Raw genomic sequence first — 141198 nt, 5'->3', positions numbered from 1 at the left:
GCTCAGAGGACCCACTTCCTGACAGACTGTTTACTTCCAAGAGTAGTGGCCTCCCTCAATGGAAGAACCCCTAGACTTTCAAAGTGTGTTAGTCAGATTTTGCACTGTGATATGCTGCATGACAAGCACCCCCACAAAATCTCAGGGGCTCACAACCAACACTCTTTCTTTGTCTTGCTCTTGGGTCTGTGGGTCATCTGGGGGTAGATCTGCTCTAGGCTTTGGGTTAGGATCAGGAATGTTCCATGTGCTTCATTCTGGAATCAGAGGTTTCACAGAGGATGTCTTATGGGGAATGGCAGAAGTACAAAAGACCCAGCCAAACCAGCAAGCACATTTAAAACCTCTGCTCACCTCACATTCACTTACATTCTGTTGGCCAAAAGAAGCCAAGCATTCCATCACTGTACAAAGCAGATGCACAACCCACTTCCTCTGCAGTCCCATCTCCACACAATGGCAGCTTACTGCAAGACCACCTTGCCTTAAAAACTTTTGCCTCTTCTTTCCATGAGAATGAGGTTGGAAATTTTCCCAAAACAAAACAAAACAAAAAAAAGAAAAAAAGAAAAAAACTTTACTAAAGACTAAAGGGAGAAACACAGAGAGGCTGTAGGGGATGTCCACCAGTTCTGCTTGTGAAGCCTCCATTCAGCTGGTAATTCCCAATCTCCTCTTAGAGAATCACCTCTCCTCATTCTCGGTCCCTGTGATTTGAGGGTGAGAGGTTACTGCCCTGGCCTGCCAACGTCAGGGGTGGACACCTGATCCATTCCTGGCCAATGGAAATACTGCTGCAAATCCTTGTCCATATGACTGTCTCTGGGCTGGTCATCTCACCCAAACTGGGCCAGTGACTTATACTAGGGCTATTAGAACAGGGATTCACATTTCTGGTGAGTCTGTGAAGCTTCTAGTATATAAGCTGGGAGCCTCTGGTAGCCATATTTGGTACCTCTCATACCATAAAGTGAAGCTCACACAGAGGCAAACAGGGCCAAAGGATGAGGCAACATTGAGAGAACATTGAGCATCTGGATCCAGCTGTGCCTGAAAGCCCTAAACTACAACAAATTTCTTTTTGGGGTAGGGGTTGGGGATAAGCCAGTTTGAATTGGATATTTGTCCCTTGCAACCAAACAACACCTTACTAATTCAGAAATAGAGGCAAAGGTAAGTAAGATGGTTGAGATCAGACTTGGGTTCAAATCCTGGCCCTGCCACTTAGAGCTGTGTGCCCTTGAGGAGTCTTGATCTCCGCATCTGTCAAATGGGAATAGTCATGCTGCCTTTGAGGTGGTTGTGAGGGTAAACCATATAAAACGGGTTGTCTGGGTCTGGTGAATGGCTGATGCGTATGCTAACTCGAGGATTCAGAAGCAGGCTTCCTGTCTGCCCTGGGCGAAAGTCCAGCCTCACAGTTTCTTTGCCCACAGATCCCACAAGTCACGCGACCTCCCCTTCCTGTTGCTCACAGGAGGCCGGGGTTGGCACGGGCTCCGAGCTCTGGCAGGCTGCGCCTTCTCTCCCAGAACGTCCCTCTCGCCAGCTCTCGCCTTCTCTCCAGGCCACCTCTGGGCCCAGCAGCTCTGTACCTTGGAATGCGGCTGTGCTCGCCCTGCAGACCGGCCCCGCCCTGCCCCTGGCGGAGGAGCTTTTCCCCTTCACAGAACTGCAGGCCCTTAGTGGCAGGAGACCGGGGGCCCTAGAGACTCCTTCAGCTTTCTTGGAGGGAAATCTCAGGTTCCCAGGGCACAGAGCAGCAAGTGGCACGCCCAGAATTCAAACCCTGGCCTTTGCCTCCATGCTGCTTCTGCCCTCAACTCCCTCCCTGGGAGCACTGCCCCACGTGGGGGTCACAATCAGGGGACATACCAACCAAGGAAATTTTTTTTTTTTTGGAGACAGGGTCTTGCTCTGTTGCCAGGCTGGAGTGCAGTGGCATGAACATGGCTCACTGCAGCCTTGACCTCCTAGGTTCAAGTGACCCTCCCACCTTGACCTCCCAAAGTGCTGGGATTACAGGCATGAGCCATCATGACTGGCCCCAAGGAATATTTTTAATCTTCATAGCTATAGACAAGTCAGCAGCTATTCCCAGCCCCTTCTGCACGAGAATGCAAGCTCCACAAGGACGGGGTTTTTTTGTCTGCTTCATCCCTACTGTGTTTCCAGAGCCTTAAATACTGCCCCATTCACAGTCAGTGCTTCATAAATGTTTCGTTGACAGAATAAGAGGATGGAGTGAATGAATGCATGCGGTGCTGCTTCTCCCTCTGATAAGTGACATAAAGTTCTATTTGTAAATATTTTATATGGCTTTTTTTTTTGACATAGAGTCTCGCTCTGTTGCTCAGGCTGGAGTGTAGTGGCGCGACCTTGGCTCACTGCAACCTCAGCCTCCTGGGTTCAAGTGATTCTCGTGCCTCAGCCTCCTGAGTAGCAGGGATTACACTCAACAAATATTCATAGCCCCCACACCAGGCTAATTTTTTTAATTTTAGTAGAGGCTGCGTTTCACTATGTTGGCCAGGCTGGTCTCAAACTCCTGGCCTCAAGTGATCCGCTCATCTCGGCCTCCTAAAATGCTGGGATTACAGACATGAACCATGGCTCCCAGCCTGTAAATACATTTGAGTAAGAAAAAGTTAAGTCAGTTAGAAGGCAAATGCTAAGGGAAGAGCAGCAGGGTGGTGAGTGGAAGTAGAAACAGCAGTCAGGTGGGGCCGGGATGCTGGGATTTAGGCAATGTCGGGTGACTCAGCTCTGCTGTTCCTTCCAGCAGAAAATTCTGTGGTTCTCAGAAGCATGCTCTTCATGGGCTGAAGCAAGAGGTGAGTTCGCTCTTCCCCTGTGTATTCGTTTCCTGTAGCTGTCATAACAAATTAACTACAAACTGGTGGCTTACAACAACAGAAAAGTATTCTTTTACAGTTCTGGAGGCCGGAAGTCTGACCAAGTTGTCAGCAGGGCCACGCTCCCTTCGAAGGCGCTGGGGGAGAATGCTTCCCAGCCTCTTCCAGATTCTGGCTCCAGGCTTTCCATGGCTGTGGCCCCATCACTCCAATATATCTGCCTCTGTTTTCACATGGCCTTCTCCTCTGTGTTGGTATCTTCACCTCTTCCCTTTCTTAAAAGGATGCTTGTCATTGGATTTAAGACCCACACAGGTAATCTAAGATGATCTCATCTTGAGATCCTTAATTTAATTACATCTGCAAATACCTTTTTTCAAATGTAATCAGGTCACATTCACAGGCTTCAGGGGTTAGGACTTACACATGTCTTTTTGGTGGCCACCGTTCAACCCACTATACCTGGATCTGGTCCCTATTCGGCACCAATCCCTGTTCTGCAGTGCTGCCCTCTCCAGGGAAGCCTCGCTATGTCCTGAGGCCCCTTGGGGGATGAGGACTGGGGGCATCTTTGACGGGGCCCGGGTGTGGAGCAGCAAGAGTCTTTCTGGGGAAGCGGCTTGCTCCCAGGCAGCCATTGTGGGGGCCTGTTTGCTCTGGTCATCCATTTCTGAAGAAGGAGGAAAGGGGCTGAACTGGGAGGATTTGGTCCTCAGGGAATTTGTTGAGGGCGGAGGCCTGCTTATCCACCTCTTTGGAGTTATCTAGTTCCTCCGTAGACTTTGATGAATATTGCTTTCTGAATGCAGTGCGGGGAAGAAAGAGAGGAGAGGAGGGTCTGCATCAGGCATGTGACTTGGGAGTCCCATAGCCTGGATGCCAGTGCTGCATTCACTTGGCAGATATTCATAGATCACCTACTATGTGATAGAGCAGCAGGAACACAGCGCCAGGAGCTTGCAGCCCAGAGAGATTAGACAGATAAAACAATGACAAAAACTGTGATCACTGCTAGAAAGGAAATAGACTGGGTGTGGGGATGGAGAGTGTCAGGCAAAGCCTCTCAGAGGAAGTGGTATTTGAGCTGAGACCTAGAGCTGGAGGAAAAGCATTCCAGACAGAGGGAGCAGCATGCACAAAGGCCCTGAGGTTAGAAAGAGCCCAGCTCATAAATGGAAAAATGTCCAGTGCTGGAATGTACTCAGTGGGGGTGAGAGTGGGAGAGGTACTGAATCCTACTGGCCTCCTGGGCTGTGGGAAGGAATTTGGATTTTATTCAAAAGATTTTAAACACGTTGTGCCATGACTTGAGTCAGCATTTTTAAAGATCCCTTTGGGGACCGGCAGAGAATAAATTCTAGGGCAGTGGTCAGAAACCTTTCTCTCTAAAGGTGCAGATGGAAAATATTTTTGGCTTTTGGCCGGGCACTGTGGATCATGCCTGTAATACCCGCACTTTGGGAGGCCAAGGCGGGTGGATCACTTGAGCTCACGAGTTTGAGACTAGCCTGGGCAACCTGCATTTTTTGTCTCTAAAAAAATACAAAAATAAGCCAGACGTGGTGGTGAGTGCCTGTAGTCCCAGCTGCTCAGGAGGCTAAGGTGGGAGGATGGCTTGAGCCTTGGAAGCGAAGGTTGCAGTGAGCTGAGATCATGCCACTGCACTCCAGCCTGAGTGATAGAGCCAGACCTTGTCTCAATTAAAAAAGAAAGAAAGAAAATATTTTTGGCTTTGGGGGCCATATAGTCTCTGCGGTAACTACTCTGCTGTTGTAGCCCCAAAGCAGCCAGAGGTAATACATGAGCAACCAGGCATGGCTGTGTGCCAATAAAACTTTATAAAAACAGGCAGTGGCTGGCCTGGCCTGCGGGGCTGTGCTTTGCTGACCTCTGTTGTAAAGTGGAAATGAGAAGAGTCTTGTGGTCCAGGGCAAGTGACTTAACTCTGTGCCTCAGTTTTCTCATCTGTAGAACAGGCACATCTTACCTCATAGAGATGTTGTGAAATTTCTGAGTGTTAATAGAAATAAAGTTCTGAGCGCGGAGCCCTGGCCCGTAGTAGGTGGTCGACTCTCAGTGGCCATAACAACACTAGTGGCTGCACTAATTATTATTACATCCAGCTGGGATGATCATCACAATTATAAAGCAAAGACTTGGAGTGAGTATAGTTCACCAATGCTGGTCATTGTAGTACTTCAGTGGTGGGTTGGAATGTCTGTGTATGGAGTTGAATGAATCCTACAGTGACATGAATTAGAGCTTCCTCCTTGGGTGTGCCAACATATCTTCCTCAAATCTTGCTCAAAGGCAAGATTTGTCCTGAAACTTTATTCTTCAATGTAGCGTCTGCCACATCCTGTCTGCCAGCCCAAGTGGCCCTCCTGTCATCCTGTCCCCCTTTGGGGAATATCTTTCCAGCTGCAGCAGCTGCCCTAGGCTGTTCCTCTGGGTTGCATATGAGGTTTAATTAATCTTTGTTTACACCTTCTTCTTGCTTTTTTTCCTCTCCCAACACGGGGGGGTTTCAAGACTTCTCTTTCCAGTAACTTGGTAGGAAGGAAACTATAGAGAAGGATAAGGTTCAGTTTTTCTCAAAAATCTCACCTGGGGAAGGAAGAGGTAGGTACAGAAGAGAGACGTGGGTGGGGAAAATGTGGGTAGGTGTATGGGGGAGTCTAAGAGACCACATTTGTCTACATGTTCTGGCTGATTTAGAGGGCACAGCTCAGGCTGAAAGGCAGGAAGGGTAACCTGGGGCCTTTTCCTCACCTCTGTGTCCTCAGGGTCACTGTTATGTTCCCTGACCTCTGAGACCAGGTGCATCAGGGGAGGTGGGAGAGGCCTAGTCCTAAGGCATTTCTGGGTGGGACCGATCACAAAACCAAGAGGGACAGAGGCAAGAGGGATGGGCACAGAAGCAGGGAATGAGGCTAGGACTTTCGAGTAGAAAAATGGGGGTTCCTAAAGTTCACTGTCTCCTAAGCCTGCTCTCCCAGAGCAAAGACCTCCATGGTACAGTTTGGGAAGAAGGGGAACCTTGTTCAGAATTCTGTGTTCTTCCAGTTGAATATCCCACGGTTGGGTAAACGTTGTGAGTCTAGGAACTGCTACAAAATAGAAACAGACAGATAAGATAGATAGATGGGTGGGTGGATGGATGGATGGATGGGCAGAAGAATGGATAGACAGACAGAGAGATAGAAGATGGATGGATGGATGGCTAGACATATGATAGATGAATAGGTGAATAGATACATATAGAGCAGATCTTCTCTGTGCAATCAAGTGAGAGTCATTCATCATTTATTAACAAAGATTTCATGAGCACCAACTATGTGCCAACTATGTGTCTAGTACTGATTAGACAATGCCAAGTGAAACAGGTGGGCTCTCTGCTCTCGCAGTGCCCTCAGTCTCTTGTAAAATCTAATGCTCTGGGCCAAGAGAAACTATTACGATTTCTCTCAGTGTTATTTCTTAGTGTGAGTCACAGAGGAGCCCACATCCTCCACCAGGAGAAGGCAGAGGGAAGGGCCTGAAGGCCTGGTACCCACATAAGTAAATTTTAAGAGGCTGACAGGCGTCATTGAGCCAAACCATTAAGGCTTTGGAGTCAGGCCTACCTGGGTTCAAATCCCTGGTTTTGCCACTTTATAATTTGTGACCTTGGACAAGTCACATCCCCTCTCTGAGTTTCAGTAGCCCCATTTGTTCACTCATTATTTATTTTGAGTTCTTGCTAGATACTAGATACTGATTTAGGTGCTGAGGAGGCTGTAGTCAACAAGATAGATAAAGTCCCAGTCTTTCTGCAGTTTATAATATACCTGTGGGGAGACAGAAAATAAATAAAAACATCAATTTCTAATACACCAGTTCGTGATGAGTGGATGGAGAAAAGTCAAGCATGGGGCGAGGGGTTTCATATGAGCAGCTCCCTGACGGAGGCGAAGAAATGAGCCATGTGTATGTCTCGGGGAAAAGCATTTCGGGTGGAGGGAACAGCACACACAAAGGCCCTGAGGCAGGGGGCACTTTGCAGATGTGATTAAGCTCAGGATCTTGAGAAGAGACGATCGTCCAGGGGGGATCACGAAGGTCCTTCTAAGAAGGAGGCAGGAGACTGGAGGGACAGAAGGCAATGTGACAAGGGAAGCAAGAGGTTGGAGGGATCCGAGGAAGGGACCATGAGCCTGGGAACACAGGCAGCCTCCAGAAGTTGGAAGAGACAAAGGGGATGGTTTCTCCCCTGAGGCCTTCAGAAGGAAGACCTTCGGAATGCAGACCTGCTGTCACGCTGATGCTAGACTTCAGACCTCCATAACTCTAAGAGAATCAATCTGTTTTAAGCCATCGAGTTTGTGGCAACTTGTTCCAGCAGCAATAGGAAACTAGTCCAAGAATGCCTTTCTTCTTTTGTGAAACAGGACCGTGAGAGTCCCTGACTGAGGCCCTGTAGAATTAGGGGACAGGAAGCCTGGCAGCTCTGCCTGAGGAGGGAGAGCTGGCTTGGAGATGGCCTGAGAACCAGGCTACCCCTGGGAGTCCAGCTCCAGCCCCTCTGGCAGGTCCGAGGTACCCCTGGAGGCTCCACTCTCTCCTGCCTCCAGGCCTCTGCACAGGCCCTCCCTTCTGCCAGGAGCTCCCCCATCTGGCCCCATCCATCCTTTGGCTAAGCCCCAGATGGCTCTGACCCTTTCTTTCCCTTCCTCATCACCCTAACCAAGTAAGTGGAGCTCCTGCTTCTGGATTTATACCCTAACTGAGCCCTTGCACACTCTTAGCATTTAAATACTTGTTTTCTACTTTGCATTCCCCTCTAAGAGTAAGACAAATAGCTCACCGTTTATGGGGCCCTTACTGTTTGCCAGACAGGGCCACTGTGAAGAGCTGCACAGGCCATGACTGATCAACCCTGGTGTGAACAGCACCCACTAGAGCTGTGTGAGGTGGTAGCAACAGTGCTAAGTGCTCATTCATTCTTCACAGTGACCCCGTAGGGTAGGGCCGTATGCCCACTTTACAGATGAGGAAGGAATTATGGGGCAGAAGGGACACACTCACAGCTCCCTGGAACATATTTTCTAAGCATTTATTGAATATTTTGTTAAATCCTCACCATGACCCAGTAAGATTGGTGCCATAACTATTCCCATTTTACAGATAGGAAAATTGAGGCTCGGAGGAGAAAAGCCACTGGCCCATGGTTGCAGATCTAGTAAACATGTGAGCTGGGATTCAAGAGTGGGTCTGCCTGGCTCCTGAATCTGAGGTCTTAAGCCTCTGCTGTGCTGTCCTCCCGACTACACACCTCTAGAGCCAGAGACCGGGCCCTCATCACTGTTGTTTCTGCCTGGTTCAACAGAAGAAATGCTCATAAAAACTTGCTGAAGGAATGAATGAGGAAGGAATGCATCAGGAGGTGGCCCTGAAGTTCCTTGGCTATGACCTTGGGGATGCTTTATTACCTGGCGTGTTGTAATTTACAGTTATAAGTGGCTGTGAAGGTCAAATGAGCTCACCTCCCCAGCAGCCCTCTGAGAACAGGACAGCAGTGTTACCGTGGGAGGGATTTTCCTGGGCCCACACCCAGGTTCTCAGCCTCCTGGGGAAATTCTGCCTTTCTGGCTGCCCTTACTCTTCTCAGCTTCAGAGAAGAGTCTGGCTTTTTCTTCAGCTTCTGGAGGGCCTGAGACTCTGGGCGTTCCTGGAAGAGGCTCCTGTCCCCACCAAGGCCTATGTGTGACACCTGGGCCCTTGGCTCTTACCTGGGGGAACCCCAGAAAATTTCCTCCTGTTTTCACCTCCCTGTCCCTGGGGACCAGGCCCCAGTGGCTGTGGTATCAGGAGCAGCTGGTGCCTCCCAGAGGGTCTGTAAGATCCTTTGGGGAAGCAGGTGGCATTTCAGGGTGGCTGCGGAGGGCCCAGCTGGGCTCATCGGTGGCACCATTACCAGGCTGTGCCCCTGTGCCTCCCAACACTTTGGGGCTGAACGTCATGGCTTCCCAAGTACATGCGCGTCAAAGATCTTGATTAATCCTAATGCCTCCCAAGAGATGAGGATTAATCATTGTGCAGGTTCACATTTCTGGGTTGTTTACTAGGTGCCAGGCACCGAGCTGAAGTCTTCATGTGGATTGTGTTTTTCCTCCTCATGACAAGCTTATGAAGTAAGTGCCTTTCTTGAGCCCGTTCCCATTTGTGAATGGGGACACCGAGGCGCAAAATGCAAAGCTCCCTGCTGGAGACCACACAGGTGGTGGCAGAGGCATCTGGGCACCCAATCCGAGTTCTGCCAAGTGGCTTCTATCAGAAACAGCTGTTTAACTGATGAAGCAACTGAGGCTCAGAGAGATGGAGTAACTTGCCCAAGGTCATCGACCCTGCCCCCCAAATTCTGCTGCCCAGCATCTTGCGGGAGAGTAAGGGAGGGCTGAGGCTCACCACCTGCCCGGGCTCTGGGGGACAGCCCCAGGGGGGGCCGGGTGTGGGAAATGCCCTGGGCTCTTGAGGGCTGTGGGCCTCTGTTTCCCCAGCTATAAAATGGTGGCGGTAACAGAGGTGTGACTGACAGACACATTGCTCCTTCCTAAGACTTCTCCAGCCCTGCATTCCAAGACCTGGATTTTCTAGGGCAGCGTTTGGCCCCAATCCAAGCCCCATAAATGGCTGCCCGTGGCCCGCCCCACCCCCACCCAGCTATCCTCTCTCCCCCAGCCCTATAATTGGAGTCCTGTAGGTGAGTTATTGGCTCAATATGTTTATAGGTTCCCCCAGCTCCCCTCCCCCCTCACCCCCAAACAAAGGAGCTATAAGACTAGAGCCAAAACACAGCTCCAAGAACGTGTGCCTGTGACCCAGCCCCCGCCAGGGTGAGGTGGAGAACTTTCCGTGTGGCCCATTCCTGGGCAGGGCCTACTCCTCTTCTCCCTCCAGCGGCTCCTGCTTCCCTCTTCCTGTCCCTGCTGCTCCACAGAAGCTGCTCTGTCCCCTCAGGCTGGGCCAGCTCCCACTGCAGCACTTTAATGGTTTTGGGAAGGGTAGGGACTGTGTTGACAGGCTACCTGGAGGCAGTTGGCCAGGAAAGTCAGTCAGTCTGCCCTTGTCTCACAGTCAGACTCCGAGACACAGCCAGGGCCACACAGTGAGGCATGGCCACGCACACCGTGAGTCCCAGGCACGGTCAGCTGGTCTGTTGGCCAGCCTCAAGCAGTCAGCCAGTTGGCACACTGGGCCAGTCAGGGAGTTAGCTGTTGTCTCACAGCCAGACTTGCCTATACGAGTCAGGGCCACCCAGTCAACGCCCACTCACATCAGGAGTTGCAGTCACAGCTGGTCAGTCAGACACCCAGCCAATCTCAGTCAGTTGGTCAGTCAATTAGTCATTGTCTCTTGGTCAGATTGTGTTACACAGTCAGACATGGCCGCTCACACAGTGAGTCACAGCCGTGGTCAGCAGGTCTCCTGCTGCCTGGTCAAACTCGATCTGTCAGCCCATCAATCAGTCAGTCAAGGCAGGGTTAGCCAGTCAGCCAGGAGTCATCAGTCACCCACATAGCCAATCAGATTCAGCCACCCAGTCAACACATTCAAGTCAGTCAATCCACAGGTTATTGTCTCACAGCCAGACTCAGTTACATTGTCACAGCCATCCAGTCAGACAAAGCCACTCACCACGAGTCACCCAGCTGTCTCTTGGCTGGCCTGTTCATCTCAGTCAGTCTCTGGCAGTTGAGTCAGCCAGAGTCAGTTTTCCATGACTAAGGCAGGTGGTCAGTCCACCCGGTCTGTCCTGTGAGTTGGGTGTAGTCAGTTTCATGGTTAGTCACAGGTAGCCGTAGGCTGTGCCACAGCCACAATGAAACACCAGGCAACCAGCCAGTCAGTTGATCTCAAAATGTCAGGCATGCAATCAAGGCGGTCAGTCAAGACGCAGGGGTCACAGTCAGACCCACGGTTACCAAGTCAGTCTGGAAGAGACAGCCAATCCCAGAGCCGGCTAGTCAGTCAGTCAAGATCATCACTGACGGCTATCAGTTAGGAGATCATAGTCATCCAGACATCCAGTCAGTCTGAATCAGCCTGCCAGTCACACTGACTCAGTTATTCCCTCAGTCAGCCAGGCAGGCAGTCACAATAGTCAGTCATAGTAAGCTGCCTAGTTATCCAGTCAGTTTGAATTAAACAACCAACCAGTCAACCATACACCAAACCCATTGTCATCAACTGGCCAGTCAGTCCATCATGCATGTGGTCAATGAGTTGGTCTCCTTGTCAACCTGTCTCCTCACCAGTCATGTTCAATCCACTGAATCCATCAGCCCAGTTGCAGTTGGCCCAGTCATAGTCACAAGCTCCCACAGTCCATGGCCTGGTCAGTCCAGATCACAGCCAGCCAGCTACAGTGAAACCCACAGTGACCATCAGTCAGTCAGTCAGTCAGTCAGTCAGTCAGTCAATCAATCATCTAACCTTGTCAACACCAAGGCCCTGACTGACTTCTTACAGTATCACATGAATCACTAGCGATCACTGACAGAAACCCTAGATCAAACCGAAAGCATGCCTTGACCCTCTTCAGCAATGTCCAGAATAAGTGGTCCCCAGTCAGCCAGCTACTCCTATTCATCAGGAAGGATAGGGGCAGGGGGAGGCAATTAAGTTGACATATGAGTTCAGGGGAACCCACTTGTCAGCCAGAGAGGCCATGGGGCTGACGGCCATGGAGAGAGGGCAGAAGACCCTTGGGACAGTTTTCCAGTCCACCACCTGGATGCCCCATGAGGGTTTTCTCAGAGCAGGGACCCCCAGTGCCCTTTCCAACACCCCTGCTGTCCCCAGGTAGGGGAGAGTGAGAGTATGAGATACCCCTGCAATCGCTGGCCTCCTCCTTTTGCCTCCCTCGCTTCCCCCTTCCTTTTCCTCCCTCTCCTCTTGCTCCTCCACTTCCTCGTCACTTCCGCCTTGCTCTACATAGGTGAACCTAACCCACCCACACTCAGATCCTGTCCTGGTGTTCCACAGTGCCAGTCCCTCCCCCCCACACACACACCACACAATCACAAACACTCCCACCACACACATACACACACCAGTCACAAACCACCACACATACCACACACATACCCACACACCACACACGTACACCCACACACCACATATACACACATACACACCCACACACATCACACACATACAGACCCACACCCACCACACATACACACACACCACACATACACAAACACTCCCCGCCACACACCAGACACCGTGTGCATGTGCACATACCACATGCATATACACACCCACACACACCACATACATCACATATGCCACACGTCACACACAGACACCACACTCACACATAGCCCTCGCACACCACACCCTCCCACGTGCACGTGCACTTACAACACAGGGCACACACACCACACATGCACACATGCATATACCACATGCACGTATGCACACCACGCACACACACACATACGCTACACAGACACGCACACACGCCCTGCTTCTTGGCTAGCCTCCTCGTTTTGGAACATCCTGTTCCAGGCAGCCTGGGAGAAGGCGCTCAGACACTCCTTGGGCCGGCCCCTCCCCCTCTGCTCCCAGGGTTTCCGCCTCCTGTCGCCGCCCTTGCTGGGGTAGGGGGCGGCCTCCTGGCATAAGCCCGAGCACAGTGTCCTCCTGGGTGTGGACTCTTTCTGCAGGAACTCCTCCTTCCAGCTCCTCTGGAGGAGAGGGATGAGCGGGGGAAGGCTGGGGACGGGAGGTGTCTTGCTCACTTCATTTCTCTGCCTGGGGGCCCCCCCCGCCGGCTTCCCTGGAGTCAAGCAGGGCTCCCCAGGCAATTCCGTTACCTGGGTGAACACTGGCAGGAGTCCAGCTCAGAGAAGCAGCTGGGAGTTCTAAGCCCGAGGGGAGAGCTGTTCATCTCAGGCTGACTGGGGCTGCTTTCTGCTCGAGCGGGCCACACTCTAGGCAGAGGTGCTCTCTGGACCTCTTTCTGGCACCTGGACTCCACCACTTACTAGCCTTGTGATCACATTGGGCACATTAATTGGGGTTTAGGAGCCTCAGCTTCCTCTTCTTTAAAATAGAGAGGATAACAGAGCCCACCTGCTTGGGTCTGGGTAATGATGAAACGAAGAACACGTGGAGAGGGCTCAGGGCAGCATCTGGTAGCTCCTGTGACTGCCGACTTGGGGCTCATTTGTTCCCACCAGGCAATTTGGTGGCCAGGCCACAGGGGGTTCTAGAAGCTTCTTTCCATGCCCCTTCTCTCACCTGGCTCCATGACCCCCTGCCCTATTGCAGCTTCCAGTCACCGAGGGCTCCTAAGTGCCCAATACCACGCTGGGTGCTCTGTTGACATTATCACCCTGCACCCTCACAGTAGCCCCATGATGTCGGTGCCCGTACTATACCCATTTTACAGAGGAATAAACTGAGGTTCTGGGAGTTAGAGTAATATGCCCAAAGCTGCAGGTAGTGAGTGGAAGAGCCAGAACTGGCTGACTTCCTGAGGCCCATAGGGTGGCATGGTACCTGCCCTGGTACTGAAAGCCACATGTGCATCTTTGGGGCCTTTGGGGAGGGTGGGGAGGTGTTTTCCATGCCCCAGTTATCCCAGGTTCCCAGCTTCTGCTCTATCTTGTACTGGTTACCTGACATGTTTGTTGACAACATTCATTGACTTTGCATTGGTGAAGAGTTGAGTGGATGTTGGTGGAAGCACAGGCACTCCAGAAGCTGGGGTGGGTGGGTGGAGGCACTCCTCAGACTAGGGAGGCCCCAGGGACACTTCCAAAGCTCTGGTTTGGCTGAGGAATTCATATCTGAAAGGAATGTATGAGAAGGCTTTGGGAAACACAGAGAAGCTATCTTTTATGGGCGTAGGGGAGGCCGCAGAAGAACAGCATCCAAATCTCCACATCATGTGGACCTTGCTGTCGATAACAGCAATCTTAATGACAATCTCTACAGGCCCTGGGCTCCTTAGGAGGTAGGAGGAGGGTGTCTTTATCCAGAAACCCTTTCTATTAACAGTAACAACATAAGGATTCCACCCAGTGCCTCTGGGGCTGGTGGCGAGAGGACTCCAGCTTGGGGCCACCCCCTAGGAGAGATTCCTGTGAGCAGCCCTCGAGGGCCTCGCAGTGATGCCCCCCAGCCTTCCAGCTTTCCCTCAACCCGCAGGTGGCTCTGCGAAGGCGTCTCTTTATTTGGAATTGCACTTGGCAGTGATGACACTTTTTGAAGGGCTGCAGGGTGGAAGTCGGCAGCAGAAGCCCTTAATTCCCAGACCCGAGGGGGCTTTGCAAAGACAGCTCCTCTCCTGCTGAGCACAAACCCACCATTTCTCTCACTTCCAGGCTCCAAGGAGGAGGGCCAGGCCACAGTGTGAAATGCTCTTAGAGGACACCCGCTGGGGTGACAAGGCTCAGAAGAAAAAGGCAGATGGCTCCCCACTGCCCTCGGATGACATCCAAACGGCCTGCCTGCTGAATTAACAAAGGCCATCCTCATCCTGCCTCCGGGCACTGCTCCAGCCCAGGCCTTTGCCACGCACACCATTCCAGCTACTGCCTGCGAGCTTCTCAGTCCTTACAGCAGGACTCCCGGAACCCCAAGCTGCCCCCTCTACAGAGAATATGCTTCCCTCCCATCATCTCTCAGCTAACTCCTATGCATCCTTCAGGACTTAGGCGTCACTTCCTCCAAGAAGCCTTCCCAGAATGCCTCTCCCCTAGCGTCTAGTAGCCTCAGGCGTTCTTTAGCTTGTACATTGCATTCTCCTGGTGTCTTCTCACTGTCTTCCTCTGTGCATGTCTGTCTCTGTCCATTTCCCCTTTGTATAAGGACACCAGTTATATTGGATTAGGGCCCATTCTAATCATTTTATGTTAACTCGATTACTTCCGTAAGAGCCTATCTCCAAATAAGGTCACATTCTGAGGTTCTGGAGTTTAGGAGTTCAACACATCTTTGAGAGAAAGAGCACAATTAAACCAGAACACTTGCTTCGTGACCTTAACTTCTAAGCTAAGTGTATTTCCTTAACTTCTCTGAGCCCTGCTTTTCTGTCTGTTAAATAGGGATTGTGAAAGGGAGAATTACCCCAGGATGCTGGGGACTTTGGCTCAAGACTGGGTTCCACTGAGCGGCTGTGTGACCTTGGGCAGCCCCTTATCCTCTCTGAATCAGTTATCTACTGCTGCAAACAGACCACCTCCAAGCTCAGTGGCTTACAACAACATCATATATTTTGTTCATAAATCTGCAATTTGGGCAGGGCATGGAGAGGAGGGCTTTTCTCAGTTCCCATGTGACAGAAGCTGAGGCAGCTCCACTGGGTTGGAGGATACAATTTCAAGATGGCTCGCTCATGTGGCTGCGGCTAGCAAGTAGGTCTGTTGGTCGGCTGGGAGCTCAGCCTGGAGCTGTGGGTTGGGGACCTTGGATTTTCTCCATGTGTAGGATTTTCTCCATGGGCTGTGTGGGCTTCCTCACAGTATGGTGGCTGGGTCCCAAGAGTGAGCATCCCAAGAGAACCAGGCAGAAGTTGCATTATCTTTTGTGACCGGGCCTTGGAAGTTGCGTAGTGTCACTTCCATTGTAATCACAAGCCTGCCCAGATTCCAGGGAGAGAACCCAAGTTCTGTCTTCTGGTGGAAGAGTGCCGAAGTTATGTATTTTGGAAAACATGATTTGCCGCATCCTTCACTGACTTAGGCAACAAGAGTTACCACTTAACCAGGCATAGGTGGTGAGCTGAGGCCTTTACACAGATTATCCCATCTAATCCCCACAACAACCGCCTGCTGCTGGTGGTATTGTTATCTCATTCCACGGATTAGGAAATTGAGGTTCAGAGAGGTAACTTGCCCAAGGTCACCCAGCTAGGCAGTGACAGAGTCAGACCTTCCTTCCCTCCAGAGCCTTCTGTTACTCAGATGGACATCACTAGTCACTGCTGTCTAGAAGGTCCTGCCCACCCCTTCTCCCTCCTCCTTTGGAGTCCCCTGAACTTAGTGCTTATAGTGTTCTTGGCCTTGTGAAGTTTGCCTTTTGTACCCAGTCTTTTCTCATATAAGAAGATCTAGCTGGTGGTGGGGTGAGGCTGATGTGGGGCTCTGAGCCAGCCGTTAGGCACATGGTGGCTTAAAGAAGCTTTTGCAGGCTGGGAACACTGTTTCTATGGGAAAAGCATTCAGAGTCCATCCCATTAATTTTCAGACACTTCTGGAAACTTCTAGAAAGATAGTTAGATACTGCCTTTACCAATAACTTCATCTAGATTGGTATGTAGGTAAACGTGTGTGTGTGGTGGTGGCGGTATTTCTTTAAATATAGGGTTTAGAGTCTGACAGATTGGGTCTGAGTTTCTTTTTTCTTTTTTGAGACAGGGTTTTGCTCTTACCCAGGCTGGAGTGCAGAGACATGATCTCGGCTCCCTGCAACCTCCGGCTCCTGGGTTCAAGTGATTCTCCTGCCTCAGCCTCCCGAGTAGCTGGGATTACAGCTGTGTACCACCATGCCCAGCTAATTTTTGTATTTTTAGTAGAGACGGGGTTTCACCATGTTGGCCAGGCTGATCTCAGGCGATCCGCATGCCTCGGCCTCCCAAAGTGGGGGATTATAGGTGTGAGCCACCGTGCCCCGCTGGGTCTGAGTTCAATTCTATAATAATAGTCAAAGGGCATTAGTTTATAATCAGAATACAAAGACCCAACCCTCACCACCACCCCATTTTACAGATGAAGAGTCTGAGGTTCAGAGAGGTGAACTGACTTACCCAAGGTCACAGAATGAGTAAGGGTAGGAATGGGGAATTGACTCTTGAGCCTGAGCCCTTTTCATCTTAACTCCTCCACTTAAGGCTGAGTCATGGATAGCCATTAGCCATTGGATGAAAACATGACAGCGGTTGCATGGCTGGTGAGAGGAACCTGGCTCCTCGAGGCTCTGCACCAGCTGGTGGTTCAAGGGGAGAATGAGCATTTGTGCAGCTTGGTGGTTAGGTCAAGGTTTACCAGGCTGAAGATTCCCAGAGACCTTGCTTGGGATCTTGGCTTTGCCACTTACTGACTGTTCTGTCACCTTGGAAAAACACTTATCCTCCCTGAGAGTTCAATTCCCTGCCTGTGAGAGGGGTCTAATAATAGCGACTTTACTGGGTCATTGTGAGTAGGAAGGAAGAGAATGCCCATGGAGGTCTTTGCATGGGGTCTGGCGCATGGGACACCTTCAGTAAAGGCATCTGTTTTATTCATATCCAGAGATGTCTGAGATGGAGCTGGTGTCAGAGGCTTGGCACGTGGAGTTCCTCCATTGCTCCATAAATGTTTGTTGCCTGAATAACAAATCTCATTTTCTAGAGATGGAAACTGAGGCCCACGGAACTAACTTTTTATGCTCATACAATGACAGATAGGCAATGAGGATCTGAAGCATGAATGAATGCATGAACGAATGAATGAATGACTTCTGTGTTAGGCTGGATTCCCTTGGAAGCAGACTCTGAGGTGAAGATTTGAGGACCAGTAGTTCGTGTGGGAGGTGACCCCAGGAAACTCTGGGAGGATGTGGGAAGCAGGGAACATTAATAAGCAGGTTACTGCTGTGGGTGACGGGGACTCCATCTCATCAGGGACCCTGGGAGACAGTTGGGGACATGTCTTAGAATGTTCCCCCTGAGGATGGAGGAAGCTGGGTGCTTAGCCTCCAGTTCCCCCTGTGTATCCCTGCGGCTGCTCCTGGGGCGCTAATTCCATGTCCTCCCCTGGCCAAGCACGCTCCTGGACAGAGGGCGCCATGCACAGAGGGGTGGAGGTACTTGCCCAAGAACCCTGTGGGTGTCAGGGAGCAGTAAGGGCTGATGGGGTATAGGTAAGGCACCAACAGACTCGACTTGGGCTCTGGCAGCTCTCTGATTCTGGATGTCCTTGGAAGGCAAAATATGATTCTGAAAACAATCTCCCTGTAATCCTTCTTCCTCTCCTGCGTTCTGAAGCGCCCGTGCTAACCCTCTGGTCTCTGTCTGAAGCACCTTCTCCCACTGCCACCTTCACCAGCATTTTCTCCCCAGTCCCTCTATAGCAGGGGGATCCTGCCTGGAGAGCAAGCTGAACCTCTGAGGTTGCAGCGGGGAAATGGGTGGTCAGAGCTTGAAGGAGCTGGTTTGGATGAGGCCACTTCAAGCATTTTTGGCTAAGGGAGCAAGGAAGGGGTTCTCTGTACAGGTGTCCAGAGGCCACTGGCCTGTTGTTTGTCCACACCACTGCTGCTTGCAACCCTAGGCCGGGCTCTGAGTCTTTGGAGGAAGAGGCTGGGGTGGAAGCCAAAGTCGCCTTTCTCTGTGGGATAAAGGGACAAGCTGCCTGCCTAGCATGGGGGAAGCTGACATTCCCACTAGACTTGAAGTTAGGCTTTGGTACTAATCTTGGCTGTGCCACTTCTGGCTGTGACCTTGGCAAGTCTCCAGGTTCGTTCTTCTGCGTCTATAAAATGAAGGCAGTTTTAATGCCAGTTTCACAGGGCTCATGTGAACGTGACATTAGCTATGGACACATTTGATAAATGATAGAGTGAAGGTAAAGACTGTCTCCCTACGTCAGCTTGAAACCTGGGGCTTTCTTGGGTTTGTTCTTGGAGGATCTGAGCTTTTGGGGATCCTTGGGAATCACATGCTATTGGTCTAGACATTGGGGTCCACTCAGCTGACTTGACATCTTAGCTTTCTTTACGCGCAGTAACAACTGAGCCCCAGTGGAGTATCTACTGTGTACCTGGGCCTGGGGTTAGTGATTGCCACACAGAAAAAAAATCATATTTCATCCCTGCAGCAAGGAAAGAGGTAGAAACTATTACTGTCTTCGTTTTTTTTTTTTTTTTTTTTTTTTTTTTTGAGACGGAGTCTCGCTCTGTCGCCCAGGCTGGAGTGCAGTGGCGGGATCTCGGCTCACTGCAAGCTCCGCCTCCCGGGTTCACGCCATTCTCCTGCCTCAGCCTCCCAAGTAGCTGGGACGACAGGCGCCCGCCACTACGCCCGGCTAATTTTTTTTTTGTATTTTTAGTAGAGACGGGGTTTCACCGTTTTAGCCGGGATGGTCTCGATCTCCTGACCTCGTGATCCGCCCGCCTCGGCCTCCCAAAGTGCTGGGTACTGTCTTCGTTTTTACAGACAAGGAAACGCAGGCTCAGAAAAGTGAAGGCGATTCCTGGGAGTGCACAGCTACAAAGCGGCAGAGCTGGGATTGGAACCCAAGCCTGGGTGACTTCAGAACCTGAATCTCAGCTGTGAACACAATACAAAGAAAGTGCCCCTTGATTCTGAACAGGAGGAAGAAAAATTGAGAAACTAGTTGAGCGTGCAGATCAGAGGAACTTGCAAAGAGGGCAGGAGGGTTCTCCAGCAGCACAAGCGGCATCATTTGCAGGGCCCAGTGCAAAGTGAGAATGCAGGGACCCCTGTTAAAAAATCATTGAGAATTTCAAGTCGGTGACAGCTGAGCATTAACTAAGCATAGGGTCCTTCTAAGTGTGGGGTCCTGTTTGACTGCTTGGGTCACATGCTGCTGATGCTCGTCCTGTGCCTCTGTTTTGAACAGTGAGTGGGTACAGATGGGGTTTCCTGCAGCAGGATGGGTAAAGGGCAAACTCCTGGGTCAGATGGCTTGGGTTTGAGCCCTAGGAATTCCCAGCTTCTTAGCTAATGACTTTGAGCAACTTCTTTAACTCCTCTGGGCCTCAGTTTTCTCGTCTGCAAAATGGAATGTTGTTGGCTCTTCTTTTCTAGGAGTATTGTGGGGCAGATGCAGTAAAGTATTGTGCATAGCGCTTGGCCCATAGTACTGACCAGCAGTACCGGGTATTAGAGTTAATAGTCCCTACTGCCCCAGCTCCCCAGGGCACGGTGCCCGTGGAAATACCAGGTCCCTGCTGTCTTTACCTCTGTGCTGCTCAGCCTGGGTTGGAATCTTGGAGGCTGTAGCCTCCCCACTCTGGCAGCCCTTCTTTCCCTCCCCATCCCCCAGGCTTTTAATGAGTTTAGTATTTTCATCAAATCATTCTTCCTACAACACAGGGCTGGGGAGGCTAAAAATAGCTCCCCGAGTCACGTGACAGCTCCAAATGCGGAGGCTCCCAGCAAAGGTGCAAGTGCGACTCCCTGTTTCCTAGGAAATGAGAGTCATTGTGATGCCTGAAGCCAGGCCGCTGCCAATGCAGCCGGGCCCTCGCAGGGGCACATTGTTTCCTGTGACATCCTCCAGTGTGACAGACGGAGGGCGGGGGGGCAGAGAGGGCAATAGCACCCTCAGAACTGGCAGACCCCAGGCCTGGTGCTCCGGGCTCAGAGCCAGAAGCTGCCCCTTCCCTTCAGGAGCAACGGTCTTGGAGGCAAGGGCTTTCTCATACCTGGACACCGTGTCCCCATCCCTTTCCCAGCGAGCAGGCAAGGCATGTCTTTGCCAGCAAGAGAGATGGGTTTTTCTCTCAGGTACCCATGCTCCCTGCCCACTTGGTTCCCTCACCAACTCCTTGCAACTAAAGCTATTTTATTATTTGGGAGTAAAGGTAAATCTGTTGACAAATATCCCCCAAGGAAGCCTTTCTGGACTCCTCCCAAGTTCCTCCTCCGAATATAGAATAACTTCCAGCACCCTGGACCAGTCCCAAGAGACCCAAACTTGAGGGCATTACAGTAACGCGGAGGGCTTCTTAACACACTGGATGCTGGACGCTGGCCCTGGAATTTCTCCTCCAGCAGGTCTGGGGCTGGGCTCAAGAATCTGCATTTCCAGCAAGTCCTTGTGTGATGCTGATGCTGTGCTCCAGGAGCAACCTTTGAGAACTGCCATCCTAGATGCTGTGCTCCAGGAGCAACCTTTGAAAACTGCCATCCTAGGTGCTGTGACCCCCGCCCCTTTCTTCTTTTTCCCTAGCCCCTTTTTTCTCTTCTCTTCCCTCTCTTATCGCTGCTTGCAGCAACCCTAAACTACTTTTAGTCTCCCCATACCCTGGTCCTGCACTCACAATTTTGTGGCCTTTGGCCTTTGCTTTGCTTTGCTTTGGTCTTGCTGGCTGGAGTGCCCTCCCCGCTACTTCTCCCTTGACTAACTGCTACCCTTGCTTTAAGTAGAAATAGTAAGAGCTAGCACTTATTCACAATTCTATATGGTAAGCACTGTTGTTATCCCCACTTTACAGATGAGGAAACTGACATTCAGATAGAAAGTCACACCCCTAAATTACAGAGCTAGAAAACAGAGCTGGGATTTCAGGTGGTTTAATTTCACACCTACAGGTGAGTTACAGTTCACCTGTTGACTCCCATAGGAAGCCTTCCCTAAAGCTTCCAGACTGGATTTCATACACCTTCTTGGAGGTCTCCTGCACTAACAGCCTTGCAGAACAGTTTTCTATTGATGGGTCTGTCTTCTTGCTTAGACTGTTCGTTGCTAAAAGGCATGGACTTTGTCCTAATAATCACAGTATCCCAAGTGCCTGGAACAGGGTCTGGCACTAGTAAATGCTCACTAAATGCCAGCTTGCTGGCTGATTGACTAAATAATGACTGCGCAAATGTTCACTGAATAAATCAGTAAATGTTTGTTGCCTAATTACTATTAAGTGAATACATAAATAGTAGGTGCTCAATGCTGAATAAATGAATGAGATATTAAATTCTCTATACATGCTGGTTGGCTGAGTGAATGAATTAATAGTAGCTCTTAATAAATATTTTCTGGATAAATGAATGAATACATGAATTGTTGGTAGGTGCTCATTAAGTGTCTGTTGCCTCACTGGGTGAATGGATGGGTTGGCTGGTAGATGATAGATGGGTTGGATTGGTAGGTGGATGGATAGGATAGCTGGATCAATGGATACGTAGATTGGTATATAGATGGATAAATAGGTGAATAGGTGGAGGTAATGGGTAGATGCATTGGTGAGTGGATGGATGGATGCATGGATGGGTGGATGGATAGGTTGGTATATAGATAGATGGATAGCTAAGTAGACAGAAACAATGGGTGGCTTGGTATATAGATGGATGAATAGGTGAATAGGTGGAGGTAATGGACAGGTGGGTTGGTGAAAGGATGGAAGAATGGAAGGGTAAGTTGGTATATAGATGGATGACTAGGTGGGTAGGCGGAGGCAATGGGTGGATTGGTATATAGATGGATGAATATGTGAATAGAGGTAAGGGACGGGTGGGTTGGTGAGTGGATGGATGGATGGGTAGATGGATAAATGGATGGATGGATGGGTATGTGGCATATAGATGGGAGGATAGTGAATACATAGAGGCAATGGGTGGGTAAACTGGTATATAGATGGATGAATAGGCGAATAGATGAAGGTGACGGATGAATGGATGGATAGGTTGGCAATAGATGGATGGATAGGTGAGTAGATGGAGGCAATGAGCGAGTGGGTTGGTGAGTGGATGGATGAATGGGTGGATGGGTAGGTTGACATATAGATGGGTGGATAGTGAATAGATGGAGGCAATGGGTGAGTGGGTTGGTGGACAGATAAATTGGTGGATGAGTAGGCTGGTATATAGACGGATGGGTGGTTGAATAGATGGAGGATGGGTGGGTAGATTGGTGGATGGAGGGATAGATAAGTGGGTTGGGAGGCAGACCCATGACTTCGACATTGTTAGCACAGGACAATCTGTGTGATGCCATTTCTGCCAGATAAATGGCAAAGAATAAGTTATCGACAGAACCCTAGGGCATGCTGGGTCTGCACTCAGCAGGACAGCCTGAGGGTTTTCTGGGCCACCAGCTGTGACTTTGGAAACCAGATGGATGATGCATCTTGAGCATCAGGAGGAGGCTGTGGAACTGTTTTAAATGTCAGGATATCACCCAGCTATGAGATTGGGGCTTGACGTTTGTCATGTTCCTGAGCATTTGTTTTAATGACTAATTATTTCCCTTTTCTGACATGGCTCCTTGGAAGGGGAGCAGGGGAGCTTGGCTGGAAGCTGGAGACCTGTGCTCGCTCTCAGCAATTGAATTCACTAACAAGCCAGAAGTGAATTAACCCCAACCTGCCAGGTGCAGAGCAAAACCTGGAGGCCCAACTCCCAGGCCCAGCCAGGTGCTGCTCAGCTGGGAGTCCCTTCCAGGGTTGGCTGGCACCTGCAAAGAATCCAGAAAGATTAAGCCAAAACCCAGGAGGATATCTGAAGAGTTAAGGAAAGGTAGATTGTTGACTTGAAAGTTACTTGATTTTTCCCCAACACAAAAACAAGATAAATGCCTCAGGTGATGGATATCCCAATCATCCCGATTTGATCATTACAAACTGTATGCTTGTATCAAAATATCACATGTGATCCCCAAATATGTACAACTATGATATATTAATTAAAAAGAAAGTTACTTGATTTTGGTCTACATGAAGTGATTAACCGTGTGTGTGTGTGTGTGTGTGTTGCAAGTACTTACTATGTATAGAACATTATATAAATACTTCACCTGAATTATCTCATGTCATCCTTGCAACAGCCCTTTGAGGTAGACTGTATTATCATCATTTTCCTCATTTTACAGATGTGGAAACTGAGGGACAGAAGTTGTTACAGTGGTTTTAAAACATGCCTGCAAATCCTGTGATACGTCCTTCAAGAAGTAAAGCCTAATTCCCTTCCCCTTGAGTATGGGCTGGGATCTGTGACTTGATTGCAAGGAATTAGAATGAGGTATAGATGGCACACGTGACCTCTGAGACTAGATTAAAATGGTGATACAGCTTCTACCTAGCTCTGTCTCTCTTGAGACATGTGCCTTTGGAGACCTGAGCCACCATGGAAGAAGCCAGGCTGCCTTGAAGCCATCATGCTGGAGAGACCACGTAGGGAGATCACACACAGAGAGAGAAAGAGCCCCAAGGAGCCCCAGCCACTCTAGTCTCAGCAGTTTGAGTCTTTCCAGCCCAGGCAGCAGACATGTAGGTCAGGAAGCCTTGGAGATGACTCTCGCCCCAGCCCCTGCCTGACTACAACTGCATGAATGACTCTGAGGGCCAACCACCCAGCTGAGCCCAGCCAGCCCCCAGAACCAGGAGTGATCATAATAGAATGATTCTTGCTATGTTTGGGTGGTTTATTATACATCCATAACTGATACGATGGTGAAATCAGCTGCCCTGTATCAAGGAGCTGGAGAAGAATGGAAACAAGATTGGAGCCAGACAGGCTGGTTCAGGAGCCATGAGCTCAGCCCATAGAGCATCCCGCCCTGCCTTCATGGTCTTGCAGATTTAGTCTATCCATTGCATGGACTGGCAAGGCACTAGACTCACCCTTGTAGGCTTGGAGAATTAATTTAAAAATTCAAGTAAAGCACTTGTGTTCAGTGCTTGGGACATGGCAAGTTCACCATCTTAGTTAATGGCAACTCCATCCTTGCAGATGCTTAGCCATAAATCTTGGCATTATGCTCAAATTCCTCCCTTTCTCTCGTATCTCACATATAAGGTGTCTGCAGACCTGTCTGGTGCTACTTTCTTTTAGGTCCAGAAAGCTATGCCTTCTCCCTCCCTCCCCCTGTCCCTTCACTGCTACATACTGGTGGGAGCCTGCATTACCACAGCAGTTTCCTGACTGCTCTCCCTATCTCAGTCCTGGCCCTTTTAGTCTCTTCTCAACACAACACCCAGAGAGATCCCCTTACAATGCAAGTCAGATCATCTCTCGCCTCTGCCCAAAACCCTCTTGTGACAGCCCATGTCTCTGAGCACAAAAACCAAAATTCTTGCTTCAAGTGATTTCCAATGCCCTACACTCTCTGCAACTCCCTCTCCAATGCTTACCTCCCTGACTCATCTCCCAACTCACCCACCCTGGCCTGGTTTACTCCACTCCAGCCACACCGAGTTCCTCGCTGCCCCTTGAACATCCTGGGCACATATTCATACTACCTTGAGGTTTCCAGTTGCTATTCCCTTGGCTCGAATTGCTTTTCCTGTTGCTGACCAAATGGCTTACTTTCAGCTCTTTCAGATCATGGCTCAAATGTCATCTTCTTATTGAGGCTACTTCTCACCACCTATTTAAAATGATGCTCCCTTGTCTCTATCTTTCCCTCTTTTTGGTTTTTTCTTCATAGCACCTGTTGCTGTAAAACACATCAATATCTTTTTTCTTATTCACCTTGTTTCCCGACTCTCTCCACTAGAATGGAAGCCTCACCAGGACAGAGATTTTTGTCAGTTTTGCTCACTGCCCCTAGCATAGTGCCTGGCACATAATAGGTGCTCACTAAACAGTTGCTGAGTGAATGAAGGGATGTTGGCTGTTGTTATTAGGGAGGCCAGTTAGGAAGTTGATGGGCTACTCCAGGTGAGGACAGACTGTGCTGTGGAGATGGAGTGGGCAGCGCTGTGGTATCTGGTGGGGAGGCATGAGGATGTTCTGGGTGTTTTGGCCTGTGTGGGAGTGTGGAGACAGGGTGGGAGGAGCCGGCTGCAAGGGAAGAGGAAGGTGGCAGGTTGGTATGGGAGAAGCGTGAGGTGTTTCTGGATGTCCATGTGAGGATTAGGTCCCTGATAGAAATGCAGGCGGGAGGCATGGTGAAAAGTCCAGCGTGGAAGAACCCTGGAAACCCCCAGAGAGTGGTAAGGTGAAGCGGCTGGGAACAGACAGAGAAAACAGAGTTCCTCACTCCAGTGCCCACACGGTCAAGTGGGTTGCGTCAGGGAGCAGCAGGGCCTATGGCAAAAGAAAGTGCGAGTGTCACTGCCAAGAGAGACAGGGACATCTCCCAGTTTCTGTCAGTGTCAGTGTGTTGTCATGTGGGAGACAGGCCCAGGCTTGCAAGAGCTTCTGGTTCATTGAGGGAAGCCAGAAATCTGAATTTTCATGTGAAATTTACTGGGATTTTTTTGAGGCAGTTCATTCAAACTTTGCAAAAGCACTGTATGGGCCAAATAAGCCACCTCTGTGAGCTGAATGCAGCCCATGGGCAATCAGCTGGCAAACTCTGGGGTAAGAGGAACAAGGAAGAAGCTGGGGCAGAGCCCTGGGGCCATGGCTGCAGGGTTTGCTCTCTGAAGGAAATCACAGGAGGTAGGAGGTTTTGGGAGAGAGTGGGTTGGAGTGCTGGGTATCACAGAAGGCCACGAGTTTGAGAATGGAAATTTGGCCTACAGAGCAACACAGAACAAGTCTGTGCAATGGTAGGGGCAGAAGCCATCTTTTCAGAGCCATCAGAAAGTTTCCACCTGCTATGGCTGAATGTTTGTGTTCCTCCCAAATTCAAGTGCTGAATTCCTAACCCCGAAGGTGATGGTTTTAGGAGGTGGTGTCTTTGGGGGGTGATTAGGTTAAGGGAGTGGAGCTCCCCATGACTGGGATTAGTGCCCTTATAAAAGAAAGAGACCCCAGAGAGCTCCCTTGTCCCTTCCACTCTGTGAGGACACAGCAAAAAAAATGTCGTCTATGAACCAGGAAGAGAGTCCTCATCAGACACTGGACCTGTCAATGCCTCGATCTTGGACTTCCAGCCGCTGGAACTGTGAGAAACAAATTTCTGTTGTTTTCAAGCCACCCAGTCTATGGTATTTTGTTATAGCAGCCTAAACATACTAAGATACCACCTTATTTACAAGGGACAGTAAGGAAGAAGGAAGGAAAGTGTCTTTGCTTCAGAGCAGAGCTACCCTAGAAGGGAGTGGTTGAGGACTGCTCAGCCAGTGTGAGGCCCATTCCCCACCAATCCCATTTGAAGGGAGATGGAGCTGCTGACACCTTCCGGTGGCCTCCTGCGATGTTGTGAATCACAGACTTTGTGAAATGAAAGGTTAATGATGTTCAAAACAGAAGAATAAGGTTCATCACTCCCACCCCCAACTCCTGTTCCAGGTGCAAGGCCTGGGGTGAGCTCCTTGGTCCGTCCACCTGAGAGCGACTGTGAGAGCTGGAAGCAGCACCGCCCAGCAGTGCTTTCCTCATGCACAGCCACCTTCTCCATCTGTGCCGCCCAGTACAGTAACCACGTGGCTGCTGAGCACGTGAAATGTGGTTACTGTGACCGAGGGGCTGGATCTGTTATTTTATTGAATTTTAACTAAAATAGCCTCATGGGACTAGCAGCTGCCATATTGGATTATGCAACTCTAGAGGTTTGGAAGAAACATCACGACTACATAGGCAATGACTCTGCCCTTCCCTATCTCCTTTCTCATCTCTCCTGAGGAGGAGGGAAGGCCAACAGGGAGCCTGGTGTCCTGGGTTGGGTCACTCTGTATTGATAAGACCCTGTGAGTGTGGCTCCCTTTTCTCTCTCTTACCTCCCAGGGGCTGGATAGCGAGGCTGAGGTGGGGCCTGTCTTCTTGGGGCTCTCAGGGTCATCTTGTCCTCTCTCTTTCTTGATTCTTATAGGCAGCTCTGGCACTCTGGTCTTATCAGGCCCAGAGAGAGCTGGACATAGACCAGGGCTTAGTGGACTGGACACAACTCCATGGGTTGTGGGCCTGAGCCTTGAGCTTCAGCTCAGTCACCCACCTACGGGTTCTGCTTGCCTGGCAGCTAGCCGGGCTCATCATAAAAGGACCACGGTTAGTTTCCTTCCCCTGATCTCTCAGGTGAGGTTGTCTCTCAGAAGGACTTGGTGGGACAGGAGTAGGGGAGGAGTGGCCTTGGTTTGGCAGGATTCAAGCATTCTTGAGTTCCTAAAACATTTGCATCTAATAGGGTCTCAAGCCCCTAACAATGGTATTTTCTTATTTTTTATTCTGGTATTCAAATAATAATGATAATAATAAAATTAACTTCACATATAATATAGAAACATATTCCCATTGTAAAAGATGAAAATAATTCAGGAAGTCCTCCCCATAGATAAAATTGCCTATAGCCCTCCTCCCAGTCTTCCTTCTGTACACACACACACACACACACACACACATGCACACACACACACACACCAGCAGGGGTGTTTTAACCCCCACTGCCAAAGATTATACTATATATTCTGTGACTTGCTTTTCTCACATATCATATCTTGGGGGAATCTTTCCATATCGGTTAATGGAGGTAGATCCCACTCCTTTTAAATTGCTGCATAGTATTCCATTGTACTCACGCAGCGTGGCTTCCTTAATCACTCCCTGTGAATGGATATTTGTTTTCCCCCCTAAATTTCGATATCAAAAACTGTGTTGCAATGAGCAATTTTGTACATACCTCTTTGTACATGTCTGTGAGCATAAGCAGACACACACACAATAGGGAGGTGTGTAGACTGTGGTTCAGCAAGTGTTCACTCCTCCCCTACCCCAGCCTCCATGGGAGGGGTGTACCTCCCATCCAGTTGACATCCAGCTTGGCCCCGTGACTTGCTTTGCCCAACAGAATGAGGGCAGGAGTGAGGGGCACCAGTTCTGACTTTAGGCCTGAAGAGGCCTTGAAAGTTCCCACTTGTCCCTCTTTGGCTTCTACTTTCATCGCGAGAGTAACACTCCCCAGGGAGCTATTGGTCCAAGAAGCCTGAGAGACACAGTCTGGAGCCCAGCCCAGCCATGTCCAGCCTAGATCAGCTGAACCCCAGCCAAACAGCAGGCAAGTAAGTGAGAAAATAAGTGCTTGTTGTTCTCTCCAGCTGAGAGTTCAAGGTTGTTACACAGTAAAAGTCGCCTGACACAAGTGAAAACTGGTAGAGCTCTTAGTGTCTGTCAGAATGTTTAATGATATGCCCTTTGACCTAGGGTTCTACTTCCAGGAGACCAGCTTTCTGAAACATTCCATGGAAGACATATGGACGGTGATCTTTAGATGGACTCCAGCTGGAGTCCCACCAGTCCAATTGATGGGTGGACTGTCCAGGCATTGAGCTTCCCGGTCACTTAGCAGCTCATACAGAGTGTCAATGAGGGGGCTAGGAAGGCCTTTATTGCCGGCCCCCTCCCCAACCCCTATCCCTTGCACAGTGTGATAGCTCCAGAGGTCAAACAGCTCCCATAGCTACACATGTGTGGGTACCACCTGGCTTTTCTGCAGCCACACAATGCTGACTTGAGAGAAAGCCTTCCAGTCTTATCATCTTAGGAGCCTTCCCCAGCAGGACCAGTGGCTCCCACACAAGAAGTTCCCGTCCCTAGAGGGCTGCGGGGGCACAAGGCTGGCCGGGGAGACTCATAAGACAGAATGCTGGCAGAAAGAATACTTTCTCATTGGGTTGAAGTTGACTATTTTCCATTCACCCCCTAAGATAGCCAATCCCTTTTACTAAAGAACCACATTTCCAGACCTCCTTTTCCCCTCAAGGTCCTCCAGTGGCATCTAGAATTGGGTTACGTGGGAGCCTTGTTGGGTGAGAAGACGCTCAGGGCAGTGATAAGGGGTTTGTCGCCTGGGTCTCCCGCCTCGTTCCTCAGCTGCTCACAAAAGGTTGAGGGGTATAAAATTGACTCCCACACAAGGCCCTGCAGACACCTTTGCAGATAAATTCCTGTTTTGTTGCGGGGGAGCCCAGATGGAATCTCGGGGCTGGGAAACAGATCTGCAGGCTGGCTGTCCCCACTCGCCTCTCGGTTCATCTGTCACTGTTCGCTCACTGCTGATAATTCTGTCAAGTTGGAGCACTTGCCTGGTTTGGCAGCAAATTGAGTCGAGGATTCTCCCCCATTCCCTGGTAGAAACTTACTGTGTCCACGGATATTGGGGGTGATGCTTGAGTTGGGACCAGGGGGTGGCTTCATGGTGGGGGCCTGGGGTTATTGAGGTCTTCATATCCAGCCAAGATTATGAGCATCTGTGCATCAGCCTGCAGTGGCTGCCCACCCACAGGGGCCAGATGAGCCGAGAAAGCTGTACTCATCAGTCATCCCTGGATGTCCACTAGCCCATCCCGAAGGACCTGCTTCATCCCAGCCTCTGCTAAGAAATCCTCCCACATAATAACAAAGGTGGGGGGCCCATTCCTTTTTAACTGCTTCATAGTATTCCATTATGTACACGTGGTGTGACTGCTGTGTTGTGGGAGAGGTGGACATTGACTGAAGTAATGTGGGGACATGACTGATTATTCACAGGCTGGTCAGTGATTTACCAGGTGCCAGGCACAAAGCCCTGCCTAATTGGTACAAGAGCGTCTCATTTCACCCTCCAAACAACTTGTAGGGTAAGTACTATTATCCCCATTTTACAGGTAGGGAAATTGAGGTACAGAGAAGTTAAGACATTTGCCCAAGATGACACAGCTAGTAAGTAGCAGGGCAAGAATGCAGCCCAGGCCTGACTTAACCCCCAAGGCCACCCTTGTAGCCACCACCTCCCTCAAGGAGAAGCAGAGGAGATGGCTGCTGAGTCATATCCAGGGCCCAGTACTCAGGAAATTTGCTGAAGTCTTACCGTTGAAAGAGAAGATAAGAGGACATGACTGCACCTCACTCTTTGTGCCTGTTAGAGCCCCAGGTATGACAATAACCCTCCCTGTCCATACTCAACAGCTGTGAGGAGCCAGGGTGGGTGTCTGGCTGCTGCCAGTGACAAATAGCTGAAACTCAGCAGCTGGATCCAAAGCCTTCGGCTTTTGGTTTTTTGCTTTTGCCTGAAATAATCAGATAATTACAGCTGAAGCAAGTCACTCAGCTTGACTTGCAGAAGCCAGTTGCCTCCTTCCTGGACTTGTTCTCCCCGAGGGAAGCCTTGGCTCTGCTGTCCCAGACTCTGGTGTGATCATCTTCAAAGCCAACACCCTAAATCCCAGCCTCAGCTCTTGTTCTGCTGCAACCAGAGAACCTGGGCCTGGGGGCTTCAAGGAGATGCTCAGATTGACCCTTCCTGGTCGCAGGGTGTGGGACGGGGTTGCAAATATTGCCAACTGAGTTCTCCCCAGCTCCGACCATCCTGTAAGCAACCCGGAGCGCTGGGGGCCAGGCTGGGCTGGGCCTGGTGCCTGGCCGCTCCCAGCAGATGTGCCATTTGAGACTCCAGCATGCTCACTCTTCTGCCTCCAGCAATCCCAGGCTGGGCCAACGCTAATATTTACATTCAAAGGCAAGGCTGCAGCTCAGGGCTGCTTCCGTCCCTGTGGCTTTCCTGGGCCCAGGGGATAGATTTGCAGAGCAGGGTGTTGGGAGACAGCTTGTGTGGGCTGAGCGAGATAGCAGGCAGGGAATTAGGCCCAAGGACTCAAATAGCAAAAATAACTGCAGTGATGATAATAGCAACTATTTATAAAGTACTTACGATATGCCAAATGCTGGGATAAGTCTTTCCCATGCATTTATTTATTTATTTATTTATTTGAGACAGGGTTTCACTTGATCACCCAGGCTGGAGTGCGGTGGCCCGATCACGGCTCACTATAGCTTCGACCTCCCAGGCTCAGGTGATCCTCCCATCTCAGCCTCCCGAGTAGCTGGGACTATAGGCACATGCTACCATACCTGGCTAATTTGTGTATTTATTTAGTAGAGACAGGGTTTCGCCCTGTTGCCCAGGCCGGTCTCAAACTCCTGAGCTCAAGCCATCTGCCCTCCTCAGCCTCCCAAAGTGCTGGAATTACAGGCATGAGCCACCGTCCGGCCATCCCATGCATTTTAACTTTAGTTCTCATCCCCAGTGCCCCAAGGCAGGAGTATCACAGTTTTACAGGGTAGAAAACAGAGGCAGAGAAAAGTAAGTAACTTGGCTAAAAATCATACAGCTCGGAGGAAGGGATCTGGGTGCACAGCTGAGCGAATGTATCTTGGGACTCCTAAAATCAAATGCCTACAGGGGCTGGGTGGTTTAATTCGATGAGTAAAATCTGGTAAGTTTAAGGGACTAGGGAGGGGTGGGGATTGGGGCCACGGGGATGGAACACACCATCTATTGCCCACCTCCAGCTAGTTGTTGCTGCAAAGAAATGTGTGCCCTGTGGGGCCAGCTTGTCTGATTTTCAAAAGAAAATCTTAGCATGTTTGTTTCTACAATCGGGGGGGAAACACATATTTATACATCTACAGGTTTTTATTTGAAGTCTTCTAATTTTTCAATGTTGGCAACACATTCCTTTTCTAAAAAAAAAAAACACAGCCGGAGCCAAGTCAAACATGTGTTCGGGTGACAGCACTGCTGTAACTGCTAAGCCCAGCTCGCTCACACTGTGCTCTACCTCCACCACGCAGGAGGCAGGACTGCGACTTCAGCTTGGAGAACCACAATCTGGATTGTCACCCCTGAACCTCTTTCGAGGTGGATGTTTGGGTGCACCCTTGGATCCAGACCACTAGGTCTTTGCTGGGCCCTGCACTTCAGAAGGCCTCACTCAGGTCCTCCTATAGCCATGCCTCCTTTCCACCAGGTGGAGGATCTGCTGGGCCTAGAGACCCCTGAATTTCCTGACCCAAAGGCCTCGAGTCCACTTTCAGGACCTGCGCGTCAGTTACCTGTTGCTGTGTAATAAGCCACCTAAACTTAGGGGTAGGAAGCACCAATCATTTCAATATTATTCTCAATCCTCTATGGGTTCTGGGGGCTGACTGGGTCAGTGGAGAGGCTCTTCCTTGCGCCTCTCCTGAGGTCCTGTCAGAGGGTGGCTGGGCTGGAATCACTCACATCTGCAGTTGATCTGGCTGGGGCTGACACTCTGGCTGAACTGTGGCCAGAGCACCTGCACGTGGCACCTCCATGCGGCTAGTGCTTCCTCACAGCCTGGCAACAGGGTTCAAAGAGGGAGGACCAGGAGGAAGCTGAGCCACCTTTTATGACCTAGCCTTGGAAGTCACACAGTGTCACTTCCCCGTGCTTTATGGCCTGAGGCAGTCACAAAAGTTCATCTGGATTCAAGAGGTGGAGTTAGAGACTCTACTCCTCTTGAGGTGGACGGGTAAGGTCACATTGTAAGAAGAATCTATGGGACGGGAGATACTTCTAGGGCTGTCTTTGGAAAATAGACTCCATCTGCAACAGCCTGCACGCTGCTCTCCCCGAGGTCTTCCTGAGGATGCACCCTGCGGGAGGCAAGGCCAAGGAGCTACTGCCGGGGCTGGGGTGGATGGAGCCAGCTGCAGGCTGGGCTGGCACCCGCTGGGCGTGCACACAACACACACAAGGCCCTCTGACCCTGCCAGTGTTAGGGGCAGCCTGCCTGGAGAGCAGCACAGGACCCTTGGACTTGCTTTGAGGAGTCCCTACTGAGAGCAGCATGTGAACAAGATAGAGGACCGCTCCTGGGGGATCTGAGTGATGGCCTCCACTGAGAAGAAAGGGGTGTGGGGAGGAGAAGAGAGATGGAGATAAATGAGCCTGCTGTGTGTCCACCAATGTCCTGACAAATAAGTCTTGATTGAGGTAGAAGGGAGGCTCAGGGCTTGCAGGATGCTGTGCGGGATTGTTCGTGGGACTCCAGTTTGCAATGACACACTAGCCAGTTATCACACAGTGAAAGTCACTGGGCAGATTTGGGCCAAACTGCAGGCCTCTGTAGAAGGCAGGTGTTAAAGCACCGGTTGTGCATATCTAAATCACCTGGGGGGACCTGAAGACCTACTGATGCCTGGGCCTGCCCATCTTCAGGATTCTGATGCAATTGGCTGGTTTGTGGCCCATGCCTGGGGGTTTTTAAAAGCTCCTAAACAATTCTAATATGCAGCCAAGTTTGGGGTCCACTGAGCCAGAGGAGCAATAGCTGGAGGTTCTTGGGCCTTAATGAGGGAATGGCTTGAATAAGCCCAGATGGCAACGGAAGGCATTGCAGGTGGGAACAGCTGCAGCAAGAAGGGGCCATGGGAATACACACTGCAGAATTTGGGGTAATATTGGGGAGCAGTAAAACATAAGGTCAGGTATTCTAAGGTGCTGGTATTAGTAATAGTAAAAAATGGTGGCATTCTGCCAATCATGTGCTTTACTGATACATTCTTACTAGGTTCTTACAACAACCCTGTGAGGTAGATATTTTAATTCCCATTTTACAAATGGGAAAACAAAGGCTCAGACAGACTGTATGACTTGCCATAGCTAACCCTGAGCTGGGATTTTAATCTGTGACTCTTGAATTCTGAAGGTCGTGCTTGGAGGGTTCCTGGTGCAAACGTGGCGCATTCCAGAATTGACGTAGAGGTAACATAAAGCCAATGTAGTGAATTGGGGTTCTAGTGAAGTGGTGTGTTGGAGTAGGTATCTATGAGGTGGTGAGCATGGCAGGGTAGTGTGGAGGGGAGAAGATAGGATGGTGTGTGTGTGTGTGTGTGTGTGTGTAAGAGAGAGAGTGAGCGATTAAGCGAGAGAGAATGGTGGCCCATATCCCCTAAAGGAGGGTTCAACTCTGGGGACCTGAACAGCTCCTTTCAAGCTGTGCTTCCCTTTTTGCTGGGGGCAGGTCACTTGAGGAGGCCTGGACAGTCTTCTCCAGCCTGTGTGGTCTCATGGAGCCTCAAGCCTCCCGGCCTCAGCATGTGCTATTCTATTGAAATCTTACACGTTTTCCACCTGTTTCAACGCTGCTTGTCTTCGCATGCCTTGCTGAGATGTCACTAGCTCCTGGGGTCAAACTGAGTTTCAAGTTTGAGCTCTGACACATACTAGTCCTGTCTTCCTGGGAAAGTTACTCAACCTCCCTGATTCTCAGTTTCTTCAGGTGTAGAAGGAAAATAGTAAAAATAGTCCTTGCCTCAGAAGGTGCTGGGAGGTTTCATGTTAACATCATGCATGCAAGCTTTTAGGATAGAGCCTCATTCAGAATGAGCGCTCCTCAAAGGCTGCACCCACCACTCTCTTGTAGCGCCCACAGCTGTATAATGGCTGCCCCTCTTCGAGACTGGAAGTCCCTTGAGGGCAGAAGCCATGACTGGTCACCACTGAAGCCCTATGCCCAGCATGGAGTAGGCATGGTAGGGGTTGTTGGATGCTCATTCAGTACCTCTTCCCTCCTTGCCAACAGAACCCCAATGTTGCTGGGAGCAGGGATGTAGCTACCAAATAGATCCCACTTTCCATACTCCTTTGCAGCCAGAGATGGCCACGTGATGCATTCTGTCCCACCAGGTCATCTTAGGTTGGGCTCCTAGAAACAGACTCCTTGAAGCCAAGAGTCAAGGGCAAGTAGCTTATTTGGAAGGTGATTCCTGGAAGGGGAAATGAGACAAGGAAGAGAAGCCAAGTGCAGAGAGTGTGAGTGAGCAGCACATTATTGCTGGGGGTAACTGGGGCCAGATCCTGCTGGGAACCTTTGAGAGCTAGTGTACAACAGGTCCCCAATTTTCCCACCTGAGGGCCAGAAAGCTGGGGTGTTTGCCCACCAACTGCTGTCTGTCATTGGTTGATGCTGCTTCTGGGCAGAATTAATTCTGGCCTCTCTGTGTGGCAACCTGAGCAAGCTACTGGGGCTGAAGAAAGGAGTCTGTAGAAGGAAGGTTCTGTAGAGCCCAGATGATGAATGTCAAGGGGATGTGGATAGGGCAGGCCCCAACAGTGTCTGTTATGGAAGCGTAAGTCTACATTGTTGCAAGAGATTTCCAGAAAAGCCCCCAAATGGAGACCGACTCATCAGATATGGCCCCTTTTTCTCAGGATCTCCCCACTTTCCTTTTGCATAGAATACAGGCTTAATGGCTAGAGCTGTGGCAGCCTTCTGTGTACATGAGGCAAAAGCCTAGAGAGCCACCAGGACTTCTCTCTGTTCTGACACCTTTTAGTTATTATTTACTTGTGGACATTATGTCTTATAAGAAAAATAAAACCCCTCTCTTTAGCGTTTTAGGTGGCCATTGATATGTGAGTCTCCTGTTACTTGCAGTGTAACTCAATAGAAGTTCAATAATTCAAAAATGTTGAAGAATGAGTGAGGAAGCGGTGGGGTGGAGTGGAGAGCATCACTTACTTATAGAGATGCCCAGAGGTTTGACTATATTCCTAGGCCGTAAGCTCCTGAGAGCTGGACAGGGATTATTTTTGCTCTTTATTTTATCCTCGGCATTTAGACCAGTGCTTTGTAGAAGAGACTTGTGATCATTATTTCCTGAATAAACAAATAGCCAATGATCCTGGGGAAGGAGAGGAAGCTGCAGACGCTCTAGATACAATTTATTTGAGTTTGCATTTATGGAAAGTCTTTTCATATACTAGATTGTACTTCCCTTTTGCTAGAGGGAGAAGGTTTGAGGAAGGGAGAGAAGTGAGAGCAAATGAACTAGGATAAAGTATTAAAAGTTGGGTAGGTTAGATTTCCTCTCCCTGAGCCTCAGTTTTCTCATCTGTAAAGTGGGGATAATAACCATACCAGAGTTTGTTGTGGGGATGAAATGAGAGAATGTATAATCAGTGATTTGCAGAGTTCCTGGCTCACAGTGGGTCCTCAAGAAAGGATACTTAATTATTATTATTGTTTTTGTTATTACTAATAGGTACCAGTACTGGACCCTGCAGAAAATAACTAAGACATGGGTCCTTATCCTCAGCCCATGATTCCGATAGGAGGAACTCACTGTATTATGAGGGAGGATAAATCGTATGATTTCCAGTTTATAACTGGAGACATAGACTCTGAAGTGTTATAAAATGTACCTGAGGGCCTGGTACAGATCTGTAATCCCAGCACTTTGGGAGGCTGAGGTGGGAGGATCGTTTGAGCTCAGGAGTTCAAGATCAGCCTGGGAAACATGGTGAAAACCTGTCTCTACAAAAAATAAAAAAAATTAGCTGGCTGTGATGGTGTACACCTGTAGTCCCAGCTACTCGGGAGGCTGAGGCAGGAGGATCACTGGAGCCCAGGAGGCTGCACTGAGTCATGATTGTGCCACTGCACTCCAGCCTGGGAAACAGAGAGACTCTGTCTCAAATAATAATAATAATAAAATAAAAGATAAAAGGTACCTGAGATCAGCTGACTGGTTTGTGGCAGGGATCTCCCAGCAGCACCATGCAGGAACTCTGGAGGAATACTTGAAGTGTTACTAATTTAGGGACACATTCAGCAAAAAAATTCTGTGACTTGGTCTTGTACCCAGGATCAACATTTGACAAGCATCCCAGGGGGCTCTCTGATGGCAGCTCTAAGCCCAATCTTGCCTCACCTACTTCCCTCCCATCCTCCAGGCCTCCAAAACCTCCCAAGGCCATTCCAGCTCTAAACTGGAAAATGCGTTTGTTGAAAGGGGTTGAATTGGCATGAAATGACTAAAGGAGGTGCAGTTTAGCAAAGCCACGAACTGGAGCTACCTTCTAAATTAGGATGAGGGACTTTCTTTTCCGGATTAGTCATTGAGCAAGCTCCTTCATTCTCAGAACTGCCTCCGTGCTGCTGGTTGGACAGTTATTCTCACCAACAAGAAGGTAGACGATGGTTAGTCTATCTGCAGCTGCTCCCGCTTACTGAGGGGAAAAGAGAAGACTTCCCCTTGTAACCTGGCTGGGAGCCTTCCCAAGGTGGGTGAGGACATTTCCAAAATATTTTTTATGCTAATTAACGGAGGTATTAAAACGTACTGGCTAAATAATGCTGCCATTGAAAGAAGCAAAGGATGGAAGCACGTCTAACTTCCCTGTAAGTAGGCTTTCTTGTTGAACATTAAAACTCCCACAAATTCCCCTGTGGCTTCATCATAGACTCTGTGGTGACCACTACCTATGGACCACTGTTATGAGACCACTGTCTCATAAAGTGACTTTCTAAAGGCCTCAGATGGTCATCTTCAGAGCGTGGAGGAACAGGGGCCTGGGGCTGAGAAAACTTGATTGGTTTCAGCCTCAAGAAATCAGTACCAGCCCAGGTAATGTTGGGCTTTGGGTCTCTCCCTGTGCCTCCTTTGATAGTTTGGTGTCTTGAGGCACAAGGCAAGGGGACCTCTCCTTCCTCCAGCATCTTGTCACCTAAGAGATTATTTTCCTTTGGTGACACATTCCCACAGTCATAGGTCAATTTTTTTTTGTGAAACAAATCAGCAAAAAAAATCATCATGGGTCTTGCCATAAATCCTCAAGAGCATGTAGTGGGGTGGCGGGTGACTCTGAAAGTATGAAGGCATGAGGTTTTTATTCCTGGTGTTTCTCTCTACCCTCGTCCCCTCCTCCATTCTGGCTGCTGTGTGCATTTTGTTCTCATTGCCTCGGGAGAGGCAGCAACTCGGAGAGAAGAGAATGTCAGCTCTTGGCCTTGGAGTTGCAAAATCTTAGGCCTGCGGGGAGGAGAAGGACTGATGGGCATCAGTGACGGAAGTGGGGAGGAGAGCTGGGAACAAGATGAATTTCTGGGCCTGGAGATGGCAAGGTTTCTTCTGGGTGGGGAAGGAAGAGAGATGGAGGGGACACAATAAAGGAGAGAGGTCCTGCGGCCATGTGGGCTGGAGGAAACTCAGTTTCCAGGTACTGCCCAGCCCCTCCTGGAGAGGGGACTTGGGTCACCCACCAACAATGCCCAAGGGCTCTCAGTCAGCACCTCCACACCCTCCAGCTTATTACTGCGTTACCATACAGCATCAACACATGGGAGTTGCAAAGGTGGTCCTTTCTGTGGACAGCTGGTGGGACCTCCTAGCTCAGAGGGGAACCTCCAGCCATGTCCCGAGTGCTTGTCTGGCACCTTCGACTTCTCCCTCATGGATGTTCCTGTTTCAGCATCGCAGGCCATCTGCAAACTGTGGAGATGGGGTGGGGGCCTGGACACCTGCTGGGGTAGCAGTGATAGAAAGGACAAGAGGACAGGGTCCCTCAGCACTTCTACCTCCTTGAACCTGCCAGAGTCCACCTGCGGAGGTGGGGCGATGGTGAGCCGCAGCCCCCAGGAGCCCTTTAACTACAGAAGCTCATGGCGTGCAGAGGGAGGCAAAAGATGGGCCATGGAGTCACGCGAATCTGAGGACTGGCTCCAACTCCACCTTTGTCTCCCTCTTCGGAAAGCTGAACAGGGTGCAACGTGAGAAGGCGATCTTCCTTCCTGCCTTGCAGGCACTCTGGGGACGCTGCTTGTTTGCTCTGCTCTGCCAACTCTCCCCTGGGGACTCTCCTCCCCAGCCAGGCTGCCCTGGAGGGTGGAGTCTCCCCGCTGTCCTCCTGCTCCACCCCTCAGTCCACAGACCTTTTCATTTAAAGAGTTCATTGCTACAGGAAACAGATGGTAGTCACAAAAATAATAAACAGAGAGAATTTCAAAGGTTCCGGAAGCTCAGAGTCATGGTCTCAGGCCCGTCGTTAAAGACTTCCTTCTGAGATGGGGCCTGAGAATGACTGCAAACACTGTTGTTTCAGCCACTGGGATGGCCGGGCAGGGAACTGCAGTGCTGAGAGCTGTCAGCCCCTGGACTAGTGTGTAACCCTCACAGTCGTCTTGCAATGGGAGGGTGTCATGACCCCCACTTTACAGATGTAAAAACTGAGTTCAGAGAGCAGGATTGGCTGCATGATTTAGGACATTCAGTGTAAAATAAAAATGTGGGGTCTTTGGTTTAAAAATTAAGAACTTCAAGACTGAAACCACAGCAGACTGTTAAACCAAGTGAGGTGTCCTTCTGATCACAGGCCCTGAGTGACTGCCTGGGACACAGGCTTGTGAAGTCAGCCCTGTCAGAGATTAGGTAACTAGCCCAAGGACACCAGCTAGTGAGAGGCAACCGCGGCTTCCATGCAACGTCTAGGACAGCCTTCAATTGAATTTTGCTATCTTCCTGGTCTTTACCTGTGGACACCCCCATCCCTCCCTCCCACCCGCCATGGCTTGGCTGTCGGCATTATTTTTATAACTTAAAAAGAATCGTTAAAAAGTAAAGCATGACTTTAAGACGCCAACACTACACAAATCCTGATGTTGCTCCCAGAAGCCCTTTGGCTTTTGCTAAAACGGAGGCGGAAGAGGTGATTGGGCATTGCCCCACCTCCTCCTCCATTCAATTAACTTGACAAGGAAACATTTTTGAGACAGATGATTCTCATTTTTAATGCAGTTTGAAAGTCCCTAGGGGCAGGAAGACACTCGGGCTTGCCTACTTCAGGAAGTGGTGTCTTCCCTCCAATTTATACGGACTTTATTTTAAGAGACCTCAGCTGGCTCAGTCCACATTGATAAGCTTCCCCAATGGGATATGCATAATATAGGGCTTACAGTACACATTCAACACAATATCTTAATACATGTTTATACGAATATATATTTGTATTTTATGCTATTATCACAGTGGTTCTTAGAGGAGAGAATGACTTTACCCCTTAGGGGAACATTTAGCAATGTCTGGAAGACATTTCTGCTGTCACAGCTAAGAAGCAGCTGCTATTGGCTTCTAGTGGGTGGGGTTTGGGGGTGCTGCTAGACATCCTACCATGCACAGGGCAGCCCCCCACAACAGAGAAGTATCCAGCCCAAAATGTCAGTGCTGAGGCTGAGAAGCCACAACAAGCAATCATAATTAATTGGTATTGTCAAGGAATGAAAGATTACTGGGACTGGAACCCCACTTTGTAAAAAATCTACCCTTAGGAAATAAATTTTTGAGTGCTGCCAACTGAATTTGTGACTATTATGTAATAACTAACTGGGTCTCAAGTTAGGAGTCAGTTGAACCTCAGATAATCTTCACAACTCCCCCCAAGAAGTTTGAATTCTTTTTTTTTTTTTTTTAGAGGCGAGGTCTTGTTATGTTGCCCAGGTGGGTATCGAACTCTGGAACTCAAGTGATGCAACCTGCCTCGGCCACCCAAAATGCTGGAAATATAGGCGTGAATCACCACATGCCTGATCAGAAGTTTGAATTCTTATACTCATTTTGCTGATGAGAACACTGAGCCTCAGAGAAGAGAGTTAGGGAAGGACTTCCTGCAGGTTGTTTTACCCAGAGATGCTGTCAAAGAGTCAGCCAGGACAACCTGGGGTTCTTTTTCTCAAAGATCTACTTTTATCTCTTGGTACCAGGCCAGCTGGGCTTACTCCGCTAGTTGGAGCTGGGGGACACCCACATCCCTGCCTCTGGTTTAAGAATCTCTCCTCCTTGCATCTGCTCACAGTAGATCCTGTTTTTCCTTCCTTTCATATACCGCATCTACAGTACTATCTACAGTACTTGCTTTTTCTTTAAGGGAAGCACCCTCTTCCCAGAAGCTAGAGGTAGACAGACTCTGAGTCTGGGGATGGAGTGTGTAAACCAGGTGATAGCAGCCGATGTATTAAGTTCTTCTGCCCACAGTGACTGGCTCAGGATAGTCACATAATCCAGTCTGAACCATGAGAGGTTTGCTGCCCTATTGCTACCCCAGAGGACCCAGCCTAAGGCCGAACTCCAGTGAGCTGCCAGATAAAACACAGGTGGCCCTGTTAATTAATTCAACAATGAATATGTTTTTAGTACAAGTATGTCCCAAATGGGCCGGGGACAGTGGCTCATGCCTGTAATCCCAGCACTTTGGGAGGCCGAGGTGGGCTGATCACTTGAGGCTAGGAGTTGGAGACCAGCCTAACCAATATGGTGAAACCCATTTCTACTTTTAATAAAAATGCAAAAAATTAGCCGGTTATGGTGGCCTGTGCCTGTAATCTCAGCTACTCAGGAGGCTGAGGCAGGAGAATAGCTTGAACTCAGGAGGCAGAGGTTGCAGTGAGCTGAGATTGTGCCACTGCACTCCAGCCTGGGTGACAGAGTGAGACTTTGTCTCAAAAAAAAAAAAAAAAAAAAAAGAAAGTATCTTCCAGATATTTAGTGGGACATACTTATACTAAGAAAAGTACTTCTTGTTTATCTGAAATTAAAGTTTAACTGACGTTTTATATTTTTATTTGCTTAAATCTGACAACCAGTCAGTGGAAGCTAAAGAGGAGCTGCCTCTTGGTGACATCATGTGAGCCCTGAATTGTACCTAAAGCCAAACTGTGCATGGACTTGTAGCTGAAAGATTGTTAAGGAATTTTCTGGACCTCATCAAGGCCTTGGCCTTAGGAAACGTAGAAAGTCTTGTGAGGTGACTACACTTCCTTGCCCGTCACAGTGCTCAGCGTCCAGCGACAATAAAGACTTAATGGGTAACAAGGCTCTGTGCATAGCTCGCTTCTAATAACTACCTTCATTTTTTGAGCATTTACCATGCCTGAGACACTGTGCTTTAACTTAAACTACTTCCCACCTTCAAATATGTGTGAGATAAGTAACATCACACCCATTTCACAGGCGAGAAAACTGGGGTCTGGAAAGGTGACTTACCCTTGACTTCAGGGCACAGGCTGAGAAAATGAGAAACAGAATTTGAACCAGGTCCTCCTGGCTGCAAAGCCTGTGCTGCTTTCTTGACAGCTTGCCACCTCTCAGGCCCCACACCTTGCCTGCTGGTCAGGCCCCTTGGAAGGAACCTAGTGTTATCCCTGACCCTGCTCTTCCTCTCTCAGCCCCTGAAGGCCCCCATTAGCTGCCCACCTCCTGCTTGAAACACGCCGCAGAACATCTGGAAGCCCTAGGAGGCCGTTTCTTTGACAACCTTCGATTTAAAAGCTCATGGAAATTCTTGCTCCAACTGCTGTGACGTGAGCAGCCCAGGTACACAGTCCTCTGGAGGCCAGAAGGGGCTGCCAACATCTGCTTCCCATTACCCGGGGGAGGGACTTCACCACCAGCCGCTGGTAACAGGAGACCCTGGCCTCTGATTTATGGCCCATTTGGAAGGAGGCCTCGGAGCAATTACTTGTTGGATTGAGCCAGGCGAGGGGCTAGAGCTTTGCAAAGCGGAAAGCAGCCCCTGGCTGGCAGCGCTTTCTCCCCAGGAAGACAGGGACTATCCAGTGAGTACTTTCTTATTGACTTAAGTTACCTAACTTTCATGGATCATTGCCTATGTACCAGGCACTCTTCCAAATGCTTCATGAATATTCACTCAGTTAAGCCTCCCTAGAAGGGAGATGCTATGATCATCCCATTTTATGGTTGAGAAACTGAGGCCCCCAAAGATTATACAGCTTGCTGCAGTCACATAGCTAGGCATGTAGACTCTGCTGGGATTTGAATCAAGGCCCCGGAATCCAGCAACCGTTATGCTGCTCTGCAAATGAATAATCTTTAAAACATGTAAATTGGACCACCAGATTCCCAGCTCAGAACCCCCAATGGCTTCTAATGACAGAGTGAAACCCAAAGTTCTCAAACTGTAAGAACCTCTGGTCTTCTCTTCTCTGTCTTCTCCTTGCCTATTCCCCTCCAGCCTTCCTTGCCTGTTCTTGCTTCTTTTTGTTCATTTCTTTTCTTTTCTTTTCTTTTCTTTTCTTTTTCTTTTTTTTAAAAAGAGAAAAACCAGCTCTATTGAGCTATAAATAACATCAGGCTGGGCATAGTGGCTCATGCCTTTATCCCAGCACTTTGGGAGGCTGAGGTGTGGGGGTCACTTGAGCCCAGGAGTTTGAGGCCAGCCTGGGCAACACAGCAAGACACCACCTCTACAAAAAATTAGCTGGGCATGATGGTGCACACCTGTAGTCCCAGCTACTCAGGAGGCTGAGGCAGGAGGATCTCTTGAGCCCAGGAGGTCAAGGATGCAGTAAGCTATGATTGTGCCCCTGTACTCCAGCCTGGGTGACACAACAAGACCCTGTCTCCAAAATAAAAAATAAAAAAAAAATTAACGTCTCATAAAACTCACCCATTTAAAATGTACAGCTCAATGGTTTTAGTATAATATATTCAGAGTTGTGCAATGATCATCACAATCAAAGTTTAGAATATTTTCATAATCCCCAAATTCCCCATCAGCGGTCATTCCCATTCTCCCTCCCCTCCAGCCCCTGGCAACCATGAATCTACTCTCTGTCTCTACAGATTTGCCTATTCCGGGCATTTCATACATATGGAACCATACAATATGTGTTTTCATTTTGTGACTGGCTGCTTTTACTTGGCCTAATGTTTCAAGATCCATCCACGTTGTCTCATGAATCAGTACTTTATCCCTTTTAGAGGCCAAATCATATTGTGTGGTATGGGTATGCACTTTATCCATCCATTCGTTGGTAGGCATTGGGGTCATTTCCACTTTTTGGCTCTTATAAACAATGCTGCTGTGAACAAATGTGTATTTTGCCTGGACCTCTGGTTCCTTGGACACGCTAAACATGCTCCCCTCGCAGTGCTGTTGCCCTTGCCATTTCCTCCTCCTGGCTGCCTTCCTCCAGGTCTTCCTGTGGCTGGCCCCTCACTTCATATCCCTGTCCTCACACCACCTCCTCACATGGGCCCTCCAGACCACCCCCTCTACTTGTCATTCTCTCCCCCATCTTCTGCTTTAGTTCTCTTTCTTGGCCTTGCCAGTACAGGAAATTACTCTATATCCTTATTTGAGTACTGGGATTCTCTCTGTTTCTCTACCTAGCGTGGAAGCTCCATGAGGATGGGGACCTCCTTGGTCTCAGTGCCTGGCGCATAGAAGGTGCTCAATCAGTAGACAATGTGTGAATCAAGCAATGCAGCGGAGCCTGGATGACTTGCTCCAAGGCAGCACAAGGCTTCTAAGTAGTGAGCAAGACACCCAGTGACTCCAAACGGTAACCAGGGTGCTCTCATGATTGCTACACCTGCAAGGTCTCGACTTAGTCTTTCGAATTTCCCTGCAAGCGTAGAGGAGAGAGAAGAGCAAACCAATAAACCAATAGGATGCTGCCACAGGAAGCAAGGACAATGTGGCTGCTAAGAGTAGGCACTTTGGCAGGAGACGTCTGGGTTGTTATTAGTTACTTCTGAGCTTGGTGACCATGAACCAATCCATTTTATTTTCTGTGCCTTGGTTTTCTCAACTGTCCAAGGGAAGTAATAATAGTACCTTCTTTACTAGATGTTTATGAGGGTAAATTGAAATAATGTGGGTAAAATGTTGGACATATGTTGGCTATTTTTGTGTGGATGGATGTAGGCATCAGGAAAGCAGAGACAGCAAGGAGGATGGGCAGGTAACTAGCCTGGAAGGGAAGGTGGGAGGAATCAGTGCTGGTTTCCTGGGGGAGGTGGCATCTAAGCTAGGACCAATAGGACTTGGTCCCGGGGAACATGACGTCTCTTCTCTTTCTCCTCCTCCAGCTCAGGATCCAACATATCAGAGGAGGACTCCAGGAAGTCATTCTACCACCTCTGCCTCCCTGCTGACGAATCCGATATTTGGTGAGAAGCCTCCTAGGACAAGAGGCAACTTGGCATAGTGCTTAATTTCAGAGTTCAGGTCTGATGGGGTAACCTGGTGTTCAAATATCTCTGGCTTCCTGACTGCCTAACTGTGTGCCCCTGAGCCATGTGCTAAACCTCTCTGGGCCATCATGTCCTTGCCTATAAGTGGGGGTGATGAGAACAGTGCCAACAGCACAGGGTGAGAATTCAGCGAGGTAATGCCCGGCGAGCACTTGGCACATGGGGAGTATCAAGTCAGTGTCAGCCCTCAGCCTTGGTGGAATCCCTCTCTCACCTCAAAGTCTCCTTGCCTCCAGTGTTTTCCCAGAGCAGTAGCAAAAGCAGGCAACTAATTTTGCTTAAAGAGCTGGAGCAAAGACTGGGAGAATGGAGCCCAGGTCAGCCCCGTACTTGCCATGTGGTTTGGGAAGAGTGAATCCACCCCGCAGAGCCTGTAGGAAAACCGTCACTGGTAAGGGGGAAATGAGATAAAGGCGGTGAAGCCCTTGCTGCTTCCTGTCTCCCTGGGAATCCCTAAGAACATTCCCCAGCCTCCTCCTTTGCCCTCATCCCTCTCCCAGGGCTTAATTGGGCAGCTGCCGTCAGTTTGCACTTAACCTTCTCCCCATCTGCCCTCGAGGGAAAGAATTAATGCTAATCCCTGAGCTGCTTCCCTGCCTGTCGAGGGAAGTGTCAGAGTGCAGGGACCTGGATCCAGCTCAGCTCAGGCTTCCCAAGTAGTGCAGCCCAGCTCCAGTGCTCAGGGGCTCCCCAAACATGCCCACCCCAGAGTCTCAGCTCCTCTGTGCTGGAGCAGTGGGGGACAGCCCTCCCAGCCAGTGAGCCACCTTCCTCCTCACCCAGTTCTTGTCCCTCTAAGCCCAACACTGTACTATAGAAATACAATGTGAGCCACGTAAGTTATTTACAATTTTCTGGTAGCCACATTAAAAAAAAACCAAAGGGTAATAGATGAAATTTTAATAACACACTTTATTTAAAGCAATATATCCCAAATATGATCTTTTTAACATTAACCAATGTGCACAGTTTTTAAGAAGATATTTTCTGTTCTTTCTTTGCATACCCAGACTCCCCAGTTTGGTGTGTGTCTTATACTTTTATGGCACATGTCAATTTGGATACTAAAATTTTCATGGGAATACTTGATCCGCATTTAGACTTCACAAAACTTATAGCTGAAAAAGATTCACCTACCCAAGTTGATCGAGACCCTCATAAAAGTTTTCCAATCACTGAATCAAGTATGAGTTTTTAAGTTTAAATGTAATAAAAAAATGTAATTAAATAACATGAACAGTTCAGCTCATCAATCACATTAGCCACATGTCAAGGCCATGGCTACCATATTGGGTGGTGCAACTCTGGCCTTCACCCAATTTCCCACGCTGCTCCTTGGCAGCCCTCTCCAGGAAAATGTGTGGTGCACTGGAGTTGGGAACTCTGCCTCCAATTTGCTGTGTGACTTTGGGTGAGTGTCTCTGCCTCTCTAGGCCTTTCTTTTCCCAGCTCTCAAATCCTTCCATTTAAAGAAAGTGAGTGCCTATGCTCACAACACCTTGTTCTAGGCTCTGGGAATGCACAGCAAAGAGCACACGGTGCCCCTTCTCACAGAGCTTCATTCCGGGCTGGGAAATGGTCATCAGAGCTGGGATTACATTTATGGAACCCTTTCTATATGCCAGGCACTGTTGGAAGCCTTTGACATTAGCCAACTCTTTTAACCATCACGGTAGCTTCATGGGGAAGGTGCTGGCATCATTGTTTCTCATGAGAAAATTGAGCCACACAGAGCATTAAGAAACTTGACCAAAGTCTCCCAGCTTACATGGGGCTGTGGTGGGATTTGAACCCAGTCTGCTTGGCTGTAGTGTGAGTGCTTTCATCACTTCCTTCTACTACAGGTTGAACATTCCTACTTCAAAATTCCAAAATCTGAAGCAGTCCAAAATCTGAAACTTTTGGGGCACTGACATGAAGCCACAAATAGAAAATTCCACATGTAAGTACTCAACACAAGCTTTGTTTCATATGCAAAATTATTGAAAATGTTTCATAAAATTACTCCTTCATCCTATGTGTATACGGTGTGTATGAAACACAAGTGAATTTCCTTTACTGTTTTTGTACTCACAAACCCTCCCTTCCACTCCAAGCCCTGTAAGCATCTGCAATCTTGGCTAGTTTGCTGCTTCCGAGGTGCCTGGGGGTTCATGCATTTTAGACTTTGTGTGCTCCGGGGACTAGACATGATTTCAAAGTGCTGCTGACTTGGGTCCCAATCCCCAAAATATCTCATTATGTATATGCGAATATTCCAAAATCTGAAACAGTCTGGTCCCAAATACTTCGGATATGGGATACTGATCTCTCTAATGAATGTAGAGTGGCAGTGATGGCTGCTGAGAAAAGCAGCAAGGCAGAAAAAAAGGGGGAGAGGCTGCCATTTTAGATGGAGGGGAAAGAGGCCCCCTCTCCTCCAGGCTACACAGACCATCCCTAACATCCCTTGCACCTCAATCAAGGGCCTACCATGTGCCAGACTTTTAAAGGGTCTTGGAGGCCCCAGGCAGCGTGTGATGGGCCACGGTCTGTGAAGGTGTGCCCCGCATTGAGGAGGAGCCGGGCATCTGAACCGCGAAGCACAGCCAGGCCTGCCAGGCAGGTGTGCCATGTGGACTGGGAGCCGTGGCCAACAGCTGCCAGGTGGAGCCAGGCTTGTGCCAGGGACTGCGGTCAACAGAAGCAGCTGCCCTCCAGTGTTTACTGAGCATTTATTTTCTCTCCTTCTTTCTTCTTTCCCCTTTTCAGCCCATCTTTCCTAGCCTTACCCCTTCTCCTTTCTTCCCTCTCTTCTCCCTCACTCCTTACCTCCCATCCACCCACCTATCCAGTGTTTATTGAAGGCCTACTATGTACCAGACACGGTGTCAAGCCCTAGGGACACTGTGGTGAATAAAATGCTCCTGTCCTCAAGGAATGTTATGGTCCATTTGGAAGGACCCATAAATAAATCTGTAATGTCTGCTGAGAAAGGATGTGTGTGCTCTTTGAGAATAACAGTGAGACGAATTGGGGAAATTAATTACTCTTTGTACATGGAAGGACACTATAGATAAAGTTCAAAGGCAAATGATAGGCTGGAGAAATATTCGCACCGTCAGGGATGCAGAAGGAGCCCACATCTATGTATAGAGCTCACCGTCAGGGCCTGGCATAGAGCGCCATTCCCTTCACAGCGGGGCTTGCTCTTATTTTTTTCACTCTCCTTTTTTTTTTCAAATGCACCCTCTGTTCTACATAAAATGGTTGTGTCCTGTTGGTAGATCAGGGGCCCAACTTCCTGACTCAATGATTATGACATGAGGTCAAACAAGAGAAAAGGTGTCATGGGAGCAATCCACCCAAGCTCCAGCCTTGAACTAGAGAGAGTCCCCGACCCAAGGATCTTGAGTCCAGTGTGGGTGACAGTGCGGACACTAAGCAAAGGCTTTTCAGGGTAGTTTGTGGGAAGGGGCGGCATAGGTGTGGGGAGCTTCGAAGAGGGTCCTGCTGTGCAGACTCTTGGGGGCAGGAAGGGATAGTGGGAAGAGTGACAGCTAAGGGGAGTCCTGAAGCATGGGGAGTAGTTAGCTAGGTGCCAAGGGGAGGGGAAAGTATTCCAGGCAAAAGGAACTGCTTGTGCAAAGGTCTAGAGACAGAAAAGTTTAGACCCCGACATACACACACACACACACACACACACTCACTGCAGACACAGAGTCTCCTCCATCTTGCAGGAGTCTGAGTCAGGGAATCATGAAAGATGGGGGTAGAGAGGTAAATGGGTCAGATTACAAAGGGTCTGGTAAGCTATGCAAGGAGGTTGGACATCATTTGAAGATCAATGGGAAGCATTTGAAGAATTACAAGCTAAGGAATGATTGTTTCAAATTTGCGTTTTAGAAAGATCATGTTGGCCACATTCTGAATAATGGAGTGGGGAAACTGGAGCCAGTTAAGAGGCTGTTGCCAAACATCCAGGGGAAAACTGATACTGGCTTGAAATAAGGAAATGGCCATGGGGATGGAGAGAAATGGATGGAGGTCAAGGTCAAGATCAATGTGAAAGGTTGAGGCTGCAGCTCTAGAAATGGGAGTCACAGGTGGACAGACAAGACCCGAATCAGGGGGCAGCGGCAGCCCCTCAGGGAGACTGCATCATGCCAAGAAAGAAGGGACCAAACGTCTGATGCTGGGTTCTGTGTTTGGATCAAAAGCTGGGAGACTCCTGGGTTCCTGCCTTTGCTCCTCCCTCGCCGGCTGTGTGAATTCGGGGTGTTCACGTCTCCCCTCTGGGTTCGCTCTCCCCATTTGTAAGATACTGTGACTTGAATAGGATCAGTGATCCTTACTGTCCCATGGAGCCCTAGGAGTCCTTGGGAAGTCAGTCCTTCAGCAGCAGGGGCTGAGGTGACATTTGGTGGCTGTGGCTTGGGACTGTCACCTCCTCTTTAAGCACAGTAATTCCGCTTCAATTTGTTTTGTAATTGGCCTTCTGACTCAGCTTTGATTTGAAGAAAGGGTTCCATGACTCAAAAGAGTTTGATGAGGGATGACCTCTCGTGTTCCATCTGGCAGAAGGTAGAGCCACACCCAGTTGGGAGTTTCCCTGATACTAGGAAGAGCGACATCTCCATAAGTCAGAGGGAATTAACAACTATAGACCTTACGGCACTGTTTGGTGCAGACTCTAGATCCAAGGAAAACTCATGACCCTGCACCCAGGGGTCTAAGTGGTCTTGTCTGAAGGGTTAGCATCTCCAACCCAAGTACTCCAAGAGTGACAAATAAGATTCAGCTCTGGCAGTGGATGGTAAAGTTGCCTGGGGCTGCACTGAGGAGCACTCGGTGAGGATAAATGCTGTGATTGATTAGAAATGTCTGCTCTGGACAGTAAATGGGTGGTAATGGTGTGTGTGCCATGAATCTGCTAGCTTTGATCTAATCTTTGCTGTTTAACAGGGACATGAACTCTCATTCCCATCACGGCCCCAGGCTGCTCTATTGTGCGATCTCTTCTTTCTCCTCCTTTTGTTGTTGAGTACTTCAAAGGTCTATCCTGGCCCTCTTCCCAGTGGACCAGTCACTTCAGGAAACGAATGGGCTGCTCTCTGGAGGAAGCCAGATCACTCAATGAGTTCCCATTTCTCTAGAATTAGATGGTTAGTCATGCCGACCAGGGGCAGTAGGTGGGCTCAAGGCCAGGGAAGCACAATGCTTCTTTACTGAGCCCCCAGGGCGTGGGCCTTGTTTCCCAAAGATGTCCAAGGCCATGTTCAGGAGCCTCTTGCCACCATTGTGATCCCACTTGCTGCATCTGTGAGGGACTGCCAGTGCTAATGGTTGGGGTGGAGGCAAGAGGAAAAAAGGGCACTCTGCTACTCAGGAAATTAAAAACCTGCCATTCTCTTTAATATTTTAAAAAAGTAATCTTCATGACATAAATAAATCATGTTTATTGTAGAAAAGCTGAAAAACATGGATAAGCAGAAAGAAGAAAATAAAAGACATCTATGTTCTGATACTTACAGAAAAGCATTATTTCAACAAGTTAGTGTGTATCTTTCCAGACTTCAGCAGCTCTAGACACCAGCCCCTCAGAATGGACGATGGCTGTAGCCCTGGGGTGAGTGGAGGCCTCCCAGCTGTGCCAGGCATTAACCCTGTAGTTGCTGACTGGTGGGAAGGTCTAGGGTTCCTGGGGGTGGAGCCAGGGCAAATGGGGTGGCCTGCATGGGGCTCAAGTGATGGCTCTTTCCAACCAGACAGGAACTAGTTTGTTAACAAGCTGAGCTGGCACTTTATGGATAATTCTCAGTGGTGTCTATCCCTGCTCCTCCGAGGCTATAATTAGACATATTGGCTGGATGCAGGCCTGGGCTTAGAAATACTACTGCTGGTTGGCGTTAGGAGGGGTCACTTCCTAGTCAACGTCCCTATTTGCATTTGAAGCATTGTTGCTCCTGGCGGGTGAGTTGAGCCGCACATATCCCTTTCTCTTTTTATAAATCCATATTTCCCTCATCACTCTCTCCCCACAACAGGGACTGAGAGGTTTCCTGGAAGAAAAAGAATCTGTGATCCCTGTTTTTACTTTAGGAGTCAAGGATAAAAACAACTTCACCTTCTGGGCTAGGCTGGCCTCAATCCAGAGCACACAGAAAGGATCACAGGATTCCAGAACAGACACTCACCATAAGAGAAAACACAGCCTGCACAGGTGCCAGGACTCAGCACCCAGGCCCTGGTGGCTGGAGATGAGGGTTCCTTCTGAGCACGGTTTGAGGCTGGCACTAGAACCTTCCTGATCCAGCCACCCTAGAGGAGTGGGTACCCCATGGGGAAGATCGTGCATAAAAATTTAATGATTCTAACACTTTGGGGCTTGGGCAACATTGCTATAGGGCCCTTCTCAACTGCAGGAGTACACAGTTCTGAAGGGACAAAGAGGTATCCCCAGTTTAGGAGTCCAGCCAGCAACTGTAGATCTTATACAACCTGATCAGATCTGGGAGGGGCAGAGAATGGCATAGAACAAGCTGCAGCTATATGGTCCAGTCTGAGAGATGTGACTGAACTTCTCTCTCTCTCTGCCAGGCGACAAAGGTGCTCAGGGCTTATTTGACAAGTGGTTAAACTTAGTGATTAAGAGTACAGATTCTGGAGCCAGACTGCTTGGGTTTGAATCCCATCTCTACCACTTATTTTCTTTGTGACTTTGGGCAAGTGACTTCACCTCTCTGTGCCTCAGGTTTCTCATTTGTAAAGTGGGGGGACACATAGAGTCTATCTTAGAGAGTTGTTATGAGGATTAAATTAATATATGTAAAATTATATCTAGCTGATTGCTATGTTTGCTGACACACACATACACCCTTAGGTGGTTTTGAAGTTGTAGCATTTAGGAATGGGAACACTGGAAAAGCTGGAAATTCTTGTTAATTTGGAAGGTGAGGCTTTGAAGTGGTTCTTTTTTTTTTTTTGAGACAGAGTCAGCTGGAGTGCAATCAATGGCAGGATCTTGGCTCACTGCAACCTCCACCTCCTGGGTTCAAGTGCTTCTCATGCCTCAGCCTCCTGAGTAGCTGGGATTACAGGCGTGCACCACCACACCCAGCTAATTTTTGGATTTTTAGTAGAGATGGGGTTTCACCATGTTGACCAGGCTGGTCTCGAACTCCTGGCCTGAAGTGGTCCACGCGCCTCGGCCTCCCAAAGTGCTAGGATTACAGGTGTGAATCACTGTGCCTGGCCCAGGAGTGGTTCTTAAATTTGAGGATGCATCAGCATCATCTGGAAGGCTGCTTGTTAAAGCACAGATTTCTTGGCCCCACCCCCAGTCAGTCTGGGGTGGGACTGAGCATCTACACTTCTCACAAGCTCCCAGATGATGCCCATGCGCTGTGGTCCACAGATCACACTTGGAGCAACACCAGTTTTGAATATTGTTATAAATCTATTTTATTTCTTCTTTTTACTGAGTATAATCTTCTCTGACATTTTGTAACCAGACTGTAAACTTGACAAGGGCAGGGGCCATGACCTTACTCACCATTGAATACACAGCGTCTGACATGCTGTAGATACCCGATAAATATCGGCTGAAAGGAGGATAGCAGCACGCTTTTTGCACTCAACAATGTTCTTGTGTACATTTTTCGTGTTAATAAATATTCTCCCACAACATTGTTTGGTTGGTTGCATAGTTTTCCCTTGTATGGTTGTAAGTGAGAGAACAACTTGAGCTTGCTGGAACAAAAAGGAAGAATTCAGTCTAAGTAGGCAGGGTGCCTCAGCGACTGGAACCAGGAAGCTGAGAACCAACAAAAGGATCTTTCCTATTGCCTCCCATCTGCATCCCCCTGTGATGGCTTCATTCCCTTTCCCGGGCTTTTGTGACTTTTCTGTCCACATGACATCCAAGATGGCTGCTTACATCTCCCAGATCTCTTGTTACAGCACCTGCCATGTGGTCAGTCTGTCTGTCTGCCCTTTAGTCTCTCTCCTAGTAACTCCATTAGGGACTCTGGCCCTGCTGGGGTCAGTGCTCACCCCTCATCCAATCAAGGAGGAGGGCCATATTCAAATATGGCTGCCAGGTGCCCCTGTGGTGGTAGTCGGGGGACTGAGTACAAGAAAAGTGGGGCCTGGTGATCGCCAAACGATCCACTCTAAATTGCCTTCCATTCATCTTCTCATCCCTCTCTTTAAACCTGATTTCAATTTCAATCTGGTGACCAGGATTTGGTTTCTGTGGACTTTTCTGGGCTCAGAGCAGGGATTTGACTGACTTAACCCCATCTCTCTTCCATTAGCGATAATGGCCCATGGCAGCGTCACAGGTTTGTCTGATGTCTTTGAACATTTAATCCACACAACGTGATTTTGAGGGAGGCAGGAGGTTTCACCCAATGAGGCCTGTTTAGTACCAGCAAGTCTGCTCATGATCCGAAATGCAGCTGAAAAAATAAATATAATTAAAAAGATAACTCAGGCCAGCGTTCCCAGAGACTGTTTTACATGGGCGCATAATGAATGCTAAACTCAGTGCAGCAGTGCCAAAAAGCAAAATAAATTCTTGGAGTTGGTCTGTTTCCTGCCTGCAATACATTTGCTTGTTCCAAACAAATATATTTGTCAATACAACACAATTAGGAAGGCTGAGCCAATCAGACCATCAAATATCCAGAGAAGCAGAACGTGGCTTCCATACACTTTGCCAGATGGAGCCAAGGTCTGGGCGTGTTATGACCAAATCAATTACAGCCCGGGCAGGCCTTACATTCCCTTCCAGGACAAGCTTCCTCATCTCTTCTAGTTACCGAGGGAGTTCTGACTTTTTCTCCCTTTCCTTCTCTCTAGTATTAATAACCTTGAGGCCCCTCCTTCCCAATCTTTTGGTTAATTTACCATTTTTTTTTTTTTTTTGGCTAATAGCTAGAAACAACTTTTGACATATATAGTTTGTAGAATGAGGGCCTACCAAAATAGGACTAATAATGAGTATTTATAATAATAGCTACCATTTATTGCACAGATGCCAGGCATTTCACACTCGCGGTTTCTCCTGACCCTCACAGCAATCCTGGGATAGGTATTACTAGTTTCATTTGATAGGTGAGGAAACAGGCTCAGAGAGGTCAAATGATTTGTACAAGGCCACACAGCTAGTGAGTGACTGAGCTGAGGTTAAAACTCTGCTCTTTCTAATGCTTGAGCTTGTGTTAGGACTATTGATGTTAAAAGACATAGAATCTAACCCAACCTGGCTTTAAACAATAAGGGGATTAAACGGCCTTTGAGCTGATAGCCCAGGTGTGAACTTCAGGCAAGGCTTAATCCAGCCACTCTAATGACGTCTTCAAGGACCTGGCTTCTCTCTGCTCTGCCTGCCTTCATCCTTAGGCTCCTCACCATTGGCTTCTATAGCCCACACCTCTGAGCTCTTCCTTCAGGAAAGGAAATAATGACAGCAGCTACATCCTTTAAATTCTTAAGCCTCATCAGTCTGGAGAAGAAAGAATGTCCCCTCTGGTAGTACCCACAGAAGAGAGAGGAGCTTCTACTTTCAAACTCTTGGCATTCCATTTGCTTGGGTTAAATTAGGTGCCCATCCTTGAGCCATAGCACCTGGCTTAGGGATATGACGTGTTGGTTAGTTTAGATTGATCAGGCCCCTCTCTGGAGCTGGGGTGGTCATCTGTCTTGCAAGAGCCTCAAGGCTGAGCAAGGGGAGGGACAGAGATCCTAGAGCAAACCTGGGTGCTGTCATCGGAATAGGGGCATGAATTGGCAGAGGGGATGGCTTAAATAGTTAACCAACTGGCCTGGCACAGGCACTGACCAATTAGAACAGATGCTGGCTATGAAGACTCATTAGCCATTTGCTATTCAAAGTGGGCTCCTTGGACAGCAGCATCAGATCATTTGGGAGCCTGTTGGAAATGCAGGATCTCTGGACCCACTCCCAACACACTGAATCAGAATCCGTACTTGAACAAGATCTCTAAATCTTTAACAAGATCTAGCAAAGTTTGAGCAGTGCCGATTTAGCAGAGTGATGGAGCATGATAAATACATAAATGCATGATAAAGTGCCTGGCATGTGGTGGGTGCTTAATAAACATAGTTCCCTTCTTCCCATCCCAAATGTTTGCAAATGGGGAAACTGACTATCTTAGTCTGTTTTCTGTTTCAATAACTGAATACCTGAGACTGGGTAATTTATGAAGAAAAGAAATTTGTTTCTTACAGTTCTGGAGGCTGAACGTCCAAGATCACATGTGGTAAGGGCCTTCTTGCTGATGGGATTCTACAGAGTCCTGAGGTGGCGCAGGGCATCAAATGGCTCATGAGAGATGAGGGGCTCAGGAAAGACGGCCAAACTGATTTTTATTACAGACCCATTCCCGGGATAACTAACCCATTCCCTCAATAACCCATTAATCCATTACTCCACGGATGGATTAATCTGTTCATGACAGCACAGCCCTCATGACCCAATCACCTCCCAGATGTTGCACTTCTCAATGCTGCTGCATTGGGGATCAAGTTTTCAACCTATCAACTTTTGGGGAACACAGTTAAATTGCAGCATTGACCCAGCAGGATTTCTACATGCCTAAAACATAGACATGGACTCTGATGCCCTGAGGGCTAGCCTGGGGCTTGGCTTTTCTCAGTACATCAGAGGTTCTAAACCCAGGCTGCACATTAGAATCCTCTAGTGAATTTTTAAAAATCTTGACGGCCAGGCATCACCCCAAATCAAGTCAGTCAGTATCTCCCAGGGGAGATCCAAGCATCAGTACTTTTAAAAGTTCCTCAGTCAATTTCTATGAGCAGCCAAGGTACAGAACCAGTGCCTCCCACTTTGCTGCCTTCTGAATTCATTAAACTGTAAGAAGGCTCTGCTTTCAACAAAAGGGTCTGCTTTGAACACTTCTGGGTGGCTGGCTACAAACCCAAGGGTGATGGTTCCTGTCTTCGAACACTGAGCATGTGCTCTGACATGGCTGTGCCTGGTAACACAGAGGAGTGCCTGGTAACACAGAAGAATCTGTGCTGACTGGCTCCAGCTTGCACTTCTCAGATATCTGGTAGAGGTTCAGTTTCTGAGCCAGGGAACCAACAGGCATGGACCCATAGCCTAGACTCCAGGGATTCGGCAGGGCAGGTGGGGAGCAATGATCACCTCTGCAATTCTGCACCGCCAGGTCCCCAGATGCATACTCAGAAGTCCTGGACCCCTGGGGCATCTGGCGAAACCTCTGGACTCTTCTCAGAAAAAAAAAATTTTTTGTTTTACATAATAAGACTAAGGAGACTAGGCATGGTGGCTCACACCTGTAATCCCATAACTTTGGAAGGCTGAGGCAGGAGGATGGCTTGATCCCAGTTCGAGACCAGCCTGGGCAAGAGCGAGACATCTTCTCTAGTTCGAGACCAGCCTGGGCAACAGTGAGACGTCTTCTCTATTAAAAATTAAAAATAAAATTAGCCAGGTGTGGTGGTGCACACCTGTAGTCCCAGCTACTTGGGAGGCTGAGGTGGGAGGATCACTTGAGCCCAGGAGGTCAAAGCTGCAGTGAGCCATGATCATGCCACTGCACTCCAGCCTGGATGACAGAGCAAGACTCTGTCTCAAAAAAAAAAAAAAAGTACTAAGGAAAGAAATAGTTTTGAAATACAATTATCATCTGGGCATGGTGGCTCACAACCTGTAATCCCAGCACTTTGGGAAGCTGAAGTGGGCAGATCACTTGAGGCCAGAAGCTCAAGACCAGCCTTGCCAACATGGTGAAACCCTGTCTCTACTAAAAATACAAAAATTAGCCAGCGTGGTGGCACGCGTCTGTAATCCCAGCTACTCGGGGGACTGAGGCACAAGAATCGCTTGAGCCTGGGAGGTGGGGGTTGCAGTAAGATGAGATTGCACCTTGCACTCCAGCCTGTGACAGGGGGAAACTCTGTCTCAAAAAAAATATGCAATTATCAAGATATTAAAAAGAAATGTACATATATGCTTCTTCTTCTTCTTTTTTTTTTTTTTTTTTACATATGTGCTTCTTTATGAATGCGTTAAATGAGAAGGTCTGGCAGTGTGTCTCACAGCTACCAGAAGCTTGAAGTGGTGCTGAACATGCATAATGTGCTGAGACGTCTGCAGCAACTGTCCTTCCATAGGTAACTATCTGTGATTTCTACTGGTGACAGTCACAGGCGCTGCTAATCTGACTGTAGTTTGTCACATTTACAATGGAGACAAATGCTGAACTTTGGTTAGAAGTTAGTGAAAATAATGATTCCACCCAAGTCCACTGACCCTCTGAATTCTATCCACAGACTCCTTGGATTTCGTGGTCCCAGGCTGAGAAAGCTTGGGGTAGAGAAATAGGGCTGAGGGCAAATCGCTGGCTGCAGCCGTGCTGTGGAAGGTGAGTGCCACTGGGCATAGCATGTCTCCATCAGAAGATGCAATCCGTTTTTCTCCTAGGTCCTGGATGCTGAGGTTTCAAGGGAGAAGAGGTGTGTGTCCTGGGGCTAGGGGTGTGTACGGAAGGGATTCAGAGCTTCTGAGACGAGCATGCCAAGGTTCTCATCCTAGCTCTTTTCGACACTGGTACTGTCACCCAAGCATGCTGCCTAACCTCTTCAGACTTCAGTTTCTTAATCTATAAAATGGCGCTCCTAAAGCCTGCTTCAAGGGTTTCCGTAATAATGAATGACAAATGCTTAGCACGGTAGCAGTGAACTTACTAGTTAGGTGTGCCAGCTGTGTAATCTTGCACAAGCCCTTGACTTCTCCAGGACTTGGTTTCCCTACCTGTAAAATAGGCTACAAGTGCCTGCCTTATTGTGAGGATGCAGAGCCTGGCACCAAAAGACAGCCCCATACACAGTGGCCGGACAGCTGAGGGCCCCAGGCAGCCCACAGGACTCCACACACAGCAGCTCTGGAGACTGCTTCCTTGGCCAGACTGTGCAGGGGACCAGTTGCAGGGGCTAGTCCTGGAGGATTCTCGGCAACCTTAACTCCTCAGGTGCACCAGTCAGTCCCTGCAGTGAGGGCCTTGGCCAGGTGTGTGGGGACGGGTGGGGAGGAAAACACCTGGGGAAGGGTGAGCTGTTGTAGCTGGCTCCCACTCCCCTGGACTGGGTGTCTCAGGACCCTGTGTCTAGAGCCCCAGCCTCTCCCACCGTGTTGGCTCTGACTCAGCCGTGCCTGTAGGGACACCTGGAGACCAGCCAAGCCAGACCCCAGCTAGCAAGCACTAGAGCCCTGGATTTTTTTTTAAAGAAAGAACTCAGCTGGGGTGTCACCTTCCCAGCCTCTGCCCCTTTCAGTCTGGAGTCTTTCATTTTCCCTCTGTTTCTTTCTCTTTCTGTGAATGAGGCTGTACCTTGCTTCTATTTCTCTCTCCCAGTCCCTCTACCTGTCTGCCTCTGCCTCTCTCTCTCTCTCTCTCTCTCTCTCTGCATTTATCTGTTTTTCTCTCCCACCCTCTCTTTCCCGGTCCTCTGTTTATTTAGTCAGTTTCTCTCCACTGTCTGACTGTCTTTCTATCTCTTTCCGTTCCTATCTTTGCTTCTCTCTGTCTCAATGTCTGCCTGTCTGTTTCTGTCTCTTCCTCTCTCCATGTCCCCGTCCCCTCTCCACCACGCATTTGACATAGGGCACTGAGTGACTGTGGAGGACAAATGCGTCCCGAAGTTTCCCTCCACTCCCACTTAGAAGGCAGAGCCTGCAGAGGAACAAATGGGACAGGGCACATAGGGCGCCTGGGACCTCTGAGTGTACGAACAACCTTAGCGATGACTTCTGTTTCTGTTAGACTGTGAACTCCTTGAAGACAAGAGCACATCTGAATTACCTTTGAATAATCAATAACTAGCACAGGGCCTGGTATGTTGCTGATGTTCAGTAAACATTTATTTACATGAGTAAGTGATAGAATGAAAAAAAACACATTTTTTTTTTCTATCAAGTAAAATTTACTCATGACCATTTTGGGCTATCAGGACCTCTTTTTTTTTTTTTTTTTTTTTTTTTTTTTTTTTTTTTTGAGATAGGGTCTTGCTCTGTCGCCCAGGCTAGAGTGCAGTGACATGATCACGGCTCACTGCAACCTTGACCTTCAGGGCTCAAGTGATCCTCCTACCTCAGCCTCCCAAGTAGCTGAGACCGCAGGGGCATGCCGCTATGCCCGCTAATTGTTAAAATTTTGTAGAAACGGGGTCTCACCATGTTGGCAAGGCTGATCTCAAACCCCTGGGCTCAAGCGATCTTCCCGCCTTGGCTTCTCAAAGTGTTGGAAATATAGGTGTAAGCCACTGAGCCTAGCCTGTCTTTATCATTTTAAGTGAGTGCCCCCTCAGATAGAGAAACCAAAGTCAGTTTTTAAACCCTTGCTTTTTTAACTCTAATCCTCCTGGCACCATCACCACCCCTTAAACCTCCCATTCCAGAATATTCCAGAATGTACCAGGCTGTTCTTAGCTGTAGGGTCTTTGCACTTTTGATTCTCCCTGCTAACTCCTGTTCATTCTTTCCATTTCCTCGTGGATGTACCATTCTCCTTCCCTGACTGCCAGGCTAGATTTGGCTTTCCCCTTCTGTTCTTCCACAGTAGGCCATGCACACACCTACTTAACTTGCCTCCTCCCTCTGAACTGTAGGCTGCTTGAGGGAAGGGAGTGGGGCTTTCCTCACCTTATCTAGGACCTCGCACGGGTCCTGTAGTTCCTACAAGTTTGCCAATACGTCCTGAGCATTGTAACTCCTGGGGAGTTGCTGGGAAGTGCCAGTGGCTAAGTGATAGCTCCTAGCTCTATCTCTAGTTTTTAGCAGTTAAAAGACAATCTTGTCCAAGAATGAGAAGACCACACAAAATGCAGGTGGAGGAGACCAGTCTGGGGAAGCCACTTCCGGGCACCCAGGAACGCCTTGCTGGCTGTACCTCGGCTGGGGCAGGAGCCCGCACGAGAGTTACTTGCCCTTCAGCTTCCATGTTAGACAGGTTGGTTCTCAGCCAGGCTGAGCCCCAGGCACAGAAATAACTACCTGCTCAGACTGGTGGTTCCACCCCCCATCTCCTGCAATATTTTTTCAACAGGAGGAAGTGAAATGAATTAATTATGAGCCGTGTGTGTTCACATGCATGCGTTCTGTTGCCGAGCTCCCGTTCTTGAAATGTGCAATCCCAATTGCAAATGAAACGCTCCCATCCTACCCCGTGCTCCAGAGGGTTTTCATAACAGCGCCTTTGTGGGCTCCCTTGAATGTCTGCCATGCCAAGGAGGCCGCACATTCCTCCGGCGGCTGCCTCGCTGGGCTTTGAGGAAATCTGCTGGCGGCAGCCCCAGTTTGCAGGAGGTGGGAGGGCATGTCGGAAACGTTGCTCTTAATCTGCCCATCTCCCCTTGAGCCCCCAGCAGCCCAGGGAGGAGGGGTTCAGATAAAGCCACATGCAGCAGGCAGATTAAGAGCTGCTGTTTTTATCGCTGCTTTCAGAGTCTCATGTCACATGGGCATTAGCAAGCAGGGGCGAGCAGGGGGGCACGCAGGGATGGGGGAGAAGGGCTGGCACCGCCCACCCCAGCAGCCGTCATGGCCCTGCCTGGAATCACTCGTGGGCAGCTGTAGCAAGGAGTGAAAGACAAAAATGATCCTGAATTGTGGCCTGGAAATATGAGCTTTGTATAGAGGCTCGTGGTGTTTAATGTTCAGAATATTAAATGTAACTGTGATGATAATGACAGCAACTGACATTCACTGTACGCTTACTAAATATTTTTCATATATTATTTAAATTGATCTTCATCATAAGTCTGTGGTGCAGGCACTGCTCTGATTCCCATTTTTCAGGGGGAGCCTTAAAGGAGGTCAGGAATGTGTGGGGGTCTCATGGTAGTCAGCAGTGGAGGTGGGACTTGAACTCGAGGAGCCTGGCTTAGGAGCCTGCGCATTGGCTTTCTCCTCCTTAAAGCCAGGGTGGGCTACAGCAGACAATACTGTTTAGAAGAGCACATGATGGACTTCAGCCTGTCACAGAGCTGTGTTCAGCTTCCAGCTCTGCAGCTTCCTACCTGGGGGCTCTCAAGAGGGTCGCTTCACCTCTCAGGGCCTCAATTTCCTCTGTGTGATACCTGGAGAAGCACACCTGTCTCACAGCTGCTGTCACGATTGAAGAATATAACACATATAAGGTGCCTGGTGGGCATCAAATTGCATCCCTCCAAAAAGATATGTTGAAGCCTTAACCCCCAGTTCCTGAGAATGGGACTTTATTTGGAAATAGGATTGTTGCAGATGTAATTAGTTGAGGTCACTGGGTGAGATGGGCCCTTTCCAATGTGGTTGGTGTTCTTAAAGGGGGAAATTGGGACACAGAGCCAGATACACACAGAGCTAAGACTCAGAGAAGATGGGCCTGTGAGGGCAGAGGTAAGTTATGTGGCCACAAGCCAAGGAACACCGATGATTGTTAAGAACTGCCTTGGCAAGGTGGATTCTTTCCCAGAGCCTTCAGAGGGAGCACAGCCCAGCTGAAGCCTTGATTTTGGACTAGCCTCCAGGACTGGGAGAGAATACACTGTCATTTAAAGCCACCCAGTTTTTGGTACAGTCATCACTTGGTATCCATGGGGGATTGGTTTCAGGACCCCCGTGCACCCAAAATCCAAGGATACTCAAGTCCTTGATATAAAATGGCATAGTATTTGCATATAAACTATGCACACCTTCCTATATACCTTAAACCATCTCCAGATTCCTGATAATATCTAATACAATATAAATGCCACGTAAGTACTTGTTATGTCATATTGTTTAGGGAATAATGACAGGAAAAAAAAGTCTGTGCATGTTCAGTACAGATGTAGTTTTTCCCCCTGAATATTCTTGATTCCATAGATGTGGAACCCACAGATGCAGAGGGCTGACCGTGCTTTGCTATGGCAGCCTGAGCAAATGAAAGCAGTGCTAATGATCATAGAGGCCGCCAGTGCCTGCACTTCTTCTCCAGGCCACCCTGGAGTCACCTGCAGCTTGGTGTGCACAGCATGGCTCTTACCTCAAGCACCAGTGTCTCCCTGCCCAAAGGTTCTCTCTGAATGCAGAGCAAGCCTAGCAGGGCACCGAGGAGGCTGCAAGTGCCAAGAATGAATGCCCTGTGAACAGCCCTCAGTCAGTGAGGACTGCGAGCTGCGGGGTGGATACCCAGCCTCCCTATCTCTGGACAGGATGATTTTGAGTTGTAATCTATGCAGCCTCTCAGAGAATGTCCAGGGGGATTGAGCTCCAGTTGCTCATAGTGGTAACTCATTTATTAATGTCACCTTCCATCCTTATTTCCCTTCCCTTCTCTCCTACTGGTGCTTCCTAATATCACCTCCTAATAAACTGTACTCCAAGCCTTGTCTTGGGGTCTGCTTTGGGGGAGAACCAAGAGAAAGACAGGCATGGGATGATACTCAGTCAAACAGCCCCTGCTTTATCTTCCTGATTACAATTTCAGCCAGAGGCTGGCATCCTTGAGCTAAATGGACCAGTAGCTAGTCTTTGACCAACTGGGAAACTTTGAAGACCCTAAAGGTCCCTGCCCCCAGCAAAAAGCTCTAGCATCTTAGGGAGATGAAGATGACATCAACGATGATGGAGACGGCAATTTACAGGAGTGGGGAAATGACATTAATCAGAATTCTTGGGCACAGCCCTTGGGAGGCTGCTGTCTGGTGGGACTACTCCCCACAGAATCTCAGGGAAGGCTAAGCTGTTGCTTCTCAGGGGCCATTTGAGGCAGAGGGTCATGGGTGGGGAGCCTGGGCTTTTAGAAGGGAGCAGAGGCCAGGGGAGAGATGGTGGGACTCCGAGGGAGAAGATGTGGGCAGGATAATCTCTCCTGGTGACTCCTCAAGCCTTCTGGAAAGTTACTAAGCTGTGCAATTCATGCAGGTGGCAGGATTCTTGTAAAGCAAGTGAAGGGGCCAGGGTCCATGTACAGTCCAAACTGAGCAGGCACAGCAGACACAAAGGTGGAGAAGTAAGGTGGGCAACCTGTTGCCATTGTGGGAAGGGCCCTGGCATCATGCAGGCTGGGTGCAGGGGTCTGAGCCGAGTTGACCCAAATCCCAAGGGACAGAGTAGCATGGAGCAGACATTGGTCATTTGTGGCTGCCCATCACTCAGAAACCCTCTTCCTCCATTTTAGGCAATTTTCCTTGTTTTGAGTCCAGCCTTAACAGGATGGAAGGAAGCAGACATGCATTGCTGGACTCCCTGGCATTTCACAACATGACCCTGCAAGGGCCTGCACATTCGAGGGCCCCACGGGAGCCCAGTGTTCAGAAGTGAGCACTCCGAGGACACGGCCACACAAAGGGAACCCCATCATCTGGCAAGCACAGTGGCCAAGGAATTCTGCCCTTCAGGGGCAGTCGAGAGGGGCCCTGGATAGTGGTTCTGTGTGTCTGAGGAGCTTTCCTCAATGACAGAAGAGCAGTGTTTTCTCAGAAGTCCCCACGGTGTGGCCGGACATGGCTCCTGGCTGTGAAGCTTCAGAGTGGCCTTCCGTACATAGTCCTCCTCGGGTTGCTGTGCTGTGAGCGAGCTTATCTCCTCTAATACATTATTTTTTTTTCTGGTTAAGCAAGCGTGAGTAGATTCTGTTATTTGTCCTTAACAATCCTGCCCAATATGGGTCTGAGTGACTTCTAGATCTCAAAAATAACAGTCAACATTTACTGAGGGTTTAGTAGGAGGCTGGCTGTATCTTACATAGCTTGCATGCATTATTTCAATAGATTATCCCAACAACCACATATGACAGAGGGGGGAGCCTGTGGGGAACTGGATGGCAGGCTCAGGGCTGTATAGATCCAAAACTTGTTTTTTTCACCATCTCTTGGAACCACTGGGCCTGCAACTTTCTTCACTTGCCATGACGGCTGACAGCCTTATTTTGTGTACTGGTGCCCAGATGAAAATTCTCCTCCTTCTTTTTTCTCCCTTTCCACTGCCCTAATGATGAACGCCCGTTGCTAAAAGAAAAGAAAGCTCATGTCTTAGGCTGAATGCATCAAATTATGGTAAAAAGGAGGGTTGGAAGTTGGGAAGATGATCTTTATCTTTCCCACATTTAGCTGAGTAGAAACGATATTGAGTCAAGTCCTGCTATCAAATAGGAATGTCTCCTACCCAATACTCCAAAAATAGGCCATAATCCATACTGGTGGTCACCAAAGATTGAGCTCCGTAGTCATTACTTTTGAGCTCTTTCTGAGGCTGAGAGTACTGCAGATGCACTGAAGAGGATTTTTAGACCCATTTAATAACAGCATGCAGAAGATAAACAAGAAGAAACAATAGCTAACATATGTTGGGATCTTACTACCTGCCAGACACTGCACTCAAGCCTCCTTTTATTTATTATCGATTAGGTGCTATTATTAATAGCCTCAATTTACAGAGAAGGTGCAGTTTGCCTGGGGCCACCCAGTTGGGAAATGGCAGAGCCAGGGTACAGCTGGGAGCAAGTCTCTTAGCTCTTGGGAGGTTTCGTGACACCTCCCAAGAAGTACTGCCTTAAATCCCCCCATTGATTTTAACTCATGTCTTGATTTCCGAAATGTTACAAAATGAAGGGGCATGCATCTTGGAGATGAGGAAATATGGAGGCGCTAAACTCATGGGGGAGCCCTGGGAAGGCTTCCATAATTCACTGCTGCCTCTCCCTCCTTATCAGGGAGGGAAGGGAGGTAAGGATGAGATGTCTTGGGGGCTGATGGCTCAGCAGAACCGAATTCATCTCCGTCTCTCTCTGAGGCTTCTATTAGCCTGGACTGTACCTGTCCTTGTGGTGAAGCCGGCCTTAGAGTAGAGACTGAACTGGACCCTGCTGGTCAATGCAGAACTTTTCCTTAGCTGATGCAATCCTGGGTCTGTGCTGATTCTAAAACCCTGGAAAGCCTCCTCAAGGGGCTGAATCACACTCCCCTTCTCTTTTAATTATTCAGGACCTGACACGCTGACTGGGAATACATCACTCAGAGTACATGGCTGGTAAGATTAAATATTAGAGGAAACTCTTTTAATTAATTTTTAATGCGTTCTTTAGAACAATTCTTCATACCTAACCACACACCGAAACAGAGTACTTAAAAGAAAAATTAACGTTTAGGATCTCAGGGGCTTGTAGGTCTAGACAGCCCCTATTTGGGTTGCCTCTAAGCTACATATCAGGGTGCACTAGTGACTACATCCATGGCATGGGATGAGCAGGTGTCCTGATTTTACTGGGACAGTCCCAGCTTATGCCTGTTTTCCCAGTGTACTTATTATTAGTGCCCCCTTTCCTCCTAAAAGTCTTCCAGTTTGGATGCTAAAGGATATAGTCACCCTACTTAAAGGCCATCACTCTCCCTTTCCTTGCCAGTGGCAGACATCACTAGTTCATCACAGCACCATTTCTGTGCTCAGTTCACGTGCATCTCCAAAACACATTCTCTGTACAACCCTCCAGGCAGCCACTCTGAGCAATCAAAGTTGGCTTTGAGATGAATCCTATTTTTCTTTCCTTAGAAAGCCGTTTACACCATTTTTTTTTAATTAAAAAAAAAATTAGAGTCAAGGTTTGTACTCTGTTGCCCAGGCTGGAGTGCAGTGGCACAATTATAGCTCACTGCACCCTCGAATTCCTGGACTCAAGGGATCCTCCTGTCTCAGCCTCCTGAGTAGCTAGGACTACAGCTGTGTGCCATCAGACCTGGACACTTTTTTAATGTTTAATTTTGTAGTAATGTGTCTTGCATATTGCCCAGGATGCTCTCGAACTCATGCCCTTAAGCAATTATCCCACCTTGGCCTCCCAAAGCACCGAGATTACAAGCATGAGACATTGCTCCTGGCCTGAATTATTATATTTTTTAATTTCATCTCTATCTTTATCTTTAAACCCTTTTTCCATTCAGGGCCTTACTTTTTTTCTATGGGACCACTATTGTCATTTTATGTGGGGCAATTCATTGTGGGTGACTATCTGAAGCATTGTAGAACATTCAATATCCCTGGTCCTGTTGGCACTAAATGCCAGTAGCACAATCTCTCCCACTCCCCAAACCTGGTCATTCTGACAAACAAAAAACAAAAATATGTCCACCCTGCCCTACTCTCATTTTCAAAACACCCCCAGGGGAACAGTACTGCCCTGGGTTGGAGATATAGGCAAGTAGTAAGAACTACACAAGTCCAAAGAATGTTGCTTTGGTTATCTACTGCTGCACAATAAATCCCATTTTCTCCCTCCTCTCCAAAGAATTTCGTGATTTAAAACAACAACAATTTTTTTTTAATCTATCTTCTCACAGTTTTGCAACTTTGGCAGGGTTTGATGGGCAGCTCAACTGGCACTAGAGGCTTTTCCAAGAAAGCTCACTCACATAGCAGGCAAACCGGTGCTGGCTGCCAGCTGTGAGCTCAGCTGGGGCTGCTTCAGTTTTCCTTCATGTAGGCTCCTCCACAAGGCTGCTTGGGCTTCCTCACAGCAAGGTGGCTAAGTTTCAAAGAGGAAGTGGAAGCTGCTGTTCTCTTAAAAGTGAGGCCTGGAGCTGGCATGTAGTCACTTCTTCCATATTCCATTTGTGAAAGCAGTCACAGGGGCAGCCCAGGTTCCGAGGATGAAGAAAATAGACCCCACTTCTCAGTGGGGCAATAGAAATAATTTTAATTTGTTTCATGTTTCTTTACATTATCTCATTTTGAGAATCACGATAATCTCAAAAAAAGTAGACTGGCAGATCCCTTGGATTCTCCCACTTTATAGGTGGTAAAACTGAGGCTCTGAGGCGTGACTTGCCCAGAGCAGATAGGTAGTTAATAAGCCATGACTTTGGAATGGAAGGGAGGGCCGTGGTAGGCTCTGAGGTATTCTTCTGATCTCCTTAGAACCAGTGTATCGTAGGCCAAGTCAGACGGAGACAGAGGGTGTGACTTGTATGAGGATCTGTTTCTTGGTAGCTCAGCCCTGGCATTGCTCTTGGCTGCCTTAGCCTCATCCACTGTGCCCAGGTGCCCCCACAGTCCCAGGGTCTCTGTTTTAGTCTGTCTTTTGTTGCTTTTAACAGACTATCTGAAACTGGGTAGTATATGAAGAAAAAAATATTTCTCATATATATGGAGGCTGAGAAGTCCAAGATCCTGGGGCCACGTCTGGTGAGGACCTTCTTGCTGATGGGGACTCTGTAGAGTCCTGGGATGGCTCAGGGCATCACAGGGCGAGGGGACCGAGTGTACTAGTCCAAATCTCTCTTCCTCTTCCTATAAACCCACCAGTCCCACTGCCATGATAATCCATTAACCCATTCATCCATTCCTGAGGGCAGAGCTCTCATGACCTCTTAAAGGCTCCACCTCCCAATCCTGCCACATTGGAGATTAAATTTCAACATGCATTTCGGAGGGGACAAACGTTCAAACCATAGCAGCCTCTTTCATTTACTCATTTGCCAAACATTTATCGAGCATCATCAGGTGCCAGACACTGTGCTAGACCTGGAAGATTGCGAGGTGAATGAGAAATAAATGGCTTTGGTGTCCCCACAGTCTTGAAGGGAGACAATAATGACTTGATGGCACAAACCAGGGAGAAGCAACATCTGCGAGGAGAGCCATAAGGGGAGAGAACATGGGGGCTGCAGGCATGCATATGGTGGGAGCTGGCCTGTCAGGGGTGGGGGGAGGTGTCCTCGAGGAAGTGACACTTAAGCTAAGATCTGAAGGCCAGGGAACAAACAAGGAGGCGAAGCGAGAGGGGATGGGGAGGATGTTCCAGGCTGAGAGGCACCATATGCCCTGGTGGGGGTTTCAGGGAGCTCGAGTGTGTTTGGTGGCTAATCACAGAGAGTGGTGCAAGAGATCCGTGGAGGAAGGAAGGGACCAGATGGGGCAGGACCTGGTGGGCCAGTGAGGGATGCTCTTCTGCTTGTTATTCTTGTGTGTTATTTTGAGAACAATGGAAAACATCTTGTTTTGGAAAGATTCTCCCAGCTGTAGCTTGGAGAATGGATTGGAGGGACAAAAATGCATTTGGGGAGCATGGGCCCCTCAGCCCCTGCTGAGGAAGCAGCTGGAGATAGTGCAAAACATGCTGACCAAAGTAGTCTCTTCTCCATGCTCCATAATGCTTCCTGCCCACCCACCCCACCTTCAGCCCCAGTGAGTTGTTAGTGGTTGAGATGGGGCTCTGCTCCACAATGCAGGGGCTCCCACATTCTAAGCATCTTGCCCTTTCCATATGCTCCAAAATACAAGGCCAGGAATAGGATGAAGTGAGTAAGGTACAGGGAACAACATTCACCCAGGCCTTTCTTCTTGGTCTGCATTTTGCAACCCAAAGAGTGAGCGCCTCTGTAAATTTTGTACTCTAGGTGCCTCCCTGACCTCCCTCTAGTCCTGGCCCTACCAAGATAGTTTATCACCAGACTCACATTGTGTGGGCAGGAAAGGGAGAGCAGGTAGAGGAAGCGTGCACCTTCCTTGTTGGGGCATGACCCATGGTTGTACATTTCACTTCCCTACACATCCCGTTGGCCAGAACAGTCAACAGCCATATGTAGCTGCCAGAGAGTTGCACACGTCATTTTGATTCTGGGCAGCCATGTGCCTGGCTAACGTTTGGGCTTCTGGAAGGGTAGAAGGAGAAACAGATAGGTCTGCCCACACTTCCGGATTAGAGAGGCTTTCCAGTGGTGGTTAGGGAGACAGGTGAGCTTTAAGGCTGCACAGGTTGGATTCAAACCTCAGTTCTGCCAGCTCCTGGACAAGTAGTCTTGGACAATTTAGCTCCAAGCCTCCTCTCTTCATCTGTAAAATGGGGATGGCCATAGAACTTGTTACATAGGGTACTAGGAAAAGTTGATTTTGGTTATTAAATGTCAAACAAATTCCAGAAGCACAAGCTGAGAGAAAGCTAGGAGCTCATCTAGCCCAGCCCCTATCCACCACTTTAAAAACGAGGCAATTGGGGATGGTGGTCCCAGCTACTGGGGAGGCTGGGGTGGGAGGATCACTGGAGCCCAGGCGTTCGAGGCTGCAATGAACTATGATTGTGCCACTGCACTGAAGCCTGGGCAACAGAGTAAGACTCCATTCCAAAAGGAAAGGAAAGGAAGGAAGGAAGGAAGGAAGGAAGGAAAGAAGGAAGGAAGGAAGGAAAGAAGGGAGGGAGGGAGGAAGGGAGGGAGGGAAGGAGGGAAGGAAGGAAAGAAGTGTGAGGAAATTGGGCATCAGAGTGGAGAAGAGCTTGCCAAGATTACTTGCAGTGGAGCAAGAGCTTGCCAGTGATTGGGGGAAACTGGAGTCCCAGCTCCATGGGAACCCTACTTTCCTGAATGCCTGTTCCACAGCAGCTCCTTCCTGAAGGAGAGGGTGTTCAGGATTCATATGGGAAATGAGTGGGTGGGTGGGGACAGAAGACAGAGGAGCTAGGAGGGAGACTTGGAAACTTCTGGGCTCCGGCTACATTCAGAGTTAGCTCTTCCTCCCCTCCCCTCCATGCCCTCTCCCTGTCGTACCTCGCCTCCTTCCTCCCTGCTCCTTTCTTCTTTCTCTCCCTCCTACTCCTTCCCTCCTCCTCCTTCCTCCCTGCTCTCCAACCTTCTCTCCTGCTGCCCTCTCCCTCCTCCTCTTCCTTCCCCACTACTGCCTCCTCCTTCCGGCTAGCTCCTCCTCCCTTTCCCCCTATGTGCCCTTCTGTCCCTCCCTCCATCTATGGCTCATGATGGAAAGCCCCCAGTGTAGCACCTTGAGTGAAAATATCCCCATAAATCCTATGCCCCAGCTCTCGGAGCATTTGGAATTTTGGCAAGTAGACAAACACTGGCGGCCTTTCCTACCCAGCATCCTGGAAGGAGGCCCTGCTGGCCACTGGCGGGGCTCAGGCCGCAGGTTTCTGATGGGCCCTTTCTCTGGGCACCTTCCCCTCCTATTCCTAAGCACCCTCCCAGCTCTCTCCCACTTTTTTTTTTTTAAACCCTTGCCCACCCTTCACCGCTCTCTCAGAAGCTCTCTGTGAGTAAGGGGGAGATAGAAGTGATGAAAGTCCTTTCTGTTACTAGAGGAGAGGAGAAGCTCCGTGCAGGGGAATCCGGGATGCTGGAAAGCTGGGGAATTTAATACAGAGCTGGCTCTGCTCCATCCTGGATCTTCTTTATGTTCTTTGAGTGAGTAAACATTGTAAACCCTGTTTGGATTTTGCTTTGCCTCTTTGGGCAAAGTTGAAGCTGTTGCAATGGAAAGATCCTTTCTCCCTCCCTCCCCTCACTTTCCCTCCTTCCCCACTCCTCCTGCCCTCCCTCTTCCTCCTCCCTTCCTTTCCTTTCCTTTCCTCCTTCCTTCCTTTCTTCCTTCCTTCTTTCCTTCCTTCCCTCCTCCTTCCTTTTCTCTCCTCCTTCCTTTTCTCTCTTTTCCACTCTCCTCCCATTCTCTTCCTACTGTATCCCAGCAGATCAGCTTGCTTACCTTTTAGCTTTCTTTCTTCCCCCTCTTTTAAAACATAATAAAATACTAGCAAACATTATGTAACATGCACTGCGCTAAGCACCTTGAATGTATTAACACACCTAATCCTCTTCAGAATCCTATCATGTGGATACTATCAATATGCCCATTATATGGATGAGAAAACTGAGGCACCAGAACTTAAGTCACTTTGTTCCCTGCCCTCATGGCTGCCTTCTCTCCATGATCCCAGGGCAGGGTATGCCCTCTAGCTTTTTCCTACTCCTTGTCCCCTTCCCTTTGGTGTCTCCCTGTGGCATCTGCATGTCAAAATGATTTCTGACCCCACCTCCTTTTTGCCCTGTCTTACTGGGTGCTCCTTATGGGCCAAGAGAGGCCACAACTGTCTTTGCATGAGCTCTGTGGGCTGAGCAAAGCACATGGCTCATCTGTGGAAATACAAAGAAGCCAGGGGAACTCAGGCCGCAGATGGAGAGTCCTTGCCATGGCTTTGAGTGACAGAGATTTCAGGTCAGTGTCTCAATCCTGAGACACTCCATGGAGGGATTAAAGAGAGGAGTAAAAGACAGGAGAAAGATGGTGTAGGGTGTCAGTTTGGGCTGGTAGCTAAGAACCACACGTGGCTATTAAGCTTTGAAATGTTGCCCATTGGAACTGAGATGTGCTGTGAGTATAAACTATGCACTGACTTCAAAGACTTGGTTGGAAAGAAAAGAATGTTGTAAAAAACTCTAACTCATTAATACCTTTTTGTATTGATTTTATGTTGAAATAATAACAATTGGATATACTGGGTTAAATAAAATACATTAAAATGAATTCTACCTTTTTCCTCTATGGCTGCCAGAAAATTGAACATTAGCCCATGCACAGTGGCTCATACCTGTAATCCCAGCACTTTGGGAGGCCGAGGTGGGTGGATCACTTGAGATCAGGAGTTCAAGATCAGCCTGGCCAACTTGGTGAAACCCCATCTCTACTAAAAATACAAAAATCAGCCAGGTATGGTGGCGCGTGCCTGTAGTTCCAGCTACTCAGGAGGCTGAAGCAGGAGGATTGCTTGAGCCAGGGAGGTGGAGGTAGCAGTGAGCCGAGAGCACACCACTGCATTCCAGCCTGGGTGATGGGAGAGAAACCTGAAGGAAGGAAGGAAAGAGAGAAAGAAAGAAAGGAAGGAAGGAAGGAAGGAAGGAAGGAAGGAAAGGAGGAAAGGAGGAAAGAAAGAAGGAAAGAAAGAAAGAAAGACAGAAAAAGAAAGAAAGAAAGGAGGGAGGGAGGGAGGAAGGAAATAAATTGAACATTATATGCATGGCTTGCGTTTGTGGTTTTGCTAGTTTTCTATGGGATGGCACTAGCTTAGAATGTTTTGAGCCACAAGAAACAAAAAGCCTGACTCTATCAAGTGCCATGAACAATAAGGAATTCATTATTTCACTGAAGTAGTAGTCTAGAGGTAGGGTGGGCTCCAGCATTGGTTAATTTAGCAGCTTACTACACAGCAAGACCCATGGTTTTGCCACCTTTCTGCTTCGCCAACCTCAGTGAGTTGACTACCTCCTCCTCACAGCCACAATGTGGCTGCCATAGCTCCAGAAAGCATATGTAGACATTGACAACAGCCAGTGGAAGAAGAGAGAGGGGCTCTTCCTGTGTATTTCTGCTGCCCATCAACAGACATCCCCTGTCACATGTCATCAGCCTGAATGGAGTCACAGGCCCATGCTTAGACTGATCCCCAGCAAGGGGATGAAACCACCATGAGTAGCTTAGACAAATCATGTTGCACTCTCTGGTGCTGGGGTTCCAGATGAATCTTGGGGAGCACCTACCTTCTGGAAGGAAGGTAGACACCGGAACATCAGGGCTCCGTGAACCAGCAAAAGGAAGGGCTTCTCCACTAGGGATGTTGTAGGTAATTGGGAGAAGCATCTTATTGCCTTTGCCAGGTTGAATGTCTCATTTTGAAGGTGGCACGGGGATGTTCTTATATTAAGTGATGTTGAGTCGATGAGCCAAGAGCACATCTGTTATTTCTGTTTGTCTGGCAGCTTTGCATTTCTCCCTTTTGGAAACTGTCCTTCTCCCTCTTGGCAGGGCTGTCAGTGACAGAGTCTCAGAGATGACCCAGAATTGCCAATCAGCGTACCCCATTAGCCAAAAGAGTGTGCTTATTTCCTTAAAGGGCCAGCAAAGTTCTCAGGGAAGGCTCTGACTGGCCCAGCTTGAGTCATGGGCCCTGACACTGACAGGGAAAGCCTGAGTCTAATGTTGCACATCTTCATTATGGGAAACTGTGATTTGTGAAGATGGCCTGGAAGCCTGGCCCAGACCCTACAACAACTTCTTTGTTGCTGGCGAGGAGTTGTGTTTCTTTGGAGAAGAGGCATTATGGTTTTTGGAATTTTTAGCCTTTCTGCTCCAGTTTCTCCCCATCTTTGTGGTTTTATCAACATTTGGTCTTTGATGTTGGTGACCTACGGATGAGTTTTTGGTGTGGATGTCCTTTTTGTTGATGTTGATGCTATTCTTTTCTGTTTGTTAGTTTTCCTTCTAACCGACAGGCCCCTCAGCTGCAGGTCTGTTGGAGTTTGCTGGAGGTCCACTCCAGACCCTGTTTGCCTGGGTATCACCAGTGGAGGCTCAGTTGGAAATACGGAAATCACCCGTCTTCTGCGTCAATCTCGCTGGGAGCTGTTCCTATTCGGCCATCTTGGAAGCCTCCTGACTCTTTCACAACTTCTCAATAAATAAGAGATGACTGAATGTCTTTTTAAGTCCATTTGTCAGGAGCCAGAGGCCTGGACTAGAAACTTCACCTGATCTCCTGCCCCTCCTTGTGCCATAGCAAGTCACAGATTTTTCTAAGAGCAAATCAACCAAAAGTAAAAATAGAACCTGTTGATTTTCCTAAGAGGAAATCAACCAAAAATAAAAATAAAACCTGTTTCTTGAGGTGTTTGACTTAGGAATTCTTTCCTGGGCCTCAGAAACATTGGAACTTTCATTTTTACTCTTCTCACCAGCACCTGTTAGTTTGGAGACAAAGTTAGACTTTAGCTCTTGGAAGCAGGTGAGTGTAACAGTCAAACACATGGTCCCTGGAGACTAATTGCTTGGATTCAAATCCTAGTCTCGTCGCTTGCTAGCTGTGGGCCCCTGGGCAGTTTGCTCAGCCTCCTTGTGTCTTCATTCCCTCTTCTGTAAAATGGGGATGGTGATCAAAGTGCCTGTCTCACAATGTGGCTGTGAGAATGAAGTTAGCTAATAGACATCAAGGTCTTAGAACTCCCTACGTTAGATTCTGGGACCTCACATATATGCTTCTGTGCCTGGGTTCTGAGCTCATAGATGGTGGCAAGGGTTGGATGAGGATCTGTGTGAAGCACGTCCTGCCCATAGCAGGGGCTGGGTAAAATGGAGCAACATGTTCTCCTCCTCACACCCTTATGTAAGCACCTTTTCAAAGCAGCCCCGTGTTTCTTTACCCACTCGTTTCTTTTTCCTCCCAAAGACAATGAATTGCTTGCTGAAAGAGCCTTGCCGAGTGCACACACACGTGACAGCATTCCATTAAAAATCTCTTTGCATAGCTCTAATGCAGTGAGAGACATTTGTGATAGGTTGGAAGGGGAAGCACTGATTTTGAAAGGAAAAGGGAACAAAGTGCTTTTATTCCCCGTTGAATTAAAAAATACTTCCAAGGCTCCAATGTCAAATCTTTTCCTCACTTTCTCCCGCAGCAATGTGCCAGAAACCCTGACAATGAACCGCTGTCTCTGACTAATTGTTCTAGTGGAGATGTCTCCTGTTTGACTTGATTTTAAACTGTGGAGCACGTCAAGAGAAAGCTCACTGATCTGCCGAGGGTTTGTGCTTTTCTGTCTTCATGCATCTGTTGTGGGTGAAGAGAGCAAAGATTCTTCATTCAATCAAAGGCCCCCTTTGGAGATGCTGAGAAGGAAATTTCCTTTGGAAATTCCCAAAGGTAGGTTCTTTGGGGAAGTGAGAACTCTGCTGCTTCAACCTTAGCCCAGCCTGCCCTCCTGGTGGGAAAGACCAGCCGTGTCTTGGCTTCCAAAGAACCAGGAGACAGAAGGAATTTATGGCTGGAAGCCCAGCATGGTCGTGTCCCCTGGGCCCAGTTGCTTCCCCTCTGTGGTTTCCATATCTATGTGTTAAGAGAAAGCATCTGAAACTTTGAAATAAGGAAGAAGATGACTGCGTGTCCTTTGAATGCCACATTAAAGCACTGTCAGACAGGCCCTGCCCAATGGCAATTTAATTCTTCAGGGCACGGGCCAAATCTGGCTGCTGCCTGTTTTTGTAAATAAAGTTCTATTGGAACACAGCCACACCCATTCGCGTACAGATTGTCTGTGCTGCTTTCATTTTGCAACCACGGCTGCATTTGAGTGGTTGCAACAGAGACCATATGGCCCACAAAGCTGAAGATTATTTACTGTCTGCCCCTTTATCGAGCACTTTTGCTGACCCTGCTCAAGGGAGGGGAATATACTTTTCTGTGATTTACTCTTTACTACCGGTTCAGGCCCAGACTCTGGAAAGTGTGATGCTAATTTCTGGAAGATTGATAACTTGCAAATGATTTCAGTCCAGTAGTCATGAAAATGATTTCTGTCCAGTGTAAAAGATACCCTCGAAGAATACGATTTTATTGACCCTCAGGACATTCATCATTTCTGAGTCTGACTTTGCTGTCTTAGTTCAGCAATCTTTCTGTCCTCCAATGCAGTTACTTTGGTCTTTCCCGTAAGGCTTTGAACTGGTTTTCTCGTCCTGCTGGTCGCCCCACTCATAGGTTAAAGAGATCCTTGACATGTGCTCATTTACTATTTGTGAAAGAGTCACATTCTTACTTTTTTGAGAATTATACATTGACATGAGGACATGGGACCAGATCAGGGGTTAGCAAACTGTGCCCTGGGGAACCCTGAGTGTCTTGGGGAAACCCGAAGTCCCTTAGGTGAACTATAAGAAGATAAGGAGGAGAGAAGTTAGAGTCCCTTACCTCTTCATCAACCAGAAAAGCTCCACTTACAAACCTCCCTTCTGTTTTGTGGTTTTAAACGTAAAATTCCTTGAAAAAAAGAAAAAGCGATTTTGCTGCAAAGAAAAATGTGTTGCACCACCAGACAAGGTGCTCGGGAAGTTCTGGAGTTCCTGAGAGCTGTGTGTGGAGCCAGCAGGGCAGTGCTCAGCTCTGTTGGCTGTTGGGGGCTGTGCATTCCTGGGCTGGGTCTGTAATAGGGCCCTGGTCTGTCTGTGGCTGGGTGGAATGCAGTGTATTTATGTTCCTTCAGAGGAGGAAGAGGCCTCCAGAGAGCCGGCTTGAATACCAACAATTCCCTCAGGTCTTACAAGGGAAAAAAAGTGTGCTTTTCCTTCCTAATTGTGTTTCTTAAACAAACCTGACTGCAGTTGCACGAAGCATGGTCTGTGGCATCCGAGTATTGACAATTTCTCATGAGAACATTCTGCAAACCAGCAGGTCTTCATGTATGCCAGAGAAATGCGGGGCTCACCAGGTGCTGGGAGGGTGCCTGGGACCCTGAGGGTCTGCTGCAGGTCAGGTGAGAGGAGGAAGAGAAGAAACTACTCAGAGCTCTGTGTGTGTGAGTGTCCCTCTTTAATTTTGGGCTTATGTATTTATTTATTTAAGATTTTATTTTATTGTAATGAGAACACTTACCATGAGATCTACCTGTTGCACTCTGGTTGGGGGCAGTCTTAGGGCTTAGTTTGGCCATTGCCTTGCTGGGAGCAAGCCTGTCTTCCCCCGGGGTCTCTGGGGTCTCCTGAGAGCAGGGCCTGGATGGATGGGAGACAGGGGAGCAGCTCTCAGATTCTGAGACACGCTTGCTGGTATTTACTTGGGTTAGGTGAGTCTGTGGTATAGGCCTCTCCATTCTTGACAGATTGATCTTTTTTTCTTTTTAATTGAGGTATGTTAGATTCACATAACAGAAAATTAACTGTTTTAAAGCATACAGGTCAGTGGCATTGACTGCATTCACCTTGTTGAGAAACCATCACCTCTGTCTATTTCCAGAACATTTCCAATTACCCCAAAAGTCAGTCTCTATGAAGCAGTCACCCCCTTCCTCCATCCCTCTACTCTTCGACCCTGGCAACTGCTAATCTGCTTTCCAGCAGAATGGATTTTCCTATTCTGGATATTTCATGTAAATTGAACCCTACAATATGTAACATTTTATGCCTCAGCATCATGTTTTTGAGGTCCATCCTTGTTGTAGCAGAATCAGTACCTCATTCCATTTCATGGCTGAATAATATTTCATTGTATGGACAGACTGCAACCTGTTCATTCATTCCCTTGTTGATGGGCATTTGGGTTGATTCCAGATGTCGGCTATTGTGAGGAGCGCTGCCAGCTTGTTCTTGTCCCACATAAGCCCTTGCTCTCTTGCCAGCCTTGTCACTGAGCACTCACACAGTGACACCCCCACCAAAGAGTCTCCTCTAACTATTTCTGGGCATCCGTGGGGATGTTTCGCACAATGGATGCTCTGTCCCAGGTGCCTGGAGGCAGCCTCTGCTGTTGATGCCCTCTGTGCGCAGACAGCTCTGCCACACCCAGCTGGCATTGCCAGGGGCCCTGTGCCCCGAACCACCAGGCTCATGCTGTGATCTGCTGAGTAGAAGGTCTGTGTGTGGGGCAGGACCTAGTTGTGGGTGGTTTTGTTATAGAATGAGGACCTTGTCATCTCATGAGGGCTTTTGCTTCTTGCCTCTTACTCTGCAGATCTTTTCACTTTGGCTGGTCATGTTCCCCAGAAAGACATCTTCTGGTCTCAGAGGGATAGAAGAAGGGTGACAATTCATTCTGATTTACCTAGGACGTCCCTGGACTTAGCACTGAAAATCCATCACCCTGAGAATGCATCAGTCTCAGGAAAACCAGGACAGTTGGTCATCCAAGATAAGAGCCGGCTTTTTTGGGAGGGGGATGATATCTCATCATTCAGTGTGTTGAGTTCATTTAATCCCCCTTCTTTGAATTAGGTGGCTGAGACTTATCCTATATTGTGCCCCTAAGCCACAAATCCAGAGCCTATTTTCCTGAAGCTGGCTAGAAGTTAAACTTCTTTTCTTCTGTGGGATTGGAGGAGGGGTAGTCACCTTGCTGCCTGGCGTTGAGGAAGGAACCTGGAGATCTAGATTTTATTTTTAAAGATTTTTAAAGCAATCCTCTTGCTTCCAGCCCACCCAGCACTTTTTATTCAGAGCTGATGAATTCTTGAGGTTTTCTGGGGTTCTGGGACCCAGTTCACTTTGCTTCCCATTGTTTCCCCTTTGTCTTGGTTCAGCTTTCAGCTTTGATACATTAGTTCATCCAACCTGTTTTCAGCCTCCAAATACATACATGCACACACACACACACACACACACACACGTATGTATTTGGACATCTCTTCTTGCATTTCTCCCTTTTCTTTTTTACCTTGCAGGCTTATTTATGACTTTTTAGAAATTTATTTGCTGGCATGTGAGTTATTCTCAGGAAGGAGCAGAGAACAGTACATGTTTTCTCTGCCATGCCTTGCAGGAAGTCTCATTTCCTCAACGCGTGAGATGGGCGTTGGGTCAGGCAGAAGCGGGTTCCCATCTTGGCTGGGCTCCTCTCAGCTAAGTGGCCTTGGACAAGCACATTGACCCCATCTGAGCCTGGTTTCCTTTCTAGCCTGGCCTCCCTTCAAAGTAAGAAGAGTAAAGTGGGATGATAATGAAAATAGACCACAGAACTCGTGGGCAGCGCCAAGCTTGGGCCCAACATAGGTGGCTGGGGTTAGGCTCTTTGAAGAAGCTCCTCAAGCCTGCATCTCCCAGGGTCTTCTACAACTTCCTCAGCTCCTTGTCTCCCTGCCTGCCTCTCTCACAGGACCTCAGAACCCATCCAGCAGTCTAAAGGGGACACATTTTATTCCATCCCTGCTTTTCAGCAATTCATTTTCTCTAGGGCTTCAGAGCAAAAACTGCCTCTTCTTTCTGCCAAAGGGCTTACCAGCCCACCCTTTCCTCCAATAGCTGGATTTTGTTTAATTTTTAATTTTTTTTTTGAGGCGGAGTCTCCCTCTGTTGCCCAGGCTGGAGGGCAGTGGCGTAATCTCGGCTCACTGCAACCTCTGTTCCAGTGGGTGTCATGTCTCATGCTCCCGAGTAGCTGGGATTACAGGCACCTGCCACCATGCCAGCTATGAATACCTGAATTTTAAATCCTAGATTGCACTCAGTTTTGATGCCTGTTGCTCCCCATCCCCAGCCTCACCTCTGCCCCGCACACCTACTCTTTTTTGACCCATTCTAGCCAAGCTCAGAGAAAGGCATCTTCCCCCAGGAAGCCTTTCCTAAGTCTGTCAGCCTTCACAGAGGTCCCCCTCACTCTGTGCTTCCTGTTTTTAGGCAAGAGCAGTGGTCCACGGTGCTTAGGTGTTTGGGTTCTTGAATTTGAGTTTGCATCTCGGCTCTGCTATCATACCTACAAGCTGTGCTACCTTGGGCAAATTACTGCACCACTCTGAGCCTCAGTGTCCTCATGAGTAAAACATGAGTTAATAATAGGACCTAACAGTCTCTCATGAGATTGTTCCAGAGATGAAATGATGTGACACACATAAAGAAAATGCAGTGGTTAGCATATACGCGTAAGCACTCAAGACAAGTTTATTACAATGTCTATGTCTGCTGTACTTTGATTTTGACTTGCTTTAACTGCCAGGCTGTATCTAGGGGTGGGAAACTTGTCTTCTTCCTTTTTTTTAATACTTTGCAGCCCCACCCCAGTGGCCCGGGATGTCGTCACGCCCCGGAGCAGGAATCCAAAGATATTCTTGCCTGCTAGTCTTGCATCATCCACGGAGTGACCTTGAGCAGGTCATGTCACTTCTCTGAGTCATTTTGCTTTTGGCAGCTGGGAGACAAATTCCTGCTGAAGTAAGCAGAAAAGAAAGTGAAAAAGAGACTGCAGCTTTTCACAAATGTTTCTTCCCTTCTCTCACAAGTTTATTCCCCACCAGCCCAGCCAGAGATTCTTGTTATCTTAGTTAGATGGTACCCTTGGGGTCTCTGGCTCTCTCTGGCTTTTAATCCTGGCTTTACATTAGAATAAACTGGGGAGATTTTAAGGGTCTTTATGCCAGGGCCTAACCTTGAATCAAGGTGGCTGGAATTTTAGGACATGAAGTTGATGTTAGAGGTCTTTAAAAGCTCCTAGTGAGGCTCATGCTGCTGGCCTGTGGTCCGCACTTTGAGTAGTGAGGCTCTAAACAACCCTCTTGTCCTTCCAGGAAGCATCTATCGGGCATCTGAGTCAAGTAAAAGGTACAATTTCCTTTGACAAAGCTCATCCTTTGATCATTGGGTTTCTCCAAGTATGGGGAACTCCCTTCCTCCCAAGGGCCACATTCTGTTGTTTCACAGTGGCTCTGATGGTCAGAAAGTACTGCTTTCCATGTGACTACAGCCAGCATCCTGGAATTTCCATTCCTTAGTCCTTGCTGAGGGTGGCTTAGGCTGGCCCAGGGAGGTCACCATATATCCACGCTAGCCTTCATCTGAATGGCTCTGTCAGGGGTCACACATCAGGGTCACTCAGAGAGCAGTGCTGCAGAGGCACTCTCATGGGTTTCAAAGAGCCCCACCATTCAAAGGCCCTGGTTCCAGAAAAGAGGCCATCCTGCTAAGCGGCATTAGTCTAATGTTTTCCGAATGCACCTCCACTGGAATTTTCTGGACAATGTGTTCAAAATAACCCACTGAATCAGAATCTCCAGGGGAGGATCCAGGGAGCCTGCTTATTTTAACACTGCTCAGGTGAGGGTTATGATCAGGCTTATGCAAAACGCCTTTAAACTGATTGGATTAGCTAACTCTGGCTGCCGAATGTTCCAGGGAGCAGTTATAAGATGGGAAAGAACCTGTGGCTTAGTGAGGGTGAGCAGGTGGGAGTAGGGGTGTCCAGGCCTGGGAAGAGCTCACATCTGGGCCTGGGCCATCAGCAGGTGGTCTCCCAGGATGATGCTGGTGTGTCGCTGTTGTAGCAGAATCCTTTACTCCCTCTCTCCCTGGATGAGTTCTTTTCTTTCAACCTTATCAGTTCTTGGGAAGAAGAGGAGGCAGAAAAGACTATTTGTATCTCACTCATGCCTAGAGAGTCCTGTTCTCTGGGAAAAGATTTACTCTTTCAGGGTCAGTTCTCTGATTGGTTGGTTTGTTTCTCAACTCCTGCAACAAGAAAATTCACCCTTAATTGAACAATACAGTCCTCTGTATTAGTGTGCTAGGGCTACTATCACAAAATGCCATAGACTGGGTGGCTGACACAACAGAAATGTATTTCTCATGATTCTGGAGGCCAGAAGTCCAAGTAAGGTGCCTGCAGGTTTGGTTTCATTTTGAGGCCTCTCATCTTGGCTTGCATTCGGCCACCTTCTCACTGTGTCCTCACATGATCTCCCCTCTGTGTGCATGCACCCCTGCCTTCTCATCCTGCATTCAATTTTCCTTTTCTTATAAGGACACTGGTCAGATTGGATTAGGTGGATTAGGGCCTGCCCTACTTTGAAGGCCCTATCTCCAAGTGCGGACAGTCACGTGCTTTAGGGCCCACTTATTTGACCTCATTTAATCTTACTACCTCTTTAAAGACCCTATGTCTAAATACAGAAACATTCTGAAGTACTGGGAGTTAAGACTTCACCGTGTGAATTTTTGGAGAAAAATTCGGCCCATAGCGTTCTCCTAGGGCTTTGTAAGTGGGTGACTGATGACAACATTGAGAGGGAGACTGGGAGGAGCAGTTGTTAAACAGGAGTGGGGAAGAAACAAAGAAACAGGGGCTGGAATGCACAACCCCATTGCTGTCTTGCTTTGGTTACCTACTTGTTTTTATTTTTGTTATTATTATTTTTTTGAGACGGAGTCTTGCTCTGTCACCCAGGCTGGAGTGCAGTGGCAAAATCTTGGCTCACTGCAACCTCCGCCTCCCAGGTTCAAGTGATTCTCTTGCCTCAGCCTCCCGAGTAGCTGGGATTATAGGATTGCACCACCAAGCCTGACTAATTTTTGTATTTTTAGTAGAGATGGGTTTCACCATGTTGGTCAGGCTGATCTTGAACTCCTGATCTCAGGTGATCCACCTGCCTTAGCCTCCCAAAGTGCTGGGATTACAGGCGTGAGCCACTGCACCCAGCAGCTACTTGTTTTTAATTTCCAGACTCTCCTGCTCAGTTCTATTAGTCTCTGAGAGTATCCTGTTCTTGTTTAAAGGATATGTTATCTTTTCTTTCTGAGGAATTTTTTTTTTTTTGAGACGGAGTCTCGCTCTGTCACCAGGTTGGAGTGCAGTGGTGCAATCTCGGCTCACTGCAACCTCCGCCTCCCGGGTTCAAGTGATTCTCCTGCCTCAGCCTCCCGAGTAGCTACAGGTGCACACCACTACACCCAACTTGTTTTTGTATTTTTAGTAGAGACGGGGTTTCACCATGTTGGCCAGGATGGTCTCGATGTCTTGACCTTGTGATCCACCCCCCTCGGCCTCCCAAAGTGCTGGGATTATAGGCGTGAGCCACCACACCCGCCCGGAGGATGTTTTTGAAAACCTTCTTCTGCTTCTCTGTTTCTCCCTTTTAGTCTGTTTTGGTTTCTGTGAAGGTGGAAATACTGTTCACATGTCTAGGGGGATGCAGTTGTCTGAAAAACCTGTGGGTGGGCATTTTTTCCAAAGAGTCCCTGATATGGTTTGGCTGTGTCCCCACCCAAGTCTCACCTTGAATTGTAGCTCCCATAATTCCCACGTGTTGTGGGAGGGACCTGGTGGGAGGTAATTGAATCATGGGGGTGGTTTCCCCCATAGTGTTCTCATGGTAGGAGTAAATCTCATGAGATCTGATGGTTTTATAAGGGGAAACCCCTTTTGCTTGATTCTCATTCCCTGTTTGTCTGCCACTATGTAAGATGTGGCTTTCACCTTCCGCCATGATTGTGAGGCCTCTCCAGCCATGTGGAACTGAGTCCATTAAATCTCTTCTTCTTTATAAATTACCCAGTCTCAGGTATGCCTTTATCAGCGGCATGAGAAAAGACTAATACAGTCCCCAAATATCAAATTCCTTGGGTCTTTGCTTTTGGCTCAGCCAGCCTCCCTGGGGAAGAAGCATCTAAGGGTCTGCTTGGGGTTGACAGTGTGTGTGTGTGTGTGTGTGTGTGTGTGTGTGTGTGTGTGTGTGTGTGTGTTGGGGGCCATAGTCACGGGATGCTGAGGAGCTAGAGGATGGCACTGTGGAGCTGAGTTGGAGATAAGGGTCTGAGCCTCACTCTTCAATGGACTGACGCTCATTTACTCCCCTGTTTTCAGTACAGTTCCTCATTCCTATCCTTAGTAGGGTCTGGTGTCCCCTAAACCAGCATCCTTGGCATAGCATCTGCTGAGAGTCAGCTACGCATTTGCAGCTGCAGAGCTGGGGCACTTGCCTGGTAATGTGGGCCTGGGGAGAAGATAGGGGAAGGGAGTGGTTAAGCTTGTAATGACTTTCAACCACCCTTCCCAGCCTGCCTCCAGAGGTACCTGGTACCTCCAGTTCCAGAAGCTTCCAAGATTCAGCACTGCATGATCTCTCCTTATTTGCTGCTGTCTCTGCAGGCACTTATTAGAGAGGAGAAAGCCAAGATCCAAATCGGCTGTCCTTTTCTGTCCATTCTCCATCCCCGTAAACTTCTTGACATTTCCTATTTGCTGTTGTTCCCTCTCCTGTTTATGTCTTATTTGTTTATAGCTTTTTTATTTTCTCCCCCTGACTCTAGTGAGTTTTGAGGACTGAGCAGAGATCACCATCTACGTGGTTAGCTGGAAGTTCGCTTCCTCTCTTAGACTTAGTCTCCTCCTCTAGAAAGTGGGGCTAGTAATAGTTTCTACTTCAAAGTCTGTGGGAGTTAAGTGAGAGAGTGCATGGAGCATGCTTAACATGTGATCTGGCAAAAATATCCAATAAATACTAGGAAAAACAGCCAAACAAAATTATTGGCCTTGTTCTTGGGTCCTTGTAAATTCCTAGAAACAGTGACATAGTTCAAACCACAGAGCAGAGCTTCTAGCTTAACGTTCTGCTTGCCCACGTCTGATGCTTGCCTTTCCCCTAATACTGAAAAAAGAAGCAAAACTTGGCATTTACCCACAAAGAAAGGTAGACCAAAGCAACACTCTTCAAGCTTTACTGCGTATTCCACTCACTCGGGCTCTTATTAAAATGCTGATTCTGACTCTGTTGCTTTGGGGTGGCTGAAGAATTTGCATTGGTGCTGATGCTTCTAGTCCTGCTGGTACAAAGACCACACTACGAATTGCAAGAGACTAACTGGTAGAAACTTATCCTGTGGGCCAAGACAGAGCAGGAAAAGGGGAGATGTCCTCCTGGGACTCCATTGGCTGGTGGTCTTTTAATGGGGGCTTTTGTCCTTCAGGATTGAAATCTAGTGGGAATACTGTGGGTTCCTCTAAGTGGCCACAAGATGTCATAATGTCATTACATGAATTCTCCCAGAAAGGTTCAAGTCTGGGTGTCAAGTTACATCCCTTAAAGCAGAAAATGGAAAGTGGCAGCTATCTAATCAGTGCTGCTTCTGGGATCATCCTCGGTCAAACCTTCCTCCCCAGGGTAGATGTCAGGCTGATGGCAGAATCTTTGTCTTACCATCTTTTCCCACTCCGACTTTGTTAATAGAGTCACGTGAGAATCACGTGGGCCCTAGAAACAGGGTCTGCCATGAGAGAAGACTGTTCTCTTTAGAAACATAAAGTTCAGAATTTCCTATGGTATAGCTCACAGAACCACAATCTGGAGGGATGCTTTTCATAAACAAAGGTCTTCTCGAACAAATCAGTTGGGGAAATACTTCATGTTCCATCTCCTTCTTTAGATGTCCTAGATTCTGAAGATGATCATGTCAAAGGCTTTGGTAAGACCTGCAAGAATCCATCCTGGTTGATATCAGTTACTCCTGTGCTTCTCAAACACCTTCAACCATGTCAATCCTCCTCCCTGCCATGAATACCATTAAAACCTACAAAGTATTTTAGGTTTTAATGCAACTTTAGCAGAACCAGTGGTTGTACTTTCACACTGGAAATGGAGGCCCATGTGGCGCACTTAGGGCAGGGTAGGGAAGAGAGATGAGTTTGAGGTCACCTGGCTAGAAACATGAGCTCGCTGCATTTCGGAAGCATCAGACAAACAACATCATCTCTACCATGATCATGGCCTCGTGTACTTTCTTCTTCATATTAGTTGTCTGACTTTATTTACTCTCCCTAACCATTAGGTGAAACCGTAAGAAATTGCTGTTTGTGGAGGTAGGGAACAATCAAATGCCAACAATTTCACATGGTTCCAGCTGGACTAGCGATTGGTACACTATGGTCTGTGGGCCAATCTGCCCCAGCCCTGTGTTTGTGAATTAAGTTTGATTGAAACATAGGCATCCTCTTTTGTTCACGTATTGTCTATGACAACTTTCACGCTTTGCTGGCAGAGTTGGGGAGTTGCCACAGAGACCGCCAGGCCAGTAAAGCCACATTATTTACTATCTGCCCTTTTACGGAAAGGTTGCTGCCCCCAGTGTAACTGCTAGGTAGCTCCTTGAGGAGAGAATCCACAGATGAGAATCATTTTTGTAGCTTTTCTGCTCCCCACAGCAACACTGCACCTGTAAATAGTAGGCGCTTATTAAGTATTACAGTCTATTTTCTGCTGCTGTAACAGAATACCACAGACTGGGTAATTTATAAAGAAAAGACATTTATTTAGCTCATGGGTCTAGAGGCTGGAAGTCAAAGGGCATGGTGGTGGCACCTGCTTGGCCATCTGATGAGGGCCTTCTTGTGGCATCATAATGTGGCAGAAAGCCTCACGTGGTGAGGAAGCGTGCACATGTGATGGAGAGGAAACTCATCCTTTTATTCGAGAACGCTCCTGTGATAACTAACCTGCCCCTGTGGAAACTGCATTAATCCATCCGTGAGGGCAGAGGCCTCATGACCTAATGATCTCTTAAATGTCCCAACTCTTAATACTGTTGGAATGGCAATTCAATTTTGACATGAGGTTTTGGAGGGGACATTTGAACCATAGCAATCAGTACTGGATACAGAAAAAAGCCACGAGCCTTATTCCTGGAGAAGGATGATACCTGATCTTTCATCTTCTTCTCCAGACCTTTGGCTTCTGTGTCTTGACTCACTCCCAGATGTTTGGCAGGCAAGCTCCTACTGCTGCCAGTGAAGTCAGCTTCCTCCTTTTTGAGGAAAAAATTCTCCAAAAAGTCTCTAAGAGCCCCTGGACATCAATCAGCTAGCTCTTAGAGCTGTGTGGATGAGGATGTATAAATGAAGCAAACATATGGATTATATTTCCATCAAAATACACACAGGCTCCGAAATTCAGTGGGAAAGAGCTTGGCAAGGTCATTCCATTACTTGGCCATTTCCAAAACTGTTTGAGGAAAGTCTGATATATTTGATAAACCTCAATCACAGTGTGGAATTAACCTTTCTCTCCCCAGACTGTGCAGGAAGCTCAGAAGGAGTGGGGAGAAGGCCACTAGATTGAACTACTCCTTCCAAAGCTTCTTGAATCTGACTCAGCGAATCATTGGCAGCTACTTGTGTCCTTTAGGGAGTATATTTCTTTAATCCCCCATGGACGGGCAAAATGGGGGCAATGGTATAATTTGCTAGGGTGGTATTCTCATTTTCCTTCTGATAGATGCCTAGTGTTGTTTAAAAAAAAACTAAATTAAAAAAATTGATTACACACCATACATGTTTATTGTCAAGAAAATGAGAAGAGACAGATGAGCAGAAAGAAGAAAATCACAACTGGTCTAGTGTCATTTGACAGTGATGAGGCAGCCAAACAGTCATTGTATGCTTACATATTTGAGCAGAGCTGGGGGAAAAATTGGGGAATAAGAATGATCTTGCTTAAAGTGCAAGGGACCTTTGGAGGCTGAGAAGACATGAACACATTCTTAGGGCAGAGATGAGGAGCTAGGGGGGTGGGAGGCATCATTCCCTGATTTGGATTCTGTTTTAAGCCTTTCAGTTTGGTAATTTGAAGGATTCTGCCCTTTGCCCTAAGCCACTGTGCCTTTTAACTCTGGGGCGAGTCAGGAATTTGGCTCTCTGCACCAGGAAAACATGAATTACTGTAACTTTTTGTGGGCCGATTAGACTGTGAAAATAATAATATTTTTGGCAGCACAATTGAAGGGACGGGGCTGCTGGCAGAATAGAATCATTTACTGCCTTGACTAGCAAAAGTCCCACTCGTGCCAGTAAACACCAGAAATGGGAGATGGGGAGGTTGACTTCACCCTCACTTGTGCCTCTTATTTTGTGCTCATTGCAAGGTGTACCTCTGTTATTTTTTGGTGCAATGCAAGACCCTGCTGAAGAGTTACCTTACCTTCAAACAGTTTCCAGACTCTCTTTCCCTTTATACCTCCCCCTCCAGAGGATTGAATGCTGTATAGTTCTCTTCCCGCTTTCCTTGCAGCCAGAGTGGCTGGGCTACCCAGATATAGCCTGTGAGTCTTCTTGGTGCAGCATTTGGGAAATCTTCCTTTTTCCTGCGCAGAAGTGATTGATGCTTTTAGGTTGGTGCAAAAGTAATTGCAGTTTTTGCCATTAAAAGTAATGGCAAAAATCGCAATTACTTTTGCACCAACCTAATATTTTCATAAGGCCAGCTTATTCCCAACTTAAGCATGGATGAGGTGCCTGGAGCTGAAGCAGCCATCTTGTGTCCACAAGAGAAAAGCCTAGAGAATCACAGAGGTTGGTCCTGAAATCATTGAAATCAGTGTCAGTGACTGCCTTCCTTCAGACCTTCTGTTAAGTGAGAAAATACCCCATTTTCTATTTAAAGCAGCATGAATCAGGGTTTCTGTTATTTGCAACCAAATGGCGTCTTGGCAGATGCACCACATGACCCGCTCAGCTTGGCACAGAGACAGATGCCCATCATCGTTTATAAACTTAGTTGTGGCAAAAATATACTTTATATTTTGTTCCAAGTTTGGTGACTGTGTCTAGGTCTCAGCAGGGAACTGATGATATACTCAAACAGCATAATTAAAGAAAGTTTAATGAAGGCACCAGTGGCAAGGGTATTGGAAGATTTAGGGTAACCACAAGAGATTGGTTAGTGCCCTGGGGCTTCCAGCTGGGAGCTGTTCTCACCCTTAGGCTAACAGGGCAAGGAAAGGAGCCAGAAAGAGGAGTGAGAGAAGGCTGCCTGACAGGAGTGTGCCCTGGGGTGGAGGGATGCTGCCAACTTGCAATGCAATAAGCACCCTGGCCTCTCTCTTTCCACCCACCAATCTCCTGCCAGTAGTCCCCTCTTCTCCATGGGGAGTATGTTCCCAGATCCCTAGTGCGTGCCTGAAACCATAGAATACTACTGAACCGTACACACACACACAGACACACACACATATATATATATAGCACGATTTCTTTTTCATTCTTCACAATTTCACAGATGCAAGATTCATTCTTACCACAGATCTTAGCAACCTCGCCATACAATCTTTTTCTTTCCTTATTAAGTCGTGAACTTTCATCTTTTCACTTGAAGGAAGCACTTTACAGTTTCTCTTTGGCATACCTGAATTGCCAGCATCAATACTCTTGCACTTTGGGGTCATCATTCACTAAAATAAGGGTTCCTTGAACACAGGCACTGGGATAGCACGAGAGTCGATCTGATCACCGAGAGGGCTACTAAGTGACTAGACGGTGGGGATTGTAGACGGCGTGGATCCAATGGACAAAGGAAGGATTCATGTCCCAGGTGCGCTGAAGTGGGAGAGTACAAGATTTCATCATTCTACTTGGAATGGTGCACAGTGGAAAATGTATGGATTTTTTATTTCTGTGATTTTTTTCCATTTAATATTTTGGGACCATGGTTGACTGTGGGTAACTAAAATCATGGATAAGAGGTGACCACTGTACTAAGAAGAAGCCAGAGGACTCCGTACGGGGCGGCCTTCCAGGACACAGAGCAGGGTAGAGGAAAATGGCAGGTGAATCTGGAGGGGCACACAGGAGTCTCCAGCGTGGTGGCCCACTCATGAAGGGTCTGAGGCATTCCAGGGAGCTGTGCTCCACCACTTCAGAACCACTGCTCCAGCTCCAAAAGCTTCGCCTTGAACTTGGAGTGCTCTTTGCTCTGTGTCTTCTCTCCAAGAAGTGGTCTCCACCCTCTGGCCAGTGCCCCGTGGCTGCACCTCCAGCTCTGCCTGGCCTGCGGCTAGGGAGGCTTTTGCTGAAGCTGTTCATGGCCAGAGCACCCACTGGGCTGGCTGCCTGGCACAATTCAGGATGCTAATTGGGCACCCGGCAGCTGCGTGGAGTGCTCTGGAATCAGATTGGTTTTTAAAATTCTGATTCTATTTAAATATCTCTGGGGACTTAGATCAAGCCTGTTAAACACAAATCCTTGATACAAAAAGACCAGAAAGGAAGAAGCAGTTCTGTCTCATGTATGAGAGTCTCACTTTCATGGTCTCATGTCATCAGTGACACAACACACACCTATTTCACCCAAATGGGGAAAAGGGGAAAGGGAAAGCAGCTCGCCCAAAACTAACTGAAGCTGGTTCCAAGGACACCTCCCTGGCTGGCCCTGTCCTGCCCGCAATACTTTCCTCTCTCTCACAGGCGCTCATGTCATTGGGAACTTACTCCTTGGAATTTCCACCTCACCAGGGAGCCTCTGTATCCTCACTTTACTGAGAAGGAAACTCAGATGCAGAGAGGTTAAGTGACTCACCCAAGGCCATAGACTCATAAGTGGCATCTTCAGAAGGAAAACCCAGGTCTTCTGATGTCAAAGCTTGTCTTCTTAACCAGTTGTGTCTAGCTCTGGTTTGCTCAGGAGAACCCAGAACAGCATGCGAGAAGCCCCTCTCAATGGGGGTGTGAGCTTTGGGCTTTTTCTGGCCTGAACGAAAGTTCACTTTGCACTCCAAAGACTCAACAAAAATCAAAGTAACCGTGGTAGAGAATAGTCATTAAGAGCACTTGGGGTCAGGCAGACCACACTGAGTTCTTAACACCCTTTGAGCCTGGACATTCTCACCTCTATAATGGAGCCGTACCTCTCTTAGGTTGTATTTTCCTCAGAAGCTGATCCTGGGACAAGGATTCCAGTACAAGTAGTTTATTTGGAAGGTGACCCCAGGAAACACTAGAAGGGGCATGGGGAAGTGAGATGGGGAGGAGAAGGTAGCCAATACTAGGCGTATTATCAAGCAAGTCACCACAATGGGTGACTGGAGCTTAACGCCCTTGGGTACACTGGGCGCCCCTGAAGTTCCCACAGTGAGTTATCCCACTCAAAGAGCAGAGGAGCTGGGATATTGATCTTGCATCACCCATTGGCTGAGGGCTGCTCTGGGGTGATATTAATTCCTGGGGGACTGCTGGCCTGCTAGGTGAGGCAGCAGAGCCAGTGAGAAGAAAGCCTTTGGCAAAACAGCGCAGGTGTTGGCAGGTGAAGTCGGGCCAGAGTGCACCGTGTTTAAGGAGCCAGGCGCTGCTAGCGTCTCAGATGCCTGCCCCATAGAGTTGCTGTGAGGGGGCCATAAAATAATGCCAGGCACCTCATAAGCGCTCGCTACACCAGGCCCTTAGATTACTCTTATTATTATTGCCATTACCATTCCTGTGACTGCTACCAACTCAGGGCACACTGAGCAGCCAATTTGGTGCTTGCCATGTGTCTCCCGCTGATGATTTTTGACATCAGAGTCTTTTGCTTTAGCCAAACGTTGTATTTCCCCTAGGGACCATCCACTGGGCAGAAAGCTCTGAGCTCCTGGCCCATGGGATGAGAATTCTAGCCAGGTGTGTTTCCCAAGCACAGGAAAGAATTTGCCTGGTGGGAGGAAATCGGGCCTGGCCGTGTTCATGGGCCGGGCTCGGTTTTCTCCAACTCTTTAGAGAGAAGAGAAAAGCACCACCCCCTCCCTTCAGAAGCCAGGGCAGCCTCCAGCTGGCAGCCGGTGCCCACGTGCACAGCCAGGACCTGCGTGCAGCTGCCCCCTCCTTGGGCTGCCTGCCCTCCTGTTGTTTCCCCAAGGGCCCCCATAGAGCAAGGCCCTCTCTGGGAGCTGCCAGAGGGTGGGTTGCTTCCTCCAAGCCCTCCTCCCTTCCTGTGTACCTTCTGCTACTTCCTCTTCCCACCCCACACCCCCCACCTTCCTATTTCTTTGTCATCCTTTCTTCTCTGGGCTCCTTGGGGAGGGGTGGGGTTTTGGTCAGGATTATTCCCACATCTCCCCTCAGAACGACTGGCTGGGTTTGCAGTGTGTTGAGGGGGGCTTTTCCCTCCTCCTTCCTTTGGGTCTGTTCCCTCTTGTGTTTGCTTTGATCTCCAACGGATGCCGACAAGTGGACGGGCCCACCCACTGATCTCTTTCAGTGTGGCTGAAAAGAAGTGTTTTCATGTTCTTAGGGCTCGTTGCTCTTGCTGCCTGTGGAAGGGAGCGATGCTGGCTGGCGATGGAGCTGCTGGAACCCTGCAGATGGAAAGAGCTGGCAGTGCTGGCTGGGTTGTTATGAGGGGGCTGATGGTGGGCGTGTGGGTTTGCTGCGGACCGAGGGTTGGAGACAGGCAGGGTGCTGGGGTGGGATGGCAGCTGGTGAAATTGGACAGATCCCTGAGAAAATGTAGCAGGCTCTCTCAGGAGGGATTTCCAGGAGCTGCTGTCTGGAAGCTTCCCAAATACCTGCCATTCAGGAGGAGATGCAAATGAGGAAACAGGCCAGTGGAGCACTTGGGTTCAAGTTCTGAGTATGTTACTACCTGACTATGAGGCCTTGAGTAAATAAATGAATAAATAAATAAAACACCCAGTCCTTCTGTGCCAGCACTTTCTGAGTCCTCAATTGGATAAGTGGACACCCCTTCCACTTAGTTTGGGAGTTCATGGTATCAGCTCTTGCTGCATAAAAAGAACCCCCCAAACTTAGTGGCTTGTAACAACCACCATTTATTTAGCTCATGATGCTGTGTGTAACTCAGCGTTTGAGCTGGGTTCTGCTGGGTGGTTCTTCAGCATTGACTAGGCTCACTCATCCATCTGTGGTTAACTGCCGGGGCTGCTAAGGGCTGGCTGGTCCAGGCTGACCCAGCTGAGACAGTGTCTGTGTTCCATGAGCTTTTCATCCTTTAACAGGCTACCCCAGGGAGTCTCTGGACTCCAGGACAGAAGGACACAAAACCTTTTCAGACCTAGACCTAGGCCTGTCATGGTGCCACTGCTGCATCATTCTGTAGGTCAAAGCAAGTTACAAGGCCAGCCCAGACTCAAGGAGTGGAGAAACAAATTTCACCTTTTGATGGGAAAAGCAACAAAGTCACATTGAAAAGTCTGACTGCAGATACAGAGGGTGGAATAGTTTTGGCCATTTTTGCAAACAATCTGCTACACTTGTGAAATAATAGGCTCAAAATCACTTGGAAGAGCAGAAAGTCTTTACTGCAAAGAAAGATGCGAAGGGCAGAAAATCAGCTTAATCCCACAATCCCAAGGAACGCATTGAGAATGTATTTGTCTGTGTAATCCAGTCATTTCTCAGGCTCATGTAATGGTGTTTTGGGTGGAGTAGGAACCAGAATTTGAACGACCAGATGAACAGAATTAGATGAGAATCCTTTTTCTGGTTGTCTATTTGCAGCCTCTAAGAAGTGAAGTCTCCTGACTCATCCACATTTGAGTTTGGACATATGCTACTGGGACTAATGAATTTAGATAGCTTGGATGGTGGTCCAGTTTCGGGGACCCCCATGATGGGGGATGGTGTCTTTCGTGGTAAACAAGATATCTGACAGCATAAACAGCACAGGGAGGAGCTCTGGGTACTGTATAATGAATACAAGAAACTACCCTACCTCACAGTGGCATATGTGTTTTCTGGAAAGTCACAGCTGTCAACTGAAGGGGAGACATCTCTAAACTCAAATGCTTCAGGGGCTTAAGCAGCTTTGCTGTGTGACCCCTCTAAGTGAGTGTGATGCGGAGAGCATGTCATTCATTTCTTCCAGTTGATGATAGGACTTGCTGGCCACCGGGAGCTGGTGCCAGGAGAGATTTGGGTTTCTGGAGGATGGTGGATTTTCATCTCCAGCAGCACCAGCAAGGAAACAGCAGTTTCAGTGCAAAGAGCTGCGAAATCCCAGCCTTCCTAGCCTCATGGCACCTGGGTCTCTTTCACAGATACACGCAAGCAGTGTTGGAGCCGGAACTGGCCTCTAGAAATGTCGACCAGTTGTCATCCTCACCAGCAGACTACCGGAGTGTTTATTTCTCTTCTGCTTTCGCCAGCTCTGGACATTCTCACTAAAAAATAAAACAACAAATCCTGCATGGCTTTAAGAAGTCTCTTTATACATATGCATACATAGAAGCCGAAGGGTCCCGAAGCCATTCTGATTGGGCAACAATTTGGAAGACAAATGATGACAGCCACATTATGGGGCATGGCCAACCGACTGCCATCCTGCTTGAGAGGGTCCAGCAAGCTGCACACATTTGAATGTTCACTCGGGAGAGCGCTCCTCTCTTCCTCTTCAATTACCCAGCATGGTTACATGGTGCTTTTCACTCACCAAGCCCTGGAGGTTAATTACTCCACACGGTGCCTTTTACCAGCAGGAGGTGTGCCTTGGCAGTCCTCAGCCCTGCACGTGGCCTGCCCAGATGGGTGGCACATCCCGCCCTCGCTGGCTGCTGGGTTTCAGTTTGTTTTTGTTTATGTTGGCTCTGTTTCAACAGAGCCTACAGATGTGGTCAAACTGGAAAGGGGGTGGGGGACTAGAAGCAAAGGGGGGAAATAAAGGCGCCAATCATTTCTGATATCATCTGATCTGAGCAGAACTTTTTGAAGGGGGCAGTGAGAAAAGCCAGGCTTGGTCTGGGCCTCTGCTGCTTTCTATTTTCGGTCTCGTCTCCATCCCACCCAGAGAGTGGGAAGCCCAGGCACTGGGGCTCACCTTAAAGAGCCCGCGCAGAGCTTGCTCGAAGCAGCTCTGATTTCCAGGCCACAGGCAGGAACGGCTTGGCTCATTGGCCTCTTCTCCTCTTGGGGCTCCATGGGACTGGCTTAGTCCTAATGAGAGCTGGCAGACAGAGAGGAAGCAGGGTTGACAGAGAGCTGACTGCCCCTCCCCAGGCAGACTTTTCACCTGGCAGGTAAAAACCATCCCAATTAGCTGCCACAGCAAGGCTGAGCCTGGAGCTCACAGCCCATCCTGTCACCTGCCTTCCCTGGTGGCGGAAGCAGAAGCAAGACTGGGGGGCATGGTGGGTGGGTGGGGGGCTGTAGGCTGTGGGTGTGTGGGAGGACCCAGTTCCCGGAAGAGGCTGCACTTTCTCTGGGGTTTCCACAAAGCCCAGGAGATCTCTTCTGGGACAAACCCTTGCCCCAGCAGGCTTGGGGAGGGGCAATGAAAGAGTTAAGGCCCTCACTTCTTCACCCACCTCCCTGCTCCCCTATGACTGTTCCAGTGGCCCCCCCTTCCTTGTGGGGCTCCTGCGGCTTCCACAGGGAGCCAGGCAGGGCCCTGCCCTTGGCTACATCTGCCAAATGCAAATAGTTGCTAAAGTTATTTAGTGTGTCCTCACGGCTCCTTTTTGTCACTGGTGTTCCCTAGGCAACTGCTGCTGGAATGCAGTCAACTTCTAGAGGTTCTTCACAGGCAGGAATAGAAAATGGCTCTTGCTCACTTCTTGTTTGGGGGCTTCTCTGAGTGGATCCTTACATTGGGAACTAGAGTCCTTGTTTTTCTTATTTGAAAAGAGGACAGCGAGAGAAAGCTGACCAAACTGCCCTCTAGAAGTGGAGGAGGTGGAAATTCAGGGTCCCTTTGCTACTTTCGCTGGATGGAGGTGACCAGGGCTACAGAGAATGGCCTTCAACATGTTTATTTCCTTCTGCCAAGACCTTCCCACAGGAGCGACCTTCCCATAGAGCAAGAGAGGTTTCTCTCTTCTTTCTAAAGATTATACAGATCAGTCAACTTTATCTTAAAGCTATATTTCTCATATAAGCAAAACATTTCTTATAAAAAGTTGGAAAATACAGATAAAGTATAAAAAAGGGAAAAATCTCTATACACATTTCCCATAATCCCATCATCCACAGATGATCACTATTAACATTTTGATTACATGCTTATATTTGTATAGACGTCTTATACAAATTACCCCCAAACCCAATGGTTTTACAGCGGTTCTCAAACATTTTTGGTCTCAGGACACTTTTACACTTGTAAAGTCATTAAGGACCTCAAAGAACTTTTGCTAGGTCAGCTATATCTATCAATATTTACTGTATAGGAAATTAAAGCTGAGATAATTTTAGAATGAAGAATGCACACACATGTATTCTATTAACTGTCACAGCAATAATGTTATTACACATCATATAACCTATGGGAAAGTCCACTGTACACTCTTGAGAGTGAACAAGGCAAATAACATGTTAGTAGTATTAGCAAAAGAGTTTGGACTTTGCAGATCCTCTACTAGGGCCTCAGGGACTCCCCAGGAGTTCCCAGATCCCAGACCATGCTTTGAGAACTGCTGATTTTAAAACATTTAGAATTTGCTATTGCTTATGAGACCTCTGGTCAGCTGGAGGGCTCTTCTGATCTTGACTGAGCTCATTGGTGTATCTATAATCAAGTGTGACAGGTGAGTGGCTCTGCTGAACTTGGTGACTCCCTTATGTATTTGAGGGTTAGCTGGTTAGAGTCAGATCGAAGATGGCCTCAGTTGAGACTGCTAAGCTCTCCTCCATGGGGTCTCTCATCCTCCAGTAGGCTAGGCTGGGTTTGTGCACATGTCAATGTCAAGATTTTGAGAGCTGGAACAAGAGCAAGAGTGAGAAGGCAAGGTGGGTGGGGAGGGGGAAGAGAGAGAGTCTGAGAGAGAGAGAGAGAGAGAGAGAGAGAGTGCAGGAGTGCTCATGGCTTCTTGAGGTCTAAAGACAGGAGCACTGACTGTCAATTTCTCTATATTCTATTGACCAAAGTGACTCGCATGGCCAGGAGGTGCAAAATAGACTCTACCTCTTTTTGGGAATTGTGGCAAAGTCACATTATAAGGGGCATGGATAAGGGGAAGGGAATAATTGTGGCTATTTTTGCAGTCTACCACATACCTTATGTTTGCTTAATGGCTGCATTATTTTCCACTGAATGGACATGCTATAATTTATTCAGTCCTGATTGCTGGACATCAAGGTTGATTTTAATTTTCTCCTAATATGAATGAGGCTAGAATGAGCATTCTTGTGCATGAATTCCTAGAAGGGAAATTGTAGCAATAAAAGGTATGAGCTCTGTTAAGGTTCTCCATCCATTCTGCCAAATCTCTCTCCAGAGAGCCCGCACCAGTTTATGTTCTCACCAGCAAAGGAGGAGGAGACTGCCTGTTGAGAGACTGATTTCTGCAAGTGTGTGTGTGTGAAATCAATCACTTGTTAAAAACTGTTCTTTATGCCAAGTGTAGACAAGGCCTGTGGTCCTCAGTAATTAATTCTGCGGAGTGAAGAGCTACTCTTCAGCCTCCTTCACAGAAATGGCCACAGCTTGAAGAGACTGCTGGGGAGGAGGCTTGTTGGTAGACTGCTGGTTCTGAGTCCATCTATGGGCATCACTTTCCTTTCTAGACCCTCACTGGTCTTAAATAGTTATTTGTTAGAGATTCAAGATGCATCTCTTCCCAAGAGAACAAGAACTATCTTTTTTTTCTTAAAAAATAAAAAAAGGTAATCAAGAGTGCTAGAAATAGGGGACTGAGCTCAGGAATGGAGTCCTTAGCCCTTGGTGAAACAGTTTGACCTTGGTTGTGTGATGGTGAGGCTCTGTGTATGGGCCAGTTGACTGAGGGCAGAATCCACAAATCTGAAGTTATCCCTGTGTGCCTTACCCACTGATATGGTTTGGCTGTGTTCCCACCCAAATCTCATCTTGAATTGTAGCTCCCACAATCCCCATGTGTCATGGGAGGGACCTGGTGAGAGGTAATTGAATCACAGCGGGGGTCTTTCCCGTGCTGTTCTTATGTTAGTGAATAAGTCACATGAGATCTGATGGCTTTATAAGGGGGAGTTTCCCTACACAAACTCTCCTACCCGCCGCCTTGTAAGACATGACTTTGCTCCTTGTTTGCCTTCTGCCATGACTGTGAAGCCTCCCCAGCCATATGGAACTGTGAGTCAATTAAATCTCTTTCTTTTATAAATTACCCAGTCTCTGGTATCATCATTAGCAATGTGAGAACAGACTAATACACCCATTCTTCCCACCTTTTCACCCCATGATTCCTAGTGTCCACAAGTCAACAAACTGCTTAGTCCACGTGGCCCTGTATGTTGTTTTGCTTTATTTCTTACCATGCCCTGTATATCTTCTTGGCCCTACGGTGCTTCAAGCCCCTGCTCACTAGTTTCCAGAATAAACCCTGTTGAATCATTTTCACCTGGCACCTCTGCTTCTGCTGTTCCCTCAGGCAGAATTCCTATTCCAACCCTCTCTTTTTTCCATTCTTCATCTAGCTAATTAATAAGCATCCTTCAAAACCCAGCCAAAGGAACTCCAAACGTTCACCTGTGAGGGTGTGTTGAGACTCCCAGTCCCTGAATTGACTCATCTAGTAACAGCAGCTCTGGAGGAGATGTGGGAGCCCTGGTTCTTGCTTTATCCTAGCTGTGTGACATTTAGCAAGGCAAGTGATCTCTCTGTGCTCCAGTTTTTCTCTTCTCTAACATGAAAATGACCTTAGACTCATGTTTCATTTCCAGTTATTGCATTAATAGAAGTATGTGACATTATAATTGCTACAAATGCAAAACAAGTGTTTTTTTGTTTTTTTTTTTTAAAGTCCTACCTTATGTTCCCTTGAAAAGCAGAGGATAAGACAAGGGCTTGCATGCAGATAATTTCTTTTGAAGAAGTGATTTTTGGGAAAAGGTGTTGGGGGCTAGGGGAGAGGGCAACAGGGATTGCAGTCCAATTTAGGTGCATTAATGAATCCGACACCAATGTGGGCATGGGTCCCTCTGAGGAGCAGTGGAGAATGCACCTCAGCATGCTCTACTCAAGACATAGAAGACGGAAATATTTTTCCCTACACAGGTTAAATTTGCTCCTGCGGTTTGTACCCAAAGTGTTGCTGGGGTGGGGCAGCAAATGGCCAAGCAGGTCTCTAGGGCACCTACGCTGCAGCAGAGAAGCCCTAAAGAAAGCAAGAAACACTTTGTGTGGATGAAGTGAAGCACTCTTGGGTTGCCACAGCTCTGGCAGAAGTGGGCTGTAAGAGTGTGAGATGGTGCATAAAAGACGTCGGGCCCAACGCTGAAGTCTACATTTGTCATCCCTGAATCCTGACCTCTAAGCACCGTGCCTGGCTTGGAGCAGGCATTAATCCACATGGTAAATGTGGAATGGAGGGAAAAGTTCCTGTTGTATTTGTTCATGGCTCTCAGCCACTGGTTACAGTGGGGAGATGTTTATCTTCTACCTTTTCTTATTCTATGGTGCTCATGTCTCTTTGGGGACTGGAAGGAGAAAGTGCTCTGCTTATGGAATGAGGTTGGTCAGGCTGACCTCAGTGAGGAGGTTGGGTTAGGTGAGGGCTTTTTCAGTTGTATACTCCAGGCACCTTGTGGAAAAAGCTGCAGTGTTGGGTAGGGTGACCTGGGTGGATCAGGAAACATTTCTTCTTCCTTTCCCATCTCCCATCCTTCCTTTGTTCCTTGTGCTCCATTTACTCTGAACCTAATACCTGAGAATCATCTGAAATAGCAGCAACCAGCCTTTGCAAAGCATGGCATTTGGCAAAATGTATTCTATGGAATTCCAGTTCTGTTCTCCTTCTCATCAACCAGAGCGGTTCCACTTTTGCCTCTTTTATATCCTGAGATTGCATGTATTTATCAGTTGGGAATTGGGTGCAAGCAACAGAAACCAACTTCTTTAACTAAAAAGAAAAGAAATCTATTGAAAGTGTTATGCAAACCAGAGGTCTATGGCCAAAGAAGTTTGGGAAACAGGGAGTTGAGCAAAGTCCATAGGTCTATCTGTTGGGGGACTTCTCAGGATCTTTAGTCTGCTAATAAAAATCTCCAAGAGAGAAATATCTTTTGCAAAGTTTTCCAAATTCATTACCTCAATCCCAAGACGTGCTGATTGTAAGATGCAGCCACACTTTAATAATAGCCTTCCAGGGTTCAAACCAAAAAGGAACACTATCACATCAGGTGTGCAAATTGATTTTAAGAAGCAACCTGATTTCATAACTTTGTTTATTTGTTTTAAGGCAACATATGCAGAATACTTACCATGTGCCAGACACTATTTTAAGAGCTTTTATATAAAATGACTGACTTAATCCTGTCTTTTGAGGTGGATGTGGGGCCAAGAGGGGCCTGAGAATGCACTTCTCAGATCTCTTACTGCAAGAGCATAATTGACCAAGGGCCCTGGTTGCTGCATTCTAAATCCACCTCCACACTGGGCAGGGGCCTTGCTTTCACAGGCTGCTCTCAGTCAATAACTGAGCACATCAGGAATACTGATGTAGGTCCCTTCCAGGGAGACGCAGGGCTCCTTTGATGGTTGACTTTGACTCAAAAATTCCTCAAAACTTTGCCAAAAGTTTCTTAGAACTGCACTGCAATATAAGGCTATTTCTACCCAATCTTTCTTCCTTCCCTTTCCTTTTTTGTAGGAATTAGGTCTACATAGAGGTTTCACAACTTTTCCAGCCTCCTCCTGCTTCTCCCCATACTCTTTCACAGGTGTTTCCCCAAACAAATTTCTTGCACATCTAATCTCATCTTGAACTAACACAGTTGGATCTTTTATTTCATTTCCAGTTTACAGATGGAAAGTTGAGGACCAGAATGGTTAAGTACCTTGCCCAAGATCAGATGGCTAGTAAGTGGCAGAGCTGTTAATCAAACCAAGGTAGTCAGATTTCAGAGGACTTGTTTTTATTCACTTCATGACACAACCTTGCATTTACTATTAATACGTGAAAAAGGAAGAAAGTGCATCTTCGGATCTAGAAAATTAGAGATTTTATTAAGGGACTCGTTGTTTTTAAAACTTTTATCTTAGGCTCAGGTATACATGTGCAGGTTTGTAATATAGGTAAACTCGTGTCACAGAGGTTTGATGTACAGATTATTTCATCACCCAGGTACTAAGCCAATAGTTATTTTTTCTGATTCTCCCCTTCCTCCCACCCTCCACCCTCAAGTAGGCTCCAGTGTCTGTTGTTCCCCTCTTTGTGCTCATTGATTCTCATCATTTTGCTCCCACTTATAAGTGAGAACATGCAGTATTTGGTTTTCTGTTCCTGCGTTAGTATTGCTAAGGATAATGGCCTCCAGCTCCATCCATGTCACGATCTAATTCCTTTTTATGGTTGCATTGTATTCCATAGTGTATATATACCACATTTTCTTTATCCAATCTGTCATTGATGGGCATTTAGGTTGATTCCATGTCTTTTCTATTGGGAATAGTACTGCCATGAACATATGCGTGCACATATCTTTATGATGGAGTGATTTATATTCCTTTGGGTATATATCCAGCAAAGGGATTACTGGGTTGAATGGTAGTCCTGTTTTTAGGTCTTTGTGGAATTGCCACACTACTTTCTACAATGGTTGAAGTAATTGACACTCCCACCAACAGTGTATAAGCATTCCCTTTTCTCCATAAGCTCACCAATCTGTTATTTTTGACTTTTTAAAAGTAGCCATTCTTACCGGTGTGAGGTGGTACCTCATTATGGTTTTGATTTGCATTTCTCTAATGATCAGTGATATTGAGCTTTTTCTCATATGCTTGTTGGTCTCATTGATAAGAACAGATGTCACACTTGATCTTAGCCAAAAAGCTGCGAAGCAATGGGACTCATTTTTTTTTACAGAGCATCTTGTCGGTGCAGGATGCTGGGAGCTATGCCTTGGGAAATGCTGGCAGAGTACTTTGAGATGTGTATCTGTCATTATGACCTGAGGGGGTCATGGTACCAGTATGCCTACATAGGCCAGAGGACTGGAAGAGCAGAGATGGGGAATGGGTCTGATGCCATGAAGGAGCCCTCCAAGGCTGTCTGTCCTGCTGTTGCTGTTTATAGTGACCTGGGAGAAGTAAAGGAGAGACCACTTTATTCCCTTGATCTCTGCATGGCCCCTGAGCTTCACTGTGGTATCTCCTTGTCTCCCATATTCTGGCAAGGCAGCTACCATGGTGTGGTAGAAAGGCCGTGGCTCTGGGAATAGAACACCATCAGTAAGCAGTGCTGAGATCTTGGCAAATCAGCAGACTTCTCTTGCTTCTCTTTCCTCACCTCTACAAAGAGGATGGGATGAGACCAAGGGTTTCACATTAAGCTCTTTGAGGCCTTGGTGGCACTCTGGAGATAACAGGGAGGCTATTGTTAGGGGTATGATTCAAGGGAGGAGCTCTTGCTCACTCTTCCCCATTTCAATAGAGTATCTCTATTTTTATCCATTTTAAATATTAGGGTTCTGTGAGTATCAGTAAGCATTACTGGTTGCTAGCTGTAGAAACAGACTTCCCTACCCAGAGAAGGAAACTAATTAAAAGGACGGTAGAGGTAGAGAGAGTTATTCAAAGATTAAATAAGATGCTGGAGGGCCAGGCTTGGGGTTGGAGGAAACAATGCCAAGAGAGTTCTGAAAAGCTGGATTGGGAACCCCAGCAGGTGGGCATGCTGCCATCATGCAGGCTGCCTTCCAGCCAGACCATTAGCCTTGGCTTTCTTGTTAAGACTGAATCTAGGGAGAAGGCTTTCAGTGGGCTGAGCCTGCCTCTGGGGCAGGAAGAGAAGCCATGACCTCTTGGACTTCCAAAGTGGGCAGTGGTCACCCAAAAATCTTTCCAACCAAGACCTCACAAAGAGTCATGAGGTGTTTTTCTAAGAAGTAAGCCAGGTTCTCTAGGAAAAAGGAATAAATGATCAACAGTCCCAAATAACAAATATTCACTCTATCCATATGATTCTATTGGCAGAAGAGTTCTATTGTACATTCATTTGGAAGGCATCAGGCTAAGGGCCCTTCCCACATGACAACTAGAGAAGTTCATCCCATCCAGCTGTTCAGTCTCCAGCCAGGAGAGGAGGGGGCAGGAACTCTCTGGCTTCTTGACCACAGAACTGCCCCACATGCCACTGTAAGCCCCAGTTCTCCTGACAGCTGGTGGGGAGACAGCAGGAAGACCACTGCCTTGGCTTGGGTTACCCCAAGAAAGCAGAGCTACAGAACAAAGGCTTGCATGCAGGTAGTTTATGTTGTCCTCACAGACTGGAGACAGGGCAGGAAAGAAAGCAATGCAGAATATGTTATTGAGCCGATCATCACTGTGGACCATGGGGCTCAGGGCTGCCAGGACCCTCTGAGAAGCCACGTAGAAGAGTCCTAAGAATTGTCTAGCTGAAGAACAGAGAGGGAAGTAATTGTATACTGGCTCCTGCCCTCCATGGGTCAAAGATTGCCCATGATGTGTTGGGTTTGGTGTGTTGGGTTTGGGCAGGCAGCAGAATAGCAGAGTGCGTTCCTGCATGAAATGGCAGCCGGGAATCCCCAGTGTGAAAAGTGAGAGATGTGGGCACACGTGATGGCTGCAGCATCGGCTGGAGGCAAAGCGTGGGTGGGGAGGGTGGAAGGCAGGGCACCAGGGGCGTTCAATGCAGCAACCCCTTGGCTACTTTCCTCTGCCTCATCCCTCTTTGAGGGACACAGGCACATGATGTGCCTGATATTCAGGTCGCAGGAGGCTTCTGCATGGTTTGCTTGTTGGCTGGTGGGCATTCCAGCCAGTGAGGAAGGGGTCACCTTTGACTCCACACAGCATGGCATCTCTCAGAGTTTGGGGACCGACATTTCATAAGGGACCTCACCCTGCTTCCCAGCATCTCTCCCTTCGAGTCTGTATATTCATCCAAAGGCAGTCTGTATTCCAAGAGGGAAATCTGCCTCCTGCTCACCCTACAAGCTGGCTCTGCCCCAAGGGTGAGGTTCAGTGTGCGGCAGCCAAGGGCCTGCAGTCAATGGGGACAGAAAGGGAGCCTGTGCCATGCTCGGGCCAGGGCAATGGAGGCTTGAGCAGGCAAGGTCCCGGCTTTTGCGCAGGCTGCCTGTAGAAAGGGGGAGAAAGCATGCCTGCAAAGCTGGCTGGGCCTTGGCCAACCTGTCCAAACCTCTCAGGAGGTTTGTTGCTTGAACTGCAGTATCTGAGGCCTGCAAATGGGCCTCACCAGAGGCTTGAGATATTTTTATGAGTTTTTATTTCTAACATCCATTCGCCTCTGGCTCCCTTGCCAGTTGACACGGGTCAGACTCTCTTGTGACATGACTCTTCACGGCACCAAAGGCCCAAGCCTTGCACTGTAACCCCTTGGTGGAAGAGATTGCTATGGTTATGATTTTATTTTCAGTAAGTGTTCATGAATAATCTATTCCACTTACCAACACTTATCAGATCCCAGGCACTGTGCTAAGGACTTAACATACCTTCTCTCATTTTTCCCTACATAATTCCCTACTCATCCTTTGGATCTTAATTGTCCCTTCCTTGGGGAACATCTTCCTTGACTTGGTCACCCCTGCTCCCCCCATGCCCTTATTATGTGCTCTGATTGCACCACAAACCTTCTGCTTGAAGTACCTATCTATCTCTGTTGACATTTTACTTTTATTCGTGTCATTTTTTTAATTCACGTCTGTCTCCCATGCTGGAAGAAAAGTTGGTGGCCCATGCTCACCACCACATCCCACACCTAACACAGGGCCTGCCTGGCACATGGGAGACACTCACTAAAATGCATATGCAAAGAAACAATGATGGACTATCTTTCTCAGAACCCTACAGAGTATATTTTACACTAAGACTCGGAGAGGTTAAACAGCCGGCCCAGGGTCACATAGCTGGTAAAGGTAGAGGTAAGATTTAAATGTGTGTTCATCTGGCCTCAAAGCCAGGACTTCACTAGTGTGCTCTGCAGCCTTCTAGCGTTCAAGGGTATTTTCTCTCTTCCCCTGCCTGGTCCCACCTGTGAAGGGCAGAGGGGTCCTGCCCCAATCTCTGGCCCTCTCGTTTCACCTCCTGCCCCTCTCACTAGGGTCCTGACTTCCGCCCTCTGACCCTTCCAGCTGTGAATCCTGTCCCTTGCAAATGCGTCTGTTGCCATTCAGCAGTCTCTTGGCTGGCAGTGCAGGTCTCCATCTGCTGTAATGGCATGGTGCCTGCTCACAAGATGGCATGCTATTTTTACCCAGCTTAGGTGCCAAGCCGGCCAGATGTTTTTCAGCAGCAAAGGGAGGTTGAGCATTGCTGGGGTGTGGAGGGATGCTTCCAAATGTCAGCTCCTCAGTGGGGCTGGGGCAAGGGATGGCTCTGGGACAGGCAAAAGAAGCGCTCTGCCTGGAAGTGGGCACCTCCAAGAAGTGTCATTCCTGGCATCTGTCTGGGGCTCTGGCAGTGTGCCAGGAACTGGCTGCTGGTTCTGAACTCTTGCCGGGCTGGGATGAGTCTACTGCAGGAAGGAAATGCTCTGGGTCAGCGTTCCCAGTGAGTGCACGTGCTTCTTCCTCCCACTGGGGCCCTGGAGTCGCTGGACCCAGATGGTGACACCTGGAGGGCTTCCATGGCTGAACTGGCTGCTTGGAAAATTCCAAGTTTGGCTGGCGGCTCTGGTCTGGAGGAAATGGAGGAGCTGGCTGGATCAGGCTGAGTCCAGGCATTTGCTGTGATCATTTTTCCCTCAGAGCAGATGGAGCCAGAGGTCTGGCGATCTTAATCCCTGCTCTCTCCTTCCTGTGGGGGGTGACCCTCAGTTGAGAAATACCCCCCCAAATGACAGCTAGATGCAGGGGTGTGCGGCATAGCCCCGCTGGCCCAGCTCCCTGTTTTCCTAACTTCTCCACTCCTGTGTGACCTTGAGCAAGTCACATCCTCTCTGAACCTCAGTTTCCTCATCTGTAAAACATCCAGAGCCCCTCCCTGCCAGATCTGGGAGCCTGTATTGCAGTGAGTTGCAGGGAATCAGTTGTTGCCAAGCTTTGCTGACCTTTCCCCAAAACCAGCCATCCTCAGACCTGCCATGGGAGACGAGCAAACTCTGCTCTTCTGCCCTGATGTGTTCAAGTTCCATATCTAGATGCAAATCCCATTTCCTCCCCCAAGGAAACATTTCAGAAACCTCAGACCCCCTACAAGAGGCTGCCTCCAAGTCCAGGCTTCCGGACAAAAGACCCCCTTCTCCATGAAGGATGGGAGTGCATGTGGAGAGAGAGGAAATGTTTGCAGCTGTGGCAACCCGGCTGAGATAATCAGACTTCAGGGAGGGGTTCTTGAGGCCTAATTGAACACAGCAGTCTGGCAGTGCTGGGTACAGCCCAGGAGACGTCAGCCCTGGATGGGCAAGGAGGCCAGGGCTTCTCAAACTTGAATGTGCATCTGAGCCACCTGTGCATCTCATTCCAAGGCAGATGATTCAGTCGGTGCAGGTGGGGCCTTTGCATCTATGCGGTGGGCAGAATAACAGCCCCTCAAAGATTTCGCTTCCTAATCCCCAGGACCTGTGAATATGTTGGTTTACATGGTTAAGGGACGTTAAGTTTGCAGATGGAATTAAGGTAGCTGAGTGGCTGACTTTGAGATGGGGAGATTATCCTGGATTATGCAGGTGGGCCTGGTGGAATCACTGGGTGCTTATGTGGAGGAGAGGGAGGCAGGAAGAGAGGTCAGCATGAAAAGGACTCAACCTGCTCTTGCTGGCCTTGAAAGTGGAGGAAGGAAGTCACGAGCCAAGGGATGCAGGCAGCCTCTAGGTGCTGGGGAGAGCAAGGAGGTGGATTCTCCCCCCAGAGCCTCTAGGATTGCAGATTTGAGATCCTGCTGACACCTTGATTTTTGCCCAGTGAGACCCATTTCAGACTTCTGAACTACAGAACTTTAAAAGAACACATTCATGTTGTTTGGAGCTACTAAGTTGGTGGTAATTTGTGACAGGAACAATGAGAAACTCCTACAGTCCACATTTCTGCCAAGCTTCCTGGTGGTGCTTCCAGGCCACACTGTGAGTAACAAAGCTTCAGGCTGCCTGAGGGTGGGGCTTCTTCCTAGGCCAGGTGAGGACCTGGAGGTGGGAGAAGGCTGTTCAATGGCTTCCATGAAAGCTGGCTTTTGACACTGTTTTGTCTCTGTCCCTTCGTTCCTCCCCACACGATTGTTGGAGGTCTCTTGGTTGTTTCTTACTATGTTCCAAGTCAGGAGTTCCTGGTTTGTGGGCTGGGAGTGCTGGGGGAGTTACTGTAAAGGCCCCTGTTCTCCTGAAGATGAGCACTGTCTGTTACCCAAACAAATGAGACCTCAAGTAAATTGCATTTCTTTTGTTCAAATGAATGCAGGTGCCACGAATAGGACCCCACTGGTGGGGGGTGGTTTAGAAAAGAGGCTCTGTCCTTTGGCTAAAATCTAAGCTCTATAAGCACCCAGGTGTCCCTGTGTAGTCTGGACCCTCCCTCCTCCTCCCAGCCCACCTGGCTCTTTTCCCCTCATCACACATAAAGCTCCAGTACCAGTGGTTTCTTCCATCCTTGAACATGGGTCCTTTCTGCCTTGACAGACTCAGGGGCCTCCTCTTCATTCTCTGGACTTGGGTTAAGAGCTGCCTTATCAGAGGGGCCTTCTCTGACCACCCTGAGAGAGAATGGCTCACCTGATACTCTTTCTTAGTGTTCTGGGTTAGTGTCCTTTATTACAGTTTGTGGCTGTGTATTTATTTGAGGGCTTTGCCCACCGCCTGTCTATCCCTTTGGATTAAGCTCAGTGAGGGCAGGGCCTGAGCATTTTGTGTCCACCCATGCCCGGCACATTCAGCATGTGTCATGTGCTTAATACAAATTTGTTGACCAGGGAATGAATGAATGAATGAATGTACATCTAAGCCCTCATGCGGAGAATTCCAGAGTTTGTCTTCTTTCCTTGATGCTCTGAGCCTCCCTTCTGGACCGCTTCTGAGCAGTCTCCTAGACTGCTTATCCCTCTCAGAAAATAGGAGCCCTGTCGTTGACAAAATCGGTCCCTGCTTTCCTTAACATTTCCCCCTACCTTTTTTGTCTCTCCTTCCCATCTCCATTGTTTATCTCTGCCACAAGGAGCATGGTCTTTGCTGCTCTCTTCTCAGTTTGATTGGTTGCCTCCTAAAAGGAAAAAAAAAAAGTTGCATTCTTGGTGCCTGGACATCCTTTCTCCCATTTTAATCGCGAGTCAGTAGGGCTTTTGTATGGGATGAAGCTGAATACTTGTATTTACTTTTGTTTTATTCCCAGAGTTTTTCTTGTTCATGTGAGTGCTGGCAGCTGCCAGAAGAAATATTCTGTTTCTGGCCTCCCATCTTGGTGGGGGATGTGCAGGCTGAGAACACAGGAGCTGACTTCTATTGTATCAGCTGAGACTGCAGGGTAGACTGCAAGAAGTGCCTCCTTGCTGATGGACTGGTGAGACAGCAAGATGCTTCCTCAGGCTGCCAGGGAGCAGTTGTCCCTGGAGAGGTCTGGGAGAGACATGACCCTGCTGTGTGGGGCTGGAGGCAGGGGGTGGGCAAGATCCAGACATGAAGAGCCTGGGTAATGGCTGACTTGAGTTTACTCTTTTTTTTTTTTTTTTTTTTTTTGAGATGGAGTCTTGCTCTGTCACCTAGGCTGGAGTTGGAGTGCAGTGGTGCGATCTGACTCACTGCAACCTCTGCCTCCCGGGTTCAAGCGATTCTCCTGCCTCAGTTCCTGAGTAGCTGGGACTACAGGTGTGCACCACCACTCCTGGCATATTTTGTATTTTTGATAGAGACACTGTTTCACCGTGTTGGCCAGGCTGGTCTCAAACTCCTGACCTTAGGTGATCCACCCGCCTCGGCCTCCCAAAGTGCTGGGATTACAGGCATGAGCCACCATGCCTGGCCAAGTTTACTCTTTATACTTTTCTTTATTGGTGACATTTTCTACCACGAGTAGGAATTATCAAAAGTCTCATATCTGTATAGATGAGAAAATGGAAACTGAGAGAGGTTTAACTTGTTCATGGTCATACATTCAGAAGAGTGAACTCAAGTCTGTCAGACTCCAAATCTTAAATATTTCTTGCTGCCCACCACTTCCTCTTGTGCACCTGAAAACTTTCCACTATGCTCTACAGGTATTTGTGTATATACGTTAATTCCTAAAAAGAGATGTTTAGATGTGGCTTGGTGGATCTAGGACTGCTTCCTGGAGGAGGTGCAGTGTTTGCATGTGTGTAAAGGCTGTGTAGTGCCCATTTGAAGTTTGTCTTCTCAGCATCCATCCCTCCTGCTTCCAGCAATAAGGACTAATTTTGGTTGGTGGCAGGGTAGATGCACCCTTCACACATTTTCAGTCCTTCTTGTCTGGGTAGGGCCCTAAGCCCAGCTCCAGGGGTGGCATATAGGGCCTGAGCCTAAGTCAGTCGGTGCATCCCATCCCTCTGGCCATAGTGATTGGTTCAAGGATGGGGATAGATCCTAAGCGGGTTCAATCAGAGCAAAACTCAAAACTTTTGAGGGAGCTGCCAGAAAATGTTTTATTTCTATCCAGCTGGAATTAAACTTGGGAAGACGTGAGGTTGACAGTTTGGTAGCCATACTGTCAACATAAGAGAAGACTCTGGAGTGGAAGGCCGAGCAGGAAGATGGATAAAAATTGAGTCCTAATGTCACAGTTTTATCCTTGATCCAGCCATGCCTGAAGCTGGACTTACCTTTAAACTTTTCAGCTATATGAACCCATAAATTCCCTTTTTGTTTGCTTAAGTCTGCTTGAGTTGGTTTTTCTGTCACTTTTAATGGTAAGACCTCTGGTTGATACAGGCAAGGAAGAAATGGCAGCACATTGTAGGTTGGGGACAGCAGTACAAAGAGAAGCACATGGCTACCTGGGAAGTGTGATCATGAGGAAGTCTCATATCTCAGCAAGTCCATCATGTGTATCCAGCTGGAGAAAAAAACGAATAGAATACACTGTCTTGGGATATAGTAAGACAGGAAAAGCCTTGCCGCACAAAAGGATGAAGAGTATGATGCTGTTTGGCCTGAGGCTTAGTGTCCTGGAGAGTTAGTTGGTGTTTTCCTGGAGAAAGGGTTGTGTGGTCCAATAAATTTGAGGAACTTGGGAACAAGTTTATAGCAAAAGCTATAAAGCATTTGCTACCAGACCTTTTGAAGCCTTTACAATGCTAAGATGTATTGTGAGCTCCGAGAAGGACAAAGAGAATGTGTACGTTTCTAGAGCTTATTTTTCTTGGAGCATCTCCTGGGACCAGCATTGCAAAGAATATACTTTGGGAAACTTTGGCTTGAAGAGTAGTTACTGTTCAGGCTGCAAAGGAGCCTCTTTCTTGGCTGAAAAACTCCCCTGAGGCATGAGCAGTGATCTAGAACCATGGGCAAGATTGAAGTGACATTCAGGAAAGGAAGGTGGCTCTTGATTCAAGGGCCTCAGAAATACTTCCTGTCCTTCAGTCTCCCTCTGGCCAGCTGGCAACAGGGGCTGAAATTCCTCTGAGTAGAGTCTAGATCTGGGCTTGGAGCAACAGCTTCCAGAAATTTCTGTTGAAGTACAAACACAGAGCTGCTTGGTGGTAATATCTAGTCTGCATTCATTCATTTATTCATTCAATACCTACTGAGTTGAATTATTGAGTACCTGCTGTATGCCAGGTACTGGTCTAGGTGGTAATGATCCATCAGTCAATCAGACAGAAGTTCCTGCCCCTGTGGAGCTTCAACTCTAGCAGATGGAGGCAGACAGGAAAGTACGTATTCATGTAGATAGTATGCTCTGTGATTAAGTGCCAAGATCAATAGCCCTGGCCAGGAAGTTTGGGAGTGCCAGAGAAGGGATATTAAGTAGGGCTCCCAGGGTGGGCTTCATGGAGAAAGAGATGTTGGAACAAATCCTTGGAGGAGGGAGCCATGAGGCCATCCAAGAACGGATGTTCTAGGCACCATGAGGCCATCTGAGGAGAAATGTTCTAGGCAGTGGGAATGCCAGAGTGAGCGCCCTACCGAGGGTGGGGGATGGGAGCAGAGGAGTGCCTGCCTGGTGGAGGAACAGCAAGAATTTCAGTGCATCTGGACCAAGTGATCAAGGGAGAGAGGAGGTGATGTTCAGCGAAGTAACTGTGAGACTAGGTCCCAGACAGCCTCACAGGATTTTGGTTTTCATGCTGAGCAGGGTGTGTAGCCATTGCAGGGTTTGAGCAGAGGCAGAACAGGACCTGACTTAGATTTTTAAAGGATGGCTCTGGCTGCTTTGAGATGCAAGTGTAATGGCGAAGGGTGAGGGCTGGAAGATCAGGCAGCAAGCTTTGCAATTTTCCAAGAAAGAGATGATGGCTTGACCCAGGGCCTTGGATGAGTGGAGGCGGGGAGCAGTAGATGGATGCTGGATGTATTTTGAAGGTGAAACCAACAGGATGTTCCAACAGATAGGATGTGAGGAGTGAGAGTAAGTTTGAATCAAGAATAACTCTTGGCCCATAGAACTGGTTGGATGGAATTGTCATTCATGGAGATGGCTAGGCCTGCACTGTGTCTAAAAAAAAAAAAAACAGCAAGGCAATGTTTAAAAATTGGAAGATTCTACTTTTTTTTTTAATCCACATTTTAATCCACTCTTGAACAATGGAAAGATCTGGTAAAACTGGGCTCATCTTTTGCCTGACTCCCGTGGCTTGGAGAGGGCTGGAGCTCCTCCCTAGATGGACAGGAACTCTCGAGTTTCTTCCTTTAGCTCTCCAGCCTGGCCCCTTAGGGGTTTGGGTGGGAGAACCTAAGGACCAGTAATAAATAGCACAGTGGTTCTTAAGCTTAAGTGTGCATCAGCATCACCAGAAGGCTGCTTAAAACAGCTGCTGGGCCCACCCATAGAGCTTGTGATTCAAGAGGTCTGAAGTTGTGCCTGAGAAACTTTGATCCTTACAAGTTCCCAGATGACACTGATGCTGCTGTCTAGGACCCACACTTTGAGAAGCTGTGAAAAGGCATGTTCTCCCATTGGCATACCTAATCACATGCTTGCAGACAAGGTTCTCCCATCAGCTGGGAATGGCCGACAAGACGGATGCATTTTGATGGTAATGGGAGAGGAGAGTGACAGCTCAGATGTGGGGACATCTAATCAGTCATGAGGTATTTGAGCACGGGGGGTGCTTCAAGGTTTGTCAGGGCTGCTGAAGGCAAACTTGGCTTGCTTTCTTGTTTTTGGCAGAAGCTGGCTCTTCTGGGTCAGGGTCACTAGCAACTGGGGCAGGGAGCCAAGGCCCCACCAGGATCCAGCAAGACCCTAGCGGGAGACAGTCTGTTCCGGAGAATCCAAGGAAAGGATGAACAGTTCTCTGCAGCTTGCGCAAACTGCTTGCATAAGCTTTATTTATTTCAATTAAGCTGCAGGCTCATTATGCAGCCACAGTGCTCACCCTTCCTCGGGGAGAAGCAGAAATCACATTTCCATCTGCTTCTCCAGCTTGGAGAGCCCCAAGCACGGGGACAGTGGCCACTCCAGGGCTGGCCTCCTGGTTACCCCAAATATGGGAGGTTGGAGAAGAGTTCTGGAGCCTCTTTAAGCTGTTCAAAGTAAAGGTTGCAGATCTGGCCTATGTTGAGGGCAGCAGTGTGAGAGCAGGATAAGCCACTTTTTCTTTTCTTCTTGACAAAGAAAATATTTCTCTGTACATCTGGTTTGTGTTTTTCTTTAGGGTTCTGCCAGAAACAATTGTGAAAACAGAATGCAGCCCAAGAGATCGAAAGAATCTATCCATTCCTCTGGAATTCTCCATCTGTCCTGTTGGACCCATGTTAAGATTTGAGGAATTCCTCAATGTGAAGTCACTGGGCTTTAAAAATATCGCAGGCAGTCTTTGTTTGGTTTGCCAGTGCAGTTTCTCACCTTCAAATGTTGGCTTCTGGCCCTTCGTCCACCTAGAATGCTCTCCCCATTCCTACCTTCTATGATTCAGTCCACTCATTCGCATATCAAGTATTTATTACACTTCTCTGTGTCAGACTCAGGGAGATGTCCTGGGGACAGATCAGTGGTGAGTAGAACAGTTGCCACCATGGTGAAACTCACCCTGTGGGAGGGGTGGGTAATAGACACACATCCTCTAACCAATTAAAAGAATTACTGGTGATGTTTCTTAGGAAGCAGTGCTTCTCTAATATCTGTGGACCTGTTGTTTTCCATTTCTCATCGATCACAGATAGATACGTGGTCCTATTGTGCATGATTTGTGTGTACAGTTTACCCATGAACAACACGAGTTTGAACAGTGCGGGTCCACTTACGCCCAGATTTTTTATTGTAACTGCAATTGACCCTCTGTATGGGCAGGTTCCACATTTGCAACCAAACATGGATTGAAAATACAGAATTTGCAGGATGTGAAACCCACATACATGGAGGGCAAAGTTTTCATATCCTTGGATTCCTTAGGGCTGACCGCAGGACTTAAGTATGCATGGATTTTGGCATACATGGGGGTCCTGGATCCAATCTTCCACAGATACCAAGGGACAATTGTAGTTTGTACCATGTGAGTTGGGCAATATTTGAGCTGGTCTAAATCCTGTATCAGGAGAGGAGTTCCCTGATCACTTGCTTAGATGTCACAGTGATGTCAAGCTGCAATAAAAGTTTCTAAGTACTCAAATTCCGCATCTTGACATGGACACATAATAATCTGTTGGTGGCCCAGCAACAGGTCCACACTTTGAGTGGCACTTTATCAAGGACAGGAGAATGTGTTAGGAGAGAGAATACCGGGGGCTGGGTGATCAACAAAGGCTGCTTGAGGAATTGACACCTGGAAGATAAGTAGAGGCAGTCAAGTTGGGATGTAGAGGGATCGGCGTTCCTGGGAAAGGAACAGCATATGCCAGAGCCCAAAACTGGAAAGAGCTTGGCCTGTTGAGGAATGAAAAGATCATCAGAGGTGAGGGAACGTGTATTAAAAGCTGAGAGTTGGTTAGAAATGAAATGCAGAGCGATGGAAGGGCAGGGCGGCGGGGGAGAGTGATCTGCTCCCATTTTCATTTTGAGAAGGTTCCTCTGGTTGTGATTGGAGCACCCTTGTGGGTCAGAGTTTCAGGGTAAGGGTTGGCACTAGTGGAAGAGGGAAGAGGTGTTGGGAGCTATTACAGAGACTTGAGTGCGTAGTAGTCTGCTAGGACTGTCATACCATGAATAAAGTACCATACACTGGGTGGCTCGGAGTCGCACAAATTTACTGTCTTACAGTTCTGGAGGCTAGAAGTCTGAAATCAAGGTGACTGAAGGATCGATTCCTTCCTAGGGCCATGGGGGAGAATCGGTTCCACGCCTCTCTCCCAGCTCCGGGTGGTTTGCTGGCAATCTTTGGTGTTCTTTGGCTTCTGCTGCATTGCTCTGATCTCTGCCATCGTCTTCATGTGGCATTTCTTCCTGTGTGTGTCTCTCTCAGGGTCCAAATTTTCCCTTTATATAAGAACACAGTTGTACTGAATTAAGGCCCACTCTAATGACCTCATTTTAACTTGATCACCTGTAAAGAAAGATCATATCTCCAGAGAAGAGCACATTCACAGTTCCTGGGGGTTGGAACTTCAACATCTTTTTAGAGGATGCACTTTGACCTATAACAGGGTGAGAAAGTAGTTGCTTACATCAAGTTGGTGGCAGAGGCAAGGCAACAAATGAGATGTATCCAAAAGATATTTTAAAGTTGAACTTAACAGGACTGGGTGACTGACTGGCTGGTTGTGTGGAGAGGAGGGAAAAGTCTTAGAGCTATGCTTCCCAAATTTTAGCATGAGCTCATTTGGGGATTGCTATGATCTGAATGCTAGTGTCCCCCTAATATTCACATGTTGGAACCTAATACCAATGTGATAGTGTTAAGATGGTGGGCCCTTGGGAAGTGACTGGGTCATGAGGGCTCCACTCTCATGAATGAGATTAGTGCCTTTATAAAAAAAAAGTCTTAAGTGCTGGGTGTGGTGGCTCAAGCCTGTAATCCCAGCACTTTGGGAGGCCAAGATGGGCGGATCACTTGAGGTCAGGAGTTCGAGACCAGCCTGGCCAACGTGATGAAACCCCGTCTCTATTAAAAATACGAAAATTAGCCGGACACGGTGGTAGGTGCCTGCAATCCCAGCTATTCAGGAGGCTGAGGCACAGGGATTGCTTAAACCCAGGAGGTGGAGGTTGCAGTTAGCTGAGATTGCACCACTGCACTCCAGCCTGTGTGACAGAGCAAGACTCTGTCTCAAAAAAAAAAAAAAAAAAACAAAGGCTCAAGTGTGCTCTGTGCCCTTCCACCATGTGAGGGTGCAGCAACAAAGTATCATCTATGAAGCAGAGACCAGGTCCTCATCAGACACTGAATCGCTGGTGCCTTGATGTTGGACATCTCAGCTTCTAGAACTGTGAGCAACAAATTTCTGTTGTTAATACATTACCCAGTGTAAGGTACTTTGTTCCAGCAGCTCGAACAGATTGACAGGGATTTTTTGTTAAAGTGCAGATTGTGATTCAGGAGGTCTGGGCCAGGGCTTGAAGTTCTGCATTTCTAATAAACTGAGACTCCCTATCCATGAGCACACTTTCACTAACAAGAACATAGAGTTTCACTGAGCAGTATGGTAGTCAGTAACCACACGTGACTATTAAGCATTTGAAATATGGCTGGTCTAAACTAAGATGTGCTATAAGTGTAAAATACACACCGGATTTCAAAGACTTAGCATAAAAAACATCATAAAATATCAAATTAATTCTTTTTTAAAATTATTGCATTAATACTATTTTGAATTATGCAGGGGTCAGGTAAAATGTAGGATTAAAACTAATTTCACCTGTTTCTTTTTACCCTTTTTGGTGTGGCTAGTAAAAAATTTGAAGTTACATATGTGGCTTACATTATAGTTCACATAATGTGTCCATTGGACAGCGCTGGCTTAGAGGGCTGATATTTGATTGGCTCAAATACCTCCTCCTTCTGAAAGCTTCTTGACTACTTCAGCTGAAGATGTTTCCCATAGGCATTTCTTTTTCAAAAACTATTTACGTGTCACTTTTCATCTGTTGCTTTGCTCTGTAGTTTTTTGGGTCCATGTCAGTTTGCAGCTAGGTTCTAGAGCCCCTCAAGGGCAGACACCCTCTAGTTCTGTCTCTCCCACAGCTACCCCGCTAAGCCTGGCATTCTCTTCATAACGCAACGATTGTTGAGAAAGCAAATTCCAGTGAGTCAGGTTCCTCTGTTGGCCATGCAGTTGCTTCTGGAGGGAATTTGGCTGAGTGTTGCACTGCAGAGGCCAGAGTGGAATTTCATTCCCTGGACCCGGTTAATGAGGTTTGGCAGAACTGCTGCTTACAGGCTGAAGGAGCACCATTCCCTGGACAAAGGGAGGAAGGCAGAGGAACTGGGGACCTGTGAGGGAAGAATTTCCATGGGCCACCATTCCTCAGGTAGCAGGGTCATTGCATTCAAAAGCCCAGGCAAATCGATGGTTTTCTCTCTCCTGCTTCTCTCTTTCCTGTGGTCAGAGAGTTATGGTCCCAGAATGTTGTTCTGTGGGAAGAGGCCCAGTCATCTCTTTCTCTCTCCTCAATCCCATTTCTTCCCTTCTTTTTACCTAGGAATTGGGCTGTCTCTCTCTCTTTCTCTGGTTGCATTTCACCAGCTAAGGAGTTGCATTGGCTTCTGCTCTCCTCTCTTGCTCACCTACATTGTGAGGTAAGATCTGAGTTGCAGGTTTGCTTTGGGGAATCTTGTGGGCAGGGTTCCCCAAATGCAGACTCTGAGATGGAGTTTGGGGTGCAAGATGTTTATTAGGGATCAAGTCTTCTGAAGGGAAGGGGAAGGAAAGAGGATCAGGAAAAGGGAGAAGTCAGACTGTAGCACAGGCCTGACAAAGCCCCAGGCTCAGCCAACCAGCAGGGGCAGGGAGCAGGGAGTGGGCATCGCCTGTCACTGTCCCCTTGCTGGGCTGAAATGGCCTGGCCTTTACACCCTGCCTTACACAGTGACTAGGTGTGAGCTGCCTGGGTGAAGCAGGACCTCAGGTCAGGACCTCTGCAGCTGAGGCTGCCTCTGAAGGAGCTGACAGTTGAGGCTGCAGCTGTCCATATCCCCACAAGGCCCTTCTCTAAAGAGTGGCCTCTGCATGAACCACAGACCCTGCAGCAAGGGCTTGGGTACAAGTAGTTCACGTGGGAGGTGATCCTAATGATACAGGAGGGGGCAGGAAAGTGCTGGGTAGAGAAGGGTAGGGTGCTGGTGAAGGCTCCACCCAAAGGCCTGTGCCCATGGACATAATGAGGACAAGCACTCCTGTTGTGGTGCCCAAATGTTGCATTTTCCAAGACCACTATGGCCTGCCACGCCCCCCATCCTGTGCCCATATAAACCCAAGAGACCTTAAGTGGACACACACACAAGTGACTGGATGTCGAGAGGAACAGAGGAGCGGAAGAGCATACTAACAGACACCAGCAGATGCTGGCAGGCCATTGATGGCGGGAGGACATGGAATTCAGCAGGGGGTGGTCGGAGGAAAGTCTAACTGCTGGGAGGTCCAACTCCAGGAGAAGACCACCTTCCCACTCCATCCCCTTTCTGGCTCCCCATCCATCTGCTGAGAGCTACTTCCACCACTCAATAAAACCTTGCACCCATCCCCAAGCCCACATGTGATCTGATTTTTCTGGTACACTAGAGCAAGACCTGGGATACAGAAAGCCCTCTGTCCTTGTGATAAGGCAGAGGGTCTAATTGAGCTGATTAACACGAGCCACCTGCAGAGGGCAAAGCTGAAAGAGCGCACTTTAACACCCACCCATTGGGGCTTTGGGAGCTGTAAACAACCCTAGACGCTGCTGTTGGGTTAAAGCCCAAAAACGCTCCCCACGACCTGCCCATCTGCATGCTCCCCCTAGGGGTTTGAGCAGTGGGGCACTGAAGAAGAGAGCCACAGCCCTGTCGCACATGTCCTGCCAGGGTGATAAGGGAACTTCTCCCATTTCACTAACAGGCACAGTGAGGGAGTGAGGAAGTGAAGAGGGAAGGGAGGGAATCAATACAGAGTGAGTTAATGAGCAGGTGACTGCTGGGGGCAATGGGCTCAATCCCATGGGGGACCTCTGGGACACCGCACAGGACACAGCACGGAGCAGTGAGGAAGCTGAGGCACAGATCCACCAACTCCACCTCGATCCCTGCTCCAGATATGGCCTTAGGCAGAGATGGGGAAGCCTCTTAGGGCTTCTGCCTCTGGGGGCCTCTGGGGTGGGGCCCTGCTGCAGACCTGACAATAATTAGGCCCAGCCGCTTAGGAAGAAGCAGTTCTCTATGGGCAATGACCTAGTTTACCAGCATTCTTTGCTTTGAGGGGTGGAGCCCCTGCCTGCTTTAGCCAACATTTTCCTGCTGTTCTTGAGAAGGCATCTTTCTCAGAGCCTCATGAAGTGGAGGGTCAGCAGCATGGGCAGGATTTAGGGATGCATCATGTCCAGCTAGATCTTTGCATATGATAGACTCCCGATCCCAGCCAGCATTTCAGCAGGCAGGTGAAAGACCGGGAGAGCCTGGAGGACAGGCATCGAGTCTGCCTCAGCTCCTCACATATGCACGTGTTCAATCAGTGTCTGTGGCTGTTAAATTCTAAAGTAGAGGCAAAGAGGAGGGAAGACAGTGGCATATAGTAGGGAGGAACCTGAGTACATCCTTCAAGCACCACTCGTTACCAAGACTTCATCCTGTCCCTTAGGCTAAGCTCCTGGTAAGTGTCCCAGCCCAGAGGTGAGGCAACACTGAAGCCCTGTCATCCTGCCATCGTGAAACAGCCCGTGTTTATCAAATGCTTGCTGTGAGTGTCTCTCAGTCCTGTTGCTTTATGTCTTCAGCGTTATCAGCAGCCGCATTGCCATTTTAAAGATGAGGAAATGACGCCCAGGGAGGAGGATGAGCTTGTCCATGGTTGGACAGCAGAGGTGGGATTTGAACCCATATCTACCTGATATCAAAGCCAGGGATCCACCCACCCAGGCTATATTTTGGAGAGGAGGCAGATAGGAGATGAGGAAGCAGTTTGGGGCCAAGGGGTGAAGAGAGGAGAAGAGGGCTGGGCAGCAACAAGGTGCTTCTCTCAAGAGCCTTGTGTTGCCAGAACTTAGTCCAGTGTTTCTGGCCAAGCCGTGAGCTCATCTCATGTGAGGATTAGAAGCCAAGGCCGGTGAGGGTCATGTTCATCACTGGCTGAGACGAATCCACTGTGGGTCAAAGGACCTATTGTTGGTGAGGGGCACATGAGTCATGAGCCTGACAGACTGGCCAACGCTTCTAGCTATTCTCTTGAAAGAACTCCTACTCTGCAGAGGAGATAAAGGGTCCTTGGTCAAGGATGAAGTCCTCCCAGAGACCCCAACCCTCTGTCCCCTGGTGCTCCTCAGCTCCTGCCCCTTGCCCTGCAATCCCCCTGATGGGGAACACAACTTCTTTCTCACTCCTCACAACCAGAGTCTGGAACTGGAAACTGTGTTGTCTGTCTGCCTCCCAAGGCTTCCCACGGTTCAGCCAGCCTCATTAAAAGAGGGGAACTGAGGTAAAGTGAAATAAAGCCCTCTCCATAAATGTTTCATTTTTATGAGGCCATTAGCACACTAATCTTCTATGGGGTTCTGCCAGCACCTCATATGCACAAGATTCTCAGCCAGATCCCAGGAAAGGGGCCAAGATGCAGGAATGAGTTCTTCCCTTCCCCTGATTTTGTAAGTGTGTGACTTGGGGAACTGAGATGTGATTGAGAGAGTGAAAGAAGGAGACAAGGCTACTGAAGGAAGTGGTGCTGTTGTGCAGGGAGTGAGGCAATGAGAAACTCCTGGGGGAGACAAGGCCCAGGGAGTTGGCACCAGGGTTGTGTTCTGAGTGGGAGAGCCTGCCAGATTGCACTCTTCATGCAAAGCTGCCAGGGCTGGCTGGCACACAAGACCCTGCTGTGGACAGAGGGGCAGTGACCCAAGAAAATGGGTAGAGGAGAAGGGAGCAAAAGTGGCATTTATTGAGCATTTACTAGGGCCAGACCATTTATATTCATATCTCATTTAATCTTCAAATAATGCTGGGAAGGATTAGCAGAGGTAGTAATAATAGTAGTAATAGAAGTAATGGTAGTAATAGAAATAGCTATCGTACTTCCTTAGTAAGCTAGGATGTGATAAGTATTTACCATGTACCTAGCACTGTGGTGTTCCTTTGATATGCATTTAATTGATCAGTTTTTCCCAGGACCCCATGAGAGGATTCTCTGGGTTTTTCAGATAAACCCAGAACAACCAATCAACCTGAGTGCACTCTACTTTCCTATGACAACTCCAATAGTGCAGCATTTTAGAGAGGAGAAAACTGAGGTGCTACAAGGTTAAATGCCTTGTCCAGTGCTCCACAGGACAACCAGGGTTTGAAGTGAGGACACCTGACTGGGTGCAGAGTCCCATCATATCCACGCTGCCTACTCATTTAGAGGAGGCGCTGCCTCATTAAAAGCTGGCACTATCACACCACTGTTATAAACATCACTGACCCTGTGGTGCTGGGGTTAGCAAATATTTCCTGTAAAGGGCCAGATATTAAAGAGTTGAGACTTGAGGGCTGCATGGTCTACTGCACTGTGCCTTGTGTAGCAAGAACAGCCGTGGGCAACACAGAAGTAAACAGATATAGGAATATCCAATAAAACTTCATTTATGAAGGCAGGTGGCCAACATGTAGGGTTGCCAAATCCAATATTTTATTTGGTAAATCTGGCAACCTTAGGTGAGCCTGATCTGACTGTGGGCCATGGTTTTCCAACTTTTCATCTAGCGAGTGTCTCTTTGTGTGTGTGTGTGTGTGCGCGCATGTGTGTGTGTGTGTGTGTGTGTGTGTTTTGCAATTTACAACTATTCCCCTAGTACCCAGAAAACATCAATAAGGAAAGAGTTATCCCCACTTAACAGATATGAACTCAGGCTCACAGGGATTAAAGAACTTGCCCATTGACATTCAAGTGCAGAACTAGGTTTTGAATAGGTGACAGGTGCATTTGACTCTGCAGCCTCAAACAGTGGATTGTACCTAAACGACTTGAGACTCTTACACAAACAGCCCAAACTCCCAGCCACCTCATGGAATTTAGACAGAAAGGAAAGACCGTCCCTGCTTCAGCCCTCATTCTTCTACCTCTGAATCCAGGCTTCTATGTGATTTCACCTAGATTAATGGAGAAAGAGAGGCAGAGGATGAGGAGCATGCAGGGGGACTCGTTGGGGCTCCATACTTTCTGGTGACAGCTCTGAGCACTTGGCCTAGTTGCGACTTCTTTGTAGAGCATGTGGTAATAATTATTTATTTCTCTTCTAAGCTGACTTTGTGGACTCCAACAAGGCTAATGCAGCAGAAGAATTACTAGGGGCTCAAGAACCCTGAAGCTGAATGGGTCTAGGGCAGTGGTTTTCAACCGGGGGGAGAGAGGGTGACCTGCTCCCCAGGGGACATTTGGCAATGTCTAGAGACATTTTTGGTTGTCACGGTTCAGGGTGGTATGCTACTAGCATCTCATGAGTAGAGTCCAGGGATGCTGCTCAACATCCTACAATGCACAGGGCAGCTCTGCATAACAAGGAATTATTTGGCAAAGATGTTAATAATGCTGAGGTTGAGAAACCCTGATCTACAGTGAATCCATTGATGTAATGGTTCTGCTTTGGATGTACTTGCTCCCTGTCTTAGTCCATTTGTGATGCTATAACAAAGTAATATAGGCTAGGTAATTTAATGATAGAAATTTATTGTTAACACTTCTGGAGGCTTGGAAGTAGAAATTAAGGCACCAACAGGCTTGGTGTCTGGTGATAGCTCTCTGCTTCCAAGATGGCACCCTGAGTACTGCTTCCTCCAGAAGGAAGAATGCTGTGTCTTCACATGGTGGGAGAGATGCAAGAAACAGACTTGCTCTCTCCAGCTATTTTACAAGACACTAAACTTATCCATCATGACCTAATCACCTCCTAAAGGCGGTGATACTGTTAAATCAGTATCACCTTGATGATTTAGTTTCAACATGTAAGATTTGGGGAGTGCATGCCCACCATAGCACCCCTCTCCTTTGATTCTAGCTCCTCTGCATCATATTCCTGCCCTGTTTTTTGGAGGTGGGGGGTATAGGGGGTTGACCAGTGAAGGTTCTTCAGGGCAAGGACCTCTAGTTGTTCCTTCCTTCTTCCCTGTTCTCTACAAAGGGTACATTTCCCTCCTCACCAGAAACCTCACCTGTATTTGGCAAACTTGCTGTCTCAATCAGAGTCTAGGTAGAAATACCCCTTCAAGTATTTACAACACAGGGAATTGAACATGGAGAATTGGGGGAGTTAAGAAAGCAGGGGATAGACCATGCCACTCTTAGGCTGTAGAGACTAGGGGAGGAAGTGGGGTTATGTCACCAGATTCCAGTGGCCAGGGTCACCTAGAACTCAGGGTTCACAGCGGGCTGTGCAGTAGCAGTTGGAGCATGAAGTGTTGCTGCAGAATGGATGGATGTGCAGGGAGAAATCCTCCGACTTCTCTCTTCGTCCTGCCACCAGTTTCCCACCAACACCTCCAGTTGAACAAAGGCAGCTAGAAGACAGCTCACCCAGGAACCTGGGAGATGCAGCCCCCAGAGTTAGCTTCCTTGATATACAAAGCAGAGCTGGGGGAGGGTGGGAAATGGATGTGAGGACAACAGGACTGGCCTACTTACTTCTCTTGCTAGAAGGACCCTGGGATGCCTTTAGACTTTCTGGAGAGAGGGAGCTTGAATTAAGAACTGAAGTGATCGAAGAGTCCCTAAAGTCTTCTCAGCGAGGACCCAGAGTATGACCCTTTTATATGTCTTTGTTCAGAAAGAACCTGGAAGGCATTACAGATGCTTGAGTCAGCTTCCAATGGAGAGTTCTCAAAGTAGCAAGATCACTTGCATCAGAATCCCCTGGGGGCTGTTCATCATGCCAATTCCAGGGCCCCAGTTTAGAATCAGAGTCTCTGAGGGAGGAAGAAGCGGAGATCAGGAATCAGCCTTTCAACAAAATTCCCCAGAAGTAATTCTACACTCTGCAATTGGAAAACCACTGCTGAAAGGTCCTGCTCATGTTAGCACTGTTTTTGGGGACCTCTTTCCTCCAAATTTCCCGTTTTGTTGATGAGCTATGTCATTGCCATTCTCTGTTTTGTAACAGTTTTCTTCAAGTGTGGGAGGATTTCCTGTGGTACGTTAAACTGATAAACTAGATTCTTTAAAAAGAGGAAAATCAGCTGTTGTTTTTCTTTTCCCCCTTGAATGAATTGTACTCTGTGTGTGTGTGTGTGTGTGTGTGTGTGTGTGTGTGTGTATGTGTGGAGGTGGGTGCATAGAGGAAGGGAGAATACCCTAATATCTTGAAAGGGTCAATTTCATGATCAAAGAGAAATTGAGTTGGATCCACTATTGGGTGTTCCTGAGCCTGAGTTCCATTTTTTCTAGAGCCAATTTCCTCTCTGAGCTCTCCTGAATGATAATAAATGATAATAAAAACCACTTCATTTTCCTGAAAACCTAATATGTGTCAAGTGCTTTGATATGTAATTTCAATTCCTTACAATGGCTCTGCAATGTAGGAATTACTATTCCCATTCTATAGATGAGGAATCAAAGACAAGGAGAGGTGAAATAATTTGCCTTAAGTCATAGAATTAGCAATGCAGTGGAAGCAGGATATGCAATATACTTTCAAATGAAGCCTCAAAATAAATCCCCTTTTCTTGCCACTCTTCCAGTGGGATTATGAATCAAATTCATATTTAAATACTCAGCTGGCTTCCACTTCTGGCATAATGGTGTGAAGACATCTGCTGACCTGTCCTCAGTGAAACTGATGAGAACTGTTTTTTTTTTTTCTTTTAATCTCTGGAAATGGTCCTAATGGCACATAGCAAATGAAGAAACCCTTATTGAAGAAAATCTACTGATATTCAGTAAGAACAGCAAGAGTCTATGATATCTGCATCAAGATCTTTCCCCTCCTTTCCTTCTCTCAGCCTGGCAAAACAGAAACTCCATTCCAGAGTGATACAAGAAAACAGGGTTTCTTTTTCTCCTAGCTCCCAGTCAGAAAGTGATCTGCCCAAGAAGGGCAGGATGTCAGTGTTTCCCATCCTGTCCTAGCTCCTTGTCTTTGAGGCTAAGTGGTGGCAAGTGAGGCTGAGAGGTGGAGGCTCTCTTCCTCTGCCTAGCCCCCACTCATGGGACAGAGGCTCTACCTCAAGCACAGTCCCACTGAAAACACCAGGGCCTTAATCACTCTTGATCCAGCTCATGAGTGGGGGTTCCATGCTGCTGAGAGAAATAAGACAAGGTGACTTGGGGGTGCTGCCCCTCCCTCCACCAAATCTTCAGCTCCTAAAGTGGGATTATTACTCAGATAAAAATGTGCCATTGGTCCTGCCCTCAGTACTAGAACCTTGGCATAGAGATTTTGCCTGGGGTGAGAAGGCCATAGAACAGAGAGCTCCAAATATCTCCACAAAGGAGCTGACTTGATTAGCCACAAAGTGTGAAGAAGTTCAAGCCTAAGAGTCCTCTCAAAAACAGTGGAGGTTGTGTTGAAAGACAATTTGGAGACTAACAGATTCATTGTTGATATGGGCTAGACTATAGGCCAATTTATTTGCCAGAGAGAAACAGGGAAAAGAGGTAAATAAGAAGAACCTTCCTGGAGTCAGAAAAAATATCAAACATTGACCTAAATAACTATTTCTTGAAAATGGACTTTGATTGGATCAGCCTGTGAAGCAGTTTATACCCTAGGGCATGTTGAAAACACTAGAGCCAGTAGTGTAGCTTAACAGTTGTGAGTAGTCAAGGAAAGAGAAAGTCAAAGAGTCTGCCAACACTATTGTCATCCCAGGGTGACTGTAGGCATACCCCAGACTGCAATCCCTGAGGAGCGATATCAGAAGTTTTACTTACAGAGCAAAGTATAATTCACTAAAATAATCTAGCCAGTCACTAAACAAATACACAAGCAAATAACAATTACAACTTCCAAGGGAGGGTGGACAATACACAGAGTTGCTACAGTACCTGATCTAAAATGCCCAGTTTCCAACAAAAAATTTATAAGACACGCAAAGAAACAAAGTATGATTCTTCTCTCTCTCTCTCCCTGTGTGTGTGTGTGTGTGTTTGTGTGTGTGTAGGAGGGCAGGGATGGGGATGGCAACAAAAACTGCCTTTAAGAGTAACCAGATGTTACATTTAACAAGAACTTTAAATCAGGCATTACATATGTGTTCAGAGAATTAAAGGAAACCATGATTAAAGAAGTAAAGGAAGGTATGAGGACAATGTAACATCAAATAGAGACTATCAATAAAGAGATAGAAATTATTAAAAAGAACAAAATAGAAATTCTGGTTTTGAAAAGTACAACAACTGAAGTAAAAATTTTACTAGAGAGATTCACCAGTAGATTTAAACCAACAGAAGAAAGAATTAGTGAACTTGAAGATAGATTAATAGAAATTAGGCCATCCAAAAACAAAGGAGAAAGAATAGAAAAATGAATGGAGAGAAATGTGCAACACTACTAAGTACACCAATATATGGTATGCATAATGACAGTACCAAAAGTAGACGAGGCAAAGCATCAGGAAAAAAATGTTCGAAGAGATAATGGCCAAAACTTCCCAAATGTAAAGAAAACTTAATTGCACATTCAGCAAGCTCAGCTAACTCCAAATAGGATAAATGCAAAGAGATCCAAAACCAGACACATTATGGTAAAAATGATGAAAACCAAAGACAAGGAGAAAATCTTGAAAGCAGGAAGAGAAAAATGATTCATCACTTACAAAAGAACACCAATAAGATTAACAGCTGACTTTCCACCAGAAGCAATGGGGGATCAGAGGCAGTGGGATAACAAATTCAAAGGGCTCAAAGAAAAATAATCTGTCAATCAAGAATTTTTTATCCAGCAATGCTATCTTTTAAAAATGAAGACAAAATAAGGATATTTCCAGATAGACAAAAATTGAGAGAATTTGTTGCTAGCAAACCCACTTTATAAGATATACTAAAGGAAATTCCTCAGCTGAAAGCATGTAACTCCAGATAATACTTTGAATCCAAACAAAAAACAAAGAGCGCCAGCAAATATAATCATGTAATTATAAAAGACAATATAAATGCATCTTTCTTTTCCTTTCTTCTCTTAACTGATTTAAAAAGCAACTGCATAAGATGATATGTATATGATGTACTGTTGAGTCCATAACCTACAAAAATGTAAAACATTTGCCAATAACAGCACTAAAGGTGCTTGGGTTAGAACAAAACTACATTGGACTAATGAAAGGATCACAGATGATAACTCAAATCCACAGGGACAAATGAAGGGAATCAGAAATGATAAGAAAGAAGGCTAATGTAATAAAAGCTATAAATATATACTTCATCCCCTTTCTCACCTTTTAAAAAAGCCATAATGTAATAAAAGGTAATAACTATAACAATACATTGTTGGGCTTGTAACATTTATGGCTATAATGTGTACAAAAATAATAACCGAGAAAGGGGAAAAAGTAAATAGAGGTACATATAAATAGCTTTCCTGTATCTCACTGGAATTAAGTTAATATGAATCTAAAGCCAATTATGGTAAGTTAAGATGTATATAGTAAGTCCTAGAGAACCCACTAAGAAAATAGCTAAAAAAATAGAGAAAAAGAAATTTCATTAAAGAAATGAAAATGCTCCATATATGTGTGTGTGTGTGTGTGTGTGTGTGTGTGTGTGTGTGTGTGTGTGTATGATTTATTGAAAGGAATTGGCTTATGCAATTACAGAGGCTGTCTAGGTGGGTCCAAAAATCTGTAAGTCAGGCCATCAGACAGGGCAGGCAGGAAACAACTCTTGGGCAGAAGCTGGAACTGTAGTCTACAAGTGGAATTTCTTCTTCCTCAGGGAAACCCAAAACTCTTCTTTTATTGCCTTTCAACTGATTAGATCAGGCCCACCGAGCTTATGGACGCTAATTTCCTTACTTTAAGTCAACTGATGGTAGATGGTAATCACATCTGCAAAATACCTTTCCAGCAACACCTAGATTAGTTCTTAATTTACCAACTGGGGACCATAGCCTAGCCAAGGTGACACATAAAACTGACCATGACACCTCCCAAGTAAACTACTTGTGCCTGGATTTTTGCTTTAGGGTCAGCTTCTGGAGGAACCCTAACTAAGATAGCCCTCTTACATCACTCTCCTCCTTAACTCAGCACAGCATGTGGTGCTGTCCCCAGTGGGGGCAAAACTCATTTTGAACACAAGCAATTCCCATGACAGCCCATGCTCTCCAAACCCTGTGGCTTTGGTTTTCTCATCCAGAATGTTATACATTTGGAGACTGTGTCAGCTCTCTCTTGGATGGGGTTTGCTTGTGCAAGGCCAAGTTTGACACATTATTTTGGCTGCCACAGCCCCCTGCATCCATAAGCCAGTGTTTTCTGTCATCACCTTTGCTAAGCGTCCCAGGATCCAAATAAATACAGCATCCCCTGGGTAGTATTACAGCTGTCTTAAGAAGGTATTCACAGGAAGGTTCCTGATTTAACATTTTTTTCTCATTCCCCTGAGCCCGGCATCAAATGTTTTTACTACAAAGCCTGACTCAGGACAGAAAAAAAGCAGATAAACATTGCCATATGTTTTTAAACCTTGTAGAATATTTTCTTTGAGTGAACTGATACTACTCTCAAAACTTCATATGAGGATCTCTTATCATTTATAGTTATTAAAAACAGAAGAAAGAAATTGCACTGGGGAGGCCCCATTCTTTCCATTCAAGACGTTTATAATTTCTCCTGGAAAAATGCAACGGGGGCCTAGAGACTCTGAGGAGTGCATGCAGGGAAGGGGTCAGGAGCCAGCAAAATCTTGGTTATCTCCATTTACACTAACAAGAGCTATTAATTATTCTTAGCTACTCCATGCTAGGCATGTGCTGAATGCTTTGTACACTGAATCTCATTTGATTTTCAAAACCACGCATTGAGGTAGGTGCTTTTTATCCCCAGCTTCAAGATGAGGAAATGGAGGTCCAGACAGGCTAAACCAGGGGTCCCCAGCCTCCACCCAATGGACTGGAATAGAACCAGACCACAAAGCAGGAGGTGAGTGGTGGGCGAGTGAGTAAAGCTTCCTCTGTATTTGCAGCTGCTCCCCATCACTCGCATACTGCCTGAGCTCCGCCTTCTGTCAGATCAGCAGCAGTATTAGATTCTAATGGGAACGCAAACCCTATTGTGAACTGTGCATGCGAGGGGATCTAGGTGCGTTTTCCTTATGACAATCTAATGTCTGATGATCTGTCACTGTCTCCCATCACCCCCAGATCGGACCGCCTAGTTGCAGGAAAACAAGCTCAGGGCTCCCACTGATTCTACATTATAGCAAGTTGTAGAATTATTTCATTATACAATTTAATAATAACAGAAATAAAGTGCACAATAAATGTAATGCACTGGAGTCATCCCCAAACCATCTCCAACCCTCTGCGGTTCCTGGAAAAATTGTCTTCCACAAAACTGGTCCCTGGTGCCAAAAAGATTGGGGACCGCTAGGCTAGACAACTTGCCCACAGTCTCACAGGTAAAGGGACAAAGCTGATATCTGACCCTGTTCCTGTCAGATTCCAGGGTCTGCTCTCTTAATTGCTGTGCCACGATGCTGCTTCTCACTACTATTTCCTAATGCCACCGTCTCACTGGTGTGGATTCCTTGTACCTCCTTACTATCCCTGGAGGTGATCTCATTTGGATGTGTGTGTCACAGTGCTGGCGTTTTAAGTCATCTTTGCCTGCACCAAGGCTTAAGTAAAAGAGAATAAGACTTGAAGAGAATGGTGAAAATGGGAATCTATATTCACGGGGGGAAAAATTTATTTTCCTATTACTTGCAACATGTTGTCACGGGGAAGTTACTTTTGTGACATGGAAATAATGTCACTTAAGACATGGACTTGTCCTCCTACATTTACTCAAATGATTAATTTTCTTTGTATTAACTTAAAATGAGCCCATTTAAAGGAGTACTTTTTTCCTTGAAAGCATTGCTCATTATGCTATCATTTTAAGTAATTAAATCAGAATAAATGGCTCTGCGAAGCTATTTTAATGTAACATCTAATTATATCTGACCTAGACTGTGAACTATAATCATTAAGTACATGAACTGTGTAATGTTCTGCACATTCTTTAATAATTTATATTGCAGAATTCAGCTGCACAGAACTGTAAGCAGGAACAGCATCTTCCAAGACACCTGTTATCTGCCCAGGATTGCAGAGATGCCCTGCGTGTCAGTCGCCGTCTGCAGTTCAGGCGCTTTCCTCTCTGGGAATGTTCAACTCCCAGTGGAGGAAAAACTGTGTGTGTTTTTATTTTTGATGCACATTAATTATTTTGACAAGGGACTGAGAACTATTCAATAAAATGGGTAGAATTTACACACAATTGAAATGTTTTCTGAGTCTGACAGACACTGGCCTCGCCAGGGAGGGGGCCTCACTCAGTGGGCTAATGACGTAGCTCAGAAGGTGTCTAGACCACCGGAGTCACGCTCAGGCTGTTATTGGAAGGGCCTCTCTGTGTTTGCATTTGCATTTTTATGTCTCTAACTTGGCCATGAGAATGTGTTCTTGGCTGGTGCTCAAGAGAAGACCTCTCCAAAACCAGGAGAGATGTTTCAACCAAATTTGGGAAGACACGTCAGTGTGACAGTTTTTGTTTTTGAATTTGTGAGCAAAGAATTTTGAAAAAACTCCATCGCTGTTGCTGAAATTAGTTTCAAGTTTGGATTTTTTTCCCCCTTCTTTTGCATATATCATTCTTATTGGAACATTGTAATCATTTTTTTTTTCTCTTTGCAAATATATAAACGTGTCATGCTTGGGGAAATAAAGATGTTTGTTTCCCTTGCCTCTTAGGGGAGAGTAGAAAACAAAATATTTTGGCCTCTAAAATGGAAGTACAAATCTACCATTCCTTCTATGCAAGTCTGAAAAGTTCTGAAAACTGAAAAAGTTTATAAAATTACTTGTTTGGTGTTAAAACCTGTTCTGACTTCCAATCATTGCCTGCTAACCCTGACGTGTGCTGATGCAATGCTGCTTGTCAGTCCACATGGTTCACTTCTGTGGCCATTCATATGTCTCACAGCAAAAGTATCAATGTATTTGATTACTGACTGCTGCCCTCATCCCACTGGGGGAGTCACATAGTATATGTATATGCCCCTTTCTAAAATCTGGAAAGTTCTGATTTCCTAAATGCTTCTGGGCCTCAGGGTTTTAGAGAAGAAGCTATAGACTTGGAATAAAGATGGTATTCATAACTATCATTTATTGAGCCCTACAGTGTCCTGAGCATGTATTGTCTCCTCCAATCCTCATGGTCACTCATTTTATCAATTACTCTCACTTAACAGGTAAGAAACATAGCTAACATCTTTACCAGCTGAATATATATATATATATATATATATATATTTTTTTTTTTTTTTTTTTTTTTTTTTTGGAAAGATAAGGTACTATTATAAGGTTTCACTTTCCTGAGCAGAGACACAGAATTCAGTGATCATTTGGAATGTCTAGCAGAGAGGAGACCAATTCATTCAAGTCATTTGTTGCATGTACTTTATTTTGTGACATATCCTGGGCATTATGAACATGACCTCATTCAGAGCTCACAGCTAATGGTTGAGGAGCACTTAGTATGTGTCAAGGGTGAACTATGTGTTTTTGCTCTTTTGATCCTCAAAACTGTTCTATGAGTTAGGCTTCTCCTCACGCCCTGCCCCATTTTACAGATGAGGAAACTGAGGCTGAGAGAGGTTACTTGCTTTGAGGTCACACCACTCCGAAGTGAGCAAGCTGAGATGGAAGGCTATACTTTCTGGTATCAAGCTGAACACCCACTACCTCTTCAACTCACTCTAAAGCTTACAAGTGTTAACATTTAAGACACAAGAAAAGAATTATGACACAGTCGATGTAACACACATCAAAAGAAATCTTTCCAACCACAGATCCATACATTTTATTTTCTTTCTTTTTTTTTTTTTTTTTTGAGACAGGGTCAGGCTCTGTCACCCAGGCTGAAGTGCAGTGGCACAATCTCAGTCACTGCAACCTCCACCTTCTGAGCTCAAACGATTCTCCTGCCTCAGCCTCTCGAGTAGCTGGGATTACAGGTGTAAGCCACCATGCTTAGCTAATCTTTGTATTTTTAGTAGAGATGTGGTTTCGCCATGTTGGCCAGGCTGGTCTCAAACTCCTGACCTCAAGTGATCTGCCCTCCTCTGCCTCCCAAAGTGCTGGGATTACAGGCGTGAGCCACCGCACCTGGCCCTAGTCCCATACATTTTAAATTAGCCCAGTTTATGGAGCCAGCACCCTCAAAAGGTGCCCCATTCCATTCTAGGCTGGAGCCTGAATACCAGCCCCTGAGCATCCGGCTGCATTGTTAGGACAAGATTCATTTGAGGTGAAATGAACCAGTTACCTGCGATTCCTGGTCTTTTCCCTTGTCTCAAAATTTAGAGTCAGTTTCAGGGAGGTGGCTTCTGGTTCATATGTTAAATCAAGAGATACTTATTTGAGTTACTGCCATATACCTGGCCCTTTTTTAGGGAGTGGAGACAGAACAGTGAGCAAGTCAGGCAAAGTCTTGGCACTTAAGAAGAATGTTCTGGTGGCAAGGGTCATAGTCGCTAAGCAAATAAAGTAAAATATAATATGTTAGTGACTGGGCATGGGTGCAGCCTTCCTCTTTGGGGTGATCAAAGGGCCCTGGAATTAGATAGCAGTGATGGTTGTCTAACTTTGTGAATATACTACTAAATGGCACACTTTAAATGGGTGAATTTTATGGTATGCAAATTTGATCTCAATAAAAATATCATCATAGAATATATCAAGTGGTCATAAGAGAAAAGGAGAAAAATAAAGCAAGGTGAAGAACCAGAGAGTAACAGAGAGGTGCTCTGTTAGACAGAGTGGTCAGGGAAACATGGACGACATTGCGGACTCACTTCTCATTTCCCCTCTGCCCACTCTTGACTCCTTATGGGGGTCATTCTGGCCCTGCTGGCAGCTCCCCCATCCCTGGCTCCGGCATCACTCTAATCTGATGTACAAGGGCTTTCTTCCTTGTCATGAAACTTGCCCTGCATGAGCAGGTATAATAGCGACAACCAAGCAATGACGGAGTGTTATGGGTGGAACTGTGTCCTCCCCAATTTCGTATGTTGAAGCCCTAACCCCCAGTACCTCAGAATGTCACTGTATTTGGAGACAGGAGCTTTTGAGAGGTGATTAAGTTAAAATGAGGCTAGGAGGGTGGGGCCCTAATTAGTACAACTGGTGTCTTCATAAGAGAAGGAAGAGACACCAGGATGCCTGTGCACAGAGCAAAGGGCACATGAGGACACAGAGAGAAGACAGTGAGAAGACAGCCATCCGCAAGCCAGGGAGGGAGGCCTCAGAAGAAACCAACCCCACTTACACCTTAATCTTTGACTTCCAGCCTCCAGAACTGTGAGGAAATACATTTCTGTTGTTTAAACCACCCAGTCTGTGGTATTTTTTTAAATGGCAGCCCTAGCAAACAAATACAGGGAGCGACTCAGTGAATGAATGGCCCAGCTTCTCAGCTTCTCAGCTTCTCCCATTCTCTGTGGAGTTGATTTTGAAGTATGTTCTAAATGGTCTCTCAGAGGGTTCCCAGTGGGATTAGGCCCAGTGGCCCCCATTTTTCCATAAACATTATGAGTTTTTATCCCTCCCCCATCTCACTTCCGGCACCTCCTGATTTTGCAGCCTGGGCCACCTCCCAGATAAGCTAACAGACAGGCCCTTGTCTGTAGGTCCGCTTTTGGGAGAACCCAAACCAAATCCAGAGGCTCCTCCAGTCAGGTGACATTTGAGTAACGACTCTGACAGAGTTGAGGGAGTGAGCCAGGCAAATGCTGGGGAGGAGGCTGTTACAGGGACAGGGAGTAGCGAATGCAAAGGCCATGGGCTGGGAATGAGCTCCAGGAACAGCAAGGAGGCCGGAGGGACCTCGCTTGAGCCCAGGAGGTGGAGGTTGCAGTGAGCCGAGATCATGCCACTGCACTACAGTCTGGGTGACAGAGCCAGACCCTGTCTCAAAATAAACAATTTTTTAAAAAGTATGGGTCTGCGGTTGGAAGTGAGTGAGGAGTGAGTGAGAAGGAATGGAAGGAAAATAAGATCAGAGAGTGGGAGGGCTGGGGAAGTGTGGTCATAAGCCTGGAAGGGAAGGACTTTGGCTTTATCCTCAGTGAGATGGCAGCCACTGGAGGTATTGAGCAGAGGAGGGACAGGCTTCGACTTGGAGTGTAAGAGGATTGCTCTGATGGCTGTATTGAGGGAAGACTGAAGGCTTGTGAGAGAGAAGCAGCAATCATTGCCGTTGGCCAATCATCTAGGAGAAAGCTGATGGAGGCATGAAGTAGAGTGGAATGGATGGTGGTGAGGAGGCAGCAGAATTTGCTGCTGGGGTGGGAAACAGAAAGCAGCCAAGATTGAATTGGGAAGTTTTGGCCCAGGCAATGGGAAGACTGAATATGTTAGGAGACAGTTCTCCCGGGACTCTCAGGTTTCCACACATCTGGTAAGCAGAGGCACGGAAGGCCTTTGTTTCAGACAATCTTTTAAATGATGTTTGTATAGGGAACAGCTTTGGAAGATAAAGAATGTCTCTCTCTCTTATGGTTTGAATGTGTCTCCAACACTTTATGTGTTGAGACTTCATCCCCAGTGTAACAGTATTGGGAAGTGGAGCCTTTAAGAGCTAATTAGGTCATGAGGACAGCTCGCTCATGAGTTGACTAAAGCTGATAATGTGGGAACGTGTTGGTTATCACAGGAGTGAGTTCCTGATAAAAAGAATGAGTTTGGCCAGATTGTCTCTGTCTGTCTCATCTGCCTGCTTCCACCTTCTGTACTTCCACCTGGAATGACCCTCACCGGATGCTGGTGCCATGCTCTTGGACTTCCCAGCATCCAGAACTTCTGTTTTTATAAATTACCCAGTCTATGGCATTCTGTTATAGCAGCAGAAAATGGACAGAGACACCCTCAAATTAAAGGACAGTCTTGCTGACTATGAATTAGAAAATATTTGGGTTCTCGAAGGCAGGGCCTCTGTCCTGTAATGCTACCCACTGAATCTGCAAGTAACACTTGGCCTCCTTCACATTACCCTATGGGAATTGGGGATTGTGGAAATGGTATAATAATAAGATGAAGCCCTGGAAACCACTATGTCTGTGAATAATAAGGTCCTTTGTCTCTGGCCCAGGAATTTTGTGTTTTACTAGCATCTATGAAACTGTGGGAGGCTAACTGGTTAGTATGCAAGTAAGGTAAAAATCTCAGACCCTTCACAATGCTTGACAGAATGGAGGTGACATTTGCTTAAAGGGGAAAGATTATGAGAGGAACAAGCTGGAGTGGTGATAGAATTGGCTGCTCATTTTTGTACATGTTAATTCTGAAATGCCTATTATATACCAAGCTCTAAATAATGACACAACATCTCCACTTGGATATCTAAGTTTAGAGTTTAGAAGAAAGGCCAGGGTTAGAAATAGAAATTTGGGGATTATCAGAATATAGTTGGAATTTAAAGCAATGAGGTCATCTATCTCCAAGAGCATGAGTGAGGATAAAAATGAGATGTGTGAGGACTGGCACTGCAGTCAGGAGGCCAAAGAGGGTCCCATAAAGGAAGCTGAGGAGGAGTGGCCAGGGAGGTAGGAGAGAGAGAGACACCCGCATGTACTCCAGAGGCCATGTGAAGAAATTGTTTCAAGAATGAGTGAACATGTATGAGACTACCATGGTAAACAGCTGTCATTACACAGATGCCCAAACCCATAGAATACACAACAATAAAAATAAAGCCTAATGTGAACTATAGACTTTGGGGGATAATGATGTGTCAACATAGTTTCATTGGCTGTAGTCAATGTACTGCTCTGGTGTGTGATGTTGGTCGTGGGGAAAGCTGTGCATATTGAGGGAGGATGAGGGCTGTATAGGAAGGAGTTTTCTGCATTACTTTCCACTCAATTTACTGCAAGGCTAAAACTGCCCTAAAAAATAAAGCCTATTGATTTAATAAGGTGAGCATTCCACTGGGATGAGAGCTGCTGATAGCTTGAGTAAGATGAGAACTGAGTATTGATACTGGATTTAGCCGTATGACAATCACTGCCCCTTGTTAAGAGCAGTTTTGGTGAGTGGAGGCAACAAAGCCTTTCTGGAAAGAAATGGGAGGAGGAAAGGCGGGGAGATGGTAGATGTAGATGACGCCTTATAAGAGCTTTGCTCTCTTAGAAGCCATCAGTGAGATGGAGTGATCACTGGAAAGGGTGCAGAGGGTCAAGAAAGTTTACTTTAAAGATAAAGATATTGAGGCTACACTTGTGTTCTGACGCGGTGCTACATTTAGAAGGAAAACTTGAAGACATACGAGAGAGAACAACTACGAGAGTCCTTGGGGCCATCACCAAGGGTGAGGTTAGGTTAGGAACACAGTCTTGGGGACAGATTCAGGTAGGTTGGTTAGAGCTGGGCAGTAGGGTTCCAGATTTAGTAAATAAAAATACAAGACGCTCAGCAAAATTTGAATTTCAGACAAATAACAAATAATTTGTAGAGCATTACATGGGATGTACTTATGCTAAACAATAATTCACTATTTATCTGAAGTGAAAATTTAACTTGCTACCCTGGATTTTATCTGGCAACCATTGGACAATGGGAGCTTCTGAATGCATTTTTTGGTTGCTTCTGTTTTCAAAGTAAAAATAAAGGCAAGAATTATGACAGGGTTGTGGGGGTGGGAGGTTTTTGAGGAGGAAGAGAAAGTGGATGGAAAATGGTTCCGCAGTCCTGGAGGCACACTGAGGCTTGTGGTTTTGAGGCTGTACAAGGTTGTTTTTTTTTTTTTTTCCAGGTTGCTTCAGTGGCTCCAGCAAATAGGGAGTGGAGAATTGGATTTCATGAGGTTTGGACATTCACCAGCAAAGATAATGGCGAAAGACGGGAAGAGGGCGTGGAGAGTGCAGGGGAGGGATTATAGTTGAGCTGGGTAAGGAGGGAAGTGGGGACATGGGGAAGGGCACAGGGAAAAGGTGCTACAGGGATGGCAGATCCCAGAGGAGCTGAAAGATTATGGCTGTTGCATATTAGAGGAGTGAGTTGGGAAAACAGGAAGTGATTGTGGGAGAAGGAGACGTTTGAAAGTTAGATGACGTACAGATGCACTGAGTGATATTGACGAGGTCCGGGGCCTAATGCCCTGGGAATGGGTGGTTGAGGGGAGTAGAGGCGTGGGTGGTTGAGGGGAGTGGAGGCTGTGATCATTAGAGATGAGATAGCCTGGGAAAGGAGAGGCCAGAATATTGAAAGAACCATCTACATAGATACTGAAGTCATCAAGAACTATAGCAGGACATCTGGTAGAGAGGGAGTGGTGAGAAGAGACATGAGCCAAGAATGAAGTCCTCACTGACCAAGAGGCTGTAGATTACCATGCCGAGAGCAGAGCAGCTGGTGGCTAGAATTTAGCTAATTGCAGCTACTGGTTAGGGACAGCGTAGAGCAGAGGTCTGCAAACTTTTTCTGGAAAAGACCAAAAAGCAAATATTGTAGGTTTTGCTGGTGATATATGTGATAGGCAGAATAATGCCTCCTCCAAAGAGGTCCACGTCCTAATCCCCAAAACCTGTGAATATGTCCGTTACACGATAAAAGGGAATGAAGGTAGCAGAGGAAACTAAGCTTGTTAATCAACCGGCCTTAAAATAGGAAGTTTTATTTTCCATGGTTGGAGTGGCTCCAAGTTAGTCATGAGGGTCCTTAAACATGAAAGAGTGAAGCAGGAAATTCCAGGGCAGAGCGATGTGATGTGGGGAAGGCCTGACTAGCCATCACTGGCTTGAAAGACAGAAGGAGGCCACAAGCCTTGGAACACGGGCAGCCAAGACAGATTCTCCCCAAAAGCCTCCAAAAAGGCTTGCAGCCTCTAATACCTTCCTTTAAACCCAGCGAGACCCATTTTGGCTCTGACCCCCGGAAATAAGATAATTATGCATTGTTTTTAGCCACTAAGTTTGTGACAATGTGTTACGGCAGCCATTAGAAATGAAGGCATACAGTTTCTGTTGCAGCCCAACTCTGCTGCAGTAGCAAGAAGGCAGCAATAGGCCATATGTAAATGAATGGGCATGGCCATGTTCCAATAAAACTTTATTTACAAAAACAGGCTGCAGGCCAAATTCGGCATGTTGCTCATAATTTGCCAACCCCAGTGATATGGTTTGGATGTGTGTCCCCACCCAAATCTATCTCATGTTGAATTGTAATCCCCAGTGTTGGAGGAGGGGCCTAGTTGGGGGTGGTAGGGTCATGGGAATGGACTTGCCCCTTGCTGTTCTTATGATAGTAAGAAATCCGGTTGTTTAAAAGTATGTAGCACCTCCCTCCCTCTCTTCCTCCTGCTACAGCCATGTAAGACGTGCCTGCTTCCCCTTCCCCTTCCACCATGATTGAAAGATTCCTGAGGCCTCCCCAGCGTATAGCCTGTGGAACTGTGAGCCAATTAAACCTCTTTTCTTTATAAATTACCCAGTCTCAGGTAGTTCTTTATAGCAGTGCAAGAATAGACTAACACACCCTGGAATATACGATCTCTACAACAAAACACTGTATGATATTTACAAAAAGAGGTGAGTCTTTATGTATTTATTAATCCATACACATTTAATAGATAATATTAATACATATTTACTAATACATAAAGACTCACCTCTTTTTATAAATCTCATATAGTGAGATTAATAATATGGACCTATCTTCAAGATATTTTTAAGGGGGAAAGAAAGGTGTAGTGAAGAGTGCTTATTCTTATTTGTATAAAAAACATATGTAGCTTAATACAGATTCACACACGTAACTATACATGCATATACAATTTCTGGAAGGATACACAAGAAATATTTCAGTTGCTCTTCTGAAGAAGGGGACTGTAGGTCTGGGGTGGAGGAAGGGCTTATGTTTCATTGTACACTTTTTGTGCTGTTGAAATCTTTGTGTCTGAACCATGTACATGCACTTTTTTTCTGTTAAGTAATAAAAACGTTAACAAAGCACCTATTCAAAAGCGACAGAAGCATTGTGCCAAATGTCAATCTTCATTTAACTTGGATACTAGTTAAGAAAGCTTTTTATTGAAGTCTAATAGATATGCAGAAACTCACATATATTCGAAGTATACAAACTGGGGGATTTTCATAAAATGACCACATCTGTGTACTCAGCACTCCAAGGGACACACAGGACACCCTAGCCTCTGAGAAGCCCTTTTACCTCCACATCAACCCAGTAGTACCCAAGAGTAACCACGGTCTCCAAACACAATAGCACAGACTTGTTGTGCTTGATTTATACTTCACATAAATAGGTTCATACAATATTTCCTCTTTTGTTTTGTTTTGAGATGGAGTCTCAATCACTCTGTTGCCAGGGCTGGAGTGCAGTGGCATGATCTCGTCTCACTGCAACCTCCATCCCCTGAGTTCAAGCGATGCTCCTGCCTCAGCCTCCCGAGTAGCTGGAATTATAGGTGCTTGCCACTATGCTCAGCTAATTTTTGTGCTTTCGTAGAGATGGGATTTCGCCATGTTGGCCTGGTCTTGAACTCCTGACCTCAAGTGATTCATCCGCCTTGGCCTCCCAAAGTGCTGGGTTACAGGCATGAGCCACCGTGCCTGGCTGGTATTCCCTCTTGTGTTTTGCTTCTTTCACATAACTTGATATTTATGAGATTACCTGTTGTTTGTGTGTGTGTGCAATTATAATCATTCTCACCTCTGTATCAAATTCCGTTGTGTGAACATACCACAATTATTTACTTTTCTGCCATTGATGGGCATTTGGGTAGTTTCAATGTTGGGACTATTATGAATAGCATTACTTGTCATTTTTATTGTTAGTCCCTATCTGTATACTGCTTAAGAAGTCTTTGCCTACCCAAGATCCCAAAGATGCTCTCCTACTTTCTCTTCTAAGAGCTTTATTGTTTTACCTTTTGTATTTAGTACTATCATCCATCTGGAATTAAGGAAGGGTAAGACACATTTTTTTTCCCTTAGAAATAGCCAAACAGACCTACTAGCATTCATTGAAAAGACAATTCCTCCCGACTGCATGGCAGTGTCCTCAACTGGACTTTTTGCATGCATCAGAATTAAAGTGTTTTATACCTAAAAATGACCAAAATAGCTATGAGATTTGCCTGATACATTTTCTAGGGGTGGGGATACAAACATCATCTCTTTCTCTTGAATATAAAGTGTATATATGTGTGTATATATGTATTAGGGGTGTGTGTGTATTAGGTGTGTGTGCACTGTGTGTGTGTGTGTGTGTGTGTGTGTGTAGCCAAGGGCTCCATGTACAGGGTCTACTCAGGTTTCCCTGAGAGGATTTCAGGCACAGGGGACCAGGAGGAGAGACTGGTGTCCAAAGACATGGAAATTGGGACAAAAGGAGGGGACCGCAGAGATGTGTTTTATTAAAAAGAGGGTGCATGTGCCCAGCCAGGCTGGCTGCACGAGGGAGGCGACATTGAGGAGTTGAAGTCAGGGCCGGGGTTCTCTTTATGTGCCTTTCACCTCGTCAGACTGTTTCTCAAAATGGATGGTTCCCTCAGATGAAGCTGAGGTTCCTGCACCCGGGGGAGCTGGAATTCCAGCGTATGGGGACAAGCAGGGCTGGTGAATTCTGTGGTCCTAGGGAACCACTCCATCAGGAAGGCAAGCCAGACCATGGGTTCTCTCCCTGTTCAGTGAGCTAGGAAGTGAGATACCGGCTCAAACTGCCCTCTCCTCCCTCAACTAGGAATCTGTTTTAACTCCAAAAGTGTATATTTTTTCAGTTTCGATGGGTGAATTTTCTCCACATCTACTTAAATAATACAAATTCTGCCACCAAATTTTTCTAAATGTCTGTCTTCTGTGTAATTTTTATGTCATGCTATCAAGACTGCTGCTTGAGATACTTCAGTGGATAAATTATTCTCTACTCCACTTCTGCAAAAAATTACACTCTTTGATGTGAAAATTATATGCACTTAGAGATATGCTAATACGAAAATGATTTGAGAAGTGCAGAAGAAGGGTAGCAGCTGACTCAGAGGCCGCTTTAGTCATCTGCACCTGCACCAGGCCATTCCTGAAGGGGAGTGGGATCTTGCCAACTCTTCTCACCCCAAAGTGGTTTTCAGTTTCAAAAGCCATTGATTTTTGTTTGAAATCTGATGGGAGTGATTCTAATGCAAAACATGACCATTTTTAAATATTAAGCGGCCGGGAGGTACTAGTGGAGATTAGCATGGTACTAGGAGCCTTTCACTCACTCATTCACGCACGCGTTCAACAACTATTTATGGAGCACCGAGTGCTGGTTATTCAGCAGAGAATAAAACAGATGCTGTGTCTGCCCCCTTGAAGTTTTCAGAACTTGAGATGGTGAAGGTCTGTTGGCAAAGAACACTTGGAATCTGCTCTCGATGACACTGTTGCTGTTAAAAGGTTTGGACTGCACATCATCCACGCAGAGAGATGATCAGAGATGCAGAATCTCAGGTTCCCACTTCCCTAGACCTAGTGAATCAGAATTTGTTTTTTAACAAGATACTCAGATGATTCCTGTGAATGTTCACCCTTGGCTACCCACTACAATCACCTGGGGAACTAACATTCTGAGGCGCAGAGTGCACTATGAGCCAATGTAATCAGAACCCCTGGGTGTCCAGATTCAGGCATCTGTAGAAAACCACTGGCTCTAGATGCCCCAAGCCAGAGTTTCTGGGGGTGGCGTCTGGGAATCCACTTGTAATAAGCCACTGAGACCAAGGCTGGTGGGTAATTGCTCAGAACCCCCTTGAGAGAGGAAGGAGATTTGGAAGACTTTTGGTGTGGTGGGAGGAAAAGGGGGAATGAAGCAGAAAGGATAATTCGTGGGGGGGAAGGGATCCTGGATAAGAGAGCTTTTTCTTTTTAGTCCTTTAATATTGACATCATTTCAGACTTAAAGGAAAATTGCAAGAAAAGTACAAAGAGCCCCCTTATACTTTTCACCAGACTTTGCAACTTTGTAAGTGGTAACATTTTTATCACAGCTGCTTTCTCCAGGACACTCCCATCCCCTCTCTCATTCTCTCTCCCCCTAAATATATTAATTATATGTAATAATACACATGCACACACACACATGCATGTATATTTTCCCTCTCTCCCAAACCTTTGAGAGTAATAGCAAACATATACCTTTACTTTAGTAGGTGTTTTCTAAAAACAAAGACATTCTCTTAACATAATCACAGTCGTACAATGATCATCATCAGGCAATTAACACTGATGCAATACTACTATTTAATCCACGGACCTCATTCAGATTTTTTCACTTATCTCAATACTGTCCTTTTATAATAACAGAAACTCCCAATCATGTGTTGCCTTTGGTTCTCATGTCTCCTTGATCTTCTTTCATCTGGAACAGTTTCTCTGACTTTCCTTGTGTTTTGTGACACTGATATTTTTGAAGTGTATAAGCCAGCTATTTCATAAAGTATTCCTCAATTTGGATATTTTTGAAGTGTATAAGCCAGCTATTTCATACAGTATTCCTCAGTTTGGGTTTGTCTGATGTCTCCTCATGAATGGACTCAGTTTCTGCACTTCTGGAAGGAACACCACGGTGCAGAGTGTGGCCTTCCTAGTCTGTCCTATCAAGCCGCCCTTGATGTTGGTCTGTCCTGTGACTGAGAGGTTAGGTTTGTGCACTGTAAAGTTCCTTCTTACCCTGGTCAATCAATTATATTATGAGAAGATAGTTTGGGGCCATGTAAATATCCTGTTACTCCTCAAACTTTTACCCACTGGTTTTAGTATTTGCTCATGATTCTTGACAGAATTATTTATTATTATGATGGGTCAAATGGTGATTTTCTAATGTCATCGTACCTTTAACTGTACTGTTGGCTTTTTACTGTAAGGAAGAGCTTTCACTTTTCCTCTCTCTCTCCCTTCCTCCCCTTCTCCCCAACTTCCTTCTTCTCTCCCTCCCTCCCTTTCTTTATTTCCATAAATTCATGAAGCGTTAGTTTGTTCAATGCGTTATACTCGCTTGCTATCTATATTAATGTTCAAGGTATCCCATATTTGGGCAGTAGGAGCCCCATCAGCCTGGCTGTTGGTTCTTTGGACATGTGTCCATCAGTCTTTGAGCACTTCCTTACTTTCTGGGGCAATAAGATATTCCAGGCTCAGAT

The 141198-nt window shown here is 47.3% G+C and overlaps 2 long non-coding RNA genes across 5 annotated transcripts, besides 15 other annotated features; both read left to right on the top strand.

Annotated features, from left to right (window-relative positions):
• Positions 10090-10199: a silencer, noted in NCBI's record as "silent region_14527". NCBI's record gives its function as "represses an Ori minimal core promoter by ATAC-STARR-seq in GM12878 lymphoblastoid cells {active_cell/tissue: GM12878}" and the evidence as "EXISTENCE:reporter gene assay evidence [ECO:0000049][PMID:35858748]".
• Positions 14091-14657: an enhancer, noted in NCBI's record as "NANOG-H3K4me1 hESC enhancer chr3:72384094-72384660 (GRCh37/hg19 assembly coordinates)". NCBI's record gives its function as "activates a minimal SCP1, AML or CMV promoter by ChIP-STARR-seq in naive and primed H9 embryonic stem cells {active_cell/tissue: H9 hESC(naive and primed)}" and the evidence as "EXISTENCE:reporter gene assay evidence [ECO:0000049][PMID:30033119]".
• Positions 30251-30792: an enhancer, noted in NCBI's record as "H3K4me1 hESC enhancer chr3:72367959-72368500 (GRCh37/hg19 assembly coordinates)". NCBI's record gives its function as "activates a minimal SCP1, AML or CMV promoter by ChIP-STARR-seq in primed H9 embryonic stem cells {active_cell/tissue: H9 hESC(primed)}" and the evidence as "EXISTENCE:reporter gene assay evidence [ECO:0000049][PMID:30033119]".
• On the top strand, positions 32495-37248 carry LOC105377159 (uncharacterized). The gene is made up of 3 exons (XR_940960.2): positions 32495-32705; positions 33885-33940; positions 37103-37248. It is a non-coding gene; the product is annotated as an uncharacterized LOC105377159 (long non-coding RNA).
• Positions 38585-38764: an enhancer, noted in NCBI's record as "active region_20085". NCBI's record gives its function as "activates an Ori minimal core promoter by ATAC-STARR-seq in GM12878 lymphoblastoid cells {active_cell/tissue: GM12878}" and the evidence as "EXISTENCE:reporter gene assay evidence [ECO:0000049][PMID:35858748]".
• Positions 38945-39254: an enhancer, noted in NCBI's record as "active region_20084". NCBI's record gives its function as "activates an Ori minimal core promoter by ATAC-STARR-seq in GM12878 lymphoblastoid cells {active_cell/tissue: GM12878}" and the evidence as "EXISTENCE:reporter gene assay evidence [ECO:0000049][PMID:35858748]".
• On the top strand, positions 42183-74865 carry LOC105377158 (uncharacterized). 4 transcript variants are annotated; one of them, XR_001740749.3, is made up of 6 exons: positions 42183-42324; positions 44845-44925; positions 46854-46951; positions 57085-57177; positions 57337-57428; positions 74248-74865. It is a non-coding gene; the product is annotated as an uncharacterized LOC105377158 (long non-coding RNA). The 4 variants fall into 4 exon arrangements; XR_001740748.3 differs by lacking the exon at positions 42183-42324 and adding an exon at positions 42341-42566; XR_940959.2 differs by lacking the exons at positions 42183-42324; positions 74248-74865 and adding exons at positions 42341-42566; positions 65008-65069.
• Positions 45288-45582: an enhancer, noted in NCBI's record as "tiled region #8765; K562 Activating non-DNase unmatched - State 6:EnhF". NCBI's record gives its function as "activates a minimal TATA promoter and a strong SV40 promoter by Sharpr-MPRA in K562 cells {active_cell/tissue: K562}" and the evidence as "EXISTENCE:reporter gene assay evidence [ECO:0000049][PMID:27701403]".
• Positions 48948-50147: an enhancer, noted in NCBI's record as "CDK7 strongly-dependent group 2 enhancer chr3:72348604-72349803 (GRCh37/hg19 assembly coordinates)". NCBI's record gives its function as "activates an origin of replication core promoter dependent on BRD2, BRD4, P300/CBP, MED14 and CDK7 cofactors, with strong dependence on CDK7, by STARR-seq in HCT116 cells {active_cell/tissue: HCT116}" and the evidence as "EXISTENCE:reporter gene assay evidence [ECO:0000049][PMID:35650434]".
• Positions 57556-58056: an enhancer, noted in NCBI's record as "H3K4me1 hESC enhancer chr3:72340695-72341195 (GRCh37/hg19 assembly coordinates)". NCBI's record gives its function as "activates a minimal SCP1, AML or CMV promoter by ChIP-STARR-seq in primed H9 embryonic stem cells {active_cell/tissue: H9 hESC(primed)}" and the evidence as "EXISTENCE:reporter gene assay evidence [ECO:0000049][PMID:30033119]".
• Positions 59537-60773: a transcriptional cis regulatory region, noted in NCBI's record as "candidate enhancer chr3.2860 targeted for multiplex CRISPR interference". NCBI's record gives its function as "positively regulates RYBP gene expression with high confidence in K562 cells {active_cell/tissue: K562}" and the evidence as "EXISTENCE:mutant phenotype evidence [ECO:0000015][PMID:30612741]".
• Positions 79281-79530: an enhancer, noted in NCBI's record as "active region_20083". NCBI's record gives its function as "activates an Ori minimal core promoter by ATAC-STARR-seq in GM12878 lymphoblastoid cells {active_cell/tissue: GM12878}" and the evidence as "EXISTENCE:reporter gene assay evidence [ECO:0000049][PMID:35858748]".
• Positions 79281-80592: a biological region, named in NCBI's record as "CDK7 strongly-dependent group 2 enhancer GRCh37_chr3:72318159-72319358".
• Positions 79393-80592: an enhancer, noted in NCBI's record as "CDK7 strongly-dependent group 2 enhancer chr3:72318159-72319358 (GRCh37/hg19 assembly coordinates)". NCBI's record gives its function as "activates an origin of replication core promoter dependent on BRD2, BRD4, P300/CBP, MED14 and CDK7 cofactors, with strong dependence on CDK7, by STARR-seq in HCT116 cells {active_cell/tissue: HCT116}" and the evidence as "EXISTENCE:reporter gene assay evidence [ECO:0000049][PMID:35650434]".
• Positions 82567-82636: an enhancer, noted in NCBI's record as "active region_20082". NCBI's record gives its function as "activates an Ori minimal core promoter by ATAC-STARR-seq in GM12878 lymphoblastoid cells {active_cell/tissue: GM12878}" and the evidence as "EXISTENCE:reporter gene assay evidence [ECO:0000049][PMID:35858748]".
• Positions 83492-83601: an enhancer, noted in NCBI's record as "active region_20081". NCBI's record gives its function as "activates an Ori minimal core promoter by ATAC-STARR-seq in GM12878 lymphoblastoid cells {active_cell/tissue: GM12878}" and the evidence as "EXISTENCE:reporter gene assay evidence [ECO:0000049][PMID:35858748]".
• Positions 107281-107488: a silencer, noted in NCBI's record as "fragment chr3:72291263-72291470 (GRCh37/hg19 assembly coordinates)". NCBI's record gives its function as "represses an EF-1alpha promoter that drives an FKBP-Casp9 reporter gene in an ReSE screen in K562 erythroleukemia cells {active_cell/tissue: K562}" and the evidence as "EXISTENCE:reporter gene assay evidence [ECO:0000049][PMID:32094911]".

The sequence above is a fragment of the Homo sapiens genome, chromosome 3, assembly GCF_000001405.40.
Source record: "Homo sapiens chromosome 3, GRCh38.p14 Primary Assembly".
Lineage (NCBI taxonomy): Eukaryota > Metazoa > Chordata > Mammalia > Primates > Hominidae > Homo > Homo sapiens.
Note: the sequence above shows the minus strand (reverse complement) of the source record. Positions and strands in the feature narration are given on the sequence as shown.